At 46.2% G+C, this 144,179-nt stretch overlaps 1 long non-coding RNA gene and 2 pseudogenes across 3 annotated transcripts; all 3 read left to right on the top strand.

Annotated features, from left to right (window-relative positions):
* Nucleotides 1-23,716: 23,716 nt before the first annotated feature.
* Nucleotides 23,717-57,314, top strand: LOC131273751 (factor in the germline alpha-like; annotated as a pseudogene).
* Nucleotides 57,315-70,210: 12,896 nt separating this feature from the next.
* On the top strand, nucleotides 70,211-111,574 carry LOC101417407 (uncharacterized). 3 transcript variants are annotated; one of them, XR_011646152.1, is made up of 7 exons: nucleotides 70,211-70,303; nucleotides 97,910-98,021; nucleotides 102,817-102,906; nucleotides 107,807-107,957; nucleotides 108,081-108,209; nucleotides 110,060-110,177; nucleotides 110,688-111,574. It is a non-coding gene; the product is annotated as an uncharacterized lncRNA (long non-coding RNA). The 3 variants fall into 3 exon arrangements; XR_009181190.2 differs by lacking the exon at nucleotides 70,211-70,303 and adding an exon at nucleotides 97,046-97,066; XR_009181189.2 differs by lacking the exon at nucleotides 70,211-70,303 and having other exon boundaries at nucleotides 97,255-98,021.
* Nucleotides 111,575-115,380: 3,806 nt separating this feature from the next.
* Nucleotides 115,381-143,222, top strand: LOC131273749 (factor in the germline alpha-like; annotated as a pseudogene).
* The last annotated feature ends 957 nt before the right edge of the window (nucleotides 143,223-144,179 follow it).

Raw genomic sequence — 144,179 nt, 5'->3', positions numbered from 1 at the left:
GGCCATATCTGCCTCTTATCTGGGCCCAGGAAATCATTCTGCGTGTCTCTCTAGACAGGGGAAAGGATTCCAGGACCTTGGAACAATGGCCTCATATACACAAGTGTGGAATGTAAGCAGTGATCATACTGACAATTTCTCCAGTTTGTTCAGACCTCGAGGAGACCTGTGGTGGTACTGTGGAAAGGGTGTTCTCCAACCAATACTGCCTGAGAGGTGGGGCAGAACCTGTGCTCTGGTCCGATTGGCTATCCCATTCACCTTGCCTTTTGAAAAAGATGCAAGAATATCATCCCACTGAGGGAGCGAGAAAGGAAGTTTCCTTGGTTCTTTTGATGAGTGGATCTATTTAGACAATATGGGAGTTCCTCAAGGAGTCCCAGATGAATTTAAGGCTATAAATCAGGTAGCAGGGGGGTTTCAGTCATTCTCGTTCTGGTGGATCACCATTAATAAAAATGTAGACTGGATTAATTATATGTATTATAATCAACAGGGATTTATTAATTATACCAGGAATGCAGTTCAGGGAATTGCAGAACAGTTAGGTGCTCCTAGCAGAATGGCATGGGAAAATAGAATGGCCTTAGATAGGATGCTAGCTGAAAAGGGGGAGTCTGTGTTATGATTGGAGGTAGTTGCTGTACATTCATCCCTAATAACACTGCCCCTGAAATCTAAAGCTTTATAAGGCCTAACAGCCCTATCTGAGGAATTAGCAGAGAATTCTGGCATTAGTAATTCACTCACAGGATGGCTGGAAAATTGGTTTGGAAAATGGAAAGGGGTTGCACTGTCTATCTTAACTTCCCTCATTATCTCAGCGGGGGGCTTACAACAGTCGGATTCAGCATCATTCCCTGTGCATGAGGGCTAGTTCAAAGACTCATTGAAACTGCCCTAACCAAACAAATGCCCATACAGTGTAGGCAAAACAATCTGTACGCCCTTAAAGAAGGAGATTCTTACTATGAAGAGTGTGAGATAGCGCTTAGAAAATTTGAAGAATGGACATGTGAAAACTAAAAAGAGTTTAAAAGAAAGAGGGGCAATTGTAAGAAATGAAGATGAGTTTAGTTTTCACATAAAGGAAGAAAATATTGATTACTGTAACCTGGCAGCCTACTGCCTCAGTCTCCCACTCCTGGGGTAAGCAGGAACAAAAGAAACCAGTTTAAGCCAGCCCTATAGGCAGTCAAAAAGATGCCCAAGAAAGAGCCAAGTCAATACCAATTCAGCACTAAGTTCCATTCCTTATTTGGCAAAGGGAAGCAGGTAAAAACTAAAATGGTTGGAATGTGATGGGGGAAGCTCTGAATCACAAACTTTTGCATGGGAAAGTTAGATCTCAGATAAGCTGTAACTTCTGAAGTATCCAATCTATGGAGAAACAGAGGAAAGGATTGCATGCCAGGCTTAGGGGTATAAATAGTGTCACTTTTCTTTGTTAGGCATGCCAGCCACGTTTTCTGGTTGTGCGCCCCTTCTTGCAAGACTGAGAATAAATCCTTTTCTTCTCCACAATCAGGCAAGCCTTATTTTCTTCCAGAAGAAGATTTCTTTCCAGCACTGAACAAGGTGTAAAAAGTTTGTTACTTTATTTCGACTTGAGGAAGATGGATCTGGCATTCTGCATGAATCTGGATAAAGTTTTCATATGGTTAATATGATGTTCATTCTGAAAGAAACAAACTTAATTATAATTTTGGATTGCCTGTTTTTTAAAAGAGGACATTGGATTACCATTTACTTAACAATGCACCTAGTGGTGACTTTCAGACAGATTTTATTACCACAAGGTTACCTTTTGCCATCAATACCAACCTAGGTTTTTAGATCCAAAGACTTCTAGAACTAGAACTGTTTAGATGTTTCAGTTTGAAAGATGTTTTTACAAACTTTTTTACAATTAATCACAACCTCATAGACTAGCTACCTTACATTTAAATAAACTTATTAGGGAAGTGTACTTGGCCCTGTGGATAGGGCGTCCATCTACCACATGGGGGGGTCTGCAGTTTACACCCCGTGCCTCCCTGACCCGTGTGGAGCTGGGCCATGCACAGTGCTGATGCGCACAAGGAGAGTCAAGCACCACAGGGGTGTCCCCCACATAGGGGAGCCCCATGTAGAAGGAGTGCACCCCGTAAGGAGAGCTGCCCAGTGCTAAAGAAAGTTCAGCCTGCCCCAGAATTGCACTGCACACATGGAGAACTGATGCAGCAAGATGATGCAACAAGAAGAAACACAGATTTCCATGCCGCTGACAACAGAAGTGGACAAAGAAGAACAAACAGCGAATAGACACAGAGAACAGATAACTGGGGTAGGGGGTGGAAGGGGAGAGAAATAAATAAATAAATCTTTTTTTTTAGAATGGCCAACTTTCAGCATGGGCTGGCCCCAGGAGGGCACTTTAGATCCCTGGATCATCCATAAAGTCCACGATGCAGTAACTGGAAATCCAGGGCATCCAGACCAATTCCCCAACATCGATGCTTGGGAAAATGCTGTGAGCTAAAACCCACCTTGGTTAGGGAAGTGCGTGACTAAGGAAGCTAGAATTTGCCTAATACAAAAACTGAGGAGTGCCGTCCCAGGCACCAGACCAAACAATCACCATGCAAAGGGCCCAGAGAAAGTGCGTCCCAAGTCCAGTGCCAATCCGCCCATCTTAGAAGGGACATATGAACATGAATTTCCACGGCCTTATGCGATGACTCCTGCCCTGGCAGTACTAAGGAATGAAAATGAGCTAGGCTCCCGAGGCAGTGCCGCGTTGTCATCATCCGATTGGGAAGTGCGACGCCCACACCATCCCTGCCGCTGCTTTTATCACCATCAGAGAGGGCACCTATACCATCCCTGCAGTTGCCTTTACCACCATCGGCACCTGAGAGCCCTACGCCATCCCTGCAGCAACTTTTACCGTCTCCGCATTGGTCTTTGGCACTTTCCACAATGTAAAATGCAGACCAGCTGCTTTAATGGCCGGTTGCCCCAGGCAACACCACTGCAGAGCTGCCCATCAGTCAGGAGGGAGACACTGAGAGGCGGCAACTCAAACCACAGGGAGCCCCAGGGGCAGAGGGAGCAGAGAGAAAGGCTGCCTTCCAGCTACATCTCCTTGAACCCAGACCCCAATTTTTTATGCAGATGACCAGGTTCGGGAGGGGGGAACCACACAGTCATCTATCAGCCCTTTAGGACAAGGGACCTCTTTAACTGGAAAAGCCATACCCCACCATTCTTGAAGAAGCCTCAGGCCATGACAGACCTTTTCCAGTCCATCACACAGACCCACAACCACCTGGGCTGATTGTAAACAACTTATAATGACTTTATTAAACTTTGAAGAAAGAATGCATGTCACACAGGGAGCTCTAACCTGGCTTAGAGAGCACCCACTTGAGGGAACTTTGTACAGTGATCAATATGCCCACTTGCAGTTCCCAGAGGAGGACCCCTGCGGGATCCGAAGAGTGCTGCCAGGCTCAGCCAACTAGAAACATTGCACAGGGCCTTAGTTGAAGGATTCAGGGCAGGGAGCCACAAGGCAGTGAATATGGCAAAATCCAGTCAAATTCTATAGGCTCTGGATGATAGTTTGACTCAGTTCTATAATAGACTGTGTGAAGCGTTACATGTATACACACCTTTAACCCAGATGCTCCTGAGAGCCAAACAATGGTCAATGCAGCATTCACTGCCCAGTCACAGACTGACATCCAAAGAAAGCGGCAGAAGTTGGATGGGTTTGCTGGAATGAATATCTCTCAGCTCTTGGAAGTAGCTACTAAGGTCTATGTCAACTGTGATGTAGAAACAAGAAGGGAAGAAAATCAGAAGATGAAAATATAGGCAGATCTTCTAGAAGTGGCAATGGTGGAAAAATCCATTCCTGTGTCAAGGAGAGTAACCTGGCAAGCCCTAGCCCCAAGGAGAGGGAAAGGCCCATGTCTAGGGCAAAATCAGTGTGCATACTGCAAAGAGGATGGGCATTGGGAGCAAGAGTGTCCCAACCGGCCACTTGACCTGGCCTCTGCAGTCAAAACATTAGCCTGAAAGGCTAGTGGGGCATCACAGTCCAAACGCTGGCTCCCTAAAGGTTCTGGAAAAAACCCTGCAAATCAGATTATTGGACTGGCAGGAATGGAGGACTCTGATAGAGATTATTAGGACAGACCGGGTTCCTATTCTCTCAGCCCCGAAGGGCCTATGGTCGGAGTCCAAATTGGGGGCCACACCATACATATGATGGTTGCCACTGGGCTCAACATTCTGTCATGACCAAGCCTGTTGGGCCTCTATCAAAGAGACAAGCCACTATCATAGGGGCAGCCGGCAAAAGTCCCCAACGGCCCTTCCTTCAAGCCAGGACCTGCACATTGTGGGTAAGGAGGTCACTCACAAATTCCTTTACCTTCCAGAATGCCCAGTCCCCCTCCTGGGTTGAGACCTGCTGTCAAAACTGCAGGCTCAAATTACCTTTGATGCCACAGGGAAATCCACACTGACACTGGGGCCATTGGACCCTCCGAAAATAGCACTAACCCTTCCTCTGCAAGAGGAATGGAGACTGTTTTGCCTCAGTGAGACTGGCCAATCCATGGCCACACAGCTCCCCTTTGAAGATGTGCCTGAAGTAGGGAGAAAGGGTAACCCAACAGGGATGGCAAGTGACATTCCTCCAATCATTATTGAAATAAAGGCTACCGCCAGTCCAGTAAGCATAAGGCAATATCCAGTTCCGTTCAAAGTGCAAGAAAAGGTCCAGCTACATATTCAGAGATTACTGAATGAAGGCATATTGAGGCCGTGCCAGTCTCCATGGAACACCCCACTCTTCCCAATCAAAAAGGCTGATGGGATTACCACCCAGACCAGGACTTAAGAGCAGTTAATTTGGCAGTAATAACCCTTCATTCTGCGGTTTCTAATCCATACACTCTTCTCAGGTTAATACCCTCATCAGCAATCTACTTTTCATGCCTAGATCTCAGGGATGCCTTCTTCTGCATTTGGGTAGCACCCCAGAGCCAGCCAATTTTTGCCTTTACATGGGAAAATCCAAACTCAGGTGAAAAGCAGCAGCTTACATGGATGCGATTGCCTCAGGGATTTAAAAATGTACCCACTATTTTTGGACAAGCCCTGGTCAGTGATCTCAAATCCTTTAAAGCAGAAAGCCATAACTGTTTTCTCCTCCAATATGTAGATGACCTCATTCTTGGAAGTTCCACCTACCAAGACTGCGCTGGTGGAGCCCGTGGTCTTTTAAAGCATCTACAGCAAAAAGACTATCAGGTGTCTTAAGAGAAATGCCCAAGTCTGCCTACCTCAGGTCAAATATCTAGGTTATAAAATAACACAGGGGTGCCATGAATTGGGACTTGAAAGAAAGAAAGCAATCTGTAGTCTCCCTGAGCCCAATACCCATCAGAAGCTGTGAGAGTTCTTTGGGGCGGCTGGAGTCTGCTGCAATCAGATCCCCAATTTTGGGGTCCTCATGAGCCCTTTATATGAAGTTGCAAAGGGGGGAGATCATGAGCCCCTGCTCTGGGAAGCCCAGAGAAAAATGCTTTCACTGCTCTCAAACAAGCTCTAATGGAAGTACTGAGCCTCAGACTTCCAGAATTCACTAAGCCATTCTACTTCTATGTTCACAGCCGCCAAAGCATCGCAGTAGGAGTACTCACTCAATACCTCGGTTCCTGGCAAAGACCTGTAGCGTATCTATCCAAACAAATGGACACTGTAGCCCAGGGATGGCCCTCGTGATTGCAAGCCATAGCAGCTGCAGCCATGCTTACAGTAGAAGCTATAAAATTAACTCTCGGGCAGCCTATAATTGTCTGGGTTCCGCATGCAGTAATCACAATCTTAGAAGCCAAAGGAACACATTGGCTTACTAACAGCTGCCTGGTGAAATATCAAACCCTATGATGTGAAAATCCATCCATCCAGCTGGAACTTGTATAAACCCTAAATCCCGCCACCCTGCTACCCGTGGAGCCAGGGGTTCCAGCCCATAACTGCCTGGAAACATTGCAAGAAGCATATTCCAGCCAGACCTCCAAGACCAGCCACTGGCAAATCCTGACATGGAGTTCTTCACAGATGGGAGTGGCTTTATGCAGGGCAGCAATAGCTGAGCAGGATAAGCTGTAGTAACATCTGAGATCACAGTAGAGGATCAGTGCCTCCCAGATAACACATCAGCACAGAAAGCTGAACTCCTTGCCCTCACCCGAGCCCTGCAACTTGCAGCTGGAGCCAAAGTTAACATCCACACAGACTCCAAACACACCTTCCTTACCCTGCATGTGCATGGAGCCTTTAACAAACTAAAAGGACTCACTAACTTGGGAGGGAAGGGCATTAAATAAGGCACACAGATTCTGGAGCTACTAGAAGCAGTTTGGAAACCTGTTCAAAGTGGCTGTAATGCACTGTAAGGGACACCAGACAAGCCACAGCCCCAATGCCCAGGGAAATCGGAGGGCGGATGCTGAAGCAAAAAGAGTGGCATGGGAAGGATCCCTATCTGAAAACCTGGCCACTGCTCTCATTTCTCAACCTCTTAATTATCAGAACCTCCAGTATACACTGCCTGATCTCATCCTGCAGCCTGTGAGTCACTGAGAGCCGCAATATACTCAAGTTGAGAGAGTGGATACTCTCTGAGAGTGGGACACAAAGTGAAAGTGGATGGTGAACATTGCCTGACCACAGAATAGTTGTGCCACAAGTATTAGCAGCAACTGTAGTTCAAGACTACCCTGAGAACACACACTTGGGAAAAACCCATCTTAAGGAAGTGTTAGAAAGATTCTTCTACATCCCAAGACCAGTCGCTATCACCCATGCTGTATGCCAGCGGTGTGTGGCATGGGCAAAAAATAACCCTCGCCAGGGGCCCATAGGAGCCCCAGGAGTCCACAGAATTGGCAGTATGCCTCTTGAAGATCTAGTAGTTGATTTTCACTGAAATGCCACGATCTGGAAGCTATAAATATCTCCTAGTCCTTGTTTGCACATTTTCTGGCTGGGTGGAAGGCTTTCCCATGTGAACAGAGAAAGCTGAAGAAGTAGCCAAGGTTCTCCTCAGCGAAATCGTTCCTTGCTATGGGCTACCCCTCTCAATTGGCTCTGACAGGAGATGTGCCTTCATCTCGGAAATCACACAAAAGATTGCAAAGGCACTGAGCATCTAATGGAAACTGCACACGGCTTACCATCCTCAGAGTTCAGGAAAAGTAGAGTGAATGAACCATACCAGAAAGACTTATATTGCCAAGATTTGCCAAGAAACTGGGCTAACATGGGTGCAAGTACTTCCAAGTGCTCTCCTACAAGTTAGAGACAGCCCAAGCTGAAAACTAAGCCTAACCCCTTATGAAATCCTCTTTGGGAGGCCCCTCCCTTAATCAGAAATATAGAAGGGGATCTTAGAGAAAGAGGAAACTTATCAATAGCTCAGCAGATGACCAGCTTAGGAAAAACCTTACAGAGCCTGCATCACTGGGTCCAAAAAAGGGCCCCATTAGCTTAAGCAGTGCTGTACACCCGTACGAGCCAGGAGACGCAGTTTGGGTCAAGGACTGCAAGTCAGCTCCACTAGCCCCTCGATGGCGAGGGCCCCATCTTGTCATTTTATCCACCCCCACTGCAGTTAAAGTAGCTGAAATCACCCCGTGGATACAGCATAGCCGAGTCAAGCGAGCTGCCCCAGAGTCCTGGACCTGTATTCCAGATACCCACAGCTCAACCAAACTCATCTTGTGAAAAAAAACAGAACACCAAGCCCTGCTCCAGTCACACCCCAGAAGCTGACTGGTTCACGCACTGCTGAAGATTGAGGATGGAACACCCAGCCCTGCTCCAATCACACCCTGGAAGCTGACTGGTCTACAGACACGAAGAATAGGAATCCGGTTTAATCCATTACAATGCGCCTTTGGCTATTTTTCCTACTTCTAGCCCTGACCCTCCCCTGATTCCAGGTCGACACCACAGAGTGTGAGCCTTGTATTCAAAAGGTGCGTACAGGGACCCATGTCAATACCACATTAATATGTCATAGCCATTACACCTGCAAGGGCCAGGTCAGGGAATCTCCTGTAGTGTCTGTAACGCATCTGGCCAAATAACCTGCTGTGACTCTAGACCCCCAACAGTCTCCCATAAATGGGAAATAAGAGTGCTTGATCAAAATGGGGAGCTACTTTCCTCTACCTCAGTCACTAGCCAGAAGCAACGAGTGTCCCTCCTATTTGATGCATGTCAAGTTATAGACTCCGGGATACCATGGAACACAGATTGTGGAGGGCTCAGCTGGGAGCAGACCTGTACTCATAACAATAAGTATATGTGGAAATGTAAAGGGAAGCCCAAGGAGGGGGGCTTTTGGTGGAAATACATAGGTGCATACTACTGCTCTCCTGGTCCTGTGTCACCTGGGCCAACTGCAACGCAGACACAGCTAAACAAACAGCCATCCTCACCAAGGGGTATGGCCCTGGCTAACTGTCCACGTGGTCCATGTAACCCCTTAAACCTCACCATCCTTAAACCTGAATCCTGGCAGACTCAGGGAGACCAAATGGGCCTCACCATTGTTGGTAAAGGAATAGACCCAGGAGCCGACATCTGGGTTGGGTATCGGGAATACCCACTCACAAGTCAAGCCCATTCTGTGTTCCACTCCTTCTATGAAGAAATCGAAAGGCCCTATTCCATCCCACAAGCAGCAAGAAACCTCTGTATAAGCCTGGCTGAAGTGGTGGGGGCAGCCTTAAATGTCTCCTCATGCTAGGTATGTGGAGGTACTAATATGGGAGACCAATGGCCCTGGGAAACCAGGGAATACAATTACCGCCAACCATATAATGCAACTGACCTCCCGGCTGTCCCCCGAGATAGTATGTGGCCCTTGCAAACTTCTGTCATAGGGAAATATTGTGCTTCAAGGGCCTGCCTAAGATCCTCTATAGTTGTTGGAAACCTAACATGTACATGGGGAAACTTCCAAAATTATACCTCAAATATAACCGAGCCTTGGGGAATATGGAACGAATCTGACCTTGTTCTCATAAAACGTACTTTCCCCAAATTTATCACAGTGTGGAACTCCACCACAAAGGGCCCCTTTACTGCCCCAAATGGTTCGTACTGGATTTGTGGGACGGTTGCTGGGTCGAACTTCTGTGAAACTGGTGTGGTACTTGTATGCTCAGTACAATAAAACCCTCCTTCACCCTCATTCCCTTAACAGAAGGGAAAGAACCAAAACAGCCAGTATATCAAAAGATAAGAGAAAAAAGGGCTGTCATTACCTCGGGAAGTGAAGAATGGCCCCCTGAGCGTATAATCCTATATTTGGGCAGAGGATGGCATGTGGGGTTATCAAAACCCTATCTATATGCTATACCGAATCATCCACCTACAAACTGTGGCAGAGATAATAACTAATGAAACTGCCCATGCACTAAACTTACTAGCCCAACAGCAAACTAAATTCAGAAATGCTCTCTATCAAAACCGTCTTGCCCTAGACTATCTCTTGGCAGCTGAAGGGGGAGTTTGTGAAAAATTCAATCTCTCTAACCGCTGCCTTGAATTAGATAGCACTGAAAAGGTTATTGATGAAATTACAAGCAAAATAGGAAAAATTGCTCATGTCCCAGTGCAAACCTGGAATGGTTGGAATTTAAATAATCCCTTTGGAAGCTAGCAGTCAATAGTAAAAAATTTCAAGCTTCTACTGGGAATAATTGCCTTCCTCATAGGAGCATGCACCATCCTTCCTTGCCTCCTCCCTTTCATCATAAACAGAATGTGCACCCTAATAAATGGTATAGTAACAAGGCAAACAGCTGCCCATCTCATGGCTCTATATACATACCAGTCAGTCCAGAGGGACTCAGACAATAGTGATGCTGAAACTTAATAACTTAAGCTTGGCCTCAAAGGGGGGAATATAATATAGCCTGTGCATCAATTCAAAATTGTTTCCAAGTGTACCTAGTCTCTAGAAATCCAAATAAGTAATAAAGGCCCTACAGTTTTTGAATGCTCAGAAAGGATGTAAGACTGAAAGTGGATTCAAGGTTGCACCCATATGAAATGTGGAGGATATGCTCAATCCAAGCTGGCTTGGAATGTGGGGAATATGTGTTAAATCAAGCTTATCTGGAAGAAATAATCTATCTAATACTCAGATAAAACACTTGAAGAAACTAACAAGAAGTCTTTTATACAAGCACCATTTGTCTCCCTACTCTTATTTCCTCTGTATAAAAGGGACCAAAAACTTTGATTTGGGGCTCAGTTTTTATTAGGACAGGAGTCTGCTGAGTCTGGCCAATCGAAATAGATCAACCTCCTTCTCAGAGTCCTTGTGTCCTGGCCTTCGATATTGCATAAACCCAACTTCTCAACCACATACACCCAACTTCTCTAAACATTTCAACCCCATTTTACAGATGGGAAGCTGAGGCCAAGAATTTGGATGACTTGCTCAAAGTGCATATGAACCCCGGTGCTGTAAACACTCTTTCCCCTCTGACCACGAAGGCGTCCACCCTCGCCTGTAGCCCCCAGACACTGCTTAAATGTCTGCTCTTCTGCTAGGCCATGCAGGTGCCAGGAATTGGCCAGGTAGCTTTCTGCATCCTGGCAGGGCTCAAGGCCTACTGGCTGCTCCAGCAACAGGAAGGTCTTGACCTGAGGGTCTCTCTGGGGAACAGAGCTTTTCTCGGTTTCCTGGGATGATGGCCTATGGGAGCGCCTGCTTGTCTGCTGTTCTTCTCTGGTCTTTGCTGAGAGGCATGTTTGACCTCTGGTTGACTCTACTAGTGTCACCAAGAGAATAACCCTGGCTCCTCCCATGGGGGCAGGGCAGGAGGGGCCCCAAGCAAAGTGAAATATGGAGCCTGGTAAGCAGGACCACCTGCAGAGATGGGTGGACCAGGAATGTGTGACTGGGGGGCAGCTTTGGGGGGAGTCCCCTCATACCTCATGGTAAAAGAACTGCAATGGAGGTGGCAGACCTGAGTTCTAGACATAGGTATTCTGGACAAAGTTTTTTTTTTTAATTTATATAAATCTTGTTCCCTCATCATCTTTTGGTGTGTCACTTTGCTGCACAGGGGCCTGTGCCTCTTGGCAGGTCTGGGAAGCCTTTCTTTTTTTAACCAGGAGGTCCTGGGATCAAAGCCCAGTCCTCCCCATGGTAAACGGGAGCTCTACTGCTTGAGCCACAGCTGTTCCCCTTGATCCTTTCTTTACATCACTCTTTGACTTCTCTTACTAAGTCTGCTTTGTGGAAACTCTTTCATGCCTTCCCTGATAAGAAGAGAGAACCAAATCTGTGTCTGAGCCAAATCTGATCAGTGGGAGGGGGTGGTCCCTGAGGGGGTTGGTCATCTCAGCTGGGTCCCAGGGCAACAGATGGAGGAAAGACACCTGAGGTGGATCCGCTGAAGCATGCGCAGGAGAGAGGGCAATTCTGCTGAGTCTCCAAGAGGAGAAGGATGAGGCTCGGGCCCCTTAGCCCCATCCAGGGTGTCTTTCTCCACTGCAGAGGCAGGAAGGCCCAGCTTCATTTCCCAGAATCCCCTGTGTCCAGGATTCCGGACACCAGTCAAGATGATTTAAGTAGAAGAAGTTGTGTGAGACTGAGGAGGTGGTGGAATGCAGGCAGGACTCATCTTTCTGCCTTTTTGTCTATTTTCTGTGGACCAGCAAGGTGGTGGAGATGTGAAGTTTGCCGTATCCACTCACTAGCTTTGTGGGTGTCAGGTGGCAGCTGTAGTGGCAGAAGCTTCCTGAACACGGAGCGCAGCGTTGGTGGTATGTCCTTGAGCTCAGAGCTCCAGTAACAGCATCACAGACAGGTGCTCCAGGGTAGGTCATTTGGCTGGTGTTGTGGGGCTGATCAGAGAGCCGGGTCTTGCAGGAGCCGGCGCCTCCACCCTCCCCATGACTGAGCACAGAAAGCCCTTGGAAAGCTCTTGGATTCTGCTTGGAACAGCCAGACTAGGTTCTGATCCTGCATCGACTCTCAGCTGGGATGAGTGGCTGAAGCCTTTGCTGTTGGGTGGCAGGAGACCCTCTAGCGGGACAGCACCAGTTTTGGAAATGGTCCCCAATCACCTCATGGTCGTCTCAATGCCTTCCCAAAGTGCTGGTGAGGTGGGGACACCCGGGGTAGGGGCTCCAGTTTGATGAAGGAGGTGGAGCCTGTTAAGGAGGCTCTGCCTGAAAGAAAACAAAACCCTGGGATAATCTCCCTCTGCTCGACATGGTCACCCCATTCCTGGGATTCGGGATAGAGTCCATTGTCCCTTATGTACAAATAAAATAGCCTATAACTTTAAAAATTTATTTTTATGTAACTGTGAAAAATTACTCAGTTTACACAAGATAGCTGCAATAACAGTACATCCGGTTTAGTTAGTGGTTCCCCCATCAGCCCTTTTTGTTCATTACTCAGTCATTTTTTTTACTTGATTTTTAAAAAAGATTTATTTTTATTTCTCCCCTCAGCCCCCACCTGTTCCCCGCCCCCCATTGTCTACTCTGTGTGTCCATTTGCTGTGAGTTTTCTGCATCTGCTTGTGTTCTCATTAGGTGGCTTTGGGACCTTCCAGAGTGGGAGAGAGCTGTTTACTCTCTTGTGCCACCTCATGTCACTATTCTGCTTCATCTTCTTATTTTCTGTCCTCTTTGTCTCTTGTTGCATCATCTTGCTGCACCAGCTCTGCATGTTAGTTGGCACTCCTGCGTGGGGTCACAATCCCACGTGGGCCGGCACTCCACAGGGCCAGCTTTCCTTCACCAGGAGGCCCTGGGCATATGGTAGATGGCAACCCAATTGGTTGAGGCACATATGTTTCTCCATTTCTCAGTCTTGAGGGATTTGGGATGATGTCCACTCTGACTGATTAGAGGCCACAGTTATTGAAAGCCTAAGGGAAACAGAAATACAAAACTAAATCACCAAAATCCAATTTCTCCAAATCCAGGTGTTCAGTTCCCCAATTGTTCAAAGCTTCTGCTACTCTGACATGAGGGAAACCTCTACCCAGAGCACGAGTCCTCCTTCTGGGTAGAGAGTGGGGAGGTGTGAGGAGTGCCAGTTATTTGTTCCTGAGTAAGGGGAGCAGGCCTGACCTTCCTTTAGATGTCCACAGGCCCATCTGGCAGGAGAAATAATGGCAATGAAAACATTTTTTAGTGCCTACCATGTGCCAAGTCCCAGTGCATCTCACCCCCGGAGAGGCCGGGTGTTACTTCTTACTGCCTGTATAACTCTTCCTTTTATAGCTTTAAGTGGAAAAAAAAATGTCTCATGGAAAGTGCCTACTAGGGGCACTCTGTTTAAAATGGCACCTGCTTCAATGTCTTCTCATTTACCTCTCAGGTAGCTAGGAAGACAGAGGAAAAGTCAAAGCTTGCAGCAGCAGTGGAAACTCACGCAGGAGTGACTCCATTGCTGGAGAAGTTCTACCCCTACCTACCATACCCCAGGAGCAGGCCTGAGAAGCATGATGTGGAACAAGTGGACACCCTGCTTTTTGAAACAGAGCAACTCTGTCCAATAAGAAATAGGTAAATTTTAGGCCACAGCTTCCCACCCTTGTCCCCTTTGCTCAGAGACCTGGCACCTGTACCATCAGCCAACTAGGCAGCCCTTCCTTCTCTGCAACAGCACCAAACACTGACATAGCTGTGTGGTCCCGTCCTTATCCCAAGGACTGACTCTAGCAAGCTGGCATTTAACTGGACAGCAAGGAATTTAGGACTCAGAGAATAAAATGGCAGTACTTGAGGATGGCATAAATGTGGATCCAAAAGGAAGGGCTGGAGGCAGGAGCAAACCTAGTGAAAGCAATGTATTCTGAGGTGCAGAGGTGCTCAGGTATGTCAGGCAGTCTGGAAAGGAGAAAAGCCTTGCTAGGCCATTAGATCAGTGCGAGGTGAGTGCAACTGGCATAGGAGCTGTGTACCTCAACCAAGTGATATCGTCAGTCTCGAAGAGGATACTTATCCACCAGTATTCTATAGGTATGTCTCATTCACTCATCTATCTAATCACTATTTCATTCTTTTACTCAACAAATACATATTATGGGGGCAGGTATTTATGGCAAAAAAAGTGAAAGATTTTGCCTGAATAAGCAGGTTCTTGTTTCCACATGTTTCACTGCAAGCACCATATATTCGTGCTTTCTCGTTCATTGTCCCAGAAATTTCTGTGGAGTAGGTTATATTTTTCAGAAGAGGAAGTTGAGGCTCAGTGAGAGGATGTGACTTGCCCAAGGTCACATGGCTAGTGTCAGACTCTTGTGTCTGAGTTCTTACCCACTGTCGAGTTTGAATGATACCTCTTTTTAATCACAAAGAATATCAGTCCCTTCTTTCCTTGTTCATGTCACTAGAAGCTTGCATCATATCAGAAGGTTATTATCGGTTAGAGAGTGGGCTCTCTCAGATGTCAAATCTTCAGGACTAAGTTAATAGTCCTTTATGTTCCAGGTGCTAACACAATGCCTGTCCTATGAGTCATCAAGGAATATATTTGAGTGAATGAATATATTAGGAGTAACTATACTTCTTCTGCCTTTAACACAGGGTTATGAGGAACCAATGAGATTTACACAGATGAAAATTTATGTCAGCTAAATGCTATGTGGTGTCAAGGTATCAACACCAAATCACTCTCAGGTTTAACATGTTAGCTCACATGGGTTTATGATTGCTTTCCTTCAGAACAGATGGCTAACACACAAGAGGCCAGAAAGTTAGAGCTGAGGTTGCTTCAGGGGGAAGAAGGAATAAAGGGAAGGATGTGGCTCAAGCGATTGGGCACCCGTCTACCATATAGGAGGTCCAGGGATCCATTCCTCGGGTCTCGTGCTGACGGCAAGCTGGTTCATGTGGTGAGCTGGCACGAGCAGAGTGCTGGCCCATGTAGGAAAGCAGGCCCACAAGGAGAGTTGATGCAAGCAAGATGATGCATGAAAAAGAGACACAGAAGAGAGATAATAAAAGATGCGGCAGGACAGGGAGCTGAGGTGGTACAAGAGATTGCGCAACCCTCTCCCATTCTGGACAGTCCCAGGATTGGTTCCCGGTGTCGACTAAAGAGAAGACAAGCAGACACAGAAGAACACAAACCCAATGGACACAGAAAGCAGACAGTGAGTGCAAACACAATCGAGGATGGGAGAAATAAATACATAAATCTTAAAAACAGAAAAGAAGAAGGAGTAAAGTCTGGGGTTCTCACACTGGACTCCTGATGTACACTTCTTGCCCACTCAAGAGTTTGGCAATAAAATAGAAAAATGATATTTATGCTGTTCTTAAGGAAAACTAAGTGAATAGGTGAACTATCTCCATTTTAAGCTTCATTCCTACACAAATGGTTCTTGCGGCCTTCTATCTGCCTACCAGAAGATAACATCAAATTTACTGAGGTTTAAAAACTAGTTTTTCTTAAAAAAATCCTTTTTTTCAAGAAAAGTGGCTGATGTTTACTGTGAAAAATGCAAACAATCTAAAAGATGGGATGCACAGATCAATCTCACTCCCAGACTCACTGCTCGGGAACCATGGTTTACAATTTGGTGTGTCCTCTTCTTTTTCCTTTGCCCTTTCCTTAGAGAGTGGCAAGGCTGGGAGCTGGGGAGGAGGAGGGGCCAAGCAGATGGCAGGGAGCCAAGTGAGTGGCTGGTGTGCTTAGGAAATTGGCTATGCTTAGGAAATTTATTTGCTGGGCAAATAAATCAATATATTGAGGATAATAGGGGTCAGGATTCTCACTGTTGGAGAAGGAAATTAAAAATAAGGAAAGGGGGAAGCTAGAGAGAAATCTGAGGTGTTGAGTTGGAACTGGAAATATTAATGTGCAGTCATGGCTTTAAAAATAAACACATGCGTAAGATGTGCACACACATAGATGTAGATATAGGTGTATACGTGTAAGCACACAAGCCTTCTGTAGGCTGAACCTGCCCAGTGTTTCCTCATGTTGAGACTTAGTCCGGCCTTCTTGGCAGGGATCCCATAGAAACGGAGCTCGGCTTTTCTCCGTGCATCTCATCAGGAGCTGCATGATGTTACCTGTGCCCCCACTGCTGATGCTAACCTTGATCACCAGGTCAAAGGGGTGCCTGCCAGGTGGTTTCACCCTAAACTGACTAGTTTTTCTTTTGTCATTGAGAACTATTTCGTGAGGAGCAACTCCTTGGTGTGCACTGTTGACTCCCTGATGGTGGCCAAATTGGTAGCATCTATAGTGAGAGAGCACTTTCCCTTCTCCAATTCGTATCAGTATGGGCCCATGAATTTCTGGAATCAGCATAGTTTCACAAAATGGGAATTTCTTCTTCTTCTTCCTTCCTCCCTCCCGGTTGGAACATCATTTCTGCAACTTAAATAGTCCAAAAAAGAATAATGAAAATGGGACAATTCATAGAAAAGGGTGATGGAGCAAATGTGATTAAATAGTAGAGAGAAGTGGAGGCAGGAGCTCTTTGTTATTATTCTTTCACCTTTTCTACAGCATTTATTTGAAAATGGATTTTTTAAAAGTTGCATGTGCAGTCAACTTGTGTCTATGCATATGTGCACGTGTATGTGAATTTATGCATATGTACAGGTGTCTTTTTGAATACACATGTAGGAATAGGCCTGGAATCGTCTACTATTGACTTGGTTCCCCGCGTCCCCCGCCCGCCTCCAGGTGCAGTCAAGTTCGGGAACCAGTGCCCTTAGTCAAGGCTCCTGGTAATCACCGGTGGAGCTAGTTAAAAAGGGGCTCCTGCCCTTAATCCTGGCGGCCCAATTTTCCCTGAGCGGGGCCTCTCCTCTGCCCAGCAGGGCAGGGGCTTTGGGGGGCGGGCCCGGCCTCGCGCTCAGCCATGGACGCTGCGCCTGAGCCGTCAGGGCCCAGCCCGGCGCCGCCGCCTTCCTGGACGCCCCGGAGGCCGAGGTGCTGCAGGACGTGCTGCGGGAGCAGTTCGGGCCGCTGCCCAGCTGGCTGCCATCTGCCGGCTCAGGCGTCTGCCCTCGGCGACTACTCGGCGACCCAGGACGTGCAGTTGGCGCTGGAGCGGCGGCGCGGGGCCAAGGCCAAGGAGCGCGGGCGTCCAGGGCCGTCGCTGCTCGGCCACCTCCGACCCCTTCCGGCGGGCGGGCTGGCCCTGCCCTCTCAGCCTCCCCGGGCGGCCGCGCTCCCCGCGGCTTCAGACCTCCTCAGGTCCCCCTCGTGCGCCTGGTTGACTGGGGAGTGACGGTGGCTTTGGTGCCCTTACCATAGCCGGCTGCTTTTTGTGCGCCCCGCGTGTGAGCTCCTCACCGCCTGGGCTTTCGCGGGAACCGGGTCCCCGAGGAGGACAGCTGAGGCTCCCAACAGCTGCAAAAATGTCTCCACCGACAGGTGCTTTTAAAGAGCTCATTAGTGCATGTGCGTTGAGCCTCAGTTTCCCTGCCCTGTGGGCTGCTCCAGTACTCAGGTCGCAAAGGACGCCCCCTTCCACCTTTTCCTCCACAATACGGTCTCAAAGCAAATCCTAGGTGGTGTCCACAGGGAGCCAGTTCCTCTAGGGCCTGTGTCCTCCAGGAACAAGGTCATCACAGTTCCAGGACTTTAGAGCTGGACAAGAGGGTGGTGAAGTGTCACACTCCAGAGAAATGAGGTGCTGGTAGCCCAGGGCCTCTGGCCTGTCTGACAAAAAAAATTAGGCACCTCATGCTACATTTCAAGTGTCATTAACTACAGATTCTTTGGCCACTATAACATTAGCTCAGCTAGAAAAGTTTGAAGGGTTGGTGGCACAGTGCCTGAGTAGACAAGGGTGTGTCCATTTTAGTCATCGGTACCATTTACTGATGACTTTTAAGTGTTGGATGCTTGGGGAGGTATTTTTAACTGTACATTACATTGTTCACCAGAAAAAGCTACAAGGTTGGTGTCCTCCACTTTGCAGATAAACAACCTGAGGCTGAGTGATTAAACACCCTACAGGCTTTATAAGGTAGTGAATGGGGGAGGGGGTTTTCCATCTGGGTGTAGTTGACTTCGAGTTTTTAACAAAGACTCCCTAGTGCTTCTCTACCACAGTGCAGTGGGTGCCCTCTCCAGTGGGTGGGGGACGGTCAAGGGACGATGTAGACATACCCCCTGGTTCACCCACAGTGCTGAGTTTTGTGCTCCTTTTGCCCTGAAAGTCTCTGCCAGTGGTACTACTGCCCTTCAGAATATGCCTGCTTACATTCGCCAGCCAGATAAAAGGGCTGTAGAAATGAGCTTCAAAGCCCGTTCCATGGTTTGGGGTGTCCCCAGCCTGCTGCCATTTCTCTGAGCCCCTCCCTGGCAGGCCAGAGCTTGGCTTGTTGCTCTTCTGGCCTGAAGAATAAACAGGGTGAGGCCGAGGACCCTGGAGCACACACCCAATCCCCAGACCCATTCCCTTGGGGATGACTCCCTGGTTAGAGGAAGGGTGTGAACTGTAAACTTGATGGACCTGGATTTATTGATTTATTTATTTATTTTCAAAATCAATCTTTTTTTATTAGATTCCACTCTGTGTTGTATCATTCTATGCATTTTTATTTTTATTTTTTTATTGACTTTGTAATAATATTACATTAAGAATATATACATGAGGTCCCATTCAACCCCACCCCCCCACCCGACCTCTCCCCCCCCCAGCAACACTCGTTCCCATCATCATGACACATCCATTGGATTTGGTAAGTACATCTTTGGGCACCTCTGCACCTCATGGTCAATGGTCCACATCATGGCACATACTCTCCCCAATTCCATCCAGTGGGCCCTGTGAGGATTTACAATGTCCGGTGATTGCCCCTGAAGAACCATCCAGGGCAGCTCCATGTCCCAAAGACACCTCCATTTCTCATCTCTTCCTGCCTTTCCCCATACCCATCAGCCACCATGTCCACTTTTCCCAATCCAATGCCACCTCTTCTATGTGGACATTGGATTGGTTGTGTCCATTGCACCTCTACGTCAAGAGGAGGCTCAGATTCCACATGGATGCTGGATGCCATCCTCCCACTTTCAGTTGTAATCACTCTAGGCTTCATGGTGTGGTGGTTGTCCTTCTTCAACTCCATCTTAGCTGAGTGTGGTAAGTCCAATAAATCAGATTGTAGGTGCTGGAGTCTGTTGAGGCTCAGGACCTGACTATCACATTGTCAGTCCAGAGATTCAAATCCCTTAAATATATCTTAAACCCCAACATTAACTGCACCTCCAGCACATTAGCATGAAAGTCTTATGAAGAGAGATTCCATCTGAGTCCAGATTCATCACACATAAACACCATTTCCAAAGAGGGGCCATCTGACCTGGTAATTAACCCCATCAGCCATGACCATAACTCCCATGGGTCTCTTTAGCCCTCAAAGGAACCAATATCTGGGGGTTGTATCTGCTTTATCTGTCTCTCTGACTCTGCTCAGTTGTGCATAAGGGCAATCCTTCTGCCAGCCTCCAGACTCTTTTTTAGAGACTCGTAGCCATATAAACTCATTTCTCCTTTCCATTTCCCCCTTACATTAGGTCAAACAGCATTTTAAAATCATGTTATTTTATGTAGACAGGGATATTCTGCTGATCCGCATTGAACCTTCCGTATAAGGTCATTTTCCAGTTGCATCATCAGTTGGTAGTTGATAGTGGTCCCTCGGTGCCAGGGAGGCTCATCCCCAGGTGTCATGTCCCACGCTGGGGGGAAGGCATTGCATTTACATGCTGAGTTTGGCTTTGAGACTGGCCACATTTGAGTAACATGAAGGCTGACAGGAGGAAATTCCCAGGCGCAATGTTGCTCTAGGCCTTGTTCTTATTTTAGGCTTATCAGCTCACAAGCATAGTCATTAGCGTCAGGGGCTCACTGTTGAACCCTCACTCCCTCCCTGTCCCTGCCGCTGCACCTGGGAGACTGTCGCTGCTCCCCTAGGGACCACGACAGAGCACCACTGGCCAGGAACCCAGTACCCCCTCTGCTGTGGTTTTTAATTGTTGCCACTATGAGTATATCCAAACATTACCATGCAGCTGCACACCTCAGGGTCCTGGGACTCACTCACTCTCCACCCTTAGCAGGTTCCCCTGAATGCAGTTCATTCTGAAGCTAGAGCTGCAGGCCTGGCCCATCTCACAACCCAGGGGGCATTGTGACCTCCAGCAGGGAGGCTCTAGGACTGACACTCTGAGGCAAAGGCTCTTTCTCAGGATCCAGGGACCATATTCTGGTGTGTGGGGTTGGTGGCAGCCCCACAGGGTGTGAGCTTGCTGTGGGCAGGACCCGTGAAGCGACTTTGTTCCTGTTTGTTCGTTTGCTTCATCCTTCCTTCCGACATGCTTGCAGAACTTCTCTTCTGTGGGTTCCCCTCGCCCCCGCCATCCTCCTCCATTTCTGGGTGCTGTGGTCCCAGCTGGACTACCTGGCTGTGTGATGCCACAATGCCCCAGGTGCCCCTCTCGTCTCAGGTGCTCCTCCTTCTTCTCCAGAATCCCTGTGTGATAAGCACGGCCGTTGTTCTCACCCACAGGACAGACAGAGAGACTGAGGGGGCAGGAGCACGCAGCACACACTCGTCCTGGACACTGGCTTCTCCCGCAGGGACGGGCCCCGCGGCAGTGGTTTCTGTGGCCCCAAGATGAGGAGGCGAGTAGAGGCCACGCTGGTGTTGGCGGTGGTGGCCGTGCTCTCCCCCCTCGTGGCTCTCCTTGTTGTGGGTGAGCCCCTCGCGCATCCGAACCCCAATGGCTCTTCCTCCTCGTCCTGCACAAAGCCCTCTAGGGACCCCGAATGCACCCAGAGGGTCCCTCCACCTCCAGCCCCAGGTCTGGGCCAGATGCTTCCTGGGACCCCAATGGCTCTTCCTTCTCGTCCTGCACAAAGCCCTCTAGGGACCCCGAATGCACCCAGAGGGTCACTCCACCTTCAGCCCCAGGTCTGGGCCAGATGCTTCCTGGGACCAGACAGAGGCCACCATCCAAGGGGGGAGGCTCCTCTCCAGAATCAAAGCTCATGAGGGAAGACACTGAGAGGGGCTTGCAGCCAACTCCCCCCTTCTGGAATCCAACCGCTAGGGGGTGTGTGCACCCTGTCCCCAGGCCCCAGGTGAGAGGTGGTGTTGAACCAGGAGTGGGGTCTTTCAGTTCAACAACCTCGGGCAGATTCCTTATTCCAGGAGTTTCAGTTCCACCTGGGAGACAACACCTGGCCACCACCTGTGGAACCAGACAGTGAGTAGCCACAGTGGAGGGAGGGAGGACCGGAAGGGAGCCAGTGTCGGGAGGCCCAGGACCCAGGACAAGCCTCTCCCCTGCCATCCCCAGGCCCCTCAGTGGGTCTGGCCTCTTTAGAGGAGGGCATAATCCATTTTTTCTCAATGTAGGTATATTGAGTGTAATGAGCATCACAAAGTGCACATAAAGTGCACAACCTGTTTTGATATGTGTACACCCATGAAACCATCACCACAGTCAAGACGCTGAACACATTCACCACCTGCCCTACCCCCGCCAAAGTTTGTAACCCTTTGTAATCCCTCTACTCCATATTCCATTCTCCCCAGCCAACCTCGGCTCTACTTTCTGTCTCTGTGGATTAGTTTGCATTTTCTCCTTATAGACATAGAAGGGATCGACTGGACATACTCTTTTTTTTCTCCTCTGGCTTTTTCCACTCAGCATAATTATCCTGAGTTTCACCCATGCCGTGGCGTGCACAGTAGTTCATTCCTTTTTATTGCTGAGCAGTGTTCCATTTTATGGCTACGCCACGACTTACCCACTTAGCTGTTGACGGGATTTGGGTTGTTTCCAGTTTTTTATTTCAAATCTGCTCTGTCTAGTTAAAAAATGGGTTTGTCATCTTGTTGAATACTGAGAATTCTTTATGTATTCTAGATACAAGTCCTATATCAAATGTGTGCTTTGCAAATATCTTCTCTCAGTCTGCTTGCCTTACCCAAGGTCATGAAGATATTCTCCCATTTTCTTCCAGAAATTTTAAAGTTTAGGTCAATGATTCATTTTGAGTTATTGTTTGTGTAAAGGTGTGAGGTGTAAAGTTCACTTTTTTAAAAAAAGATTTATTTATTTTATTTATTTATTCCTTCCTCCCCCCCCCCCGTTGTCTGTTCTCTGTTTCCATTCACTGCATGTTCTTCTGAGACCACTTCTATCCTTATCAGCGGTACCGAGAATCTGTGTTTCTTTTTCTTGTGTCATCTTCTTGTGTCAGTTCTCCTTGTTGCAGTGCCACTCCAGGGCAGCCTGCACTTTCTTTCATGCTGGTTTGCTCTCCTTACAGGGCACACTCCTTGAGCTTGGTGCTCCTCTGCATGGCACAGCACTCCTTGCGCGCATGAGCACTGCGCATGTGCCAGCTCCACATGGGTAAAGGGGGCCCAGGGTTTGAACCACGGACCTCCTGTGTGGTAGGTGGTCACCCTATCTGTTGGGCCAAGGGCACTTCCCTGAAGCTCATTTTTATTTGTTGGCTATTACTATTCAATTGTTCCAGGGCCATCTGTTGAAAGGATTATGCTTTCTCCACTGAATTGCCTTTGCTTCTTTGTTGAAGATCAACCTGGACTTCCTTTCTGTTCTTCTCACACCTCCAAAGGCCAGGTGGTCTCCCACTTCCCCTAGCCAGGGCTTGAGGAATAGGGCAAGGGTCCTGGGGGAGGATGGAACCAGGTGGTGACCATGGATGTGTGAAATTGAGTCCTTGCTCATGAGGAGAGCCAAGGGTGATGGCAAGACCGGGGCAGTGGCAGGTTGGCTTGCTGGGAAAGACTCTGCAGAGGAAAGGGCTGCAGTTTCCTTGAATGGCCCTGGTGGCCAAGATCTCTCACTCAGGACTCTTATATCCCCAAATTGCTCTGAAGGGACTCTTGTCCTCTGTTTTCTGTAGGGGTGCCCAGCCCTTTCAGAGGCAATTTCAGCTCAGAGGCCCTGTGTGACCTGAAGGTGTGGCACATCTGCATCATAGCACTGCGGATTGAACAGGGGCCTTCAGCCAGGAGCACCTATTTTGTTCCTATTGTGTTTCCCCCCCTGAATTTGTAATCAGAAAATTTGTTTGTGGTCTAATGGTTTTCAGGAGTAACAATGATAGGTCAAGAGGCTCAATGGTTGTTGTACAAATATAGCTCAGGACTAAACATGGGCCTTATTCACATCTTCTTTTTCTCTATGACTCTTCTAATGGTGAAATTTCTGTGGAATTAAACTTCAACAGCTCTAAGTTATATAATGAGGTATTTTCAAGTTCAGTTACAACAGCAAAAGCATCCAAGTCTCACCAGCATGACTTTTGGTGTGTGGGAGTAACTAGTTTACAGTAAGCAACAATTTCAATGCTTTGGATCCATTAGTTCATGTGTGATGGCTAATTAGGTCTTTGGCTATTGCTTGGTCCAGGGTCAGGGAGACGACAGGCCACGGGGGGTGCTCTCAGGGCCGTGGTGTAGGCATCTCCCCATGGAAATCTTTAGAACACGCTGGTTGATCTCTATGCTTCCCCATGAAATGGGCCTCTTTGCCCGACCTCTGCATTTCCTCCCCTGAAGATTCCCAACATTTTGGCCCAGTGGCCGAGATAAAGAAGCTCTCCAGCTGTTTAAAGAGCATTCTAGCACCTGGGCTGTGGCGATGCAGATGCCGAAGTACAAGGTGGACAATGTCTGTTCTCAGATCCAGATGCTTAGCAGCCACATGGAAAACACCAGTGCTGACATCCGGATGGTCAAAGATGTTCTAGGGGATGCTGGCACCTGCCATATCCAGACCCAGATGTTAAGGAATTCCTTGGAGGGGTCTGATGCTGAGATACAGAGCCTAAAGAGAGCTCTGGAGAATGCAAACCCATTGAATTCCCAGACCCAAGATTTCTTACAAAGCAGTTCAGAAAACACCAGGGTTGTACACCACATTTGAAGCCGAGGCCTAGAAAATGCCAACGCTGAAATTCAGGTGTTAAAGGCAGGTTTACACTTTGCAAATATGAGTTTACAGAATGCCAGTGTTCAGACCCACCTTTTGAAAGACAACCTGCACAAGGTCAGTGTTTTAAGGACCCAGCACCAGGTTTTAAGCAGCAGTTTGGAAGGGCCTAATGCTGAGATCTAGAGGCCCTGGGGAGGTCTGGGAAATGCAAGTGCTTTCAATTCCCAGACCCAGAACTTTATAAAAGGCAGTGTAGACAACAGCACTTTTGAGATCCAGTTATTAAGAGGTCGGTTGGACGGGGCTGGTGAAGTGATTCAGTTGTTAAAAAAGATTTGGAAACTGCCTTTGCCCAGACCCAAATGACAAAGGGCAGGATGGAGCAGACAAAAGTTGATCTCCCAGGAATAAGAGCAGTATTGGAAAATGCCAGGGGAGTTAGAGACCCTAACACAAGGAATGAAGGGTGCTGCCTTAAATTCCCAGACCCACATGTGAGAAACGAGACTGCAGGAGGCACAGGCTGAGATCCAGAGGCTACAAGTTAATGTGAGTAATACCAACTCACTAAACGTGAAAATCCAGGAGCAGGTGAATAGCCTGGAGACCCTCCGCGCAGCCTGTGCTTCACAGGAGCAGCTACAAAGGACCCAAAGTAAGTGGTAGGGAGAGTCCACCATGCAGAGGGCGGAGTTGCTGGGATGTTTCTGCCCATTTAGCCTCAAGCATGTGTCCCCTCTGGGAAAGAGCAAGGGTGGTGGAGAGAGGACAAATCCAATAAACGCCGCGGCTCCTCTGTGCCCAGGCAGTAGCGCAGAAGACATGAGAAACTATGTCCCTGCTCTCAGGTGGCTTATAATCTCTCCACAAAATTTCACCTTTTGCAAACCAGATCTTTGTGATGAAGGTGTGTGGTAATGGCAGAGTGTACTTGTAGGGCCAGACAACCTGTTTGTGACCTCCAGCTATCACAAACGGTGTGAACCTGAACAAGTTCCTTACCTTTGCTGAGCTTCACCTGCACAACGGGGGCAATAGGATTTGCTTCACAGGGAGGATCAAATGAATCAACATACGTAACGCACTTAACCTTGTAGCCAGCATTTGCGCATGTGTCTGACAAAACTTTCATGAACATCTACCATGTGTCAGGGGGTTAAAGATGAATAAGACATGATGCCTGCTCTTGAGAAGGTTACAAGATGCAAGATGGAGACAGACCTGTAAGCAAAGTCATATAGATTGGTGGAAGAGCTGTTAAGTTAGAAGCAAGTACTGGGAACTGAGAGGGGGGGAGGCAAAAAGAAGGGGAGAAGGGACCTTTTGTGGAAGGGCGGAAAGAAATCTATTATCTTTCTATCTAATCATCTATGTAATCTATCTATGCAAGTTTCAAAAAGCAAAACCTTTCCTGCATGAACTCACTCTGACATTTTATATTCTATTCTTTAAAAAAAGAGCAAAGCTTGTCAAAACTGATAAACCAAATTTATGACCCACTAATGAGTTGGTGATTGCAATTTGAAAAACCCTGGGCTAGAGGGGTGGCCAGGGCTGGAGAGACACGGGCTAGATTGGAAGGCCTCTGAGTAAGCTTGGCTTTCATCCTCCAGAAAATGAGGAGCCACTGAAGGGTTTTAAGGAGAACCCTGAGGTTCTGACTTGGGTGACTGAACGGAGGGGTCCCCAACTGAGGAATAAAGGAGGAAGAGGAGCAGCAAGGTTTGGACATGCTGGCTGCGGTGCTTTGGGGGACATCCAAGTGGACATCGCCTGCAGGCTGTCTGGAGTTGAGGAGAGAGGACAGGACTGCAGGCATAGGCTTGGGTGCCCGGGTATGTTGGTTCTGGTTGCAGCAGTCGGAGAGGCGGTTTGCATGAGACAAAACACAGAAGAGGGCTTAGGGTGGGGTCAGGAATCAAGGTTCAGGGGTCAAGAAGGGAAAGACGTGTGTGTGAACCAACTGAGGACAGGGGATTTGGGAGATGTGCATGTGGGAAAGCCAAAAGAGGAGAGAATTTCCAGATGGGAGTGGTCAGTTCTGGCACATGCCAGAGAGGCCATGTAAAATAAGAACCGAAAAGCATCCACCGAGGCTAGGCAATTAATAAGTCATTGGAATGAAATTTCGGTGGAAGCAGATCATGGTTGTTGGGCGTGAATCGATCAGGTGTATGAGTCTGTCAAGGAACATAGCTGAGAGGGAAGGTGAGAAGGGGGGAGGAGTAAAATTCAAATCATCTCTTCCTCCATTACAACATCTATCTGTTAATTATAGACAGTGTGGCAAATATTAAAAAATTGCAAGATGAGAAAACAAGCATCAGTATTGCCATGAAAATTTGCCTACTTTCCATCAGAACCACTTGCTAATATTTTGGTGAACTTGAGAGTGAGTTTCTAGATTCAGATAGGCTTCACCTGAGTTCAAGGAAGGGGAACAGGAAAGAGGTGGAGGCTGAAGATAGGGAGGAGAGTCAAATGCATGTTTCATGACTGGCCTTGAAGGAGTTTGGGATGGTACTTGAATCTCTGAGGCTGGGAGGGGAGCAGGTGTGGAAGTTGGTGTCCATGTGCAGTGTGGAACACAAGACTGCGAGAGCTAGTGTTAACCACATCTCTTTTGGGGTGGCATAGGAGGTCACTTGCTAAGGAGGAGGATGCCTGTAGGGAGCTGGGGGAGAGAAGGGATGGTTGGGAGAAGCTGCTGGAGAGATGGGGGCTGACAAATGAGGACTTGGCAGGCAGTGCCGAGCCCCTGCTCTTTCCCCTGTTTCTAGTTGAGTCTAAGGAATCACTGGCCATGCGGACCACTGCCTGGAAGTCTTTCCTCCTTCCTGCCTCTCCTCGAGCCCCACTGCTGCCCTCCTGCTTTAGTATGGACTGAGAGGTGCTCCTTCCTGGCTGTGCATTGGAGTCGCCCAAGCACATGCCTGGGACTCATGTACAGAAATCTTATGGATTTTGGTCTGGGATTTAGCCTGAGCACCACGAAGTTTTAAAACATGGGCAGTCAGGGTGCAGTATCATTACTTTAACTTTTCCTTAAAGGGCCAAATAGTAAAATTGAGACATGTGGGCCACAGTCTCTGTAATGGCTCCTCAGTGCTGTCCTCTTGCACTGCTGAAGCATCCAAAGAGAACATGTAAATGAATGGGTGTGGCTGCTCAAGTGACACTGTTTATAAAAGAGGCTGCTGGTGGGCCCTAATTGGGTTGGGTTTGGATGGCTGGTTCTGAGGCCTCAGAGAGCATAAGAATCACATGCGGCCTTGTTAAAAACAGACGATTCAGAAACAATTTCAGAAAAAGCAGTTCTGCGCTGGGCCTGAGAAGGGGCATTTCTGCCACGTTCCCAGGAGGCGCAATGCTGCTCGTCCAGGGAACACACTTTGAGAATGCCTGGTCCACGCTGTCTGTCTCTTCCTGAGATCTTTGCATTTGGGTTCTGATGGATGTTTCTCGCCAGGATGGGATGGTCTTTTTTTCCTGTTGTGTCTTCACATTATACCACTTTGAAATATTTACAGTGCAAACCTGAGCCATTGGTTAAAACCCTTCAGGGCCTCCCATTGCTCACAGGGAAAAATCCAAATTCCTTGTTATGTGCATAAGATGTAGTGCTGGAAGCCTCTCCAGGCTCCTCTCCCACCCCTTGCATGGGGGCCATAGCCCAGGTTTGCACATGTCAGCTCCAGCCATGTGGTTTCATGCCTGCCTGCCTTTGTTCCTGCCACTTCCCCTGTCTGGAAGGCTTTTCTTGGACCTGATCACCTGGAAAATCTTCCTCAGTTTTTTTTTTATTTTTAAAAAGTGATTTTCTGATTAAAAATTTTAAATTTTAGAGTAGTTGTAGGTTTACAGGAAAATCCTGCAGAAAGTTCAGAGCTTTGCCCATGATTAACGTTCTCCCTTAGTGGGTACATTTGTTACAGTCGATGAACCAATATTATTATAATCATATGATTAACTATAGTCCATAGTTTAGAGTAGGGTTCACTCTTTGTATTGTACAGTTCTTTGTTTTCTTAAAATTTTTTATTGTGGTAACATGTATATAACATAAAATCTCCCATTTTATCACTTTCTGTATATACATTCACCAATATTGTGCTACCATCGTCATCTTTTCTGCTTGGAAGCTTTCCTTCGCCCCAAATGGAAACTCTCTACCAATTAAGTATTAATTCCCCATTCCCCACCCCTTCAGTTTTTTTTTTTTTTTATGACTCATCTCAAGGAACATCTCATCCTGGATTCCCTTCCTAAGCACCCCCCCCCAGCCCAGGTGACAGAGATGACACCCTCTTTCCTGCCTCTATTCTAACCTGCACGTGGTGTTTAATTAGTACATTTTCCATCTCCTTCTTACATCTTTCTCACTTCACAAGACTGTAAATTCCTCGAGGGCATGAATCTTGTCTTATTGGTCTTTTTATAACAGTCCCCGGCTCATAGAAGCTAAGGAATGTAGAACAATGAATGTATGAATGTTGAAGATATGAATGAAGAAATGAGTGTTGTGGCTCCATTTCAATACCTGCGGTAGAGATGATACTAAAGAGCAGGATGTGGTGAGAGGGATGGAGGAAAGAGCTGAGACTTGGGGCTCCTGGTGACAGGATGAGCTCTTAGTGTGTGACACCTGTGAGGGCAGGTGAGCAGGTGATGAGGAAGTCCTGGGATAGTCCTGGGTGTGGGCAGCCAGAGTGGATGGAGATCAAGTCAAGGAAGTAAAGGAGTCTCTGGATGGATGAACAAATTCCTAGACAGATGGTGGGAATTGAGATGGAGAGGACTGTACGGTGGCAGCAGTGAGATGGGAAATAAGGTGACATGATCACAAAACACATGTCTCAGCAGAGAGTTTTTCTGGGTAGCAGAGCTGAGTGTCCCAGGAGTACTGAGCCAGGCATCTTGAGCTGCAGCTCCCTGGGGAATTGGGTAGTGGGACAGAGGCATGGTCTCAGCAGCACTTGCCCTTGGGGAACTGAGCTTCAAGGACGTGGGCCTCAGTGGCCAGCCGCTGGCGGGTTCAGGAAGGCCAGCTCTGGGACATCCGCCATCAGCCCCTGGTTCCCTTTCCTCCCACCTCTGCTGCAGCTCAGCATCTCTGGTTGCTCCTGCAAGGCTGGAAGTTCTTCAGGGGGAGCTTGCATTACTTTTTGGATGTCAAGAAGTCTTGGAGGAGGCTGAGCAGTTCTGTGCATCCCAAGGAGCTCACCTGGCATCGGTGTCCTCTGAGGAAGAGCAGGTCAGAGCTGGGGGCTTGGGGTGGTTCTGACAAGGTTGGTGTGTGACAAGGGCCTTTGGTGCTTTGACCTTCCTCCTCTAGGGGAGGGCAAAGCCCATAACTTTCATGTCTCCTGTCAGGCAGGGAACAATATTGAATTCCTCTGAGCATCTTGCACTGGAGGCAGAAACCTGGACAACAAACCCCACTGTCCTCAATGAGTGGGGAGATTCCCAGAGGTGGACAGATGCCAGCAGCAGGGCAGGGCAGAGGCGGGTGGCAGGGTGGCACCCTGAGAGCGTGAGGGAGCATGCTTTTCCCTCAGCCCCTCAGGTCCCTTTGGGCTTCCTCTCCAGTCATCAGGCTTGATTTTTTTTTATCCCCCCTCCCCCCTTGACTCTTGCTTGCCGTCTGCTCTCTGTGTCCATTTGCTGTGCATTCTTCTGTGTCTCTGTAATCATTCATTTTAAAATTTATCCCACTCCCCCCTTGAGGCTTCTTTGCCGTCTGCTCTCTGTGTCCATTTGCTGTGTGTACTTCTGGGTCTCTGTATTCATTTATTTTAAAGTTTATCCTGCCCACCCCCCTTGAGGCTTGCTTATGGTCTGCTCTCTGTGTCTATTTGCTGCGTGCTTTTCTGTGTTTCTACTTGCCTCCCTTTTTGCTGTGTCACCTTGCTGAGTCGGCTCTCCTTGGGCTTGCAGGCCAGCAGCTTTCTGTGAGGTACGGGCGAGCCTGCCTTCACAAACAGGCCCTAGGACACGAACCCAGGGCCTCCCATATGGTAGATGGAAGCTCAACTGATTGAGCCACAGCCACTTCCACAATCTTGACTTTTTTAAATGAAAAAGTTGAATGTTTTATTAGTAGGATAATAAGCAATAGTTACAATATCATATAAGGCTTATGATAACAATGTTACCCTTGAATTACATAATTTTTAGAAGTAGTTTTTATTTTCAGGTCATTTTGTGAATTCTGAATATAATAACTATATTGTAGCCTAAGTCACAGTGCGCTGTGAAAAAAATACTGTATTATGTTTATGTGCAATTATTTCAAAGTTTATTTCAATAGTATAGCTGCAACATGTAGATTTTCCATTGATATTGCAAAAAGTTGCCATTTTAAATCTCTATCTACCACAATTGAAAATAACTATTCTGGATTAAGTTGCTTCAGATTAGTTTCTTTTCATTCCTAAATAGATTTTACATATTTCTCAAATTCTGCTTCAGTCCATTGTTGAACAAGTTCTGAAGGTTTACTCAGTGTCTTCTTGATCACCAACCACCTGGGTACCAAGATTTGTTGACAATTCCTGGATTTTCTGCAACAACTTCATAAAGTTCTGTTGATTCTCCTAATAGAGGAGAATAGAGTTTGCTAGTAGCTTTTGCACTTTCTGAAGCACCCAGCTCATGTCGTTTGTTCACTTTTGTCCCAACTTTGAGAAGACTAGAGAAAACAACGTGTCCCAGAGCTTCCTGTGCAAAACTGCTGAGTCCCGCGTTCCAGCACTGTTTTCTGCTGTTATCTGCTCATGCTTGCCTGGGAATTTCTGCACTGAGAGCAGAGGGGGCCGCTGTACAGCATCCGAGTGGCACCGGAGCCCCCTCCCCCACATGCCCCTGGTCCACAGGGTGCAGATCAATCTCAATTTTATTGTCCATCAATCCCATGGCTGTGGAGGGCACGTGAGCAGGAGACCCAGGCTTCCTGGGAAGGCCAAGCACTCACATTTGATTTGAGGAGCACCAAGGCCGTCGAGGCCCAGGGTGGCCATCTGGTGGGGGTTGGCCTCAGGACGTGTCAAGGTTATTAACAAAAGACCTCACTAGCTCTGGTCATTTCAGTTGACATGACTGCCCAGCCCACAGGGCTCTCCTGTGACTGTTCTGTGGGTGTGAAAAACGCCGTGCTGCTTTGTGAAGCTTCCTGAAGCTCTGGCCAGCTGTTGTCCCAGGACAGCACACCTCGTATCCAGGGCTGGGACTAGGTAGGGACAGTCACGTGATGGGAAGCTGGGCCTCCCCAAGGGGCCCTGGCTGCTGCTTAGATCCTGGACACACCAGGGAAGGAGCAGCGAGGGGTCCAGCTCTGCAGGGACATGGGCCTCATGACCCTGCGACTAGCTGGGGATGGCCTGGATCCTCTCCATACGTCTTGGAGAAGCTTCTCCTCACACCTAGAGTCAGACAACCAACTGCCTCCTCTCTACAGATGTTTCTGACCAAGTTCACGAGTGCCCCTCACCACAGGATTGGCCTCACTGACAGGGGCAGGAGGGCTCCTGGCGCTGGGTGGACAGGACGCCTTTCAATGCTGCCTGGAGCATAAGGTGCGTCCATCTGCTGGACACACACCTCAGGCCTGGCTGGAGTTGCATGTCTGTCCTTGCCCAGTAAGTGTTAGTGCTGTGTGTGTCACAGAGGCACGGAGCCTTGCCTGGGCCCCTCCAGAGGACATCAGGATAGGACAGGGCCTGGGGCTGCAGAGGGTCCTCCTGTTCTCTCCTTTAACCCCCCCCTTCCTACACCTGCTCAGGCCTTGTTGCAAGGGGCCCTATCTGAAAGGGATCTGAGTGCGAGTTCTGGGGTGGAAGGTGAAAGGTCCCTACCCTCTTCTTTCCCCAACTTGCCGCTTCACAGACACCCTCCCCATCCTTGGATCATCAGTGACTCAGGATGTCCTCAGCAGACCCAGGCCCACAGGGCATCACAGTTCTGTCCCTTTTCTGGGACTGCAAGTGGATTGGGGAGCTGTGTCACTTTAGCTCCATGTGCCCCAGCAGGGACAAGGGCCACTGCCTGTGTCTAGCTGAATAACGTCCCTCTGTTTCCAGGTTTTTGAGCAGGGACCAGCTGGATAACTGGACAATGGGAATGGGCACACAGAGGACTGTATCCATACTCAGCAGATGTGCAATGACATATACTGTGATGCCACCTACAGTGGGTCTGCAAGAAATCCATGGGCCACAATGTGGCCTGAGGGCAGAGCAGAGCCGAGGGGTCCCTCCCGGCGGTCAGCTCTGGGCCTCCTCCGTGCTGCCTGCGAGCCTCTGGCCTCTGCTTGCTCTCTGGGGCTTCCACTTGGCCTCCTGGGTGTCCTGCCTTGAACTGTTGTTTAACCCTTTGGAGGCAGGATAGAATAGGGACCTAAGGAGGAAGGGTAGAAAAACCTAATAAGCCTGGCAAGAGAAACTGAGGCATTGGCCTGCTGGCTAGCATGAATATGCTGAGCACACGGGCAAATTAGGAAGGGGCAGCTAACAAGCACACACCCTGCAGCTTAGAGTACACAGCACACACCCAGTGGCTCTGTGATCAGGAGGCAACCTCATTACATGGTGGAAAGAGGGACAGGGCCAGAGGGGCAGCACCCCACCCCACCCACTTTCAGGTTACCTCACGCCTCGTGGACAGTGACCAGAGGCTGATCACCGGCGGTCAGCACAGCCTGCAGAGCTCGTGGACAGCAGCCAGAAGCCAATCACCCCCCACCAGCACCACCTAACTCAGCCCCTAACCTGCTAAGGGAATCGGATCTCCCAGTAGAGTTCCCCTGCTGTGTCTCAAGTATGCCAATCAGGGCACCCCTGGAGTCCTGAGCCCCCATATATCAGGGAACCCCAGGGCAGAACTTTGCATTTCCCCCCTTGCTGCATCCCTGCAGGTGTACTTTCCTTCTCTTCCTTCACCCCAATAAACTGTTTGCTTGCCTGATTACTTTGTGGCTGAATTCTTTCTCAAGAAGAAGCTGAGAACCCCAGTACTGGCTCTGATCACACTTCAAGACGTTGGCCCCACGTAAGCAGGGGGACGAATGGTGTGACCTGGTGTGCTCCTCAGTGTCCACCTCCACAACCAGCACAGGCTGTCACACAGCAGGCCCTCAGTAAACACTTGATGAGTGAATGAAAGACCTTTGCATGTTTCTCTCTTCTAGCTCACCCCTTCCCCCACTCTCCTGCCCTCAGGGTCTGTCTGTCCTGTAATAGGCACAATTTTATTTTTTATTTCAGGGTTTGCAGCTAGTTAGTGCATTGAAAAACAGTAGAGGTTTTTCAATAGGGACTTTGTAGGGGTTCCAAATCCCCAGGAAGTCCTAGGCATCGCTCTGGTTCCCTGGATTTCCTTTGTGTGCAAAGGGGGCTGGGGGCTGGATTTAACTAGCTATTTTGCCAACTCCAAAAACCTTTTTTTTCTGTTCTTTGGACTTGCCTCATCTCTATCAGAGATTTATATTTGGCTTCAGCCTCTTCCCATGATCCCCATTCCCCCTTCTAGGGACTCTGCTGTCTGCCAGCTGGGCAAGACATACTACAAAGTCTGTGCATAAATTCATACTTACTTTATACCCAAATGTGTCTAGAAAGCCAGTTGAGAAGTGTAAACTCCGTAGGCTTTGGATACTCAGGGCGGATGCCAGCCAAATGTGTCAAGCCCACCTGGAATGTGGGGGATATTAGTTAACTCAAGCTGACCTGGAGGAAATAATCTAATACTGAAACACTTAAAGAAAACTAAGAAACACTTAAAGAAACTAAGAAAGAGTCCTGTTGCATAGAAGCACCATTTGACTCCCCACTCTTAGAGTCTTCATAGAAGGGACCCAAAAATTCTATTCAGGGCTCCGTTTTTATCAGGACAAGAGTCCGCCGAGTCTGGCCAATCAATACAAATCATCTTCCTTCTCTGAATTATCACGTCCTGGCCTTCGATACTGCCTACACCCGACTTCTCTCTGCTACCACAATACAGTGAGGATTTCTAGAACATTCTGTGCATGCACAGGGAACCCTATGCAGATTTCTGGAGCTCTGCCTCTGCAAACTTCCTCCTCTGTATTCTCTGGCCCCAACTTCCACTGCTCTCAGTCTCCTGAAGCTCCCATCCCACTTGGACCTTGCCTCTGCTGAGCGAGACTGTCATGCCCCATTTGGAAACCCCCTTCTCACAGGACCTCATCCAGAAAGAGCCTCCAGGAAGAAACACAGGGCATTGTACAGCTTCCTGGTCAGTTTTGCTTTCCCTGCTTTATGTGGGTTGTGGGTGGGAGGCTGTTCATCTCTTCATAGATCACCTAAGCTGTGTGTCCTGACTTGTGGGTGTGGGACAGTGAGAAGCTGCAGCCTTGCCCTTGGTAACCATGGCAACAAATCCAGTCCGGGAGGTAATTTACCAATGCAAACTCTATATGCATACCAGTCAGTCCAGGGAGACTCTGATGGTGGTGATGCCAAAGCTTAAGGGGACTTGGACTTGGCCTCAAGTGGGAAATATAACATAGCCTCTGCATAAATTCAAAATTATCTAATTCTGTATCCAAGTGTGCCTAGTCTCTAGAAATCCAGTTAAGTGATATCAACCCTATAGGCTGTGAATGTTCAGAAAGGATGTAAGGCTAAATGTGTTTTCAAAGTTGCATCCAGAGGGAATGTAGGAGAGATGCTAATTCAAGCTCACCTGAAATGTGGGAGATATGATAATTCAAAACTACCTGGTACTCAGGCAAACACTTAACTAACAAAGATGGTCGTTTTCTTTCATAAAAGCACCATTTGACTCCCACCCTGTATAAATGGAACTTGAAAATCTTGTTCAGGGCTCTGGTTTGAAACAGAAATTTCCTGAGTCTGGCCAGCCTTCAATAAACCATTTTTCCTTCTCAAAATCATTCCTGAGTCCTGGCCTTTCTATACCCAAATAATTGAACCTCTCTTTACTCCTACAACAGGGGAAGAAGGGAAGTCAGAGAATGAGGAGGGTGGTGGTGGGGGTGATGTCCCAGGAATACATGGAGGAAGTGTAGGAGAGTCTGATCAGCTGGATCAAAGTCAAGGTTTTTGGGGGATTTGGGGGGCAGAAAGGAGGAAGAAGAAAGCTTTAGAAGACTTTTTTGGTGTAAAAGAAGAACAGGATACAAAGATGAGAGAAGGCCTGAGCATAAGGAATCTTGCATGTCTGCCACTGGTCTGGATAAAGTTCTTTAAGTGTGGGAGAACTTGGGAATTAAAATGCATTAATTTTTATTGTCCAATTGGTATTGCTGTAGAAGTCAAGCAGATCAAGTATTTGCATATAGAAAGATCAGGACTCAGGAATAATTTTTGGGAAGGAAAAATGACTTATATACAACCACCCAGGCTCAGAGCTTCTCATTCCAAAATCTGAGTTGGAACCAGATTTTTGAGTTCCTTTCATACAGAGGAAGGGCCAATGGTTATTTGTCTCAGTGCTCAATAGCCTTGAATTAGCATATATATTTCACATCCTACATAAGCTTTTAGCATGGATGTTATACATTCTAGATAAGCTTTTAGCACATTTAGTTTGCATTTCCCCTGAATATTTAAAGTTTATAGAGTTAGCATTGCTAAACAGTTTCTCTGGGACTGGAGTTGTTGTCATAGTTATCAAGGGCAGGGCTGCAGTTCTTACTTTTCCAAAGGCACCGCTCAGAAAACATACCGCTCAGGTGATCTACGAAAATATGAACAGCCCCCACCCAGAGCCTACATCAGTATTGCGGCCACACAGAGGTCGAATAGAAAATGAGTTTTTTAGGTCTGATGTCTCCTTTCAGGTACAGAATTTTAAGTTTATGAAAGAGACAGCCCAGAGGTGTGGTTTGGGGGGGGGGGGATCGAACTTGAATTCCCCATTTTAGGTGGCCTGGGTGAGACTAGGGATCTCTAGAATGGGGGAGATTCTGAGAGAGACAGGCATCCCTGAGAATCAGTCAGATATCTACAAGGAAATGGGAAATGGATCTTGCAGCCAGACATCCCTGGAGCCAAGGGGTTTCTTCCCACAAGGATGCAGGCATACCGCCTGGTGTGGCCCTTGGGGAATGGTGAGGATCCTGACCTCGTGCTAGGTTTTCCCAGTGGGTTGTCCTGGACAACCAGAAAGGAGAAAGAGAGAGACAGCAGGATCCTCTGGTGGAGAAATCCATAACTCACCCAGCCGAGATTCAGTGTCCAGTGTTGGATGGGCATTCAGCCGTGGAGGAGGGGAGACCCCTCACCAGTCAATCAGTTTCAACAGGTCCCCAGTCCCGGGCTTTCAGCACCATATGCTGGAGAAAAATGGTGTTCACTGGGACACGGAGTGCGGTCACCCCTCGGGCTGAAGTGTGGTTTGCTGGCCTGGCGAGGGGAGCGGCCGTGGTAGGCCAAGCTGCTGCCCCCATAATAGGGTGGCTGGTCGGACTCACCGCCACCCCTGAAGGAAGCTCGGCATGGACACAGAGTGCCCTCGGGTCTCCCCTTCTCAGCAGCCATGCTTCCGCGGCCGCCCGTCCTCCCGGATGGCACCACACGATGCCTTGTGGGGTGGCACCCTTCTTCTTCTTTCTCCCTGGGCAGGCGCAGGGTGGAAAATTCCAGTCTGCCCTTTTCCCCTCCCCTGACAGCAGCAACAGCCAGGCATGGGCAGAAAAATCCAGTCTGCCCGTTTCCCTCCCCCTGACAGCAGCAACAGCCAGGGGTGGGCGGAAAAGTCCAGTCTGCCCTCTACCCCAGCAACAGCAGCCACCAATCCCTAAACCCTGCCCCTTCCCCCAGCAACAGCGACAGCCAATCCCTAACCACCACCCCTCCCCCATCCAGTACCGCCCACTGACCTTTCACCGGCAACCAATCAGAACAGGGCGTGGCTTTGACCAATCAGCCTTCCCCAGCCCCTATAAAACTGTTGCCTCTCCCTCAATAAAGTGGACTTGCGTGTTTACCTTGTCTCAACGGTAGTTCTTCTGCTGTGCGCCCTCCAGTCCTGAGAGCCCCCGACAAGGGCCTGGCCTCCCTTGTCCCCAGTTTATCACCTGCCTCTCCGGGCGACCCCTTCGTCGCCGGCTTCGCTGGGCGACCCCGTCAGCCGAACCGCGCAACCCCTTGTGAGACCGATCCCTCGTCTGCTGCCGGACCGACCCCTCGTCCCAAGTGGGACTGACCCCTCGTCCCAAGCGGGACCGACCCCTCGTCCAGAGCTGGACTGACCCCTCATCCACAGCCAGACCCCACCTCTACCGACCGAGCAAGCCGTCACAACGGAGACTGAATGAGCATAAGCAAAGAATTTATTGAGATGCTCTCCCAACAGAGGGGGTCTGAAGAACAGACTTCAGTCCCCCCACCAGCATGGTGGGGTCTGAAGAGAGACCTCAGCCCCCTCGTGGAAGGTGCAGATGTGAATTTATAGAGAACATCAGTAGGCAGGGAAATGTTGGTTCAGGGGGATGGGGTTAGGGTCCGAGTACAGTCTTGGGTCAATAAAGGGTTGTAAGAGTGAGTTCTTGTGTATGGCTTGGCGTGGTGGGCTAGGAAGTAGGGTTTTCTTGGAATGTAGGAGAGCTTGGTGGCCTGGAAGGGAGGAAGGTCCTTCTCTGCTCCATTCTCACAGTGATATGGCTCATTCTTGGGGGGGACACTGTCTTCCACACGTAGGCAGCTTGCTCAGTCAGTCGGAATGGAGCCACAGCCTGATGACCTGGTAATCATGGCAAATGTCTAACACCATGATTGTTCTTTTCTGGAATGTACACCTTTTACTTTGTTGTTGTTGTTGTATTGGTAAAGCTTCCAGAACAATGTTGCCTGGAAGCAGTGATAGCAGACATCCTTGCCTTGTTCCTTACATTAATGTGACTATTTCTAGTTTTGCACTATTGCTTATTGCTTGTTGATTTGGGATAATTACCCTTTATAAAGTGAAGGAAATTCCCTTCAGTTTCAAGTCAACAAGAGGTATTTTTAAAATTACAATTGAATGTTGAATTTTACCAAATGGTTTTTCAATGTCTATCAAAATAATAATAACAATCTTTATCCTTTACTCTGCTAACATAGGGAATCACATTAAAAATTTCCTCATGATGAATTATCTTTTCATTTCTTGAATAGCAACCTATTTGTTTATGGTATATTCTTTTCTTAGCATGTTGCTGGATTTGACTTCCTAATAGTTTATTCATTGTTTTCTTATTTTTTTTTTCATTTATACCTGTGAGATGTGTTTATTGATTTCTTGGCCCGTATTTCTTTTCTTTGTTTTAGGGTTTTCTTTCTTTGTGTCATTAGAAGCCAGTATTCAATAACATGTGCTACATTTTTGGAATTTACTGATATTTTCTTTGTGGTTAGTGCATGTTCATTTTCTAAAATTCCTACATAGGCTAAATATTTATTAGATTATGATTGTAATTTTTATTTTTCAAATAGTCTGCAATAAAACTTACATTTTGTCTACTCAACCTGTCGATTTCTCTGATTTTTTTTAACTCTCCTAGTATGATGATCATTTTGCCACTTTTTCCTTCTATTTCTAATAGCTTTTGCTGTATATATTTCAGTGTTACTATTTAATATGTAGAGATTTATAACCACTAAATCTAAAGACTTCTTCATTTTTGTTAGGAGGTACCAGGGATTGAACCCAGGTCGTCGTACCTGGGAAGCATAGGCTCAACCACTGAGCTACATCTGCACTCAGGAATTCTACTTTTTAAGCAATATGCATTCATCCAAGGAATATTTATTGTACCCCTACTATGTAGCAAACACTCTTCTAGGTTTCAGGGATTCATCAGTGAACCAAACAGATAAAAAGCCCCACCACAATGAAGCCCGTGTTTCATAAGGAGGCGAGGTAGTGAGCAGCTCAAGTCCCTCCTCAGAGCCGCAGGAAGGAGTCCTGTGGAGCTGGAAATCTGGGGGTGTGACAGTCTGGAGGAGCCGGCAGCTGTGCATCATTAATCCACCCCCCTTAGCCTGGGGCTCTCCAAAGACACCAGGAGAGGTGGCCGGACAGAGGCAGGCCAGTGTGAGGGGACACCAGCCCCACCCCCAACCTGCTAACACCCAGGGCCACTTCTCAGGCCTGGACTGGCCCCTTCCCTCCTTCTGAAGAACGCTGAAAATTCCCCAAAAGAATGTCAGAAAGGCATAATTAAGTTCTCTGTAGCCTGACTGGAGCCTTCTGAGGAGACAGTGACTGCTCAGCTGACCTGGAGGGAAGTCATCAGTTTGTGCTGTGGAATGCCTGCTCTGCCCTGCCTCCTCTGTGGGAAGCCTGCACAGCTGTCACCGTTCATGACTATGGACTGCTGGATGGACACCCTCGTGTCCACAGCCTTTTCTCCCAGACCTATGTTTTTCAGTCTTTCTGGGAGTGATGACCCAGCCTGCAGGTTGGGGTCCTACACATTGTGATTTAGGGGAGAGCCCGACACTCACGTGGGGGAAGGAAGGCATAGACTTTATAGCTGGCAAGAAATGGCCTCTTGGGCCTGGTTTTCTAGGCCTGGGAAGCACTATGTAAGGAAAGAAAGTAAACACACTCTAGAGAAATATATAACAGCATTTTGAGGATGAGGAAAATCATTATCTTAGAGGAAAATCTGCACATGCTTATCGTCAGCCACTTTGAGTATCTTCTACCAACTAATGCCCCAGCTCTCCAGTGCTCTAAAATTCTTACAACACTTATACCCACCCCTGGACCTGAGTGAATTCCAGGCAGCCAAGGAAAAGTGGCACACTTATCCTTTTTGTAGGTCTTCGTAATGCTCTCACTTACAACAGCCAAGTGGCTCTGTCTCTACTGCCAGCAATTCTTGCTGCAGTTCAAAGCCAAGCAACCCCAGAGAACCTACTCCATGGCAAGTCCCAGTCCCCAGTGAGAATCACAGAAGCCTGAGAAGGCCTGGGATACTCTTGAGGCATGAGGGCCCATGTGATTTAGGACAGAGGAGGGTCCTGCCAGCTGGGTCTCACATGAGGCCATGCCAGCCTCCTTCTGCAGGACAAGGCCCCAAGCAGCAGCGTGTCCACAGCAAGGTTCTGTCTCTCAGTCCCCCCATCTTCCCCAAAGCAACCTGTATCCCACTAACTCGAATCTGCCCTCATAGCCCTGTTTTTGTTGCAATCTTGCCCTTTTTAGATCTGACAAGCATTTCCCAGTCCCAAGAGTGTAGGTTCCGGGGCTGGGATGCCAGGCCCTTTTCAAGGTGGCTCTATTTCTTCTATGGGGGCTATTGGAACTGAGCCCTGCACCTCAGTGTCCCCTTAACCAGCTCTGATGTCCTCTAGGATTTCTCAGTACAATAATTGAGTTTCTGGACTTTCTGTGTGGCTGATTAGCCATCATTACCATTGTGCCGTCACTTACAATATGGTGGGAGTTCTGTGAGCAGGGAAGGTGGACGGTCATGGACCCAGGCTCCGTGGTTGGTCTGTTTGTGCCCAGTCCCAGCTTTGTCTCTTACTGGCTGGGAAAGCCAGTTATTCGACCTGCTTACCTCAGTTTTCCCTTCTGGGAAATGGGGATAATCATAGTTCCTCCCTCATGGGGCTGTTGCAAAGATTAAGAAAGTTAATTTATATGATGAGCTTGTAACAGAGCCTGGCACATGCATCTCCTTATTAAGTGTTAGCTGTTTTCATTCCAAGGCTTAATTGACTCTGCTATGGCTCTCTGAGGAAAGTTCTATTAGAACCCCATTTTACAGATGGGAAGCGGAATTGCCCTCTCCTGCGGATGCCTCAGCGGATCCACCTCCTGGGTCTTTCCTCCATCCTTTGCCCTGTGGCCCAGCTGGGAGGACCAATCCCCTCAGGGTTCTGCCACCCCCTCCCACTGATCAGGTTTGGCTCAGACACAGGTCTGTTTCTCTCCTCTTATCAGGGAAGGCTTGAAAGAGTTTCCACAAAGCAGACCTAGTAAGAGAAGGCAAAGAGTGATGTAAAGAAAGGATCGAGGGGAGCAGCTGTGGCTCAAGCAGTAGAGCTCCCGTTTACCATGGGGAGGACTGGGCTTTGATCCCAGGACTTCCCGGTTAAAAAAAGAAAGGCTTCCTAGACCTCTGCAGAGAGGCACAGGCACCTGTTCAGCAAAGTGACATACCAAAAAATGATGGGGCAACAATATTTTTATAAATTAAAAAAAAAAAAAAACACATTGTCCAGAATACTGATCTAGGTCTAGAACTCAGGTCTGTGCCTCCCTGTGGTTCTTTTCCCAGGAGGTGTAAGGGGCCTCCCCCCAAGACCACTTCCCCCAGCCACACATTCCTGGTCCACCCAGCCCTGCAGGCCGTCCTGCTTGCCAGGCTCCATATTTCACCTCCCTCTGGGCCCCTCCCACCCCACCCCCATGGGATGAGCCAGGGTTATTATCTTGGTGGCACCAGCAGAGTCAACCTGAGGTCAAACGTGCCTCTCAGCAAAGACCAGAGAAGAACAGCAGACTTGCAGGTGCTCCCATAGGCCATCATCCCAGGAAACCAAGGAAAGCTCAGTCCCCACAGAGACCCTCAGGTCAAGACCTTCCTATTGCTGCAGCAGCCAGTAGGCCTCGAGCCCTGCCAGGATGCAGAAAGCTACCTAACCACCCAAGAGTCTCCAAGAGGAGGAGGATGTGGCTCGGGCTCCTTAGCCCCCTCCAGGGTGTCTTTCTCCACTGCAGAGGCAGGAAGGCCCAGCTTCATTTCCCAGAATCCTTTGGATTCTGGACACCAGTCAAGATGATTTAAGTAGAAGCAGTTGTGTGAGACTGAGGAGGTGGTGGAATCCAGGCAGGACTCATCTTCCTGCCTTTTTGTCTATTTTCTGTGGACCAGCAAGGTGGTGGAGATGTGAAGTGCCCCGTATCCACTCACCAGCTTTGTGGGTGTCAGGTGGCAGCTGCAGTGGCAGAAGCTTCGTGAACCCAGAGCCCAGCGTTGGTGGTATGTCCTCGAGCTCAGAGCTCCAGTGACAGCCTCACAGACAGGTGCTCCAGGGCAGGTCAGTTGGCTGGTGTTGTGGGGATCAGAGAGCCAGGTCTTGCAGGAGCCAGCGCCTCCACCCTCTCCATGAGTGAGCACTGAAAGCCTTTGGAAAGCTCTTGGAATCTGCTTGGAATAGCCAGACTAGGTTCTGATCCTGCATCGACCCTCAGCTGGGATGAGTGGCTGAAGCCTTTGCTGTTGCGTGGCAGGAGGCCCTCTAGGGGGACAGCTCCAGGTTTAGAAATGGCCCCCAATCACCGCATGGTCATCTCAACCCCTTCTCCAAGTGCTGGGGAGGTGGGGACACCTGGGGTAGGGACTCCAGGTGGGAAGAAGGTGGGGCCTGTTAAGGAGGCTCTGCCTGAAAGAAAACAAAACCCTGGGATAATCTCCCTCTGCTTGACATGGCCACCCCATTCCTGGGATTCGGGATAGAGTCCATTGTCCCTTATGTACAAATAAAATAGCCTATAATTTCTAAAAAATTATTTTTATGTAACTGTGACAAATTATTCAGTTTACACACGATAGCTGCAATAACAGTACATCTGGTTTAATCAACATTTCCCCCTTTACCCCTTTTTTTGTCATTACTCAGTCATGTTTTTAAATTGATTTTTTGAAAAAGATTTTTATTTCTCCCCTCAGCCCCCACCTGTCCCCTCCCCCCCAGTTGTCTACTCTGTGTGTCCATTTGCTGTGTGTTTTCTGTGTCTGCTGTATTCCCATTAGGTGGCCTTGGGACCTTCCGGAGTGGGAGAGAGGCGATTACTCTCTTGTGCCACCTCATCTCACTATTCTGCTTCATGTTATTTTCTCTCCTCTCTGTCTCTTGTTGCATCATCTTGCTGCATCAGCTCTCCATGTTAGCTGGCAGTCCTGCGTGGGGCCGCAGTCCCTCATGGGGTCACATTCCCGTGTGGGCAGGCACTCCACAGGGCCAGTTTTCCTTCACCAGGGGGCCCTGGGCATTGAAACCAGGACCTCCTATATGGTAGATGGGAGCCCAATTGGTTGAGCCACACCCATTCTCCATTACTCAGTCTTGACGGATTTGGCATGATGTCCACTCTGACTGATTATAGGCCACAGTTATTGAAAGCTGAAGAGAAACAGAAATACAAAACCAAATCACCAAAATCCAATTTCTCCAAATCCAGGTGTTCAGTTCCCCAATTGTTCAAAGCTTCTGCTTCTCTCACCTGATGGAAACCTCTACCCAGAGCACGAGTCCTCCTTCCAGGGTAGTGCCTGGGGAGGCATGAGAAATGCTGGTTATTTGTTCCTGAGTAAGGAGAGCAGCCCTGACCTTCCTCTAGATGTCCACAGGCCCATCTGGGAAGGGAAATACTGGCCATGACAACAACATTTTTTATTGCTTACCATGTGCCGAGTCCCAGCGCATCTCACCCCCGGAGAGGCAGGGGTTACTTCTTGCTGCCTGCCTAACTCTCCCTTTCTTAGCTTTAAATGAAAAAAAAAATGTATCATGAAAAGGGCCTACTAGGGGCACTCTGTTTAAAATGGCACCTGTTTTGAGGTCTCCTCATTTCCCTCTCAAGTAGCTAGGAAGACAGAGGAAAAGACCAAGTTGACAGCCACAGTGGAAACTCAGACAGGAGAGACTCCATTGCTCGAGAAGTTCTACCCCTACCTACCATACCCCAGGAGCAGGCCTGAGAAGCATGATATGGAAAAAGTGGACACCCTGCTTTTTAAAACAGAGCAACTCTGTCCGATCAGAAACAGGCAAAATTTTGGCCTCAGCTTCCCACCCCTCTTCCCTTTGCTCAGAGACCCGGCACCTGTACCATCAGGCAACTAGGCAGCCCTTCCTTCTCTGCAGTGGCTGTACACTATGTGCTCCCATCCTTATCCCAAGGACTGACTCTAGCAAGCTGGCATTTAAAAGGACAGCAAGGAATTTAGGTCTCAGGGACCAAAATGGCAGTACTTGAGGATGGCATTAGTTTGGACCCAAAAGAAAGGGCTGGAGGCAGGAGCAAACCCAGTGAAAGCAATGTATTCTGAGGTGCAGAGGTGCTCAGATACGTCAGGCAGTCTGGAAAGGAGAAAATCCTTGCTAGGCCATTAGATCAGTGTGAGATGAGTGCAACTGGCGTAGGAGCTGTGTACCTCAACCAATGATATCATCAGCCTGGAAGATGATACTTATCCCCCAGTATTCCATAGGTATGTCTAATTCACTCATCTACCTAATCATTCATTCATTCATTCACTCAACAAATACCTATTATGGGGACAGGGTAGTTGTGGCAAAAAAGTGAAAGATTTTACCTGAACAAGCAGGTTCTTGTTTCCACATGTTTCACTGCAAGCATCATATGTGCATTTGCTTTCTCATTCTTTGTCCCACAAATGCCTGTGGAGTAGGTTTTATTTTTTAGAAGAGACCAAGTTGAGGTTCAGTGAGAGTATGTGACTTGCCCAAGGTCACATGGCTAGTGTCAGACTCCTGTGTCTGATTTCTTATCCACCACAGATTTTGAATGATATCTTTTGTTATTCAGAAAGGATAACAGGCCCTTCTTTCCTTGTTCATGTCACTAGAAGCTTGCATCATATCAGAGGGTTATTATCAGTTAGAGAGTGGGCTCTCTCAGATGTCAAACTCTTCAAGAGTAAGGTAATAGTCCTTTCTGTCCCAGGTGCTAACACAATGTCTGTCATATGAGCCATCAATTTGAGTGAATGAATATATTAGGAGTAACTATACTTCTTCTGCCTTTAACACAGGGTGTTGAAGAACCAATGAGATTTACACAGATGAATATTTGTGTCAACTAAATGCTGTGTGGTGTCGGGGTATCAACACCAATCTCTCTCAGGTTTAACATGTTAGCTCACATGAGTTTATGATTGCTTTCCTTCAGAACAGATGGCTAACACACAAGAGGCCAAAAGTTAGAGCTGAGGTTGGTGCAGGGGGGAGAAGGAATAAAGGGAAGAATGTGGCTCATGTGACTGGGCTCCCGCCTACCATATAGGAGGTCCAGGGATCCATTCCTGGGGTCTCTTGCTGAAGGCAAGCTCATTCGTGTGGCGAGCTGGCGTGAGCGGAATGCCGGTCCAAGTAGGAGAGCAGGCCCACATGGAGAGCTGATGCCAGAAAAAGAGACACAGAGGAGAGACAGTAAAAGATGCAGCAGAACAGGGAGCTGAGGTGGTACAAGAGATTGAGGAACCCTCTCCCATTCTGGACGGTCCCAGGATTGGTTCCAGTGCTGCCTAAAGAGAAGACAAGCAGACGCAGAAGAACACACCCTCAATGGACATGAAAACAGATAGTGAATGCAAACACAATGGGGGAGGGGAGAAATAAATACATAAATCTTACAAAAAGAAAAGAAGGAGTAAAGTCTGGGGTTCTCACACTGGACTCCTGATGTACACCAGCTTGCCCACTCAAGGGTTTGGCAATAAAATAGAATAATGATATTTTTGCTGTTCTCAAGGAAAACTAAGTGAATAGGTGAACTATCTCGATTCTAAGCTTCATTCCTACATAAATGGTTCTTGCTGCCTACCAGAAGGTAACATCAAATGTACCTAGGCCAAACAAACTTGTTTTTCTTAAAAAAAAAAAAACCTTTTTTTTTTTTTTTTTACAAAAGTGGCTGATGTTTACTGTGAAAAATGCAAACAATGTAAAAGAAGTGACCCACAGATCATACCTCACTCCCAGACTCACTGCTCAGGAACCATGGTTTACAATTTGGTGTGTCCTCTTCTTTTTCCTTTGCCCTTCCCTTAGAGAGGGGCACGACTGGGAGCTGGGGAGGAGGGAGCCAAGGGAGTGGCTGGTGTGCTTAGAAAATTGGCTCTGCACAGGGCAAATAAATCAATATATTGAGGATAATGGGGGTCAGGATTCTCACTGTTGGAGAAGGAAATTAAAAATAAGGAAAGGGGGAAGCTAGAGAGAAATCTGAGGTGTTGAGTTGGAACTGGAAATATTAATGTGCAGTCATGGCTTTAAAAATAAACACATGCATAAGATGTGCACACACATAGATGTAGATATAAGTGTATACGTGTAAGCACACAAGCCTTCTGTAGGCTGAACCTGCCCAGTGTTTCCTCATGGTGAGACTTAGGCCAGGCGTCTTGGCAGGGATCCCATAGAAACGGAGCTCGGCTTTTCTCCGTGCATCTCATCAGGAGTTTCAGGATGTTACCTGTGCCCCCACTGCTGATGCTAACCTTGATCACCTGGTCAAAGGGGTGCCTGCCAGGTGGTTTCACCCTAAACTGACTAGTTTTTCTTTTGTCATTGAGAACTATTTCATGAGGAGCAACTCCTTGGTGTCCATGGTTGACTCCCTGATGGTGGCCAAATTGGTGGCATCTATTGTGAGAGAGCACTTTCCCTTCTCCAATTCGTATCAGTATGGGCCCATGAATTTCTGGAATCAGCATAGGCCAGACACAGTGAGAATTTCTTCTTCCTCTTCCTTCCTCCCTCCCTGTTGGAACATCATTTCTGCAACTTAAATAGTCCAGAAAAAGAATAATGAAAATGGGACTATTCATAGAAAAGGGTGATGGAGCAAATGTGATTAAATAGTAGAGAGAAGTGGAGGCAAGAGCTCTTTGTTATTATTCTTTCACCTTTTCTACAACATTTATGTGAAAATGGATTTCTAAAAACTTGCATTGCAGTCAATTTGTGTCTATGCTTACGTGCACACGTATGTGAATTTATGCATATATACAGCTGTCTTTTTGAATACACATGTAGGAATAGAGCTGGAATCGTCTATTATGGACTTGCTTCCCTCCGGTCCCCGCCCCCCGCCAGGGGATGGCAGGTGCAGTCAAGTTCCGGAACCAGTGCTGTTAGTCAAGGCTCATGGTAATCACCCGTGTAGCTAGTTAAAAACCGATCCCTGCCCTTAACCCTGGCGGCCCAATTTTCCCTGAGCGCGGCCTCTCCTCTGCCCAGCAGGGCAGGGGCTGTGGGGGGCGGGCCCGGCCTCGCGCTCAGCCCTGGACGCTGCGCCTGAGCCGTCAGGGCCCAGCCCGGCGCCGCCGCCTTCCTGGACGCCCCGGAGGCCGAGGTGCTGCAGGACGTGCTGCGGGAGCAGTTCGGGCCGCGGCCCAGCTGGCTGCCATCTGCCGGCTCAGGCGTCTGCCCTCGGCGACTCCTCGGCGACCCGGGACATGCAGTTGGCGCTGGAGCAGCGGCGCGGGGCCAAGGCCAAGGAGCGCGGGCGTCCAGGGCCGTCGCTGCTCCGCCGCCTCCGACCCCTTCCCGCGGGCAGGCGGGCCCTGCCCTCTCAGCCTCCCCGGGCGGCCTCGCTCCCCGCGGCTTCAGACCTCCTGAGGTCCCCCCGTGTGCCTGGTTGACGGGGGAGTGACGGTGGCTTTGGTGCCCCTACCATAGCCGGCTGCTTTTTGCCCACCGCGCGGGTGGCCGGCCTCCTCACCGCCTGGCCTTGGGCGGGAACCGGGTCCCGGAGGGGGACAGCGAAGGCTCGCGACAGCTGCAAAAATGTCTCCAGGGACAGGTGCTTTTAAAGAGCTCATTAGTGCACGTACTTTGAGCCTCATTTTCCGACCATCTGGGCAGGTCCAGAGCTCAGGTCCTAAAGGACGCCCCCTTCCACCTTTTCCTCCACATTTCCGTCTCAAAGCAAATCCCTGGTGGTGTCCAGGGGGAGCCAGTTCCTCTAGGGCCTGTGCCCTCCAGGGGCAAGGTCATCAGAGTTCCAGGACTTTAGAGCTGGACAGAGGGGGACGAGGTGTCACACTCCAGAGAAATGAGGTGCTGGTAGCCCAGGGCCTCCGGCCTGTCTGACAAAAAAATGAGGCACCTCACGCTCCATTTCAAGTGTCATCAACTACAGATTCTTTGGCCTCTATAACATTAGCTGAGCTAGAATATTGGAAGGGTTGGTGGCACAGTGCCTGAGTAGACAAGTATGTGTCCATTTTAGTCATCATACCATTTACTGATGACTTTTAAGTGTGTGATGCTTGGTGAGGTGTTTTTACGTGTCCATTACATTGTACACCACAAAAAGCTACAGGGTTGGTATTCTCCACTTTTCAGATAAACAACCTGAGGCTGAGTGATTAAATACCCTACAGGCTTTATAAGGTAGTGAGTGGGGGAGGGGGTTTTCTGTCTGGGTATAGTTGACTTGGAGTTTTTAACAAAGACTTCCTAGTGCTTCTCTACTACAGTGCAGTGGGTACCCTCTCCAGTGGGTGGGGGACGGTCAAGGGACGATGTAGATGCACCCCCTGGCTCAGCCACAGTGCTGAGTTTTGCTGCTCCTTTTGCCCTGAAAGTCTCTGCCAGTGGAACTACTGCTCTTCAGAATATGCCTGCTTAGATTCCCCAGCCAGATAAAAGGGCTGTAGACATGAGCTTCACAAGCCCTTTCTATGGGTTGGGGAGGTATATGTACAAATTAGCTTCTCTGTGTCACTGTACCTTTTTGTTTTCTAGATAAAAATCTCAATCGTGGTTTTGCCAAACTGAAGGCACTTGTGCCATTCCTTCCGCAAAGCAGGAAGCCTAGCAAAGTTGATGTCCTTAAAGGGGCAACTGAATACATCCAAATTCTCAGTGATGTGTTGGAAGGAGCCAAAAATGCTGAGGTAAAGCCTTAAGAATTCAAAATGTCACTAGCTATCATCTAATGAGCCTTTTCTGTGTGCCTGGTACTTGATGTATACTTCCAGTTGGTGTCTGACAATTCTGTTGGCTAGTCCCAATCCCTGTTTTATAGAAGGAGCAACTAAAATTAAGCCCACAGAGCTAAGAAATATCAAGGCTGTGATTTGAATCCAGGTTTACATGAGCCTTGGTCACATTCCTAACCATCTATATACTTAGTTCTTGTCACTGTCCAGGGCACCTGGATCCTAACTGCTAAATATTTAACTGAATCTTGGCATGTAGAGAGCCTGCTTTGCAAAATGAAACCCCGGGTATCACCGCCGTTATCAGGGTGGCATCCTCAGAAGTGTCCAATAAGGCATTGGAAGGCTGGGTCTCGTTTTATGGGCTTATTCCACAGAAGGTGTGAAAATGGATCAATAAAAGGAAGAAGAGAGACCTTAGAAGTGAGCCCCAGGGAACACCTGTTGGCTAGAGGAAGGAGGAGCCATCAGAAAGAAGGTAGAGGAGCCAAGGTGGGGTCAAAAGATCAAGGGGGAGAGAGTTTTGGCCACCATGGGAAGCTGTGAGAAGCTACAGGGGTGCTGAGGAAGCAACCAGATTCAGCATTTGTTAGTAGAGGAGTGGGCTGGGAGTCAACCGGTAGGGAGAGGGTTGAGGGAATATAATTGGTAAAGATTTGGAATCAAACAGAGAGCAGTGGCAGAGTTCAAGTTCCAGTCAACCTGCAAGTCTGTTAGAAGAGGGATCAAAAGAATGGAAGCAAGAGAAAAGCCATTAGATCAAGTGAAGGTCATATGTTTGTATTTAAAGACAGATGAGGAGAGAGAGAAAAGAGAAGAGAAATATTTTGTCAAGTTAGGGCAGAAACAGCCAGGTGTACAATGTATTGCTGAATTGGTTCTTTCCTTCTGCTTGTCCCCCAGTACTGGTCAGGTGGTGCTGGGAGGACACATCCTGCAATGGGGATGGATTGTCTATTGGCCAAAGCGAATGATTGGGTTGTGGTGTGGTCACAGTGTTTAGACTTGTGCAGGTGGCTGCCTTAGGTTTTCCTTGTGTTTTGTGCAACAGAAATGATTTTTTTTCTGCTTAAAGGCAGAGCAGTTAAGACTTTCCTATGCCGTAATATTTAGTTGCCCAGTACAGATCTTAAGGTTATAGAATAACAAAATTAGTTGACTGGGTAATACTTTTTTCTCCATACCTTCAACATTGCCCTTACTGCTTAAATGCAACTTGGTCAGTTAAACCTCTGGAATATATTGATTGAAATAGCCAAACTCTGCCGTATTATACTGTTTGATACCAAATATAGTTTCTAGAAACAAGACCCAGATGATCTGAACTATAGCAAAAATAGTTCTGCACCCCATAAATCCGTGATTAGAGAATCATCCAGAAACATCACCCTGCCTGCCAGCTGTACAGGGGCTCTGGGCAGAGGGTGGCAGTGGTGACTCAGCATACACTTGTCACCAGAGCATGCTGTCTACAACTGGAGTTATCTCCCCTATCAGGAGACTGGTAAAGTCTTCCTTCTTAAAGTCATCTAGGTGTCAATGTCTATAACTTGAATTTGAAGTGTGGCTATTTCCATGCTAAAACATTACAACAATTTTGTGAAAACTTACCATGCTATTCACACCTCGTACTCGTGTGATCCATTTAAAATAGATGAAAGCATACTTAAATAATTGTTCTACTAGCTGTAGTCCATGATTTAACTTGGGGTTCACTGTGTTCCTTGGATTTTAAAAAAATTCTTATTCTAGTAACATGCATACAACCTAAAATGTCTTCTTTTAAAAAATTTTTATTCTTTAATTTTTAAGTTTCCTATTAATTACATTCAAGTATGTAGTTATGTCCACAATGTTGTGCTCTAATCACTACAATCACCACCATCCATTACCAAAACTTTTCGTGATCCCAAGGAGAAAATGAGTACATCTTGAGCATTAACTCCTAGTATTACCTACCCCCACCCCATCCCCTGGTAAACGATAGTCTAGATTGACTGAGTTTTATTCTAATTATTTCATATCCATGAGATCATACATATTCTTTTGTGTCTGGCTTATTCACTCAACATGATGTCTTCAGAGGCCATCTGTGTTGTGGCATGTATCACTGCGGTCACCCCTCGGGCTGAAGTGTGGTTTGCTGGCCTGGCAGGGGAGCGGCTGCGGTAGGCCTAATTCCGCTGCCCCCATAATAGGGTGGTTGGTCGGGCCCACCGCCACCCCTGAAGGAAGCTCGGCATGGGCGCAGAGTGCCCTCGGGTCTCCCCTTCTCGGCAGCCATGCTTCCGCGGCCGCCCCTCCTCCCAGATAGCGCCACACCATGCCTTCTTTCTCCCTGCACAGGCGCAGGGCGGAAAAATCCAGTCTGCCCTTTTCCCTCCGCCCGACAGCAGCAACAGCCAGGCGTGGGCGGGAAACTCCAGTCTGCCCTCCACCCCAGCAACAGCAGCCACCAATCCCTAAACCCTGCCCCTTCCCCCAGCAACAGCGACAGCCAATCCCTAACCACCACCCCTCCCCCGTCCAGTACCGCCCACTGACCTTTCACTGGCAACCAATCAGAACAGGGCGTGGCTTTGACCAATCAGCCTTCCCCAGCCCCTATAAAACTGTTGCCTCTCCCTCAATAAAGTGGACTTGCGTGTTTACCTTGTCTCCGCGGTAGTTTTTCTGCCGTGCGCCCTCCAGTCCTGAGAGCCCCCGACAAGGGCCTGGCCTCCCTTGTCCCCAGTTCATCGCCTGCATCTCCGGGCGACCCCTTCGTCGCCGGCTTCGCCGGGCGACCGCGTCAGCCGAACCGCGCAACCCCTGTGAGACCGACCCCTCGTCTGCTGCCGGACAGACCCCTCCTCCCAAGTGGGACCGACCCCTCGTCCCAAGCGGGACCAACCCCTCGTCCCAAGCTGGACCGACCCCTGGTCCGCAGCCAGACCCCACCTCTACCGACCGAGCAAGCCGTCGCACTCCTAGGCTCTTCTTTGGGAGATGCTTACTGATCTGATTTCTTTACTAGTTATTGGTTCACTGCTATGTATTTCTTCTTGAGTCAGTGTAGGTAGTTTGTGTTTCTAGGACTTTGCTCATTTCATCTAGGTTTTCCTATTCATTCGCGTGGGCTAGTGGTATTCTTTTTTCATTTCAGATTTTCTTCCTCTCTCTCCCTCTTTCCACCCCTTTCTGCCCCCTTACCCTCCCCCTTCTAGATAAATGATTTTCTTTGTTTTTTTTTTTTTCAGAGAACCAACTTCTGGATGATTTCTATTTAATTCTCATTTAGTCCACTCTAATGTCTATTTCCTTCCTTCTGCTTGTTTTGAGATTAGTTGTTTTTCTAGATCTCGAGTTTTGAGGTAAGGTCTCTGATTTAAGATCTTTCTTCATATTTAAGCATTTAGAGCTACACATTTCCCTCAGCCCTGACTTTGCATCCCTTAAGTTTTTTTTTTTAAGATTTATTTTTTATTTATTTCTCTCCCCTTGCCCCCTCCCCGCCATTGTCTGTTCTCTGTGTCTATCGCCTGTGTGTTCTTCTTTGTCCACCTCTGTTGTTGTCAGCAGCACAGGAATCTGTGTTTCTTTTTGTTGAGTCATCTTGTTGTGTCAGCTCTCCATGTGTGTGACACCATTCCTGGGCAGGCTGTACTTTCTTCCACGCTGGGCGGCTCTTCTTTTGGGGCGCACTCCTTGCGCATGGGGCTCCCCTACGTGGGGGACACCCCTGCGTGGCGCCGCACTCCTTGCGCGCATCAGCACTGCGCATGGGCCAGCTCCACATGGGTCAAGGAGGCCCAGGGTTTGAACCGTGGACCTCCCATGTGGTAGACGGACGCCCTAACCACTGGGCCAAGTCCGTTTCCTGACTTTAAGTTTTGATTGTGTTTTTGTTTTAAGAGGTAGTGGGTATTGAACCTGGGGCCTCCCATGTGGGAAGCAAGTGGTCAACCACTTGAACCATGTACATTTCCCTCCCTCCCCCCTTTTTTATATTATTGCTTGCATGGCATATTTTTTTCCTCTGTCACTTTACTTTCAACCTACTTATGCCTTTTGAATTTAAGATGAGTCTTTTGTAGACAGCATATAATTAGGTAATACTTTATCCACTTCTGCCAATCTCTGCCTTTTGACTGGGGAGTTTAATCTACTTACATTTAAAGTAACTGCTGATAATGCAGTACTTTCTTTTGCCATTTTCCTATTTTGAATTTGCAAGTTATATGTGTATATATATATATTTGACCCTTAATTCTTTTAATGCCTACTCTCATATTTGGCTTTTGGTACTACGCCATTTTGAAAAACATTTCTTTGAAGATATTTTTATGTGTTTACTTGGTGATTACCTGTGGGGCTGAAATTTAACATCTTAACCCTAACAGTCATTTAATTTGGTACCTACTTCAATACCATCCACATATACCGTTTCTGTATCTATCTTCTAGATCTCTGTCCTTTTTTTTCTTTAAAAATGTATTTATTTATTTATTTCTGTCCCCTTCCCCCTCACCCCCCCAACCTAGCTGTCTGTTCTCTGTGTCTATTTGCAGCATCATCTTCTTTGTCCGCTTCTGTTGTCAGTGGCACAGGAATCTGTGTTTTTGTTGACTCATCTTGTTGTATCAGCTCTCCGTGTGGGTTTTGCCATCCTGAGGCAGGCTGCATTTTCTGTCCTAATGGGCATCTCTTCTTATTGGGCGCATGCCTTGCACCTCCGGCTCCCCTATGCAGGGGACAACCCTGCTTGGCACGGCACTCCCTGCGCGCATTAGCACTGCTCATGGGCTAGCTCCACATGGGTCAAGTAGGCCCGGGGTTTCAACCGTGGTCCTCGCATGTGGTAGGTGGGTGCCCTAACTACTGTGCCAAATCTGTTTCTCACTTTGTCTTTATTAATTTGCATTTTAGCTGCCGCGGTAAGAATTAGAATTGCATACCATAAAACACGACAGCACTGGAGTAACTGCCCCTATGGTTACCTCTACCAGGAGTCTCTGTTTCTCTATGTGTTTGAACCACTGTCTACTGTCCTTCCCTTTTACTCTAAATAGCTCCCTTTAGCATTGCCTATAGGGCAGGTCTAGTGGGGGTGAAATCCCTCAGCTTTTGTTTATCTGGAAATGTCTTATTTTCTCCCTTATTTTTGAAAGGAAGTCACACTGGATTTAAAATTCTTGGTTGGCATTTGTCATCTTGCAGCAAGCTAAGTATTTCAACATACTGCCTCCTGGCCTCCACAGTTTCTTGTGAGCTGCGCACTTAATCTAATTGGGACTCCATTGCACATAACATTGCTTTCCTCAGGCAGCTTCAGAACATTCTCCTTGTCCTTTGCTTTCCCCAGTTTGATCAGGATGTGACAGGGTGTATTTCTTCAACTTTATCCTGCTTGGTGTTCTCTGAGCTTGTTGGATGTTCATAGTAACGTCTCTTGCTGAGTCTAGGAAGTTGTTGTTTCCTTGAACATTCCTTGTCCCCTCTTCTTCTGGGACCCCCAGAATGCAAATATTGGTATGCCTGATGGTATCCCAAAGGTCTCTTGGACTATTTTTGCTTTTTTGAATTCTTCTCCACCTGACTCTCTTGTCTTGTGTTTAGGTTCAGTGATTCATTCTTCAGCCAGCTCTGATCTGCTGTTGAAAGCCTCCTGGGAATCTTTCATATTCATTATTGTGGTCGTCAGCAGTTCTGTTTGGTTCCTTTTTAAAACTTCTGGCTCTTTGAGATTCCCACATTCATTTTTTTTTTTAAATCCCCAAAAGCCTTTTATTCCTCCCCCTGCCCCCCAACTTCATCTCCTTGAGCAATTTGAAGATCACTTTAAGTCTGTCTAGTACATCCACAGTCAGGTCATCTTCACTGTCCTCTGGATTTGTATCTCTTTTCTTTGAATGGACCATTGTTTCCAGTTTCTTTGATTTCTCATAGCGTACTATACATAATCATATATCACTGTTAGCGCACACTTATTCCTTGACCTGTTTCTTGAGTTTGTATCCAGCTCATGATAGAACAGGTTTTCTTGTGTGTCAGGAGCTAAGAAAACCAAATAAACCTTAGCAGAAACCCTTTCAGCAGTTTGCATACTGGATATGCATTGTCTGGACTCTCTGCAGGGGTGAGCCTTCTTATCAGGGAGATCAGCCCGTGGTGAATGCAAAGTGCAGGGGCCTCCCTGTCTCTTCTGGCCTGTGTCTTGTGCTGGGCTTGTGCTTGCTAGTGGTGTTAGGAGTTCCCTGTTTATGGAGTTTGAAAGCTCCCTGTCCTCTACTTCTCAGGCCACAGACATTCTCCCTCTCCCTGGTGTTCCCCTGCAGGGGGTAAAGCAGGCCAGCCTTGGCAGCCTTTGCCCCAGCCACTGGCCTCCATTGTTTCTCTCACTGCCTTTGCAGTCTCCAGTTGCTTTTCCCTGGGGGGCAGATTCTGGGAAGAGGCAGGGGGTACACCAGAGAGGAATTTCCTAATTTAGTCTTTCCCAGTTGGAGCAAGGCATGGGCCCCACAAAGGGAGCACTGGCTTACTCCAAACTGCCCTGAGACGGCTGCCAGGCTGGGTGCCTAGAGCTGCTTCTATGGCTCCCAAAGCTGTGCTTTCTTGACTTGGCATTTGCCTACCAAATGCATCCCATCCATTGTCCTCCCGCAGCTCTGAAGAAGTATGTCATCTTTTAAGTCTCTTCTACTGCTTCTGTCCAGCGTGGGTTAGAACAATTGGCAGCTCTCAGCGCTAGGTGCCTAGCGGATTGAAGTAGCTTATCCAAAGGAGCAATCAGACCATTCTCTTCTTCCCACCCCCTGGATCTTGGAACTAGCTTTTGTCCCCTTCTAGCATCAGCAAATTATGCCAAGGGCTGGACCCCACTGCTGCCTGCCACGAGATTGGGGGTTGGGTGGTTGTAACAGCTATGCGGCATGTGTGATTCACTGGCATTTATTGCCATGTACCAGAATTTTCTCCCCATTGTTCCCTGAATGCTGTACGGTATTCTACTGGACTCCAGAGTTGTGAAATAGTTGATTCAGACAGTTACTGTCTAATAGTTCCCGGAGCTTCCTGCTTTGCCGTCTTCCCACAATTCTCTGGCTGGCCTTTATTTGACTACAGGTTCCTGGCTGTAGTGAGAGTTCTGTCCAGCTTATCCAAAGTGGGTGACTATGTAAGGTTTTCACGATCCTGGTCAGTTACCCTAACTGGAGACCCGGTGCCAGCTGATATGACACATTGGACTGAATGCTGGTGTGCAGAAGGGCCTAAGATTTGGGAGACAGTTTGCAGAGTAGATTATCTGGGAAGTAGAATCCTGGTGCTGGCAAGGACGGGCATTTATTGTGGGAGGCTGGGGGTAAAAACAGGTAGTACAAAATCAACGTTCCTGGAAGGCAAAGTCCTTAAAGTATATAAGAATTTGCTGATGGCAGGGATGGAGATTGACTTGTGTGGCCAGAGCAGGTTCACTTGGGGACTGAATTAGCAAGGATGTATGCTGACAGAGGGACTAGAGCTGTGTGTAGCCACAGCATGTGGTTTTGCTAGAGACGGGGATTAAAAAAGTCCAGGAGAGGCTCATGTAGAACTGGTGGAGTTTCAGGATGGAGGCTTTTGCCATGTAGGGGTTGGGTATTGCTGTGTGTTAAAGGTGTTTGTTGCCTCACTTCATTTATTCTTTGTCACCCATGGCTATGACATGGGTATTTCTTGTCATTCAAGAGTGTGAATTTTGTTCAGAATTGTCTGTGATGTTGTTGAGGCTGTGTTTATGGAAAAGGGCCACTCGGGACGTGGATGTGGCCCAGGCGACTGAGCTCCCGCCTACCACATGGGAGGTCTGTAGTTCACTGTAGAAGACCAGGAATTGGTGTGATGGATAGGCGGGGCAGGCTGACACAACAAGATGATGCAAAAAAGAGATACAAGAAGAAAAAAACATACTAAGAGACAAAACAAAATCTTAGAGCAGAGGTTCCCAGGGCCTCCTAAAGAAAATGAGCAAGATAACAAGATGACGTGACTGGCAGGCACAGCAAGCTGATGCAATGAGATGATGCAACAAGATACACAAGAAGAAAAAACATTAAGAGAGACAAAGCAGGGAACGGAGGTGGCTCAAGCGAGTAGGCACTGCCTTCCCATACTGGAGGTCCCAGGTCCAGTTCCTGTGTGCCTCCTAAAGACACAGCACACAGCATGTGCAAACAGTGTGGGGGTGGGGAGAAATAAATCTTAAAAAAAATAGATAAATAAAGCCATTCAGTTTTGGAGTGAGATGCCATGAGAGCTGGGGGGCACATATGGATGAAGACCATGTGTGGGGCCTGGATATGGCAGAGTCAAAGATTCAAGTGTTGGCATGTCACAGGAGCTTCCTTGGAAAGCTGCTGAGAGAAGGCTGCTCTGGGGGTGCTGGAGTCCCACTAACCCCCTCCTCAGGTTGTGATCATCGATGCATAAAACTGATCACTGGGGAAACTTCCTTGAACAGTTTAAGCTCTGAAATGAGATGGCCTAGATAGTTGGGATAAACTTATTAGCACCCTGGAAACACCCCGAAGCCTCCTTGTCTCTCATTTTCCCCAGGTAGGAGCTACTTGTGACAGGAAAATTTCCCCACTGAAGCTGCCCTAGGCTTCTGCTTGGGGAGCGGCTCATCTGCTCCAGCATTCCCTCAAGGCAGGGCTTCTTAACATGGGGCCCGAAGGCCCTGAGCCCCAACAGACTTCAGCTCCTACAATCTGATTTATTGGACTCACCACACTCAGCTAAGATGGAGTTGAAGAAGGACAACCACCACACCATGGAGTCTAGAGGGCCTACAATTGAAAGCAAGAGGATTGCATCCAGTATCCATGTGGAATCTGAGCCTCCTCTTGACATAGAGGTGCAATAAACACAACCAATCCAAGGTCCACAGAGAAAAGGTGGCATTGGAGTGGGAAAAGCGGACATGGTGGCTGATGGGTATGTGGAATGGCAGGAAGAGATGAGAGGTAGAGGCACCTTTGGGACTTAGAGTTGCCCTGGATGGTGCTTCAGGGGCAATCACCAGACATTATAAATCCTCCCACGACCCACTGGATGGAATGTGGGAGAGTATGGGCCATGATGTAGACCATTAACCATGGGGTGCAGAGATGCCCAGAGATGTACATGCCAGGTGCAATGGATGAGTCATAATGATGGGAGTGAAGGTTGCTGCAGGGGGAGTGGTGGGGTGGGGGTGGTAGGGTTGAATGGGACCTCATATTTTTAAAGTAATAATTTTTACAAAATCAATTAAAAAAAAAAAAACACACAAGGGGCCCAAGAACTTGAAACTCAGACATTCGTGTGGGGATATGATAGTGTGGGTGTGATATATTTATTAAATAGTATACAGAATAGTGTGGACTTCGTTTGGGGTCTGTGGTTTTCACCTGACTAGCAAAGGGGTCCATGGAACAGGAAAAGGTAAGAATCTCTGACCATGGGAGGCTCACAGGGCATATTCTGAGGAGTTTGGCTAGAAGAGTATTCCAAACTGAACTTTGTTTGGATGGAGATGTTCTCTGGCTTGTCAGAGTCCCCACCCACCCCTTATTGTATCTCACTAGCCCATTCGACTTGTTCAGATGTCTGACTTGGTAGCCCTGGACTAAGGATGTTAGGGCTCAGAGGGAAGGCTATTCCAGTGGTTCACTGGGCTCTGAGACTTGACTGTTTCTCAATCCTTGGGGGTGGTTTAAGGGCAGGTGCTGGGGTGGTATGTGTTCTGGAAGTTGTCTGGCAGTTTGAAAAGGTGAGGGATCCAGAGCAGGTAAATGGAATGGAAGTAACCTTGGAGTGATGCCCCTTCCAGTGGTGGATTCTCCAGGCTGGGGCCACTGAGCAAGTGATGAAACCAGACACCCAAGGAAGACTCTTAAGGCTGAATCTGACTGAGATAAGAAAATGTCAGAGGCTTCTATCTCTTGAACCTAAGAGGGAGATTCCCTTTGTTGGAACTCATTTTTCTATGGGGAAAAATTGAAATAATTGTGGAATCTCTTTATGGTATGAATTCTGGCACAACATCTGGACAAGAACTCTCACTGGTGTGTGCTGCCCAAGCTTGTCAGTGAGCTGAGCACAATTTGATAGAGCCAAAAATTCTATTTCTGACGTCCTGGGCCTGGTGGTTAAGTTGACTGAAGTTAGTCCTCATCCGTCCTAGTGGCTTCTAGAGGAAATGTTTCTAGGAGACGCTAGGAGAGGCTTTATAAAAGGCATGTCTCATTTGGTATAGCTGTGGTGTCCAGAACAGATCAGGGACAAAAGGGCTCCAAGGACCATGTTAATGGCAGATCTTTTAATGGGAGGAGAAGAGGTTTATAAAAAGTAGATTCTTTTAGGGACTCTTTTGGTCCTCTTTGTATCACTTCCTTTCTCTTTGGAAAGATTTTTCCCTTTTTTTATTTAATAAAAGGTTTATTTATTTTATTTTATTTCTCTCCCCCTACCCTGTTGTCTGCTCTCTGTATCCATTCACTATGTGTTCTTCTGTGTCCACTTGTGTTCTTGTCAGCGGCACCGGGAACCTCTGTCCTTCTTTGTTGTGTCATCTTGCTGCGTCAGATCTCCATGTGTGCAGCACCACACCTGGGCAAGCTGTGCTTTCTTTGCATAGGGCAGCTCTCTTTATGGGGCACACTCCTTGTGGGCATCAGCACTGCACATGGGGCAGCTCACCACAAGGTCAGGAGGCCCTGGGTTTGAACCTTGGACTGCCTGTGTGGTAGGTGGACACTCTATCCTTTGAGCCAAATATTCTTCCCACTCTTCCCTTTTGGAATGTGTCCTTCAGGCAAATCAGGTGTGGAAGACAGGCCTGGGGCACCTGCTTTGTTGGGGAGACTTGGGGGGAGAGGAACAAAGTGGCAGAGTCCCCCAGCATTGTGAGATCTGGACCGGGACCTCAGGAAGAGACTAAGGCTCTATCAGGCTTGGTGGCCAAACCTCTACTTGTTATGAGGGGTTTGGGGAAGTATCAATTGCATGAATTTCCCTCTGGATGTGTGAAGGCCTGGCTGTGGCCACAATGCCTGGTTCTGGTCTCTGGTACCTGCTGGACTTTCATGCACCCAAAGCAGGATTGTCAGTTATGAACATGACTTAGATGGGAAGAAATGTAACTTTACTTTCTGTAGCATCCTCAGCTTGTCAATGAGTTCCCTAATAAACCCTCATAATTCAGATGATAGGAACCTCTATCTTGCCCCTTTAAGGCCCATCATCTTTGAGTAAATAAAGTCAATTAGCTTTTGACTGTAATCAGTGAGTTTCTTCATGGTTTCAATACCTGAACTGCCTGATTATGATTTGAGTGACTATCTTTTTAACTGTGGATTCAGTTTTCAAGTTGAAATTTCAGAAAATTGAGAAGACTCAGTGATCTTACCACCCTGGTAGAACCAATGACGGAAATACTCTAAATGTTGGTTTTTCCCCTATAGAACAGATTTAAATTTTCTTAGGGTACATAACATTGTGTCCTGTTTTCTTTTACCATTGGCATGTCCAGAGGCTACTTATGTAATCTCACTAACAAATTTTAGTAGTCCACCAAATAGACAGTTCACTGCTATTTAAATTGACTTGTTTTCTTCTCAAACATGGCAAATAACTTGACATGGTTAGCCCTTTCCCCATGTGTACTTTGTTTTTCAGGACAGATCCTGAGAAGTGGAGCTCCTGAGTCGTGGGTGTAGGTACTCCCTATGACTTGATGTATGATACCACCTTCTAATACCAAAACGCTCCTGACCTCCTCACATCCTAGCCAGCAGTGGGATATATTAAAGTGATGGGACTTTAATGGGTACAGAATGGTATCTTTAAATGGAAGCATCTATTAGTGAAGCTAAATGTTCTACATTTTGTTTAGTTACATTTCTTCTGTCTGCTTTTATCCTTTAGCCATTTACAATAGATTTTCTTCTGTTTCAGCCTTCCCCAAGTATGAAAGTAAAAAGGCGCAGAGCTACTGTCTAGAGAAAAATAAGTGCAGTCTTGAAAGTTTTGGAGACTCTGAAATGTTTCGTGATAACTCATTTAACAACTACCCTTTAAATGACCTTGCCGGTCACAAACTTACTGAACTCTATTTTTATCTTAACTTTCTAACTTGGAGAAATAAGCTTCAGGGCCTATAGCCCTTGCAGTGTCCCCCAGCTCCCCTCCCACTCTTTGGGGCTCTCTATCTTCTCTAGGACTTACACCTAATATCTTACTCTATTTTCATCATTTAGGAATAAGGGACTGTTACCTGTCTGGGGAAACTAGCCTTTAACAAGAATAAAAACATAAGCTATAGTGTGTGGAGTTGTACACTTTGACCAATGGGAGTGAGAATTTAGGGCTCTCTAAATAAATACGCAGCAGGGCTATGTGGCACAATTGTGCAAGTTAGACACCCAAGGGCCTTGACCATGAAGACAGTCTTCACTTTATACAATAACTAACAACGATGCAGGACTTAATGTCCACTCGGTTTTGTTCACCATGCTTTGTACATGCTAATTTGTTCTCACTACAATCCTATGAAGTAGGTACCACTATCCCTGTCTTACACATGAAGAAACTGGAACAGAAATGCTGAAAGACTTGCACAAGGCCACATATAAAGTGGAATTCCTTTGTAATAGCTACCCCATTTAAAATTCCAAATGCATCATCTGTGGCAATACCTACAGTTGCCTTAAATTTAACATCCCTCCAGCCTTACCTGTAATGCGGGATTTTTGGTTTTCTATCTATTGGATTTGGGACCTTTGTCTTCATTGGGGTCAGTGAATAGAAACAGAAAAGAATGGAAGAAGGATTGGGGAGAGCCAACTTTCTTCATTAGAGAAAAAATGGTGCTGCCCACGGAAGAAAGGAAGGCAGAAGGAAGGCTAGGGGTTCCTGATGGTATAAGACTAAGTTGGATGAAGACTTGCAAAACTTCTCAATGTGTTGGAAGTGGGAGTTCTTTTGACCATGGGACTGTGTGTCACTGAGTCTCAGGGCAAGGACAAAGAGGCCCCTACTGACGTCATACGCCCTAAGCGGGATCTGTGGAATGAGACCAGTCTGCTGGTTCTAGGCTACTGAGGGGCACTGGGGAACTAAGAGAACCAGAGTCCTGGGAACAAAATGCTCTGGCCTTTTGTTCGGAGGCATTAGCCCTAAGGCTCAACACTGACTCCAAGAGTAACAACTCTGGAATATAGTAAGTCCTGCCAGGCAAGTCATCACTGGAAAAGGTTCTGAAATCTTCCTGTACCTTCCACGGGACTGGGAGGGAGGAACTAATAATGACTTAGCCTGGATCCCACTCCATTGCCATGAGAGACTTTTGTATCATAAAGGCTGAATACAGTTCTAGCTGTAGCCCTTGACATTTAGAGCTTCCATGAGGGTGACAATTGGAATCTGGGGGTCCTCTCTCCCGCTCCTCTGTCCCTGAGCCTCTTGGTTTTTCTCCGATATGGCTGGAGGTATAGTTGCTCATTGCCTTAATTTAATCAGTAATTGGACCATAAGAACTTGGTGTACCACTTTATTTGCATGAGAATGCTGGGGAGCAGGATAGGAGGAGGGCATGCACTGTTACCCCTTTCTCCTTATGCCATAAAGTCTCTGGGACTGAGTCTGGAGCTTCAAGCTCTGGACTTTATGTTCTTTCCACAGGCCTCACCACAGAGTTGGTTGAATGTTCATTTATCTGGAGGGTGGCATCTCTAGGACATCTAGACTTAGAATTAGCCACTGTCTGGTTTGAAAGCACTGTCTTGCCTCTTATTAGAGAAGTTGTAGGCTTACATCCTGCGGAAGAGTTCCCATATACTACCCCCCATTAACACTTCTATCCTTCTTAACCTTCAATTGAGTTCCCTCAAATGCAGATTCTGAGACAGAGCTTTAAGCAGTAGTTATTACGTGAAGCACCACCAGGGCAGAGGGAGGAAAAGCCCGTCAAAGTTGTATACTTGAGCAGGCTACTGCTGTGGGCAACTCTGGGAGGCACTGTGGAACGTGCCCCAGCATTGGCCCCTCAGCACTCAGGGATGAGGAAGCCAGGTGTATACTAAGCCTGACCATCATTGAACTTGGCCAGATCCCAGGGGATGTGGCTTCCTCCAGCACTTCCGGCCTGCCCTGGGGGAAGGCCAGCCAGAGTAGGGCCTTGTCACCCTCAGATCTAGGCAAGATTAGCTACTACTATGAAACCAATCACGATCTTAGCAACTTAAAACAATGTGTTTTATCTCAGTTTCTGTAAGTTAGGAGTCCATTTGAGCAGTCTAGCTACATCCTCTGTTCTGAGGTCTGTCACAAGGCAAAAGTCAAGGTGTCAGTCATAGCTGGGGTCTCATCTAATGGCTTGACTGGAGTTGTTACTAAGAAAACTCACTTCCTCTAGGACTCTTTGGCTGAGGGCCTCTGTTTCCAGCTGTCTGTTGGCTGGAAATCACCCTCTGCTCCTTGCCACATCAGCCTTTCCAATATGACCACTGGCCTAACCAAAGCATGCAAACCAACGAGGCTCTAGAGTGTGACAGGATGATGAATTTTATGTAACCTACACAGAATTGACATTCCATTCCCTCTGCTATGTTCTATGGGTTAGAAGCAAGTCACAGGTCCTGCTGGCATCTCGGGAGTGATTCTGTAAGGATGTGAAGCCAGGAGGTGGGGGCGACTGAGCCACCTTAGAAACCACCTAGCGTTCATGCTGTTGGAGTTTCTACACAAGTGACTGATGGCTAGAAACACTTGTCAAAAAGACTTGGTGGTTTAAAATCTTGCAAATCAGTCAAATGTAACACTAGAATCCTGACCTGGCCCTTGGTGGCTACCCAAATGTGAGTTTTGGGGTCTGACATTGAGTCTCCTGTGCTTTGCTGTCCCTCGTTGAAGGCCAGGCATCTCATGCTTTCTGATGTAGGAGCTGTGAATCTTCATGGTCTCACAGGGATAGACTGTGGGGCCAAATAGTTAATGGTTCTCATTGAATTTCAAGGTGAGTTTGGATTTGGGTGGGTGGGTGGAAGAGTATGAGATATTCAGGAAGAATTTCTGACAGGTTATTCATGTGGAACTAACATAAAGAAGAAAGAAGTCTCGTTTCTTGTCTGACACTTGAAAAACTCCTAAGGACACGGACTTGTGCCACTTTCTCAGCACCTGTAATCAGGTGGTGTCTGGGAGGAGCTGGACACTTTAGAACTTTGTGCCATTTCATATAACACTTCCCATCTGTACCACTTCTGCGTATATAACTCGCAGGTAGTAACTACACAGTGTGCTGCTGCCACCACCATCCATTGCCAAAACTTCCCTCCCCCTAACCAGCAGCTGTGTGCTAGGGATTAGCAACCCATTCCCCACTCCTGCCTCTGGTAGCCTGTCATTGTTCCATGTGAATGTGTAGTCTAGTTATTTCGGGAGTGACTGTACAGTATGTCCTCTAGTGTCTGGCTTGTTTTACTCAACATGTCTTTGGTGTTCACACATTTTATGGTATGTATCAGAGCTTCATTTGGATGTACCTTTTTTTTTTTTTTTAAGACTTTTCTCCACCCCTCCCTGGTGTTTCTGCTGTCTGTTTCCACTCGCTGTGTGATTTTCTGCATCTATTTCTCTTTGTTCTCTTCTCATCTTTCTCTAGGATTCAGAAGGATTTGATCCTGGGGACCTGTGCTGTGGAGAGAGGTTCCCTGTCAATTGTGCCACCTCAGTACCTGGTCTCTGCTGCGCTTTACTTTGACACTCCCTTTTGTCTTTCTCTAGTTGTGTCATCTTGCTGCATGATGCAGTAGGGCAGGCACTCAGCTGACCACAGGCATGCTTTCTCTTTTCACCAGGAGGTCCCAGGGTGTAAACCTGGGTCCTCCCATATGGCAGGCAGGGGTCTTATCACTTGAGCCATGCGGCGGCTTGCTCGGTCGGTAGAGGTGGGGTCTGGCTGTGGACGAGGGGTCGGTCCAGCTCTGGACGAGGGGTCGGTCCTGCTTGAGACGAGGGGTCGGGTCCCACCTGGGACGAGGGGTCGGTCCGGCAGCAGACGAGGGATCGGTCTCACAAGGGGTTGTGCGGTTCGGCTGACGGGGTCGCCTGGCGAAGCCGGCGATGAAGGGGTCGCCCGGAGAAGCAGGTGACGAAGGGGTCGCCCGGCGAAGCAGGCGACGAACTGGGGACAAGGGAGGCCAGGCCCTTTTCAGGAGCTCTCAGGACTGGAGGGCGCACGGCAGAAGAACTACCGCGGAGACAAGGTAAACACGCAAGTCCACTTTATTGAGGGAGAGGCAACAGTTTTATAGGGGCTGGGGAAGGCTGATTGGTCAAAGCCATGCCCTGTTCTGATTGGTTGCCGGCGAAAGGTCAGTGGGCGGTACTGGATGGGGGAGGGGTGGTGGTTAGGGATTGGCTGTCGCTGTTGCTGGGGGAAGGGGCAGGGTTTAGGGATTGGTGGCTGCTGTTGCTGGGGTGGAGGGCAGACTGGAGTTTCCCACCCACGCCTAGCTGTTGCTGCTGTCGGGGGAAGGGAAAAGGGCAGACTGGATTTTTCCGCCCACGCCTGGCTGTTGCTGCTGTCGGGGGAGGGGAAAAGGGCAGACTGGAATTTTCCACCCTGCGCCTGCGCAGGGAGAAAGAAGAAGAAGGGTGCCGCCCCACAGGCATCGTGTGGCGCCATCCGGGAGGAGGGGTGGCTACGGAAGCATGGCTGCCGAGAAGGGGAGACCTGAGGGCACTCTGCGCCCATGCCGAGCTCCCTTCAGGGGTGGCAGTGAGTCCGACCAGCCACCCTATTATGGGGGCAGCAGCTTGGCCTGCCGCAGCTGCTCCCCTGCCAGGTCAGCAAACCACACTTCAGCCCGAAGGGTGACCGCATTTCCCCCTTCTTTTCAAATAAGGGCCAGGATGGCAGCAGCAACAAGTAGGCGAGGCCCAAGAGGCAGTAAGCAATGAGGGAAGCGGGGCTGAAGAAGGAGGTGAGTATGACGGGGATATAAATGTACAATTTAGGGGGCGATATCTTGCCGTTGCAAGCAAGGGTGGCCAATGTCCAATTCTTGTTGATCTTGGTGGCTATAAGGTCTATCTGCTGTTAAAAGTCCAGGGTGACAGTGCGTTACAGGTAGTTGAACTCTTCTTGGCAGCAAAGAGCAGCAGAGGCAGACTGTGTGATGGTCTGGAGGATCGCAGCTGTGAGGACAAGTCACGCCAGGGCACCAGCGGCGGTGGTGGTGGCAGCGTCGGGAGTGGTGGAGACGTAGGCGAGGACAGCAAGAAGGCCAAAGTCTCCACGGGCGCGAGAGAGGCCGATGTTAACGGGGCGGGCTGACATGGGGTGGCCCAATCTGCAACGCAATGGGGGTTCAAACAAAAAAGGAGGGGGGCGGGACGAGAAAGGATGCTTTGGATCGCTGAGAAGAGGAGTGAGGTCGAGACAGGAGGAAGCTCCGCAGAAGTATGGGGAGGCAAAAGCAGAAACGTTATTAGATGCTAGAAAGCAGGCCGTGGGCTGGGGAAAGCGGGTTGCGGGCCGTTTAGCGGGGCTGGAGCTGCTTGAGAGTGATGGCGGCATGGGGGGCCGCAGTTACAGAAGACTTGGGGCTGTTTCAAAGAGATCTTACACCGGTGAGTGTCTAGGAGACCGGCGAGGGCCCGAACTTGTGGGGCTTGCTTAGCAGATAGGATGTTACCCATTGCTAATGGCCTTTTGGAGCCGATAAGAAAAGGGGCCCTTACCTTGAGAGCGTGGCGGTGGGAGCCGAGGTGCGCGGTGAGACGAGGGGTCAGAGCCGGTGGGGCTCCGACGGTGGTCGCGGGCCAAGAGAAGGCCCCGACGAGGGGAGGGCGGGACGACGAGCAGTGGAGCAAGGCAAAGGGGAGCAAGTGCGGAGGGGAGGAGGCAGAGGTGAAGGCAGGAGAGGAGGTGCTCAGGCACGCGCTCCTGAGAGTTTTATTGGCGCCTCTTAATCATAGCGGGTCGGTATAAGCCCCCGACATGGAAGGAGAAAGCCATCCAGCGATTCTCCCAGACCGCCGTGGATCGTATGAGGTCGCCAAGGTTCAGGAGCAGCAATGCAGAGTGAAAAGATAGGGGTGAGAAGAGAGGAGGGCGTAGGGCTGTGGTAGGGTTACTTCAGATGTGCAAGCGCGTGCTCCCGAGAAATCCAAGGCTCCTCTTAATCATAGTGGGTCGGTATAAGCCCCCGACATGGAAGGAGAAAGCCATCCAGCGATTCTCCCAGACCGCCATGGATCATATGAGGTAGCCAAGGCTCAGGTAGCAGCATTGTTGCATGAGAGAAGTCCCACGGTGAGAAGAATGGAGGGGGGGGCTGCCAGGTTATGGAGTGAGGCTGTAGTGGGGTTGCCTTGCCCCACGTTGGGCGCCAGCTGCAGCGGCTTGCTCGTTCGGTAGAGGTGGGGTCTGGCTGCGGACGAGGGGTCGATCCAGCTCTGGACGAGGGGTCGGTCCCACTTGGGACGAGGGGTCGGTCTGGCAGCAGACGAGAGATCAGTCTCACAAGGGGTTGCGCGGTTTGGTTGATGGGGTCGCCCGGCGAAGCCAGCGACGAACTGGGGACAAGGGAGGCCAGGCCCTTGCCGGGGGCTCTCAGGACTGGAGGGCGCACGGCAGAAGAACTACCGCGGAGACAAGGTAAACACGCAAGTCCACTTTACTGAGGGAGAGGCAACAGTTTTATAGGGGCTGGGGAAGGCTGATTGGTCGAAGCCACGCCCTATTCTGATTGGTTGCCGGCGAAAGGTCAGTGGGCGGTACTGGATGGGGGAGGGGTGGTGGTTAGGGATTGGCTGTCGCTGTTGCTGGGGGAAGGGGCAGGTTTTAGGGATTGGTGGCTGCTGTTGCTGGGGTGGAGGGCAGACTTGAGTTTCCCGCCCACGCCTGGCTGTTGCTGCTGTCGGGGGAAGGGAAAAGGGCAGACTGGATTTTTCTGCCCACGCCTGGCTGTTGCTGCTGTCAGGGGAGGGGAAAAGGGCAGACTGGAATTTTCCGCCCACGCCTGGCTGTTGCTGCTGTCGGGGGAGGGGAAAAGGGCAGACTGGAATTTTCCGCCCTGCGCCTGCGCAGGGAGAAAGAAGAAGGGTGCCGCCCTACAGGCATCGTGTGGCGCCATCCGGGAGGAGGGGCGGCCGCGGAAGCATGGCTGCCGAGAAGGGGAGACCCGAGGGCACTCTGCACCCATGCTGAGCTCCCTTCAGGGGTGGCGGTGAGTCTGACCAGCCACCCTATTACGGGGGCAGCGGCTTGGCCTGCCGCGGCTGCTCCCCCGCCAGGCCAGCAAACCACACTTCAGCCCGAGGGGTGACCGCAGAGCCACATTGGCCTCACCGGATGCACTTTTTTAAGACCCGGTTATGTTAGAGGACAGTCACTCCCTCCCCCACCCACCCCCTTTTTTTTTTCTTATTTTCCTTTTCAGAAAATTACAGTGTGGCCAGTGTGTTATATTAGTTGCTTTTAAAAAAAAATCACATTTAATAAAATCGTAGGGTAGCAACCTTAAATCTGAAACACAGTAGCATGTAGCATTGGGATAACCTAGAGCAGCTTTGCTCTTGTCTCTGGGAGGCCATGCCATGGAATGCTCTGGAACCAGGGCCCCTGAGTGGAATCCTGGCTGGGCCACCCACTAGTATGACCTTGGGCGAGTTACCAAACCTCTGTCCACAGATTCTTCACCTGAAAAATGGGAATAATAGTACCCTCCTCAGAGCTGTTGTGTGGGTTAAATGAGTAGAAATGCAAGGAAAGCCTCAGAATAACACCAGGAGCCACCAGCGGCTTGTGACTTGAGACCTGCATGCACCAGGGAGGGCATCTGAAGATGTGTGGCCATGCAGTCTCAGACCTGGTATTTCTGGACTAAATGAAAACTGCTCATTTAGGGGCTCATTTATTTTTTTTGCTTTTCACTTACCAGTGATGCCAGGGCCCTGCCTTCCCCCTGCTGTTGCTCGCTGACACTAACAGTGCCACAGCCCCCCAAAGTGTCTCAGACATGTCACCTCATAGCTTTGCACAGATGGGCTCCTCGCGGGGGGAAGCCGAGTTTGTCCTGACTCTTCTAGCAGGTTTTGACAGCAAAATGGGCAAGGGCTAGTGGACTTGGTGCTTCTGGAGAAGGAATGGGAATGAGTGGGAATCCCTGGGTGGGGGGAGAAGGTGCAGGAGTGGACGTGAGGACGTTAGAGCAGGAAGGAGCTTTCCCCTGGCACTGGCCAGGGACCGCCTGCTGGTGGTTCTGGGGCCCTTGTGGTGGGTTCTCTTGGTCAGTGTGCAAAGGGGTCACGTGGGCTGCTTGTTTCCAAACTTCAGTTCCTGGGCTCACCTCCAGAGACTGAGCTCAGGCAGGCCCCATGGTGGGGTCTGAGGGCTGTGGTGGTTCAGATCCTTGGGGGGCGACGATCTGGGGGCCGTGACAGGGGCTTGCCCTGCAGACACAGCCTTCCAGCCACTTAGAGAAATGCTGACTGAGGGGAATATGAGGAGCTGGTAGATAGCCTGGGGGTCTAACATCCAAGGTACCCACTGATGTCCCGCTCCTCGAGGGCACTCTTGAGAAACACTGCCAGCAAGTATTAGACCCCGAAGCTGCCTTTTTAGGTACACTGTCATTTTCCGGGTGAAGATGAGACCCAGAGAGGTCCTGGCTTTATCAAGGTCACACAGCGAATTAATGGCAGGACTCAGACTGCAACCAGGCGTCCTGGCTCCGCATTCAGTTTCCTCCTCACTCACACGTTTTCCTGAGGAGTGGGAGGTCAGCGAGGATGAAGAGGTGAGGCGAGTTAGTAACTAGAATTTAGGGAGCTGGACAAGTCCCATAACCCCAGCGGGCTCAGCAAGACAAAGATTTTTGTCCTAGTTGGAAATGGAATCAGAATTAGTACAGGGGTAATCTTGGCTTTGAACTTAAACGGTCCAACAGTTCCTGTTAAAATCACTAACAGCGTTACTTCTCAGGGCACGATGTACCTACTTCCTGGACAAAAACATTCTAAGTGAGGCTTCATTTTTCACCCAGGGAGGATTCAGATTTCCCCCTGGTAAGTTAATGCTATTAGCTCTCGGCTGCTGTGAGGGGCTCCCCAGTGGGTGAAGCTGGGCGTGAGAGCAGGGGAGCTGCCCGCGGGGGCCCGGGACTGCGGCAGCGCGGGGCGGGCACTGCAGCCCCCGCCCTCCCGGCGCCCGCCCCGCGGCCGCTAGAGGGGGCTGTGCGGGCGCCGGGGCGCGGGCTTTTGTCAGCGCGCACGGGGAGGAGCCCGCGTCCTCGCAGCCCGGGGTGGGAGATGGATTTAGTTCTGATGGCAGCGCTGTAAGGGAGGCGCTGGAAGGAAAACTTTGTCAAGGAGCAGCAGCCTCTGTTGTCTGTGATCTCCACTGACCCGAAGAAGCAGCGCGTGGCTGGGGGATTTCAGGCAGATGTGGGTAGAGAAACCCTTTCAGCCGCTCTGACCAGCGCGGGACTGCAGGAGGGGTAGAAATATTGTCCTGCAGGTTAGCTGGGTGGATTTATTCAGCTGACTTAGAGGAGAATCCTACAGGGAAGACCAGAGATGGATGCGATGCCACGCAGGAGGTAAGACCCTTAGGCTTGCCTTGGTTTTGTTAATTTTCATGGAATTCCCGAGCGTTCCTGCATCCCTCCCCTTCCCAGAGCTGCTGGGTGCAGATAGAGGAGGGCCTTGTCTGATTTTGTTGGCATCTGCGCTGCAGCCCTTCCTAGTGGCAGGGTATGTATTTCACACCTACCGATTTCTGTTGGTGTAACATTGGAGGCTTTTTCGGAAATCGGGGCTGCCAGGCGCTGGTCTCCGCATGGGGGGCTGTGGGCCGGTTTGTCAGGAGAACGACGTCTGCCTGGTGGGGCTTTCCTCTGGGTTCCCTGCCTTCCCGCTTGGCCGCCGCCCTGGGCGCGCTCCCTTGGGGCCGGGTGGGCGTGCGCAGCGTGGTTGCAGCTGTTGGTGAGCAGGTGTGAGGTCTGCAGCCGCCAGCATTTTGTTAAAGGGAGCTGGCAGGTGACCTGGCCAGGGTGGGTTTGAATTTTTGTGCAACTCAACCACTTTGGAGGGAAGCAAAAAACCCCACGGTCCGTGAGGAGGTCTTGACAGTCTGTTCATCTCAGCTCCCATCTCCTTTCCTCGGTTTCCCTGCCTCCCTCCCCTCCTCCATCCAGGGAGGCAGCGGGGAGTCCAGGTCCACGTCTGCTGGTTTTGATATCCAGAAGGCAGAGTACCTGGTGTTGGGGGTGGGGGCAGGAGGGGGATGGGAAGGGCAGGCAGCTTTAGGGTGCTGAGCAGGCGCTCTGGTCTGGCCTACTGTCTTGCCTTTTTTCTTCTCGCCCCTAATCTCCATCCCCTAAAAATGAAAAATGCTCCAGCCCACACCCTATCCAATTCTTCCAAAAACTCTCATTTATCTACGACATGACTATTACCCATCTGTTTCTTTACACCCACTCCTCCCTCTTCTTGCAGTTTGTCGCCTAAGATTTAACTGACTCAAATGAGTCTAATAAATAAGAGAAACCAAATTTCAGTTTCATAAATGGACATTCTGTGTCTTCTGACCAACCCCTAAGGAGGGCTGGTCTGGCCTCCCGACAGAAGCAAATGCACTGGGGGTGCACTCAGCTCTTCTCAGGTTGGAGGATATGAAATGTTTAACTTGTGCAGCGTGAGGTGTTCTCATGATGGGATTTTGAAATTGTTTTAAGGGAAAGTATTTGGTCGACATTTGAAGTGATATAGATAAAGAAACTAATTGTGGAATTTCAGACTTGGAAGTATCTCTTCCCACTAGCATATAAATAATGAATACTAGAGATTTTTTAAAGGGGTGTAAGTTATTCGTTAATAGTTTTACTTTATGATGCCTTAACTTCGTTTTTGTAATGTGAGCAGACTCTTCTCAATGCCTGACCAGGATCTTGCCCAGCCCTCCTCACTGCCCCCAGTCTCCATTCCCCCTCCAAATAGGGCACAAGTAAAAGCAAAGTGTCTATTAGGATGTCTACATCTCTGGTCCAAAATCCATAAATCTACATTGGTTCTTAGATACTAGGTTGCCTAGCTCTCTCAGAAAGGGCTTGTCACATACACAATACACACAAATGACTGAAATGACATACCACATGTAGTTTCTAGGCTTGGAGCAAATTTGCGTAAGAGGGTGGCGGACTTGACCCAGTGGTTATGGCGTCCATCTACCACATGGGAGGTCCGCTGTTCAAACCCCAGGGCCTCCTTGACCCGTGTGGAGCTGGCCCATGCGCAGTGCTGAAGCAGGCAAAGAGTGCCCTGCCACGCAGGGGTGTCCCCCACGTAGGAGAGCCCCACATGCAAGGAGTGCACCCCGGAAGGAGAGCCACCCAGCACGGAAGAAAGTACAGCCTGCCCAGGAATGGCGCCCCACACATGGAGAGCTGACACAACAAAAAGAAACACAGAAGCGAACAAAGAAGACGCAGCAAATAGACACAGAGAACACACAATGGGGGGAGGGGGAAATAAATATATCTTTTAAGAAAAATTTGCTGTAAGAATTACTGTAGTACTGGAACTAGCAAACCTCAACTACTCTTTTTTTTTTTTTGTAAAGATTTTATTTTTTATTTCTTTCTCTCCCCTTCCCCCCACCTCCTCCGAGTTGTCTGCTTTCTGTGTCCATTCCCTGTGTGTTCTTCTGTGACCACTTCTATCGTTACCATCGCCACCGCGAGTTTGTGTTCCTTTTTGTTGTGTCATCCTGCTGTGTCAGCTCTCCATGTGTGCGGCGCCATTCTTGGGCAGGCTGTGCTTTGTTTTGCACTGGGCGGCTCTCCTTACGGGGTGCACTCCGTGCGCATGGGGGTCCCCTACGCGAAGGGCATCCCTGTGTGGCACGGCACTCCTGTGGGCATCAGCACTGCGTGTGTGCCAGCTCACCACACGGGTCAGGAGGCCTGGGTTTGAACCTTGGACCTCCTGTGTGGTAGTTGGATGCCCTATCCATTGGGCCAAATCCACTTCCCCTTCTCGACTCCTAGACCCAGATTTTTTGTTTTTGTTTTTTTTTAAGCAGTATATGCTTTTGCTTTCCAGAATTATTTTTGATATATTTATGTTTCATAACCATATTATCAGCTACTATTTAGACTGAGTTTTATATGGGCTACAGCATTCAATCCATATCCGATGCTTAATCTTATTATTATTTTTTTTTTTACTAATTCCTTGATTAATTGCATTTTTTTTTCAGGAGAAGCCGGACATTTTCTTAGTTCTTGCATGTGTAAAAACTTTATATTATTCTCACACAGTAATACCATTATCTTGAGACATATAATTCTTCATCTAAACCTTTGCATCTGCAATTTTTTTTTTCCTCTTCTGGCATTTTGTATTACAGAAAAGAAGTTTGTTGGCAATATCTGTAAAATCAGTATACAAAAGTCCACAAAAGATTTTTCCCTTCTAATGCCTATTTTCTTTTAAAATTTAAAAATGTATAGCATAATATACATAGAAAAATGCACAAAACATGTATAGCTCAGAGTATTACAAGGTGAAACACTAGACTACATTTTTGTCTTTTTTTGTGGTAACATGTAATATAAATTTTGCCATTTTAAGGCCATTTTTACTGCATTAAGTACATCATACATTTTTAGGTGTATAATTCAGTGGCATTAATTATATTTACAGTATCATACCCCCATATCTACCAACATTTCCAAAACCTTTTCATCAGCCCAAACAAATTCTTTACCCATTAAGTAGTAATTCCCATTGCCCCTTCCCCTCAGCTCCTGGTAACCTTTAATTAACTTTGTCTCTATGCATTCGCTTATTCCAGATATTTCATTTAAGTGGAACCATGCAATATCTGTCCTTTTGTGCCTGGCCTATTTCAGTGAGCGTAATGATTTCAAGGTTCATTCACGTTGTGGCATGTGGCAGCGCCACTACTTCTTATGGTTGAATAATAGCTTGTAGGGCTGGAGCTCGGGTCTCTGTTCATCTTTGGACACTGGCTCCCCCTGTTGGCTGTGGTGAATAATGCCGCTGTGAACATGGGCGTGCATGTAACTGAGTTCCTGTTTTCAAGCCTCCACCTGCCTGCCTTTTATGGTCATCATTTCCTTGCTTTTATAGTTTTGTGCTCTGTAGATCAGACTTGTTTCTTTGAAACTTCATGAAATTGGAATTGTAGTTTGTCTTGCTCAGGGTTATGACTTTAACTGCTCCATGATGACTACTTTTATCAAATTCATCATAAGCATTCGGAGCCCTTTGCTGGTTCCCTCAGCTCAGCTGGTCTGACTGTGGCTGATGCAACAGCACAGCTGAGGGAAAGAGGTTGTGCAGGACAGTGGCCAGTTTTAGACAAGCTTGAGGCAGGGATGGCTGGTAGAGAGCAGCTCCAGAGCAGACCAGGTCTCCTCCCTGCTTCTAGCCTGACCTCCCTCCCTCCAGAGTGGTCTTCCTGAAAAAAAATCTAATCTGTCCCTCCACTCCCCTATGGATAAAACTCCAGCTCCTCACCCACCTCTCCTGCGTTACTTCTTCCTTCATGCTCTGTCCTGGGCACAGACTGAGGCTCATTGTCCTTCCTGACGGTGTACAGCCAGCCTCCAGCCTACCTTGGGTTCCTTCCGCTGTCTCACGTGCTTTCTCCCCACTTTTTGTCCTCCAAATTGCTTCTTTTGGAAAACCAATAAAATAGAGAAACTTTTGGCAAACGTGTTTAAGACAAAAAAGAAAAAATCAATATTGGAAATGGCATGCAGAGTGAAGGGGAGCAGAGACCTGAAACTGTAACACCATGCATTATCATATCCTAGCATGTGTGAAAATCTTGACAAAATGGCCAGGGTTCACTGAAAATATAAAGTGCCAATATTTACTCAAGAAATAGAATACTTTCCTGGGTGGGAAAATCCAATGTTGCAGTTGTCAATTCTCACAGTTTCTCTCACGTGGATGCTGCCCTCCTGATAACAAGAAGTGAGGCAAGTTTATTCCTACCTCTATATTCCTTTGGGAATTTTCTGTGGAATTTTGGAAGGGGTAGTTAAATGCTTGTGCTCAAATGCGAATCATCTTAAGGAAAAGTCAATAGAATTACATTTGTCACCGAAGTATTTTTCTTGAACAAGTGAGCTTATTAAACATTTTAAAAAACATTAATTTATTTAATGGGTATTTTTTTGTCTTTATTTATTTTTTTAATACTACATTAAAAAAATATGAGGTCCCCATATACCCCCACTGCCCTCACCCCACTCCTTCCCCCATAACAACAACCTCCTCCATCATCATGAGACATTCATTGCACTTGGTGAGTACATCTCTGAGCACCGCTGCACCTCATGGTCAATGGTCCACACCATAGCCCATTAAACTTTGAAATGCATGGCGACTTTATGAAGATAGAACTTCATTGAACAGCAGGCACGGTTTTCTGCCCATGTTACTTTATCGAGTATGAGTTCTGTCATGTTTGCTTTCTCTACACGGCAAGGAGCTCACATAACAATCTCTTGACCTTTACTCTTCAAAATCCATGGTGAAAAGACACAGGAAAAGTGAAGGCGGGTTCAGTTCTTTCTTCCTTTCCTTGTGTTAGATGGCAGAGCATCTGTACTGATTGTCCCAGTATTCCTTTATTTAGAATTTATTTTCCTTCCCGCTTACCACCACCTTTCTCTTAGATCCTTCCAACACCCTCATTTGTGTCCTAAATTAGCTCCATCTGTTACCACAGTTATGCAGTGTCCAGCTTAACCTGTTTCATGCTGTCCCTACTGTACTGTGAGTTTTCCTTTCTCTTATTGCTTAAAAGATGGCATTTTCTTCTTCTGTCCCCCAATTTTTATTTTTAGGTTGATGCATGCGCACAGTTCATCAATAGGACTGAACAATTCTAATGACAACAACCCCTGCTCCACCCCAATCACTTATTTTTTTTTTTAAGATTTATTTTTATTTATTTAATTCCCCTCCCCTCCCCCGCTTGTCTGTTTTCTGTGTCTTTTTGCTGCGACTTGTTTCTTTGTCCACTTCTGTTGTTGTCAGCGGCACGGGAAGTGTGGGCGGCACCATTCCTGGGCAGGCTGCACTTTCTTTCTCGCTGGGCGGCTCTCCTTATGGGGCGCACTCCTTGCACGTGGGGCTCCCCCACGCGGGGGACACCCCTGTGTGGGGCGGCACTCCTTGCGCACATCAGCACTGCGCATGGGCCAGCTCCACACGGGTCAAGGAGGCCCGGGGTTTGAACCATGGACCTCCCATATGGTAGACGGATGCCCTAACCACTGGGCCAAGTCCGTTTCCCCCAATCCCTTATTTACAGGCATCCTATTTTTGCTATGTTTTTCATTCTGCTATAGTTACCTCCATATCTCAAAATAATATGCAAATACTGCAGTTTCTGAGTTTAACTTTGATCCATCTCCTTGCCTGCTTGCTCCTTCCTGCTAGCTGTACATTTATTTCTTTTCCATCATCAGAGTTGAGAAGGAGTTCACTCTGTTTCATAAGCACGGCTGAGTTTCTGTGCTTTGTCTGTGGGTGATTCTAAAAGCTGAAAACAGTTCATTATCTGACTGGGTTGATACTGTTCACTGCCTGATAAATAACGCGCTTGCTAGGATTTCATATCCTTCTCGGGGACTCCAGTCTCTCATTCCTTCAGTCACTAAGTAGAAAGCTTTACGGGGTGAAGTTCAAATGGGTTTTAGACGCAGGTGCCCTGAGTGACTGGCTAGAAGGGCTGTAGGCTGGGGCACCATCGTCAACCGAGCTGCTCTGGTTCTCCCCCTGCAGTGTGTGCTGCTTCTCTAGAGAAGACCACTCAGCCAGTGCCTAACTGTAGGCCCCTGGAGTGGGAGGGGGTGTGACGGGGGACTGGTCTGTTTCCTAGGAGACCTGAAGTTCCAGACATCTTCAGGGCTCTGCCAGACAGATCAACTGCCTCCTTGGCTCAGCATCCTTTGTCTGAAATCTAGACTGACGCTGCTCAAACATTGGTCACCAGCCTACCATCTGCTTTTCACCCTCTAGAAACATCTCCGTTAGTGATGATCCAATTCTTCATTGTTATCGCAGGATTATATATTTCTATTTCCTTATGACCAGTTTTGTGGGGTCTAGGGTCAGAAGACGTAAGGGATTGGTGGAATAGGCCTGCCATCTTGAATTGGAAGCCTGGGGCATTAATTTTTAATCGAGCCATGCGTAGCAATAAAACAGACCTTTGGCATGGCCATGATTTAAATTCAAGGCCTAGCAGAAGTTGACTTTTCTTTGTTATGAATGTCTTCCAATCACAGCAGTACCTGTCAAGTCAGCTCCAGCACGTTCTCTGATCTGGAATAGTCTAGACACTTGACATACCTTCTTCAACCTTCCACTCAAAGGTTAATGACATTTGATTACATAAAACTCTTAAGAAGTTCAATTATTTCTCTTCAGAGACTCCAGCAAAGTAGAAGGGGGCAAAGTAAAAATAAGTTTGGCTAGTCCTCTAAGAGGGAATAGGGTAAAAATGAGCAATGAGAAACTGAGAACTTCTCCTGGGAGCCTGGAAGGTAGCTGTTGCCCGAGTGCTATGGAAGATATTGGTCAGGGTTGCCAACACTTGATTTAGACCAGGAGACTAAGGAATTGTCTCAGTGAACTCACAAATGATGGGGAGCGGAAGCTGCCTGTTTTCACCTGGACTAGAAGGGATGTGTGTTCAGAAAGTAAGTCTGGAGTTTCTATGCATGAGAAACTTTGGTTGTCTCTGTTTCCATCTAAGTTGCCAAATTTTTCAACTTTAGCAATGATCACTAAGACCAGAGATGGACTTTGGGATCCTGATATATTTATATATATATTTAAAACTCTGTTTAAGTTATAGACTGTCAAACTGTTGTTTTGAAGCTTGAATTTATATTTGGTTCTGAATTGAAGACATCAAGATGAAGGATGTCAAAGAATTAAAATCCTTTTAAAAAGTATTTATAGATGAAAATGAAATGTCTAGGATTTGTTTCAAAAAAATATTTTTTGGGGGAGTGATGAATTAGAGATGAATTATCATCTAAACTGGCACACTCCAACCAATCTGAAACTGGATGCTTGGTACTTGGGGATTCATTATAGTATTCTCTCTAATTTTTCATAGGTTCAAAAGTTTCCATAATTAAAAATTTTCCATAATTAAAGAAAATCCATGGAGCTCAAAAAAGTCAGTTTTGCATTGTCTGTGTCTTATTGAAACGGGAGACTTTCATCCTGAACCATGATGTTAAAAATTAACTTAAAACACAAAATGAAAATACCTAGAGAATATTGCTGAAGGACAAATCTATTTAGTCAGTTTATAATGGGACAAAAATCTATGGATCCTGCAAGTTCGACATGCAGGAAGTAGTAATTAACTTGACAATGTTATGAACCAGATCTTTGGCTCCAGTTTATGCAAAAGAGCTTTTTCTTTAGTATTGCAAATTGGGTTCATATTTTGTTTATTTGAAAGATTTATTTCTTTCTCCCCGCTCCCTCCATTGTCTGCTCTCTGGGTCCATTCACTGTGGTTCTTCTGTGTCTGTTTGTATTCTCATTAGGTGGCTCCAGGAACCGATCGTGGAGCCTTCTGGAGTGGGAGAGAGGTGATTATTCTCTTGCACCACCTCAGCTCCCTGGTCTACTAAGTCTCTTAGTGTCTCTCCTCTGTGTCTCTTTTTGTTGCGTGATGTTGCTGCGTCAGCTTTCCACCTTGGCTGGCACTCCTGCACAGGCCAGCTCTCCACATGGGCCAGCTCACCACAAGGGCCAGCTTGCCTTCACTAGGAGGCCCTGGGTATCAAACCCTGGACCTCCTATATGGTAGATGGGAGCCCAATTGCGTGAGCCACTTCTGCGTCACATAGAGATTTATGCACAGGTGGATGTAAGCCCAGAAAAAGCATGTTATCGTTTTGTTCGTTCCTGGGGCAAAAAAATCCAGACTGCTTTTCTATTTGCTTACTTATGTAAGGCAAGCTTATTGAGATATATATACAGCACAATCCACTTTTTTTTAGATGTACAGTCTTATTGATTTTGACAAACACAGTCATATAACCTCCACCAGTGTTAAGACATAGAACAGTTCCCCTGTGCCCCTTTGTTGTGGATCCTCTCCCTCCACCCCCAGCCCCTGGCAACCACCAGTCCCTATAGTTTCCTCTTCTCCAGAAAGGCATATAATGGAATCATACAGTGTTTGCTTTTGTGTCTGTCTGCTTTCACTGAGGACAATGCTTGAGATTCATCCAGATTACTATGGATGTTCTAAAATAACTATTGGATATACTACATATATACAATGGATCCATATGTTGGATTACGTATGGATACACTACAGTTTATTTAACCACTCATCACTGAAGGACATTTGGAGTTGTTTCCAGTGGTTGACAATTATCAATAGAGCCGCAGTATAAATTGGCATAAAGACTTGTGTGTGAGATTCCAGTTCCCTTGGATAAATACCTAGGAATGGGATTGCAGTGTGGTGTCTTTTGTGTATGTGTAACTTCACAAGGCACTGCCAAACTCTTTCCAGAATGTACCATTTTGTGTCACCATCAGCAATGTATGAGAATTCTAGTTGTTATTGTCTTTTAAAAATTAAATCACATTGGTGTGGAGCAGTATGTCATTTTTAATTTGCATTTCCCTATGCCAAATGATGCTGAGCATCTTTTCATGGGCTTCATTCCACAATATCTCTTCTTTAGTTTTCTGTTAGTGTTTTAAGTGGCAGCAGACAGGGGAAGGGTGTTTGTTTCCTTAGTCTGAGAATAGGAACAGGTGCAGCCCTGGAGGCCATCATGGGGGCGTGGAGGAGAGAGGCCAAAGGAAAGGCGATATTCAGGGGATGAAGGCAGGAGCTGGGGGATCTGAGTCCTGCTCAGGCTGCTTCTGGGGTTCTTCTCTGGAGGATTCTGTAGTTTGAATAATGAGGGGGCTATTTCCTCAGGGAGAGAGGGAAGAGGGAGAGATGGAGGAAGGAAGGGAAATGAGCTATAATATTGATTCCTTTTTTTTTGCTTATTCTGATTTGTGAACTTTATACCTTTAGTTCAGTAAATTTTGTGTTTTTTTTTTTTTTTCTGTAAATTTTGGGCCAGGGATTGGACCTCAGACCTCACATGTGGGAAGCTGGTGGTCATCCACTGAGCCACATTGTCTCCCCCGAGTTGTTTTTTTTTCATTTGTGATGCTTGTTGTTTGTTTTTGTATCTTACAGGAGGCACTGGGAGCCCCAGGACCTCGATGTGAGAGGCAGGGGCTCAAGGGCCTGAGCCACATCTGCTCCCACTGTAAATTTTTTTTCTTTTGAGGGATGGTTTTATTTATATATTTTTAAAAAATATTTTTATTGTCTTTTTTTAAATGGAGAAATAGATCACACAAAATGTTACATTAAAAAGCATGAGGTTCCCATATATCCCACTCCCCACCCCCCACTCCTGCTCCCCCCATGTCAACATCCCCCTTCATCAGTGAGGCACATTCATTGCATTTGGTGAACACACCCTGGAGTGCTGCCACAGCTCATGGACCATAGTTTACATTGTAGTTCACACTCTCCCCCAGTTCATCCAGTGGGTCATGGCAGGATAAACAGTGTCCTGCATCTTTCCCTGCAATATCATTCAGAACAACTTCAAGTCCCAAAAATGTCCCATATCACACTTCTTCCTGCCTCTCCCTGCCCTCAGCAACTCCCGTGGCCACCGTCTCCACATCAATGATACAATTTCTTCCATTGCTAGCGTCACTACAGTTCTATAGTAGAATACCTGCAAGTCCACTCTAATCCGATTCTTCCATCTTGTGGACCCTGGGATGGTGATGTCCATTCCACCTCCAAATCGAGAGGAGACTTAGATCCCACATGGCTGATGGATGTGATTCTCCTCCTTGCAGTTGTAGACACTCTCAGTTTCCTGGTGTTGTGGTTGACCATTCTCACCTCCCCATCAGCTGACCTAGGTGCATCCAATGAACTGGAGAGTAGCTGTTGCAACTCTGCTGAGGCTCAGGGCCCAGCTGGCACATGGACAGTTCAGAGATTCAAGTCTCCTGCATATACATAAACCCCAGCACCAGTCACAGGTTCAGTAAAAGTGACAAATGAGGCGTGTGTAGAGAGGACACATCTGAGTCGAACTCCATCACAATCAGGAGCACAAATTGCAGAGTAGGACCCACTGGCAAGGCAGTGAACTCTATAGAGTCATTTGTTATGACATAGAAACTGTGTGTTTCATAGCTCTCAGGAGCACCACTACCTGAGGTTGTATCTTCATTGACTGTCTCTGGGATCCTGCTCAGATGTGCATAAGCGTGACCCCTCTGATGACCTCCTGACTAATTTTGAAGTCTCTTAGCCATATAAACTCATTTCTCTTTACAATTTCCCCCTTTTAGTCAAGGTCTTTCTCTAGTTGGATCACCAGCTGGTGATGGTAGTAATCCCTTGGTGCCAGGGAGGCTCATCCCCAGGAGTCCTGTCCCAACTTGGGGGAGGGTCATGCCTTTACATACTGAGTTTGGCTTAGAGAGTGGCCACATCTGAGCAACATGGAGGCTCTCAGGAGGTAACTCTTAGGCACCCTGCAGCTCTAGGCCTAGTTGAAATTTCAAGCACACAGGCTCATAAGCATAGTTATCAGTATCAAGGGCCCATCACTGGACCATTCTTCTTCATTGTCTTTGTCCTTGCACTTGGGGGATTGTTGCTCTTCCACAGGGGAATACAACAGAGCTCCCCAGGATGGAAACTCAGCAGTCCCTTGTTGTGATGTGTAACTCTATCCACTATGAGAAGACCCAGTGAACATCTGAACATATCTAAACCCTATATACATGCCCTGAAGAACTCCCTCCCACCCATGCATCCCCCATCAATGACAACCCACTTCAGCGCTCCTCCTGTGCCACAGTTGAACCCCTCTGTAATCAAAAACTTCCTAAAAATGAAGCCTAATATTTCCAGATTCAATTACCAGGAAAATGAAATAGTATTGACAGGTTTAATTTAGAAATAGAATACATAATAATTTAGAAAAACAAAGTAAAAAATAAGTTGGGGTATTTAAAAATGAAAAATATCATAAAATCATTGCTGGGGAAGTGGGAAAAAGGTTTGATGTTTGGTATACGGGCGTTCCTATATTGTATATGTGACTTTACTGTGATCTAAAACTTATTAGAAATCAAATTTAGAAAAAAAGGATGTAGACACTGAGGAAGGAATGGACGAGATTGCCTTGCTACTGTACATGCAGGGTAACACCTATTAATGTGCTGAAAAGCAAAATGTCAAAAACAAAGTTTTATTTTAAATGTTTCTTAAACAAAAATAAACTTGGCCCAGATAGAAGCCCTACAGTTAATTCTCCTGGGAAGGGTAAAGAAAGATCCCATAAAACATATCCATGAAAACTTTTAAAAATTGAGATATACTAGCAACAATGAGTAAAGTATCATGTATAGCAGGCACTTCTGTATGGTTTAAGCAGACATCTTCCTAAACATCCCCTATGTGCAGTTACTATTCCCAGTGGTGGGGGGGAGGGGGGCAGTGTTGGATGCCAGGAGTAGGGAGGCAGATGCTACTTGTGCAAACAAAGCAACATGCTAATCACTGACCCCTGTTAAAAAGAAATATTCAGGTAACATGAAGGAGTGATTACAGGAGGGTGCTTTAGCAGGGTGGCCAGGGAAGGCCTCTCTGGGGAGGTAGCATTGAGTTGACTCAGGTGGGTTGGTGGGATTGGGTCAGAGGATTAGGTGGTGTGGCCAACTGCAGCCATTTTCATGATGTGATTTGAGATGACATCATGGGCTGAGTGGGGATAAGGAGGGTGATGAGATTTGAGGAGGAGGTGAGAAGGTGGAAAATTGTCCCCCTGAAGCGTCTATACCAGGGAAGGGCAGATTGTCTGGCAATGCTAAATCCTCTGAAATGGATAAAGGTAATTTTGAAGTGAGTCAGTCAGCACAGTTGTATGCAAGTGCCAACTGCTCAGATGCAGACGGGGAGCAAGTTGATGTTGGATTTAAGCAAGCTGAGGACTCTGTGGGGTGGGAAGAGTGGAGGGAGAGAGGAGTAGAGGAATTAGAGGTGTTTTACAAGGACTGCTTGATTTAAGTTAGATGAGGAGGGATGCAAAGAGTAGAGGTTGTAGGGAGAGAAGGGAAAGAGTAGGAAGTCTCTCAGGCATGGGAGAATTGCTGGAGTGGAGCAGCCAGAGTACATGGGCTGGAAGGGGTTGGTCAGGGAAAGTAGGATGTCAAAATCCAGACTTTGGATGTGGTGATCTTCTTGGTGATGGCGAGATCTAGGAAATATGACCACGGGGAGGCGTGGCTGAGGCTGCTGTGGAAGAAGGAGGGGTGATGGGAGTTCAAGTTTGAGGATGGGTGCTTCCAAGATGATGGGGGTTTTTGAAGGAGAAGAGGATGGAGGTGGCTGTAAGGCCCAAGGAGGTTATGTACCCTTGTCCCGGTCCTAGGGCATGTGGAATGTGGGAGTTGAGCCAGCTGCCACAGGACAGTGCTTGTAGGGAAAAGGTGCCGTGGTGAGCCTGGCTTGAGAGGCTTGAATTTTGGATCATGTAAATGGGCTTTACATAGCTGGATTAGGGGGTGCTGCACAGCATTACATGATTGTTCAATGAGATTGGTTTCCAAGCAGAAATGAAGGTACCCAAGGAGGCATTATTGAGTTTGGGATCTTTCAAAACTCTATTAAAAGCAATTAACACTATCTGGTATTGTTTCCGAAGTATCAGTCTCATGAAGGACCTCCTAGCAGTTCTTGTGAACTGTAAGAAGAGGAGAAAAACTCCCTTTCTTCAGGCATCTGTTCTCATGTCACTAATTCGTGTATCCTTCCAGCCTGAGCCATAAATCTCATGGCGATGACAGAAGGCATCTATCCTTTCTCATCATCATCTTGCTGTGGCTCCAAGATGACTCCCTTGTCCAGCTCTGTTCTCACTTTGACCTTTAATGTAATAAAATAATTATAGGATTAATGAGGATTGATGGGAAGATGCTGTATTTTCTAGTGATTTGTGTATGTATGCCTTGGAACAGAACACTTCCTGAGGAATGAAACATGATAGAGGATACATGGATTGAAAAATAATATCCATGGCCCAGAATCTGAATACCCCACACTACCTGGCTTTTCTGAGGTTGTTCACTTTCACACTCCTAAAGGACTAATCCCTCTTCTCCAAATCTCTTTCCCTTCCCATTTCCTCTCTCCCTGCTGATGTTCTTGCCTTTGACATGATTAAGAAATATTACAGCAATGAGCCAGGTGCTCCCTTATCTTCTTACTGCTAAATCTACCAGCCTCCCTGCATCTGTACCTGCTTTCCCACCTCTAGCTTTGGGTCAGGTGGCCTGCCTTCTATCAGAGGACATTGTTCCTCCTGGGCTCTGGGCCCCTTCCTTGTCACCTTCTCAAACACTATTCTAGGACTTGGTCCTGCTCCTTCCTGCATCAGTTCCATTCTCTCTTGTCCTCCCTCATCCCATCCCTCTCTCTCTTGTAATTTTCCCATTGGCATTCAGCCATATTCTAATATTGCTTACCTAAATAATTCCAGCTACGGTCCCATTTCTCTATCTTCCCAACACAACTCCTTGAAAGAGTTGCCCTTGTTCACTGTCTGAATTGCTCTTCCTGCTGTCTGCTCTTGGGCTTCTATCCCCTGCTCTTGTTAAGGTCATTGATGACCCCTACATTGCCATGTCTTATGACCTCTTTTCTGTTTTTTCCTTACGCCATCAGCAGCATTTAACATAATTGACCACTTCTTGAAACATTCAGGTCTCTTGCCTTCTGGGGTACCTCATTCTGCTGGTTTTCCCTTGGCCTCACTGGCTGTTGATCATCTTTGTGGTTCCCTTCTCTTCCTCTAGACCTGTAGGTGTGGGAAGGCCAATGACTCTGCCCAGGGTCACTTACTTTCACTCCAGCCTCTGTCTGGGAGAGCTCATTTAATCTGGCATTAGACTCCCTTTGTATGCTAATAGTCCACGATCTATCTCCCAAGAACTCTAGTCCATGGGCTGTCAAGTTTTAATAGGGAATTTTAATGTGGGGGGAATGGAGAATTTGCTGGTTTGGGACAGGGCTTGAAATTCTACATTTCTAAGAAGCTCCCAGTTGCTGCTGCTGATCCTTAGATCCTCCTTTGAGTTTGTGAGGCTGCAGACTTTTATATCCAACTGTCTCCTTTACATATTCACATGGATGTCTTGTCGGCATCTCAGAACCAGATGAGCAAGGCCCAGTTAGAGCTCCTGGCTTCTTTCTTCATAGCTCCTTCTTCTGCATTTTCCTTACCTCAGCATCCCACTCACTTAAGCCAAAATCTTGGTGTTGTCCTTGGTTTCTCTCTTTCCTTCACTCTACCATCCAATCCATCAGTAAGTTTTGTTGTCTCAGTGACCCAAACATACCCCTGGTGTTTCCACTTGCTCCATAATCACAGCAGTAGCAGACATTGATTACTTCCTGTATGTTCACCTGTTTGCTAATGATAGATTTTTAAAATTTATATACATTTAAAGTCTAATAATAAAAACCCCATGAACTAGATGCTATTATTAATCTCTTTTGTGTGAGAAACATGGACACACAGGCAATAAATATTTGTGGGTTCTATAAAGAATAAATGTTAACTTATAACTAGATAACACCTATCTATGGTTTATGACTTAACCCCAATTCATTCTTTTGGTTTCTTTTTCTCTGTTGTTAAAAATAAAATAGTCACTAGTGTTATTGATATACTTTGAGATTAGGGAACCAGTATCATATTTTAAGTCATCTGTGTCCTTGCTAAATGCAAATTACATTGAAAATACCCATAGGCAAATATCCAAAGTGTGTGCCTGTTAGAATTTATACTCACTGTGGCTTCCTCAAACCATTTTTTGACAAGGTCTGTATGCATTTAAGACATTAAAAATATTTATGTCTAATTACAGTATTGTAATGCACCCTCTTAAGACACTGTCTACTTGCAAAAAGCAGTGATTCTTTTATTTCTCATTACATCACTGCATATTCTGTAACTTGTGGGATATACTGAGAAATGACATTCAAGCTCCAATATTGTTTTCCTCTTCTATCATAATTTTCTTTTGTGTTCAGCCATTCTGAGACTATTGTGATCTTTGTAAGTCATCATGCTTGTAAAGGTGATGAGAAATGCCAGGGGTTCGGGAATAAGCATCCTAAATGGTCAAGCAGGTAGAAACTAGTTCGTATGAAGAAAGTTTAAAGACACTTGGGTTTAGGTTGGAGAAGAGCAGGTTAAGGAAATGCTTGATGCTATTTACTTCAAAGGAAATCTTTAGTAAATTTGTTCTTAAAGACATCTTTTATAATGTGAATAATTTACCTGATTCTATATGTAAGTTTCTCTTAAGGGTAAGAGAGAGTTACATTCATTTTTGTCTTAGTAATTTCTAACATGGCACTATCTAAAGAATCAGTCCTCTCAGTTAGAACTCTCCGTGCACCAAGGCCCAGGGCTCTGACCCCAGGCCAGGCAGGTAACTAATGCCAAATGCAGGGTTTCTGAAAAGTGCCTCTTCAGGGCTTTTCTTTTTAATGTCAACTTCTCCCTTGTTAAATGTCAGAATTCAAGATGTTATTTGCTTTCAAGGTAAAGAGAAAGAAAGAATAAGATATGGCAGAGGAGATGGGTGGGGAAGAGACAGGTTCTCTGGGCAACCAGACCTTGGTGCTGACCCAAGTTCTCATCCCTGGGATGGAAAAAGTTAAAATGATTTTAAGAGTCTGCGATCAAGTTTTACATTAAAACTCTTAGTAAGAACTTATGTTTATGTCCTACAAAGACATGTTGTTTCACTGGGCCCAGGAGAGAGAGCTGGACAAAGCACTCCAAACACTGTTCCCCAAAATATATTTGGTAGGACACTGGTCCCAAGAAAGGTAATGTGAAATAAAAGCTTCCATAGTCAAAAGAAATTGGGCAACACTGTACCCTTCTCTTGGACTGTAACTGAGCATCTCAGATAAAAAGGCTTGCAGAGGTCCTCTAATGAAGATTTGTTTTTACCCCATTAATTGCCAAACATATTGAACAGGGTAATTTTTGTCTAACACTCTATGTTGGTTAAAGATTGCATCCAGCTACCTGAAGCAGAAACCCAACCACAGTGACTTAGCCAAAGGGGGGTTTATTTCCCTCAACCACAGTGACTTAGCCACACCCTCATTGTCTGCTCTCTTTGTCCACTGGCTGTGTGTTTTTCTGCATGTGCTTGCATTATCCTCTGGCACTGGGAAACTGTGTCTCTTTTTGTTGCATCATCTTGTTGCATCAGCTCTCTGTGTGTATGGTGCCACTCCTGGGTAGGCTGCACTATTTTCGCGTGGGTCAGCTCTCCTTGAGAGGTGCACTCCTTTGCGTGGGACTCCCCTACGCGGGGGACATCCCTGTGTGGTACGGCACTCCTTGCACACATCAGCACTGCATGTGAGCCAGCTGACCACATGGGTCAGAGGCCCTGGGTTTGAACCCTGGACCTCCCATATGGGAGGCGGATGCTCTATCAGTTGAATCAAATCTGCTTCTCAGGGTGTTACTTCTTGCTGCCTGCTTAATTCTCCCTTTCTTAGCTTTAAATGAAAAAAAAAAGTATCATTTAAAGTCCCTACTAGGGGAACTCTGTTTAAAATGATACCTGCCTCAAGGTCTTCTCATTTCCCTCTCAAGCAGCTAGGAAGACATAGAAAGAGGCAAAGCTGGGAAGCGGCTGTGGCTCAACTAGTTGGGCTCCTGCCTACCATATGGGAGGCCTCGGGTTCATGTCCATCAGGGCCTCCGTGTGAGGGTGAGCTGGCCTGTGCGCCGGAGAGCTGCCTGCCTGGGGGTGGCAGAGAGCTGGGGCAGGAAGAGGAGCAGCAGAGGGAGACAAGCAGATACAGAAAAAACAAAAGAGGCGCAGTGAATGGCCACAGAGTGGAGACAGCAAAAGAATGGAACAAGCTGCAGGGGGTGGGGGGTAATAAATAAATAAATTAATTAAAAAAAATAAATAAATAAATAAATAAATAAATAAATAACTTAAAAAACAAAAACAAAATCACGGATTTCTGCTCTTAACCCAAGCTGCCCAATTTTCCCTGAGCGCGGCCTCTCCTCTGCCCAGCAGGGCAGGGGCTGTGGGGGGCGGGCCCGGCCTCGCGCTCAGCCATGGACGCTGCGCCTGAGCCGTCAGGGCCCAGCCCGGCGCCGCCGCCTTCCTGGACGCCCCGGAGGCCGAGGTGCTGCAGGACGTGCTGCGGGAGCAGTCAGTTCGGGCCGCTGCCCAGCTGGCTGCCACCTGCCGGCTCAGGCGTCTGCCCTAGGCGACTACTCGGCGACCCAGGACGTGCAGTTGGCGCTGGAGCGGCGGCGCGGGGGGCCAAGGCCAAGGAGCGCGGGCGTCCAGGGCCGTCGCTGCTCCGCCGCCTCCGACCCCTTCCCGCGGGCGGGCTGGCCCTGCCCTCTCAGCCTCCCCGGGCGGCCGCGCTCCCCGTGGCTTCAGACCTCCTGAGGTCCCCCTCCTGCGCCTGGTTGGCGGGGTGTGACGGTGGCTTTGGAGCCCCTACCGTCGCCGGGCTGGTTTTGCGCGCCACGCGGGTGGCCTCCTCACCACCTGGGCTTGCTCGGGAACCGGTTCCGGGATGAGGACAGCTGAGGCTCGCGACAGCTGCAAAATTATCTCCCGCCGAAAGGTGCTTTTAAAGAGATTAGTGCAGGTACGCGGAGCCTCAGTTTCCGGCCGTGTGTGCTGGCCCAGTGCTCAGGTGGCAAAGGACGCCCCCTTCCACCTTTCTCCGCATCTCGGTCTCAAAGCAAATCCCAGTGGGAGGAGAGCCGCGGGCGGTTCTTTTGAGTAAGGAGCGCACGCCCCTGCGTGCACCAGGCTCCCCTCCACCACCTGTGGGTGCTCGCGGTCATTGACTGAACGCAGTGCTCCATGGGCTGCTGTTGAGCGGCATCTACTGGTAGCTTTTAATGTCGTGTCTTGCCCTGGAGCACCAACTGGGTTTGACACTTGCAGGCAGGTCAAATCTGGTCTCATTCCCACCTCTGCAGTCTTTGGGTTTGGTGCTGCAGGGGCGCATCCCGTGGCCCAGGGAGGGGTGCGTGGCTTTGGGGCCGGGCTTGGAGAAGTTCTGCTGGGAGCTGTTCCTGAAGACCCCAGGCCCGTTAGAAACGTGGCCTGGGAGCGAACCAGGAGCTTGCCTTTGGGAAAAGGTGTGAGGAGAAAGGCTTGTGGAAACAGGAGCAGACTTGAGGGGAAGTGGAGAAAATTGCAAGGCTGGGGCCGCCTGCTTTGACCAGGCACTAGACCCTTGATGAAAAGAATCCTGTTATCTGACCTGGTACCTCTAAAAGGAGATTCAGATCTAATATTTTGTTTTAAGTGGGCCTTATCACTCTGAAGAAATTTTCTTCAGAAACCTGCCCTGGTTTTAGCCATGGCTTTTAAATTAGTGACATTTATTCTTTATAACAAAATTAAATCACCTGGAAAATATGGACATGACTGAAGAGGGACTTGAGACACATAACCCAGATGGAGCTACCCAAACATTTCTGTGTATCCTTCTAGTCTTTTTTTCCCTCTAGTTGTGTGTAAAAGTGTAATATCCCATACATCTTTCACTTTTTTTCACATAAGATTATTGAGAGCATTTCTTCATTCTTAAGGTTTTCCTTCAAAGAACAGCTTTTGATTGCATAGTCTGTCGTATAGATGGACTGTAACTTATCCAGTACCTTGTTGGGCATATGTGTCACCTGCAGCTCTTTACTGGAACATCCACGTGTACATGTTAGATTGCTGCCTTAGAATAAAATGCTAGAAGTGAAAAATTACTGGGACATGGAACATGTACACTCATCTGATTTTTTTTTTTTGGATACAAGTTGCCAATTGCTTTCTAGAAAGACATAACAATTGATATACCCTCTTATAGGAAGAAGACTGTTCCCTTTTCATTCTCTCCCCAATGTTGGGTATGATTTTAAAAATGTTGCCAGCTTGGTAGACACAACATGGCATCTAGTTTCTATTTTAGTTTGTAGTACTTTGATTAAAATTAAATATTTTCGTATATCCTTGTGCGGTCCTTGTGTTCTGTTAGTTGACTATGCCCACTGCCCACTTTACCACTCTGGGGTGGAAGGGGATCAGTATAAATAAGGATCTTGGCTGCATGGTTCCCAGGGGGAGCCAGTTCTTCTAGGGCCTGTATCCTCCAGGGGCAAGGTCATCAGAGTTCCAGGCCTTTAGAGCTGGGAAAGAGGGGGGCGAGGTGTCACACTCCAGAGAAATGAGGTGCTGGTAGCCCAGGGCCTCTGGCCTGTCTGACAAAAAAATGATTCACCTCACTCTAGTTTCAAGTATCATCAACTACAGATTCTTTGGCCACTATAACATTAGCTCAGCTGGAAAAGTTTGAAGGGTTGGTGGCACAGTGCTTGAGTAGACAAATGTGTGTCCATTTTAGTCATCAGTGCCATTTATTGATTACTTTCTAAGTGTGCCACGCTTGGTGAGGTATTTCTACGTGTCCATTACGTTGTTCACCACAAAAAACTACAGGGTTGGTGTCCTCCACTTTGCAGATAAACAACTGTCAGAGTCTTGTTCAGTGACCCGAGGTATCGGGAATGAAAGACAAAGAAAGATTGAGTTCAGGGGATCTGAGAGCATTGATCTCTCAAGCTCATCAGACAACTTTATTGAGTCAAGGGGCTAGTATATATACCCCTAACATACGTGACATTCAGCACACAATCAAGTTACCTATTACCCTTACCTCATACTATATTAACTAGTGATTGATGAAAACCCAACAAACTTTACTGGAACTATTATTATGAAAATCAGTAACTATACTCAAATCCTGTTACCCAGGTGGTTCTGTTCTAGGTATTGTTCTGCCTGCAGGTGTGCTGACCCAGCCAAGATTGTGCTCCGCACCGATAATCATAAGGGACAGCTTGACTCAGTGGTCAAAGAAGTAACTTCTTCCATGGAAACAACATGCCTTTGTATCCCACAAACAACCTGAGGCTGAGTGATTTAAATACCCTACAGGCTTTATAAGGTAGTTAATGGGGAGGGGGTTTTCCATCTGGGTGTAGTTGACTTCGAGTTTTTAACAAAGACTTCCTAGTGCTTCTCTACTACAGTGCACTGGGTGCCCTCTCCAGTGGGTGGGGGATGGTCAAGGGACGATATAGACGTACCCGCTGGCTCACCCACAGAGCTGAGATTTGCTGCTCCTTTTGCCCTGAAAGTCTCTGCCAGTGGAAGGAACTACTGCTCTTCAGAATATGCCTGCTTAGATTCGCCAGCCAGATAAAAGGGCTGTAGACATGAGCTTCACAAGCCCGTTCCATGGTTTGGGGAGTCCCCAGCCTTCTGCCATTTCTCTGAGCCCCTCACTGGCAGGCCAGAGCTCAGCTTCTTGCTCTTCTGGCCTGAAGAATAAACAGGGTCAGGCCGAGGACCCTGGAGCACACATCCCAGTCCCCAGAGCCTTTCCCTTGGGGATGACACCCTGGTAAGAGGAAGGGGGTGAATGTAAACTTGATGGGCCTGGTTTTAAATCACAGCTGCTCACCTCAGGGTCCTGGGACTCACTCACTCTCCACCCTTAGCAGGTTTCCCTGAACGCGCTTTATTCTGAAGCTAGAGCTGCAGGCCCGGCCCATCTCACAGCCCAGGGGGCATTGTGACCTCCAGCAGGGAGGCCCTAGGACTGACACTCTGAGGCAGAGGCTCTTTCTCAGGATCCAGGGACCCCGTGCCGGGGTGTGGGGTGGTGGCAGCCCCACAGGGTGTGAGCTTGCTGTGGGCAGGACCCGTGAAGCAGCTTTGCTCCTGTTTGTTCGTTTGCTCCATCCTTCCTTCCGACAGGCTTGCAGAACTCCTCTTCTGTGGGTCCCCCCGCCCCCGCCATCCTCCTCCATTTCTGGGTGCTGTGCTCCCAGCTGGACTACCTGGCTGTGTGATGCTACAATGTCCCAGGTGCCCCTCTCATCTCAGGGGCTCCTTTTTCTTCTCCAGAATCCCTGTGTGATCAGCATGGCTGTTGTTCTCACCCACAGGACAGACAAGGAGAACTGAGGGGGCAGGAGCACGGAGCACACGCTCGTCCTGGACACTGGCTTCTCGCACAGGGATGGGCCCCGCGGCAGTGGTTTCTGTGGCCCCCAAGATGAGGAGGCGAGTTGAGGTCACGCTGGTGTTGGCGGTGGTGGCCGTGCTCTCCCCCCCCCGTGGCTCTCCTTGTTGTGGGCGAGCCCCTCGCGCATCTGAACCCCAATGGCTCTTCCTCCTCGTCCTGCACAAAGCCCTCTAGGGGACCCCGAATGCACCCAGAGGGTCACTCCACCACCAGCCCCAGGTCTGGGCCAGATACTTCCTGGGTCCAGACAGAGGCCACCATCCAAGGGGGGAGGGTCCTCTCCAGAACCAAAGCTCATGAGGGAAGACCCTGAGAGGGGCTTGGAGCCAACTCCCCCCTTCTGGAATCCAACGCTAGGGTGTGTGTGCACCCTGTCCCCAGGCCCCAGGTGAGAGGTGGTGTTGACCCAGGAGTGGGGTCTTTCAATTCTACAACCTCGGGCAGATTCCTTATTCCAGGAGTTTCAGTTCCACCTGGGAGACAACACCTGGCCACCACCTGTGGAACCAGACAGTGAGTAGCCACAGTGGAGGGAGGGAGGGCCGGAACGGAGCCGGTGTCGGGAGGCCCAGAACCCAGGACAAGCCTCTCCCCTGCCATCCCCAGGCCCCTCAGTGGGTCTGACCTCTTTAGAGGAAGGCATAATCTTTTTCTTTTTAATGTAGCTATAAGTATAATGTGCATCTCAAAGTGCACATAAAGTGCACAACCTGTTTTGATACATGTACACCCATGAAACCATCACCACAGTCAAGATGCTGAACACATTCACCACCTGCCTACCCCCCACCAAAGTTTTTAACCCTTTGTAATCCCTCTACTCCATTTTCCATCCTCCCCAGGCAACTGCGGCTCTATTTTCTGTCTCCGTGCATTAGTTTGCATTTTCTCCTTATAGGCATATAAGGGATGGACTGGACATACTCTTTTTTTTCTCCTCTGGCTTCTTCCATTCAACATAATTATCCTGAGTTTCACCCTTGCCGTGGCTTGCACAGTAGTTCATTCCTTTTTATTGCTGAGCTGGGTTCCATTTTATGGCTACGCCACGACTTACCCACTCTGCTGTTGACGGGATTTGGGTTGTTTCCAGTTTTTGATTTCAAATCTGCTCTGTCTAGTTAAAAATGGGTTTGTCATCTTGTTGAATATTGAGAATTCTTCATGTATTCTAGATACAAGTCCTTTTTCAAATGTGTGATTTGCAAATACCTTCTCTCAGTCTGCTTGCCTTGCCCAAAGTCATGAAGATATTCTCCCATTTTCTTCCAGAAATTTTAAAGTTTAGGTCAATGATTCATTTGGAGTTAGTGTTTGCGTAAAGGTGTGAGGTGTGAAGTGAAGTTCACTTTTTTAAAAAAGATTTATTTATTTTATTTACTTAGTCCTACCTCCTCCTCCCCCCCCCCCAGTTATCTGCTCTCTCTGTCCATTCACTGCATGTTCTTCTGTGACCACTTCTATCCTTATCAGCGGTACCGAGAATCTGTCTTTCTTTTTCTTGTGTCATCTTCTTATGTCAACTCTCTGAGTTGCAGTGCTACTCCGGGGCAGGCTGCACTTTCTCTCTTGCTCAGTGGCTCTCCTTACAGGACACACTTCTTGTGCATGGGGCTCCCCTACATGGCACGGCACTCCTCGTGCACATGAGCAGTGTGCATGTGCCAGCTCCACGTGGGTTAAGGGGGCCCCGGGTTTGAACCATGGAACTCCCATGTGGCAGGTGGACACCCTATCTATTGGGCCAAGTCTGCTTCCCTGAAGTTCATTTTCATTTGTTTGGATATTACTATTCAATTGTTCCAGGGCCATCTGTTGAAAGGATTATCCTTTCTCTACGGAATTGCCTTTGCTTCTTTGTTGAATATCAACCTGGACTTCCTTTCTGTTCTTCTCACACCTGCAAAGGCCAGGTGGTCTCCCACTTCCCCTAGCCAGGGCTTGAGGAATAGGGCAGGGGTCCTGAGGGGAGGAAGGAACCAGGCAGTGACCATGGATGTGTGAAATTGAGTCCTTGCTCATGAGGAGAGCCAAGGCTGATGGCAAGACCAGGGGCAGTGGCCGGTGGGCTTGCTGGGAAGGAACCTGCAGAGGAAAGGGCTGCAGTTTCCTTGAACGGCCCTGGTGGCCAAGATCTCTCACTCAGGGCTCTCATATCCCCAAATTGCTCTGAAGAGACTCTTGTCCCTTCTGTTTTCTGTAGGGGTGCCCAGCCCTTTCAGAGACGATTTCAGCTCAGAGGCCCCAGGTGACCTGAAGGTGTGGCACACCTGCATCATAGCACTGCGGATTGAACAGGGACCTTCTGCCAGGGGCACCTATTTTGCTCCTATTGTTCCCCCCCCCCCCGAGTTTGTAATCAGAAAATTTGTTTCTGGTCTACATGGTTTTCAGGAGTAACAATAATAGGTCAAGAAGGTCAATGGTTGTTGTACAAATATAGTTCAGGACTAAAAATGGAGGCCTTATTCACATCTTCTTTTTCTCTATGAATCTTCTAATGGTGAAATTTCTGTGGAATTAAACTTCAACAGCTCTAAGTTACATAATGAGTTATTTTCAAGTTCAGTTACAATGGCAAAAGAATCCAAGTCTCACCAGCGTGACTTCTGGTGTGTGTGGGGGTAACTAGTTTACAGTAAGCAAGATTTTCAATCCTTTGGATCCGTTAGTTCATGTGTGATGGCTAATTAGATCTTTGGCTATTGCTTGGTCCAGGGTCAGGGAGGCGACAGGCCACAGGGGGTGCTCTCAGGGCCGTGGTGTAGGCATCTCCCCATGGAAATCTTTAGAACATGCTGGTTGATCTCTATGCTTCCCCATGAAATGGACCTCTTTGCTGGACCTCTGCATTTCCCCCCTGAAGATTCCCACCATTTTGGCATGGTGGCCGAGATAAGGAAGCTCTGCAGCTGTTTAAAGAGCATTTTAGCACCTGGGCTGTGGAGATGCAGATGCTGAAGTTCAAGGTGGACAATGTCTGTTCTCAGATCCAGACGCTCAGCAGCCACATGGAAAACACCAGTGCTGACATCCGGATGGCCAAAGGAGTTCTAGAAGATGCTGGCACCTGCCATATCCAGACCGAGATGTTAAGGAATTCCTTGGAGGGGGCTGATGCTGAGATCCAGGGCCTAAAGAGAGCTCTGGAAAAGGCAAACACGTTGAATTCCCAGACCCATGATTTCTTACAAAGCAGTTCAGAAAACACCAGGGTTGCACCCCACATGTGAAGCCGAGACCTAGAAAATGCCAATGCTGAAATTCAGGTGTTAAAGTTCGGTTTACACTTGTCAAATATGAGTTTACAGAAGGCCAGTGTTCAGACCCAACTTTTGAATGGCCATCTGGAGAGGGTCAGTGTTTTAAGGACCCAGCACCAGGTGTTAAGCAGCAGTTTGGAAGGGCCCAGTGCTGAGATCCAGAGGCTCTGGGGAGCTCTGGGAATTGCAAGTGCTTTCAATTCCCAGACCCAGCCCTTTATAAAAGGCAGTGTAGACAACAGCACTTTTGAGATCCAGTTATTAAGAGGTCGGTTGGACAGGGCTGGTGAAGTGATTCAGTTGTTAAAAAGATATTTGGAAACTGCCATTGCCCAGACCCAAATGGCAAAGGGCAGGATGGAGCAGACAAAAGCTGAGCTCCCAGGAATAAGAACAGTATTGGAAAATGCCAGGGGAGTTAGAGACCCTAACACAAGGAATGAAGGGTGCTGCCGTAAATTCCCAGACCCACATGTGAGAAAACAGAGTGTAGGAGGCACAGGTTGAGATCCAGAGGCTACAAGTTAATGTGAGTAATACCAACTCACTAAGCATGAAAATCCAGGAGCAGCAGAGCAGCCTGGAGACCCTCCGTGCAGCCTTTGCTTCACAGGAGCAGCTACAAAGGTCCCAAAGTAAGTGGTAGGGAGGGTCCACCCTGGGGAGGGCAGAGTTGCTTGGATATTACTGCCCATTTAGCCTCAAGCATGTGTCCCCTCTGGGAAAGAGCAAGGGTGGTTGAGAGAGGACAAATCCAATAACATGGCTCCTCTGTACCCAGGTGGTAGCACAGAAGACATGAGAAACTATGTCCCTGCTCTCAGGTGGCTTATAATTGCTCCACAAAATATCTCCATTTGCAAACCAGATCTTTGTGATGAAGGCATGTGGTAATGGCAAAGTGTACTTGTAGGGCCAGACAACATGTTTGTGACTTCCAGCTATCACAAACGGTGTGAACCTGAACAAGTTGTTTCCCTTTTCAGAGTATCACTTGCAAAATGGGGGCAATAGGATTTGCTTCACAGGGAGGATCAAATGAATCAACATACGTAATGCACTTAAGCTAGTAGGCTGGATTCAAGCATGTGTCTGACACTTTCATGAACATCTACCATGTGTCAGGGGGTTAAAAATGAATAAGAAATAATGCCTGCTCTTGAGAAGGTTACAAGATGCAAGATGGAGACAGACCTGTAAGCAAAGTCATATAGATTGGTGAAGGAGGTGTTAAGTTAGAAGGAAGTACTGGGAACTGAGAGGGGGGAGGCAAAAAGAAGGGGGAGAAGGAACCTTTTGTGGAAGGGGGGAAGGAAATCTATTTATCTAATCATCTATGTAATCTATCTATGCAAGTTTCAAAAAGCAAAACCTTTCCTGCATGAATTCACTCTGACATTTTATATTTATTCTTTAAAAAAAGAGCAAAGCTTGTCAAAATTGGAAAACCAAATTTATGACCCACTAATGGGTTGGTGGTTGCAATTTGAAAAACACTGGGCTAGAGAATTGGGCAGGGCTGGAGAGACACGGGCTAGATTAGAAGGCCTCTGAGTGAGCTTGGCTTTCATCATCCAGAAAGTGAGGAGCCACTGAAGGGTTTTAAGGAGAACCCTGAGGTTCTCACTTGGGTGGCTGAACAGAGGGGTCCCCAACTGAGGAATAAAGGAGGAAGAGGAGCAGCAAGATTTGGACATGCTGGCTGAGGTGCTTTGGGGGACATCCAAGTGGACGTCACCTGCAGGCTGTCTGGAGTTGAGGAGAGAGGCCAGGGCTGCAGACATAGGCTTGGGTGGCCCCAGGTATGTTGGTTCTGGTTGCAGCAGTCGAAGTGGGGGTTTGCATGAGACAAAACACAGAAGAGGGCCGAGGGTGGGGACAGGAATCAACCTTCAGGAGGCAAGAAGGGAAAGACGTGTGTGTGAACCAACTGAGGACAGGGGAATTTGGAAATGCGCATTTGGGAAAGCCAAAAGAGGAGAGAATTTCAAGATGGGAGTGGTCAGTTCTGGCACATGCCAGAGAGGCCATGTAAAATAAGAACTGAGAAGCATCCACTGAGGCTGGGCAATTAATAACTCATTGGAATGAAATTTCGGTGGAAGCAGATCATGGTTGTTGGGCGTGAATCGATCAGGTGTATCAGTCTGTCAAGGAGCATAGCTGAGAGGGAAGGTGAGAAGGTGTGGGAAACAAAGGCATGTTGTTTCCATGGAAGCAAGTTACTTTCTGACCACTGGGTCATGCTGTCCCTGGAGATGTATGTGCAGGTGACTAATCTCTCTGGGAAACATAACATTCCAGCAGAACCCAGACTTGATATCTCAAGTAACCTGGACAACAAGATTAATGAGTATATTTGTTTCAATAATATAATAGAACACTATGAGTTTTAGTAACTGTCTTATCCACTGTGCACTGTGTTATTTAGAATGAGGTAATGGGAATAGTTAGCTAGAATAGTTGCTGGTTCTCACAATTGCTTGGGGTATATAAAGAAGCCCCTTGAGATTAATAAATTTGTCTGATGAGCTTGAGAAATCAATGCTCTCAGAACCCCTGATCCCAATCTCTCTTTGTCTTTCATTCCCGATACCCTTCGGGTCCATCACTCCGACATTTGGTGCCCACCGTGGCGCCCAAAGTAGTGACTGCAGCAGAGATTCTTCCAAACCAGTATAGGGAACGTGGAACTGAAAACCTTCCAGAAAGGTTGAGGCATCCATCAAAAGGTGACTCGAGTCTGACCACACAGTGGTAAGAATTTTAATTAATCCTGTTTTCCGCTAGCATCAGGGTATGGGTAATCAACCAGGATGGATGGAAGAATATTCACAGGTACTAAAATCTCTTTTAAATACTGTCAGAGTTTCAGTAAAAAAGGCTGATTTACTTGAGCTTTTTGCCTTAGTTCAGAAACATTGTTACTGGTTTCAGCCTCAGGGGTGTAATGTTTTAAATTTGAAACAGTGGAAATGTGTAATGAAAGCTTTAGGAAGAGTATATCAAAGAGGGGAATCCATTCCTTTATCTGTGTGGGCTTTGTGCCAGCAAATTGTTGCCGCCTTAGATCCTTTACAGTCTGAAGAAGGAGAGAAAGATGAAATTACTATATTTTCTAAACCCATAACTAAATTTAAAATGAAAGGAAGTAAATTGGAACAAAAACAGGAAGTTGAGGTGAATGGGGAACCATCATGTTTTTTCCCCTCATCCTGATATTAACCCTTTCATCAATAAAAGCTCAGTGAAGTGTCTTAATGAAATATCTTCTGTGTAGCCAGTACAACTCTCTGCACCTACTGAATTGCCTTCTGTTACTAAGCCTAAATTAGAAATGTTTTCAGATGTTGCTGATGCTTTGTCTTATGTTAAACAATTATTATCTGCTTTCCCCGTAACATTACATGCGATACCACCAGATACAAATAATTTGCAAGGGGGTGTCAAGTTTCATCCTGAGCCAAAAACTTTTAAACTATTGAAAGTTTCAAAATGGGCAAAGATACTAAATAATGTCCTTGTTAGTGAAATCAGGCTTGTAATAAAACTCTCTGTTAAAGTGTTAACTAAGATAAGGAAATTGTTCTGGCAGCAACTCTGCAACCCCCCTGCTGTCTACATGACAATGTAGCTGTGGGCTAGTGGGGGTTAATAGAGTTAAGCCACTGGAAAAAGAGAAAAACATGGCAACATTGGTGTTCTGTTTTATTTCCATGCTAATTCTAATTGGGCTTATTTAACCATGATATTAAAATTAGTACAAAAATTTTATCAAGGTTTAAAAAGGAATTTTCAGTTTTTTTTTATATTGACTTTGTAATAATATTACATTAAAAATATATATGTGAGGTCCCATTCAACCCAACCCCCCCACCCCCCCTCCCCCCCCAACAACACTCGTTCCCATCATCATGACACATCCATTGGATTTGGTAAGTACATCTTTGGGCACCTCTGCACCTCATAGACAATGGTCCACATCATGGCCCATACTCTCCTCCATTCCATCCAGTGGGCCCTGTGAGGATCCACGATGTCTGGTGATCACCCCCGAGGCGCCATCCAGGGCAGCTCCATGTCCCAAATACGCCCCCACCTCTCATCTCTTCCTGCCCTTCCCCATACCCATTGTCCACCATGTCCACTTTTCCCAATCCAATGCCACCTCTTCTATGTGGACATTGGATTGGTTGTGTCCATTGCACCTCTATGTCAAGAGGAGGCTCAGATTCCACATGGATGCTGGCTGCCATCCTCCCATTTTCAGTTGTAATCACTCTAGGCTCCATGGTGTGGTGATTGTCCTTCTTCAACTCCATCTTAGCTGAGTGTGGTAAGTCCAATAAATCAGATTGTAGGTGCTGGAGTCAGGAATTTTCAGTTTTAAATCAATAGTTTACTCCTGAACTTCAAGTCTCAGTATAGTCTTACAGAGTAATAATCCAAAACTGTGTGTTAATGGTCTGTCTCAAGTTATCTTAACTGATTGCTGATAACTAATAAAAATGTTTCCAAGCATAAGCTTGCATGTTACAGGCAACATGGATTCCAGAGGAAATCTTAATAAGAACTTAAAAGCAGGTATACCAAGAAAGTAAGAATTATGAGTTAATTGTAAACTGTATGTTTCTGTTACTGTGTTGTGATTGTTCTGTGTTTGTCTGTTCGTTCAATGTCAGTGTATATTTTGATACCTCCGGATGGTAATATAAATTAATAAAAATTTATAAAAGAGCTCTATTCAAATGGCCAAAAATTAAATAAGTGCTTATATTAATACATAAGTTTAAATGTTAATAAGATCTCTACAATGATAAAAATTGTAAGTCTTGATTAACAAAATTACTATGTCTTTTTATAAAAAGTTGTTCTTGCCTAGATTGAAATGAATAACTTATTTTTCTTCACAGGATAAGATGAAGGATGTAAAACTTAAATGAATATTAAAGATTAAAAGTTTGTGGAAATGCTGACTGACATTTAATAAGTTTTTTCTAAAAAGTGTGTTTTGTCCTAAAGTAGGATGCCTAATTTTCATAAACTCTTGGAACTTAAATGCATGTGGAAAGTTGTAGAAAGTATTGTGGTAACTTTAAGTAAAGAAATGTGTTCTGTAAAAGTAAAATTAGTCTTCAAATAATATAATTATAGTCTATATGGTTATAAATAATTATAAAAAGTCTTATGAAGCATTGTTTAAATTAAAATGTTTAAGTGGCTAATTCCAAAAGGTCATTATTAAACAAACCTGAATTAATAATAATAATAATAAAAGGTAATTTTATAACAGAAAAGCTTGGCTGCTGTCAGCCTCCCTTGACAACTTGCTTTTAGGAAACTGTTTCTGATATTGCATGCTATTAAGTATTTAAAGTAAAGAAAAGTTCATTATTTTAACAAGCTTGTTTAGTGTTAATGGTATTATAAGAAGTTTGCTTGATAACTTTGTATGTAGGCTATATGGAATGTGTTTTTATTATTAAGGAAACAGGAGATGATTTTGTCCTAAGATAAAATGATTGGTTATTAAGAAAGAGTAAAATATGGAATATAATCTGAGTGAATACTGAAAGTGCAGAAGTTTCATGGAAAAGGAATTTTTATGGTTAAAGTTGAATAAGATTTGATGGGTCTATCTATAAAATTTTAAAAGCTTTAATATCAAGTAGTATACTAACGCAAAGTTAAAAATTTTGTTCTCTCTCAAGGCCTCTCAAATCAATCTGTTTTGGTAAAAGTTTTTATCCTCAATAATCAGTATAAAAAGAAAGTCTGTTTTATCAAAACAGCTTCTTGTGCTCATAATTTCCTCGGTGTTCCAAGAAAGGAAAGTTTAATCTCTTTTAAAGGAACATAATGTTCAAAATTGCTTTCTCAAAATCAAATCCTGAAAAGTAGCCTTTTATTCCAAACTAATTATAAGAGATTTGTTCTTTTACCTTGAAAGAAAAATTAAAGTAATAATTAAGTTCATTTAATATGTTATAAGTTGAATAAAAGGTGTTTTAAAGTGTTATAAAATTAACAAGTTTTTTCTTTCCTTTAACCCTCTGTTAATTAAAGTTGTATGAGTAAAAGGTTTCTATAAATGCTTAAAAGTGTGTAAAGTTATCAATATTTCAGCATAATATTAAAAAGAAAATTACAATGTGGTTAATTATGGTTTTAATTATTATAAAAGAGTGTGTGTCACAGAAACAACCTCTTATCATAGATTAAAGTAACAACACTGTAGTATGCAGCAATCCCAAACACTGCTAATATGTTGCATAAAATTAATGTCCAACTGTATTGCTGTCACTTTGTTTTAAAACTTGCTAAGACTTTCTTCAGTGTCTTCTTAGACAAATCAAGCCAGCTGCATTCCTCTATCTGTAAAAAACCCAACAGTAAATGTTTGCAGTTCTTTTCAGGGCTATGTGCATAGCCCAACCATCTTGTACAGTATTTACTGATAGTAATAGTAATAAAAAAGCAGCATACATTATTTCTCAAAAAGAACAGGTTTGGCAAACTCCTTATTCATCTGCTCAATGCACAGAGCTTTCAGCCATCATTAAGGTTTTACAAATGTTTGAGAGCCCTTGAACATTGTCTCTGACTCTGAATATGTATGTCTTACTGTCAAGCATATTGAAACAGCTCATATCTTTGCTACTAATGAGTTATCTCAACTTTTTGCTGACTTGCAACATCTCATCAGGTTAAGACAGCATCCTATTTACATTACTCATATACGCTTTCATACCTCTTTGCCTGGTCCTATGACAGCAAATAATGCTTGAGCTGATTTATTAGTAGGGTGTTTACAAAGTGCTCATGATTACCATGTTTTAACTCACATTAATGCTAAAGGCCTGTGAAATAAATATCAAAAGTTAACAAGACTACAGGCACAAGAAATTATTCGCACTTGTCCTACTTGTGGACCACTAACAGTGGTGCCTCTTCAGGCTGGAACTAATCCCAGAGGCCTGACTCCTAATCAATTATGGCAGATGGATGTTACTCACATACCATCCTTTGGTAAACTACAGTATGTTCATGTTTATATTGACACTTATTCTCATTTTATGTGGGCTACTGCTCAAAGTGGGGAATGTTTTCATCATGTTCACTCACACCTCTGGTCTGCTTTTGCTGTAATGGGATGCCCTCTGAAAATTAAAACTGATAATAAATCTTCTTACATTAGTAAATCCTTTGAATCTTTCTGTTTAAAATATGGTATTGAACATGTTACCAGCATTCCTTATAATCCTAAAGGTCAAGCCATAGTTGAACACAGCCATCATACCCTAAAAACTATGCTTTTAAAACAAAAAGGGGGAGATGATGGTATTATAACACCAAAAGATCAATTGGCAAAAGCTTTATTTACTTTAAATTTTCTTATGTTTATAATTCATTGACACCTGCGGAATGTCACTTTGGAAAATGTCAGATATCTACAGTGGATGCAGGAAATGAAGATCAACCAATATAAGCAATGAATGGAAAAAAGGCAGGATTAAAGTAAGGGGGCAAGGCTATGCTCTTATCATTTCAGAAAATGGAGAACAAATTTGGCTACCTGTAAAGAGGATTAAACCCCAGAATGAAGAGATGGGGTCTCCTGCAACTTCTGATGATGGTGATCGTAAGTAATGAAGAAGCTGCCAGTAATTACACTTATTGGGCTTATATACCTAACCCCCCATTACTTAAAGTGTTAACCTGGAAAGATCCATTCTTTCATATATATATCTGAATAAAACCCATATATTCCCTGGACCAATTGATGATTCATTGCCAATTAAACTCTATGAAGAAGGACAAAGAATCAATAATCTCGTATTACCATTTGATTATCGATCCTTATGCATTGGTAACCATCCTTCCTGTATATATGTTAAAAATTGGGCCATAACTATCTTCAAAAATAATAATACTCAGTTTATTGTGACTTTTTTTCCCTCTTCCAATTTATTCATGACCAAAAATCCTACTTATGATTGTCCACTAAAAGACAGTAGGGATAAAGAAGGATGGCAAGAGTGCCATATAGGAAGAGGATCTGTCATTTTTAATGATTCCTATGGAATAGTGTGGGAAAGTGCTTCTATGGGGAGTTCCATTGAATATAATGACAGATTTATTTGGCATGGTCTAAATAGTAAAGGACAACAAAAAATATTTTTTACTAAAAATAATAGTGTTTGGAAACAGAAAGGGAAATTAATCCCTTCTCCATGGTGTAATATTACATCTATACACAAGCAGAAGCATCTGTGGAAAGTTTTTCTAGGAATAGCTCCTACTATAGAATGGATTGGGAATAATAGTAAGAATGGTCAATATCTGCATTTAAATCAAATTCATCATCTTCAGGCATGTGTAAGAGATCCTTATGTGTTTGTGGTTGGAAAATTAACTATAACCAAGAATGCTCTATTTTATAAAAGTAGGGCCTTGCATACTTATTTGTCTGAGAACATTTTACAGAATGGAGATTTCATTACAATGACTCAAAGGTGGCGGGGAATGTGGATCCCAGTGCGACTGAACCAAATTTGGCAATCGTCACCTGAGAGTCAACTGCTGTTCCATATGGCTCGAGAAATCCTGAAGCGCTCGAAGCAATTTGTGGGACTGATAATAGCTGGCATCTTAGGAATGATTGGTGTCATTGCAGCAGCCACTATAGCTATCATGGCCTTGCATGACACGGTGCAGACTCAACAATACATGCATGAATGGCATAAGAATGCTAGTGACTTATGGCATAGTCAAGAATATATTGATGGAGAATTAAACAGTAGAGTTAATAATTTAGAATCAGCTGTTTTGCATATTGGAGATCAATTGTATAATTTAAACTTAAGGGGATTGAAATGTGATTAGAATGAAAGTAAATTTTGTATTACTCCACTTGCTTAAATAATTCTATATTTGATTAGGAAAAGATTAAAAATCATTTAATAGGTCATAAAGGTAATATGTCCTTAGAAATAGAAGAATTACAGAAAAAGATATTAGAAATGTCTCATAATCAGATTTATGTAGCTGAAGATAAGGATATCTTTAATGATTTAATTTCTCATATTAATAAGTTTAATCCAGTAGATTGGTGGAAGTCTCAGCATTTTTTATGAGCATTAGGAATAGGACTTTGTGTATTAATCTTGTTGCTTATTGTGGTTGCTTGTCTGGGACAAGAAATATGCCAAAGACGGCACCATGTCGACGCGATGGGACAAGCTAATAATTTGGTACTTGCTAAAACCCTGATATAATTCCCCATGGTCAGAGCGCTTGGCTGGTAGTCAGTGACGGGTAAGACTCTCAGAGGAGGGCAACCTAAGACAGGCACAGTCACCCTGACTAAAACAAAAAGGGGGATATGTGGGAAACAAAGGCATGTTGTTTCCATGGAAGCAAGTTACTTTCTGACCACTAGGTCATGCTGTCCCTGGAGAGTTACATGCAGGTGGCTAATCTCTCTGGGAAACATAACATTCCAGCAGAACCCAGACTTGATATCTCATGTAACCTGGGCAACAAGATTAATGATTATATTTGTTTCAATAATATAATAGAACATTATGAGTTTTAGTAACTATCTTATCCACTGTGCACTGTGTTATTTAGAATGAAGTAATGGGAATAGTTAGTTAGAATAGTTGCTGGTTCTCACAATTGCTTGGGGTATATAAAGAAGCCCCCGAGATTAATAAACTATCTGATGACCTTGAGAAATCAATGCTCTCAGAACCCCTGATCCCAATCTCTTTGTCTTTCATTCCTGATACCCTTTGGGTCCGTCACTCCGACAAGAAGGGGGGAGGAGTGAAAAACAAATCATCTATTCCTCCATTACAACATCTATCTGTTAATTAAAGACAGTGTGGCAAATATTAAAAAATTGCAAGATGAGAAAGCAAGCATCAGTATTGCCATGAAAATTTGCCTGCTTTCCATCAGAACCACTTGCTAATATTTTGGTGAACTTGAGAGTGAGTTTCTAGATTCAGATAGGCTTCACCTGAGGTTTAAGGAAGGGGAACAGCAAAGAGGTGGAGGTTGAAGATAGGGAAGGAGAGAGGGAGGAGAGTCAAATGCATTTTGCATGACTGGCCTTGAAGAAGGTTGGGATGGTACTTGAATCTCTGAGGCTGGGAGGGGAGCAGCTGTGGAAGTTGGTGTCCACCCTACTGTGCAGATGTGGGAACATGAAACTGTGAGAGCTGGTATTAACCACATCTGTTTCTGGATTGCATAGGAGGTCACTTGCTAAGGAGGAGGATGCCTGTAGGGAACGGGGGGAGAGAAGGGATGGTTGGGAGAAGCTGCTGGAGAGATGGGGGCTGACAAATGAGGGACTTGGCAGGCAGTGCCAAGCCCCTGTTCTTTACCCTGTCTCCAGTTGAGTCTAAGGAATCACTGGCCATGCAGACCAGTGCCTAGAAGTCTTTCCTCCTTCCTGCCTCTCCTCGAGCCCCCCTGCTGCCCTCCTGCGTTAGTATGGACTGAGAGGTGCTCCATCCTGGCTGTGCATTGGAGTCACCCAAGCACATGCCTGGGACTCATGTACAGAAATCTTATGGATTTTGGTTTGCAATGTAGCATGAGCACCAGGAAGTTTGAAAACATGGGTCGGGTATGGATGACTGGTTCTGAGGCCTCAGAGAGCATAAGAATCACACGTGGGCTTCTTAAATACAGACTGTTCAGAAACAATTTCAGAAAAAGCAGGTCTGCGCTGGGCCTGAGAAGGGGCATTTTTGCCACATGCCCAGGAGGCGCGATGCTGCTTGTCCAGGGAATGCACTTTGAGAACGCCTGGTCCACCCTGCCAGTCTCTTCCTGAGATCTTTGCATTTGGGTTCTGATGGATGTCTCTGGCCCAAACGGGATGGTCTTTTTTTCCTGTTGTGCCTTCACATTACATCACTTTGAAATATTTACAATGCAAACCTGAGCCATTGGGTAAAACCTTCAGGGCCTCCCATTGCTCACAGGGAAAAATCCAAATTCCTTGTCATGGGCATAAGATGTAGTGCTGGAAGCCTCTCCAGGCTCCTCTCCCACCCCTTGCATGGGGGCCACAGCCCAGGTTTTGCAGAGATCAGCTCGAGCCTTGCTGTTTCCTGCCTGCCTGCATTTGTACCTGCCATTTCCCCTGTCTGGAAGGCTTTTCTTGGACCCGATCACTTGGCAAATCTTCCTCAGTTTTTTTTTTTTACTTTTTAAAAGTGATTTTCTGATTAAAAATTTTAAATTTTAGAGCAGTTGTAGGTTTACAGGAAAATCCTGCAGAAAGTACAGAGCTTTGCCCATGATTAACGTTTTCCCTTAGTGGGTACATTTGTTACAATCGATGAACCAATATTATTATAATCATATGATTAACTATACTCCATAGTTTAGAGTAGGGTTCACTCTTTGTATTGTACAGCTCTTCATTTTCTTAAAATTTTTTTTATTGTGGTAACATATCTATAACATAAAATCTCCCATTTTTACTCTTTCTGTATAGACATTCACCAACATTGTGCAACCATCGTCATTGTTTCTGGCTGGAAGCTTTCCTTGGCTCCAAACGGAAACTCTCTACCAATTAAATATAAATTTCCCATTCCCTACACCTTCAGTTTTTTTTTTTTTTTATGACTCATCTCAAGGAACATCTCATTCCAGATTCCCTTGCTAACTGCCCCCCCCCCCAGCCCAGGTGACATAGACGACACCCACTTTCATGCCTCTATTCTAACCCATGCATGGCATTTAATTGGTGCATCTTCCATCCCCTTATTACCTTATTACATCTGTCTCATTTCACAAGACTGTAAATTCCTCAAGGACATGAATCTTGTCTTATTGATCTTTTTATAGCAGTCCCCAGCTCATAGAAGCTAAGGAATGTCGAACAATGAATGTATGAATGTTGAACATACGGATGAAGAAATGAGTGTTGTGGCACCATTTTAAATAGCTGCAGTAGAGATGATGTTACAGAGCAGGGTGTGGTGACAAGGAGGGAGGAAAGAGCTGAGACTTGGGGCTCCTGGTGACAGGATGAGCTCTTAGTGTGTGACACCTGTGAGGACAGGCAGAGCAGGTGATGAGGAAGTCCTGGGATAGTAATGGGTGTGGGTAGCCAAAGTGCATGGAGATCAAGTCAAGGGAAGTAAGGGAGACTCTGGATGGATGGACAACTTCCTAGACAGATGGTGGGAATTGAGGTGGAGAGTACTGTACAGTGGCAGCAGTGAGATGGGAAATAAAGTGACATGGTCACAAAAAAAATGTCTCAGCAGAGAGTTTTTCTGGGTAGCAGAGCCGAGTGTCCCAGGAGTACTGAGCCAGGATTCTTGAGCTGCAGCTCTCTGGGGAATTGGGTAATGGGATAGGGGCATGGTCTCAGCAGCACTTGCCCTTGGGGAACTGAGCCTCAAGGACGTGGGCCTCAGTGGCCAGCTGCTGGCGGGTTCAGGAAGGCCAGCTCTGGGACATGCACCATCATCCCCCAGTTCCCTCTCCTCCCACCTCTGCTGCAGCTCAGCTTCTCTGGCTGCTCCTGCAAGGCTGGAAGTTCTTCAGGGGGAACTTGTATTACTTTTCTGATGTCAAGAAGTCTTGGAGGAGGCTGAGCAGTTCTGTGTGTCCCAAGGAGCTCACCTGGCATCGGTGACCTCCGAGGAAGAGCAGGTCAGAGCTGGGGGCTTGGGGTGGTTCTGACAGGGTTGGTATGTGACAAGGGACTTTGGTGCTTTGATCTTCCTCCTCTAGGGGAGGGCACAGCCCATAACCTTCATGTCTCCTGTCAAGCAGGGAACAAATGTTGAATTCCTCTGAGCATCTTGCACTGGAGGTGGAAACCTGGACAACAAACCCCACTGTCCTCAATGAGTGGGGAGATTCCCAGAGGTGGACAGATGCCAGCAGCACAGCAGGGCAGAGGTGGGTGGTGGGGTGGGCACCCTGAGAGCGTGAGGGAGCATGCTTTTCCCTCAGCCCCTCAATTCCTTTGGGCTTCCTCTCCAGTCATCAGTCTTGATTTTTTAAATTTTTTAATACCCCCCTACTTGAGGCTTGCTTGCCGTCTGCTGTGTCCATTTGCTGTGCATTCTTCTGTGTCTCTGTATTCATTCACTTTAAAATTATCCCACGCCCCCCTTGAGGCTTGCTTGTGGTCTGCTCTCTGTGTCTATTTGCTGCGTGCTTTTCTCTGTTTCTACTTGTCTCCCTTTTTGCTGTGTCACCTTGCTGAGTCGGCTCTCCATAGTGCTTGCAGGCCAGCAGCTCTCTGTGAGGTGCAGGAGAGCCAGCCTTCACAAGGAGGCCCCAGGACACGAACCCAGGGCCTCCCATATGGTCGATGGAAGCTCAAATGATTGAGCCACAGCCGCTTCCCCAATCTTGACTTTTTTAAATGAAGAAGTTGAATGTTTTATTAGTAGGATAATAAGCAATAGTTACAATATTATATAAGGTTTATGATAACAATGTTACCCTTGAATTACATAATTTTTAGAAGTAGTTTTTATTTTCAGGTTATTTTGTGAATTCTGAATATAATAACTAGATTGTAGCCTAAGTCACAGGGTGTTGTGAAAAAAATAACCTGTTTTATGTTTATGTGTAATTATTTCGAAGTATATTTCAATAGTACAGCTGCAACATGTAGCTTTTCCACTGATATTGCAAAAAGTTGCCATTTTAAATCTCTACCACAATTGAAAATAACTATTCTGGATTAAGTTGCTTCAGGTTGGTTTATTTTCATTCCTAAATAGATTTTACATATTTCTCAAATGCTGCTTCACTCCATTGTTGAACAAGTTCTGAAGGTTTGCTCAGTGTCTTCTTGATCACCAACCACCTGCATAACAAGATTTGTTGATAAGTCCAGGATTTTCTGCAACAACTTCATAAAGTTCTGTTGCTTCTCCTGATAGAGAACAATAGAGTTTGCTAGTAGCTTTTGGGCTTTCCGAAGCACCCTGCTCATCTCCTTTGTTCAGTTTTGTCCCAACTTTGAGAAGACTAGAGGAAACAACATGTCCCAAAGCTTCCTGTGCAAAACTGCTGAGTCCCGCGTTCCAGCACCGTTTTCTGCTGTTATCTGTTCAGGCTTGCCTGTGAATTTCTACACTGAGAGCAGAGCTGGCCGGTGCGCAGCATCCAATTGGCACCGGTGCCCCCCCCCCCCATGCCCCTGGCCCACAGGGTACAGATCAATCTCTATTTTAATGTCAGTCAATCCCATGGCCGTGGAGGGCACGTGAGCAGGAGACCCAGGCTTCCTGGGAAGGCCAAGCACTCACATTCGATTTGAGGAGCACCAAGGCCATCGAGGCCCAGGGTGGCCATCTGGTGGGGTCAGTGTCAGGATGTGTCAAGGTTATTAACAAAAGACCTCACTAGCTCTGGTCATTTCAGTTGACGTGACTGCCCAGCCCACAGGGCACTCCTGACACTGTTCTGTGGGTGTGAAAAAGGCTGTGCTGCACGTGAAGTGTCCTGAGAAACTCTGGCCACATGTTGTCCCAGGACAGCACACCTCGTATCCAGGGCTGGGACTAGGTAGGGACAGTCACGTGACGGGAAGCTGGGTCTCCCCGAGGGGCCCTGGCTGCTGCTTAGACGCTGGACACACCAGGGAAGGACAGGGAGGGGTCCAGCTCTGCAGGATCGTGGGTTTCATGGGCCTGCGACCGGGAGGGGATGGCCCGGACTCCTCTCCATATGTTTTGGAGAAGCTGCTCCTCACACCCAGAGTCAGACAACCCACTGCCTCCTCTCTACAGGTGTTTCTGACCAAGTTCACGAGTGCCCCTCACCATGGGATTGGCCTCACTCACAGCGGCAGGTGGGCTCCTGGCGCTGGGTGGATGGGACACCTTTCAATGCTGCCTTGAGCCAAAGGTGAGTCCATCCATTGGACACACACATCCAGGCCTGGCTGGAGTTGCATGTGTGTCCTTGCCCAGTAAGTGTTAGTGCGTGTGTGTCACAGAGGCATGGAGCCTCGCCTGGACCCCTCCACAGAGGACATCAGGACAGGACAGGGCCTGGGGCTGCAGAGGGTCCTCCTGTTCTCTTCTTTGACCACTCCCCTTCTTACACCTGCTCAGGCCTTGTTGCAAGGGGCCCTATCTGAAAGGGATCTGAGTGCGAGTTCTGGGGTGGAAGCTGAAAGGTCCCTATCCTCTCCTTTCCCCAACTTGCTGCTTCACAGACACCCTCCCCATCCTTGGATCATCAGTGACTCAGGATGTCCTCAGCCGACCCAGGTCCACAGGGCAATGCAGCTCTGTCCCTGTTGTTCTGGGGCTGCAAGGGGACTGGGGAGCTGTGTCACTTTAGTTCCATGTGCCCCAGCAGGGACAGGGGCCACTGCCTGTGTCTAGCTGAATAACGTCCCTCTGTTTCCAGGTTTTTGAGCAGGGACCAGCTGGACAAATGGACAATGGGAATGGGCACACAGAGGACTGTGTCCATACTCAGCAGATGTGCAATGACATATACTGTGATGCCACCTACCAGTGGGTCTGCAAGAAATCCGTGGGCCACGATGTGGCCTGAGTGCAGAGCAGAGCCAAGGGGGCCCTCCCGGCGGCCAGCTCTGGGCCTCCTCCGTGCTGCCTGCGAGCCTCTGGCCTCTGCTTGCTCTCTGGGGCTTCCACTTGGCCTCCTGGGTGTCCTGCCTTGAACTGTTGTTTAACACTTTGGAGGCAGGATAGATAGGCACCTAAGGAGGAAGGGGCAGAAAAACCTAACAAGCCTGGCAAGAGAAACTGAGGCATTGGCCTGCTGGCTAGCATGAATGTGCTGAGCACATGGGCAAATTAGAAAGGGGCAGCTAACAAGCACACACCCTGCAGCGTACAGCACACAGCACACACCCAGCGGCTCTGTGATCAGGAGGCAACGTCGTTACATGGCGGAAAAGAGGGACAGAGCAAGGGGGCAGCACCCCTACCCCCACCCACTTTCAGGTTACCTCACGCCTCATTGACAGTGACCAGAGGCTGATCACCGGTGGTCAGCACAGCCTGCAGAGCTCGTGGACAGCAGCCAGAAGCCAACCACCCCCCACCAGCTTCCCCTAACCCAGCCCCTAACCTGCTAAGGGAATCGGATCTCCCAGTAGAGTTCCCCTGCTGTGTCTCAAGTATGCCAATCAGGGCACCCCTGGAGTCCTGAACCTCCACATATCAGGGGACCTCAGGGGAGAACTTTGCATTTCCTCCCTTGTGTGCATCCCTGCACGTACACTTCCCTTCTCGTGCTTCACCCCAATAAATTGTTTGCCTGATTAACTTGTGGCTTGTCCTTGAATTCTTTCTCAAGAAGAAGCTGAGAACCTCGGTATTGGCTCTGATCACACTTCAAGATGTTGGCCCCATGTAAGCAGGGGGACCAATGGTGTGCCCTGGTGTGCTCCTCAGTGTCCACCTCCACAACCAGCACAGGCTGTCACACAGCAGGTCCTCAGTCAACACTTGATGAATGAATGAAAGCCCTTTGGGTGTTTTTCTCTTACAGCCCCCCGCCCCCACACTCACCTGCCCTCAGGGTGTGTCTGTCCTGCAATAAGCACACTTTTATTTTTTTATTTCAGGGTTTGCAGCTAGTTAGTGCATTGAAAAACAGTAGAGGTTTTTCAATAGGGACTTTGTAAGGGTTCCAATACCCAGGAAGTCCTAGGCATCACTCTGGTTCCCTGGATTTCCTTTGTGTGCATAGGGGACTGGGGCTGGATTTTACTAGCAATTTGCCAACTCCAAAAACCTTTTTTTTCTATTCTTTGGACTTGCCTCATCTCTATCAGAGATTTATATTTGGCTTCAGCCTCTTCCTGAGATCCCCATTCCCCCTTCTAGGGACTCTGCTGTCTGCCAGCTGGGCAAGACATACTACATAGCCTGTGCATAACTTCAAACTTATTTTATACCCAAATGTGTCTAGAAAGCCAGTTGAGAAGTATAAACTCTGTAGGCTTTGGGTACTCAGGGAGGATGCCAGCCAAATGTGTCAAGCCCACCTGGAAGGTGGGGGATATTTAACTCAAGCTCACCTGGAGGAAATAATCTAATACTCAGATAAGACACTTAAACTAAGAAAGAGTCCTGTTGCATACAAGCACTGTTTGACTCCCCACTCATAGCCTCTGAATAAAAGGGACCTAAAAATTCTATTCAGGGCTCTGTATTTATCAGGACAAGAGTCCACCGAGTCTGGCCAGTCAAAACAAATCATCTTCCTTCTCAGAATTCTCATGTCCTGGCCATGGATACCGCCTACACCCGACTGCTCTTTGCTACCACAATACAATGAGGATTTCTAGAATATTCTTTGCTGGGTCTGAGGTCTACCATTCTGTGCATGCACAGGGAACCCTATGCAGATTTCTGGAGCTCTGCCTCTGCAAAGTTCTTCCTCTGTATTCTCTGGCCCCAACTTCCATTGCTCTCAGTCTCCTGAAGTTTCCATCCCACTTGGCCCTTGCCTCAGCTCAGCGAGACTGTCATGCCCCATTTGGAAACCCCTTCTCACAGGACCTGATCCGGAAAGACCCTCCAGGAAGAAACACAGGGGGTTGTAGGGCTTCCTGGTCACAGTTTTGCTTTCCCTGCTTGATGTGGGCTATGGGTGGGAGGCCGTTCATCTCTTCGTAGATCACGTAAGCTGTGTGTGTCCTGACTTGTGGGTGTGGGACAGTGAGAAGCTGCAGCCTTGCCCTTGGTAACCATGGCAACGACTCCCGTTGGGGAGGTAATTTACCAATGCAAACTCTATATGCAAACCAGTCAGTCCAGGGATACTCTGATGGTGGTGATGCCGAAGCTTAAGGGGACTTGGATTTGGCCTCAAGTGGGAAATATAACATAGCCTCTGCATAAATTCAAAATTATCTAATTCTGTATCCAAGTGTGCCTAGTCTCTAGAAATCCAGTTAAGTGATATAGACCCTATAGGCTGTGAATGTTCAGAAAGGATGTAAGGCTAAATGCATTTTCAAAGTTGCATCTAGAGGGAATGTATGAGAGATGCTAATTTAAGCTCACCTGAAATGTGGGAGATATGTTAATTCAAACCTACCTGGTACTCAGGCAAACACTTAACTAACAAAGAAGGTCATTTTCTTTCATAAAAGCACCATTTGACTCCCACCCTGTATAAATGGAACTTGAAAATCTTGTTCAGGGCTCTGGTTTGAAACAGAAATTTCCTGAGTCTGGCCGGCCTTCAATAAACCATTTTTCCTTCTCAAAATCATTCCTGAGTCCTGGCCTTTCTATACCCAAATAATTGAACCTCTCTTGACTTCTACAACAGGGGAAGAAGGGAAGTCAGAGAATGAGGAGGGTGGAGGTGGGGTGCTGTCCCAGGAATACATGGAAGCAGTGCAGGGGAGTCTGATCAGCTGGATCAAAATCAAGGTTTTGAGGGGATTTGGGGGGCAGAAAGGAGGAAGAAGAAAGCTTTTGAAGAGTTTTTTGGTGTAAAAGAAGAACAGGATACAAGATGAGAGAAGGCCTGAGCGTAAGGAATCTTGCATGTCTGCCACTGGTCTGGATAAAGTTCTTTAAGTTTTGGAGAACTTGGGAATTAAAATGCATTGATTTTTATTGTCCAATTGGTATTGCTGTAGAAGTCAAGAGGGTCAAGTATTTGCATACAGAAAGATCAGGACTCAGGAATAATTTTTGGGAAGGAAAAATGACTTATTTACAACCACCCAGGCTCTGAGATTCTCATTCCAAAATCCCAACAGGAACAAGATTTTTGAGTTCCTTTCATACAGAGGAAGGGCCAATGGTTCTTTGTCTCAGTGCTCAATAGGCTTGAATTAGCATATATCTTTCACATCCTAGGTAAGCTTTTAGCATGGATGTTTTACATTCTAGACAAGATTTTAGCACATTTAGGTTGCATTTCCCCTGAATATTTAAAGTTTATAGAGTTAGCATTGCTAAACAGTTTCTCTGGGACTGGAGTTGTTGTCATAGTTACCAAGGGCAGGGCTGCAGTTCTTACTGTTCCAAAGGCACCGTTCAGAAAACATACCACTCAGGTGATCTACGAAAATATGAACAGCCCCCACCCAGAGCCTACATCAGTGTTGCGGCCACACAGAGGTCGAACAGAAAATGAGTTTTTTCGGTCTGATGTCTCCTTTCAGGTACAGAATTTTAAGTTTATGAAGGAAACAGCCAAGAGGTGTGGTTTGGGGGGAGGCGAACTTGAATTCCCCATTTTAGGTGGCCTGGGCGAGACTAGGGAACTCTAGAACGGGCAAGATTCTGAGAGAGACAGGCGTCCCCAAGAATCAGTCAGATATCTACAAGGAAATGGGAAACGGCTCTTGCAGCCAGACATCCCTGGAGCCAAGTGGTTTCTTCCCACAAGGACGCAGGCATACCGCCTGGCGTGGCCCTTGGGAAATGATGGGGATCCTGACCTCACGCTAGGTTTTCCCAGTGGGTTGTCCTGGACAACAAGAAAGGAGAGAGAGAGAGACAGCAGGATCATCTGGTGGAGAAATCCGTAACTCAACCAGCCGAGATCCGATGTCCATTGTTGGATGGGCATTCAGCCCTGGAGGAGGGGAGACCCCTCACCAGTCAATCAGTTTCAACAGGACCCCAGTCCTGGGCTTTTGGCACCATATGCTGGAGAAAAATGGTGTTCACTGGGACACGGAGACTGACTGAGCATAAGCAAAGAATTTATTGAGATGCTCTCCCAACAGAGGGGGTCTGAAGAACAGACTTCAGTCCCCCCACCAGCATGGTGGGGTCTGAAGAGAGACCTCAGCCCCCTCGTGGAAGGTGCAGATGTGAATTTATACAGCACATCAGTAGGCAGGGAAATGTTAGTTCAGAGGAAGGGGGTTAGGGTCCGAGTACAGCCTTGGGTCAATAAAGGGCTGTAAGAGTGAGTTCTTGTGTATGGCTTGGGGTGGTGGGCTAGGAAGTAGGGTTTTCTTGGAATGCAGGAGAGTTTGATGGCCTGGATGGGATGAAGGTCCTTCTCTGCTCCATTCTCACAGTGATATGGCTCATGCTTGTGGGGAGAGACGCTGTCTTCCACACGTAGGCAGCTTGCTTAGTCAGTCGGAATGGAGCCACAACCTTATGACCTGGTAATCATGGCAAATGTCTAACACCATGATTGTTCTTTTCTGGAATTTACTCCTCTTACATTTTTTTTGTTGTTGTATTGGTAAAGCTTCCAGAACAATGTTGCCTGGAAGCAGTGATAGCAGACATCCTTGTCTTGTTCCTTACATTAATGTGACTATTTCTAATTTTGCACTATTGCTTATTGCTTGTTGATTTGGGATAATTACTCTTTATAAAGTAAAGGAAATTCCCTTCAGTTCCAAATCAAAAAGAGGTATTTTTAAAATTAAAATTGAATGTTGAATTTTACCAAATGGTTTTTCAATGTCTATCAAAATAATAATAATAATCTTTATCCTTTACTCTGTTAACATAGTGAATCACATGAAAAATTTCCTCATGACGAATGACCTTTGCATGTCTTGAATAGCAACCTATTTGGTTATAGTGTATGATTTTCTTAGTATGTTGCTGGAATTTGACTTCCTGATAGTTTATTCATTGTTTTCTTATTTTGTGTCATTTATAACTGTAAGTGAGATGCGTTTATTGATTTCTTGGCCTGTATTTCTTTTCTTTGTTTGAGGGTTTTCTTGCTTTGTGTCATTAGAAGCCAGTATTCAATAATATGTCCTACGTTTTGGAATTTACTGAGATTTTCTTATTGGTTAGTACATGTTCATTTTCTAAAATTGATCCATAGGCTAAACATTTATTAGATTAGGATTGTAACTTTTAGTATTCAAAGAGACTACAATAAAACATATGTTTTGTCTACTCAACCTGCCAATCTCTGATGATTTTTTTAACTCTTCTAATATGATGATCATTTTGCCACTTTCTCCTTCTATTTCTAATAGCTTTTGCTGTATATATTTCAGTGTTATTATTTAATATGTGAAGATTGATAACCACTAAATCTAAAGACTTCATTATATTTTTTAGGAGATACCAGGGATTGAACCCAGGACCTCGTATCTGAGAGCCATGACCTCAACCACTAAGCTAAATCTGCACTCAGGAATTTTACTTTTTAAGCAATATGCATTCATTCAAGGAATATTTATTGTACCCCTACTATGTAGCAAACACTCTTCTAGGTTTCAGGGATTCATCAGCGAAGCAAACAGATAAAAAGCCCCACCCCAATGAAGCCCGTGTTTCATAAGGAGGCGAGGTAGTGAGCAGCTCAAGTCCCTCCTCAGAGCCGCAGGAAGGAGTCCTGTGGAGCTGGAAATCTGGGGGGGTGACAGTCTGGAGGAGCAGGCAGCTGTGCATCATTAATCCAGCCCGCCTTAGCCTGGGGCTCTCCAAAGATACAGGGAGAGGTGGTGGACAGAGGCAGGCCAGTGAGAGGGGAAGCCAATCCCACCCCCAAACTGCTAAAACCCAGGGCCACTTCTCAGGCCTGGACTGGCCCCTTCTCTCCTTCTGAAGGATGCTGAAAATCCCCCAAAAGAATGTCAGAAAGGCATAATTAAGTTCTCTGTAGCCTGACTGGAGCTATCTGAGGGGAAAGTGACTACTCAGCTGACTGGAGGGAAGTTGTCAGTTTGTCCTGTGGAATGCCTGCTCCGCCCTGCCTGCTCTGTGTGAAACCTGCACAGCTGTCCCCTCCGTGACTCTGGATTCCAGGGAAGGACAATGGCCACCACATCTCACCACCGGAGAGGCAGGGTGTTACTTCTCGCTGCCTGTCTAACTCTCCCTTTCTTAGCTTTAAATGGAAAAAAAAATGTATTATGGAAAGCGCCTACTAGGGGCACTCTGTTTAAAATGGCACCTGTTTTGAGGTCTTCTCATTTCCCTCTCAAGTAGCTAGGAAGACAGAGGAAAAGACAAAGCTGGTAGCAGCAGTGGAAACTCACACAGGAGTGACTCCATTGCTGGAGAAGTTGTACCCCTACCTACCATACCCCAGGAGCAGGCCTGAGAAGCATGATGTGGAAAAAGTGGACACCCTGCTTTTTAAAACAGAGCAACTCTGTCCAATCAGAAACAGGCAAAATTTTGGCCTCAGCTTCCCACCCCTCTCCCCTTTGCTCAGAGACCCAGCATCTGCACCATCAGGCAACTAGGCAGCCCTTCCTTTTCTGCAGCGGCACTGTACACTGTGTGCTCCCATCCTTATCCCAAGGACTGACTCCAGCAAGCTGGCATTTAAAAGGACAGCAAGGAATTTAGGACTCAGGGACCAAAATGGCAGTACTTGAGGATGGCATTAGTTTGGACCCAAAAGAAAGGGCTGGAGGCAGTAGCAAACCCAGTGAAAGCAATGTATTCTGAGGTGCAGAGGTGATCAGATATGTCAGGCAGTCTGGAAAGCAGAAAATCCTTGCTAGGCCATTAGATCAGTGCGAGATGAGTGCAACTGTCATAGGAGCTGTGTACCTCAACCAATGATATCATCAGCCTGGAAGACGATACTTATCCCCCAGTATTCCATAGGAATGTCTAATTCACTCATCTACCTAATCATTCATTCATTCATTCACTCATCAAATACGTATTATGTGGGCAGGATAGTTGTGGCAAAAAAAGTGAAAGACTTTGCCTGAACAAGCAGGTTCTTGTTTCCACATGTTTCACTGCAAGCATCATATGTGCATTTGCTTTCTCATTCATTGTCCCACAAATGCCTGTGGAGTAGGTTTTATTTTTCAGAAGAGGAAGTTGAGGCTCAGTGAGAGTATGTGACTTGCCCAAGGTCACATGGCTAGTGTCAGACTCCTGTGTCTGAGTTCTTACCCACCACAGATTTTGAATGATGCCTTTTTTTATTCAGAAAGGATATCAGGCCCTTCTTTCCTTGTTCATGTCACTAGAAGCTTGCATCATATCAGAGGGTTATTATCAGTCAGAGAGTGGGCTCTCTCAGATGTCAAACTCTTCAGGAGTAAGTTAATAGTCCTTTCTGTCCCAGGTCCTAAGACAATGTCTGTCATAGGAGTCATCAATGAATATATTTGAATGAATGAATACATTAGGAGTAACTATACTTCTTCTGCCTTTAACACAGGGTTATGAGGAACCAATGAGATTTACACAGATGAATATTTGTGTCAACTAAATGCTATGTGGTGTCAAGGTATCAACACCAGTCACTCTCATGTTTAACATGTTAGCTCACATGAGTTTATGATTGCTTTCCTTCAGAGCAGATGGCTAACACACAAGAGGCCAGAAAGTTAGAGCTGAGGTTGCTTCAGGAGGAAGAAGGAATAAAGGGAAGGATGTGGCTCATGTGACTGGGTGCCCGTCTACCATATAGGAGGTCCAGGGATCCATTCCTGGGGTCTCTTGCTGAAGGCAAGCTGGTTCGTGAGGTGAGCTGGCGTGAGCGGAGTGCTGGCCCAAGTAGGAGAGCAGGCCCCCATGGAGAACTGATGCAAGAAAAAGAGACACAGAGGAGAGACAGTAAAAGATGCAGCAGAACAGGGAACTGAGGTGGTACAAGAGATTGAGCAACCCTCTCCCATTCTGGACAGTCCCAGGATTGGTTCCCAGTGCCAACTAAAGAGAAGACAAGCAGACACAGAAGAACACAGACCCAATGGACACAGAAAGCAGATAGTGAATGCAAACACAATGGGGGAGGGGAGAAATAAATACATAAATCTTAAAAAAATAAAATAAGGAGTAAAGTCTGGGGTTCTCAAACTGGACTCCTGATGTACACCAGCTTGCCTACTCAAAGGTTTGGCAATAAAATAGAATAATGATATTTTTGCTGTTCTCAAGGAAAACTAAATGGCTAGAACTATCTCCATTCTAAGCTTCATTCCTACACAAATGATTCTGGCTGCCTTCTGTCTGCATACCAGAAGATAATATCAAATGTACCTAGGCCAAACAAACTTGTTTCTCTTAAAAAAAAAAAAATCCTTTTTTTTTTTTTTTTTTTTTACAAAAGTGGCCGATGTTCACTGTGAAAAATGCGAGCAATGTAAAAGAGGTGATGAACAGATCATATCTCAGTCCCAGACTCGCTGCTTAGGAACCATGGTTTACAATTTGGTGTGTCCTCTTCTTTTTCCTTTGCCCTTCCCTTAGAGAGGGGCATGGCTGGGAGCTGGGGAGGAGGTGGGGCCAAGCAGATGGCAGGGAGCCAAGGGAGTGGCTGGTGTGCTTAGGAAATTGGCTATGCACAGCAACTGGGCAAATAAATCACTATATTGAGGATAATGGGGGTCAGGATTCTCACTCTTGGAGAAGGAAATTAAAAATAAGGAAAGGGGAAAGACTAGAGAGAAATCTGAGGTGTTGGGTTGGAATTGGAAATATTAATGTGCACTCATGGCTTTAAAAATAAACACATGCATAAGATACACACACACATAGATGTAGATTTAGGTGTATATGTGTAAGCACACAAGCATTCCGTAGGCTGAATCTGCCCAATGTTTCCTCATGTTGAGACTTAGATCAGACCTTCTTGGCAGGGATCCCATAGAAACGGTGCTGGGCTGTTCTCCGTGCATCTCATCAGGAGTTGCATGATGTTACCTGTGCCCCCACTGCTGATGCTAACCTTGATCACCTGGTCAAAGGGGTGCCTGCCAGGTGGTTTCACCCTAAACTGACTAGTTTTTCTTTTGTCATTGAGAACTATTTCGTGAGGAGCAACTCCTTGGTGTCCACTGTTGACTCCCTGATGGTAGCCAAATTGGTGGCATTCTATAGTGAGAGAGCACTTTCCCTTCTCCAATTCGTATGAGTATGGGCCCATGAATTTCTGGAATCAGCATAGCCCAGACACAATGAGAATTTCTTCTTCCTCTTCCTTCTTCCCTCCCTGTTGGAACATCATTTCTGCAGCTTAAATAGTTCAGAAAAAGAATAATGAAAATGGGACAATTCATAGGAAAGGGTGATGGAGCAAATGTGATTAAATAGTAGAAGTGGAGGCAGGAGCTCTTTGTTATTATTCTTTCACCTTTTTCTACAACATTTATGTGAAAATGGATTTCTAAAACCTTGCATTGCAGTCAATTTGTGTCTATGAATACGTGTACACGTATGTGAATTTATGCATATGTACAGCTGTCTTTTTGAATACACATGTAGGAATAGAGCTGGAATTGTCTATTATGGACTTGCTTCCCTCCGGTCCCCGCCCCCCGCCAGGGGATGGCAGGTGCAGTCAAGTTCGGGAACCAGTGCTGTTAGTCAAGGCTCATGGTAATCACCGGTGGAGCTAGTTAAAAAGCGGCTCCTGCCTTTAACCCTGGCGGCCCAATCCTCCCTGAGCGCGGCCTCTCCTCTGCCCAGCAGGGCAGGGGCTGTGGGGGGCGGGCCCGGCCTCGCGCTCAGCCATGGACGCTGCGCCTGAGCCGTCAGGGCCCAGCCCGGCGCCGCCGCCTTCCTGGACGCCCCGGAGGCCGAGGTGCTGCAGGACGTGCTGCGGGAGCAGTCAGTTCGGGCCGCTGCCCAGCTGGCTGCCATCTGCCGGCTCAGGCGTCTGCCCTCGGCGACTACTCGGCGACCCAGGACGTGCAGTTGGCGCTGGAGCGGCGGCGCGGGGCCAAGGCCAAGGAGCGCGGGCGTCCAGGGCCGTCGCTGCTCGGCCGCCTCCGACCCCTTCCCGCGGGCGGGCTGGCCCTGCCCTCTCAGTCTACCCGGGCGGCCTCACTCCCCGCGGCTTCAGACCTCCTGAGGTCCCCCTCGTGCGCCTGGTTGGCGGGGGAGAGAAGGTGGCTTTGGTGCCCCTACCATAGCCGGCTGCTTTTTGTGCGCCTCTCGTGTGGCCTCCTCACCGCCTGGCCTTGGGCGGGAACCGGGTCCCGGAGGGGCACAGCGGAGGCTCCTGACAGCTGCAAAAGTGTCTCCACCGACAGGTGCTTTTAAAGAGCTCATGAGTACTGGTACGTTGAGCCTCAGTTTCCCGATCGTGTGAGCTGGTCCAGTGCTCAGGTCGCAAAGGATGCCCCCTTCCACATTTTCCTCCACAATTCGGTCTCAAAGTAAATCCTTGGTGGTGTCCACAGGGAGCCAGTTGCTCTAGGGCCTGTGTCCTCCAGGGGCAAGGTCATCAGAGTTCCAGGACTTTAGAGCTGGGAAAGAGGGTGGTGAGGTGTCACACTCCAGTAAAATGAGGTGCTGGTAGCCCAGGGCCTCTGGCCTCTTTGACAAAAAAAAAGAGTCACCTCAAGCTACGTTTCAAGTGTCCTCAACTACAGATTCTTTGGCCAGTAAAACATTAGCTCAGCTAGAAAAGTTTGAAGGGTTTGTGGCACAGTGCCTGAGTAGACAAGTGTGTGTCCATTTTAGTCATCAGTACCATTTACTGATGACTTTCTAAGCCTGCGATGCTTGGTGAGGTATTTTTACCTGTCAGTACATTATTCACCACAAAAAGCTGAAAGGTTGGTGTTCTCCACTTTGCAGCTAAACAACCCGAGGCTGAGTGATTTAAATACCCTACAGGCTTTATAAAGGTAGTGAATGGGGGAGGGGGTTTTCCATCCTGGTGTAGTTGACTTGGAGTTTTTAACAAAGACTTCCTAGTGCTTCTCTACTACAGTGCATTGGGTGCCCTCTCCAGTGGATGTGGGACAGTCAAGGGACGATGTAGACGTACCCCCTGGCTCAGCCACAGTGCTGAGTTTTGCTGCTCCTTTTGCCCTGAAAGTCTCTGCCAGTGGAACTACTGCTCTTCAGAATATGCCTGCTTAGATTCGCCAGCCAGATAAAAGGGCTGTAGACATGAGCTTCACAAGCCCTTTCCATGGGTTGGGGAGGTATATGTACAAATTAGCTTCTCTGTGTCACTGTACCTTTTTGTTTTCTAGATAAAAACCTCAATTGTGGTTTTGCCAAACTGAAGGCACTTGTGACATTCCTTCCACAAAGCAGGAAGCTTAGCAAAGTTGATGTCATTAAAGGGGCAACTGAATACATACAAATTCTCAGTGATGTGTTGGAAGGAGCCAAAGATGCTGAGGTAAAGGCTTAAGAATTCAGAATGTCACTAGCTATCATCTAATGAGCCTTTTCTGTGTGCCTGGTACTTGATGTATACTTCCAGTTCGTGTCTGACAATTCTGTCAGCTAGTTCCAATCCCTGTTTTATAGAAGGAGCAACTAAAATTAAGACCACAGAGCTAAGAAATGTCAAGGCTGAGATTTGAATCCAGGTTTACATGAGCTTTGGTCACATTCCTAACCATCTATACACTTAGCTCTTGCCACTGTCCAGGGCACCTGGGTGAGAAATGCTAAGTACTTAACTGAACCTTGGCATGTGGAGAGCCTGTTTTGCAAAATGAAACCCCGGGTATCACCGCCGTTATCAGGGTGGCATAGCTCAGAAGTGTCCAAAAGGCATTGGAAGGCTGGGCTGGCTTTATGGGCTTGTTCTACAGAAGGTGTGAAAATGAATCAATAAAGGGAAGAAGAGAGACCTTAGAAGTGAGCCCCAGGGAACACCTGTTGGCTAGAGGAAGGAGGAGCCATGAGAAAGAAGGTAGGGGAGCCAAGGTGGGGTCAAAAGATCGAGGAGGAGAGAGTTTTGGCCACCATGGGAAGCTGTGAGAAGCTACAGGGGTGCTGAGGTAGCAACCAGATTCAGCATTTGTTAGTAGAGGAGTGGGCTGGAAGTCAACTTGTACAGAGAGGGTTGAGGGAATATTATTGGTAAAGATTTGGTGTCCAAGCAGAGAAAAGTCACAAAGTTCAAGTTCCAGTCAACCTGCAAGTCTGATAGAAGAGGAATGAAAAGAATGGAAGCAAGAGAAAAGCCGTCAGATCAAGTGAAGGTCATAGGTTTGTATTTAAAGACAGATGAGGAGAGAGAAAAGAGAAGAGAAATATTTTGCCAAGTTTGGTCAGAAACAGCCAGGTGTATAATGTGTTGCTGAATTGGTTCTTTCCTTCTGCTTGTCCCCCAGTACTGGTCAGGTGGTGCTGGGGGGACACATCCTGCGATGGGGATGGATTGTCTATTGGCCAAAGCGAATGGTTGGGTTGTGGTGTGGTCACAGTGTTTAGACTTGTGCAGGTGGCTGCCTTAGGTTTTCCTTGTGTTTTGTGCAACAAAAATGATTTTTTTTTCTGCTTAAAGGCAGAGCAGTTAAGATTTTCCTATGCTGTAATATTTAGTTGCCCAGTACAGAAGATCTTAAGGTTATAGAATAATAGAATTAGTCGACTGGGTAAAACTTTTCTCTCCATACCTTCAATATTGCCCTTACTGCTTAAATGAAACTTGGTCAGTTAAACCTCTGGAATATATTGATTTAAATTGCCAAACTCAGAGGAGGAGGCAAGATGGTCGCTGAGTGAACTTGCCTTAGCAGTCTGTCCTGGGAAGAGACGGCTGGGCGTGGCTGCAGGTTCTCCAAGGCGGGGCTTTTTCAGGATTTTTGCAGGGCAGAAGTGCCTGGACATCAATTGGGTGGAAAGGTAACCGAGAGGATTGGTCTAGTAGATATAATTTGGGTTCTATTGCCTGCAGGTGAGACCCGCGCACAGGCTCCTCCCTATTGGGGGTGAGGGGAACCACGGTCCTGCCCGGCGGCTCAGCTTTTAGATGGGTCTGAGGTGCTAAGGAGTTCGCGAGTTCTGGGCGAGCTGTTGGCGGGTTGATGCGACGGGTCGCCTTTGTGGATCGATTTGGGAAGATAGACGGTGTTTTGTTGTGAAGCGGGAGAAACTTTTGATTGCGAACACAAACAATAGCGCTTTCACCTGAAGCCCCGCCCCCAAAAGCCCGGCAGCCGATCTCCAACCCAAATAGGCTGTAGGCAATAAAGAGACGTAAATGGAAAATTGTTTTAGGCTGCGGTAAGGGAGGGGGACATGTCTGGAAGCCGATTAGGGAATATTCTGCGAAGCTTGGGAATTCCGGTTTTGGAATCTGTTTTCGGTGTCACAGGCCAGGCTTAGGATCTGTACTAGTAAAGTGGCTGCGGTGTAGAGGCGCCCTCTAGTGGCAGTGGTTTGGAATCACAGGACGGGAGCTGTCCAAAAGCTGAAGTGAGATATACCAATACTAATGAGCCCAGATAAGTAAGTGAATTGCAGGGTTCAGTCATAATATAGAGTTTGCGGATCTGACTTCCCCCATAGGGCTGGCACCCAGCTGTGGGGATCCCTGAGGGCTGTGTTACACTGTGGGGCTTCCAGGCTTCCTGTTGACCAGATTGGAGGTTGCCAGGCCTGAATTCCCTAAACTCTGGTGACCCACACCACAGAGACTCACACCTCTTGAGTCCTCAGTATCTCAGACTTTCCATCCCTGAATCCATCACGCACTGAGGTCCATCTGAGGTCCTTAAATGCCCTAGCCTTCAATGTTGGCATTTTTTTCTTTATCATTTCATTTTGTTTTGTTTTTATTTTCATTTTGACTTATTCTTTACTTTTTTCAATTCCCTGATTGCTAACACCGAATTATCCCCTAGTCTTCTCTCACAGCGTATCCCCCAAAATCTTTTTTTTACTCAGTTATTTAAGGTTTTTTTTTGTGTGTGTGGTAGGTGCTGTGTAGTGGGTGTTTTAATTCTGGTTCGTGTATATCTGTTTTTTTTTTTTCTTTCCCCTACCTGTTCCCCACCCTGTGCCCACCCTCTTTTCCTTTCTTCCTCTCGTCCCTTCCCCCCCCTTTTTTTTCTTTTTTCTTTTTTTCTGTTGTCTCTCTCCCTCTTGTCCCTCATATTCTACTTAGTTTATTTTAACTCAGTTATACAATAGGTGCGGCAGGAAACACCTCTCATTCACTGGGTTTTCTCATCCTCCACTGCCTCATTTCTGTGTGAACTGATTTAGGCTACCTACACTATCCTCTTTCCCCTACATCTTGATATCCGCCACCATCTACTGTCTCTCCTATATTCCACCTCCCACCTCCCTTTCTTCGATCCACGAAGGGTCTAAGTCTTAATTCCTAATACCTTTGTTTTGTTTTCTGTCTGTTATCCACTCTTGAAACTATTACCTTTCTTTGCTCTTTCCCTCTCTCATGAAAACAATAGCTTTTTAGCTCATACCATATCCCTCCCATATTCAATCATCTACCTCATAATAAGTACTCTACCTACTGCTATAACTCTACACAATTTACATGAATCTAACCTCCATCCTCCCAGAACTCATATTCTTGCTTTGTTAATATATATCACCAATACTACTTTACACTTTTCCCTTGCTTACACAATTGCCTTTCCCCAACACTAATACTTACCTTTAAAGTGAACTTAACCAACAACAAGAAATTAGAATAAGAAGAAAAAAGTGACAAAGAGAAGATATAACACCTATGCAAAAATAACAGCTAATTAACCTCCAAGAGTAGACAAAGAAGCTAAGGAACTGATTAAATCCATCAAGATAAAGAGATGACCAGAAAGCAACAAAAATCTACAAACCAAACCAGTAATCAGGAAAACATGGCTGAATCCATTCAACAAACCAAAAATCATGAAGGGGAGCAAAACTTTGCACAAGCAATGAAAGATCTCAGAACATTTATCACCGACAAATTTGACAAAGTAATGAAAGAGGTTAACAACATGAAGACATCACTTGGAGGGGAAATTGCAGACATACGCAAAAACATAACAGATATGATGGGAATGAACACCACAGTTCAAGAAATCAAAAATACACTTGCAGCAAATATCAGCAGACTAGAAGAGACAGAGCAGAGAATTAGTGATGTGGAAGACAGTACATCAGAAATCAAACAGATAGTAGAAGGGGTCAATAAGAAGATAGAAAAAATCCAGGTAGGACTTAGGGACCTGAATGACAATGCAAAATGCTCAAACATATGTATTATAGGCATTCCAGAAGGTGAAGAGAAGGGAAAGGGGTCAGAAGGAGTGTTGCAAGAAATAATGGCTGAAAACTTCCCAAATCTACTGAAAGAGACAGATGTGCATATCCAAGAAGCACAGCGCACTCCACTAGTCATAAACCCCAACAGGCCCACCGCAAGACATATACTTGTCAAATTATCCAATGCTCAAGACAAAGAGAAAATCCTAAAAGCAGCAAGAGAAAAGAAAACCATCACATACAAGGGAAGCTCAATTAGATTAAGTGCTGATTTCTCATCTGAAACCATGGAGGCAAGAAGGCAGTGGTATGATATAGTCAAGGTACTAAAGGAAAAAAAATTCCAACCAAGAATACTCTATCCAGCTAAACTAGCATTCAAGCATGATGGAGAGTTCAAAATATTCGCAGACAAACAGAAACTGAAAGAGTATACCAGCAAGAAACCTTCCCTTCAAGAAACGCTAAAGGGAGTCCTGCAGGAAGAAAGGAAAAAACAGGAAAGGCAGAGTTGGAGGAGAGTATAAGAACAACAACAACAAAAAAAAGACAAAAAAAATACAAACAAAATATGACAAACACAAATCCAATCAAAATATGGCTAACACAAATAATTCCTTGAAAGTAATAACACTGAATGTCAACGGATTAAACTCACCTATCAAAAGATTCAGAGTGGGACATTGGATAAGGAAATATGACCCATCCGTATGCTGTCTATAAGAGACACATCTTAGACCCAGAGACGCATGGAGATTGAAGGTGAATGGCTGGAAAACAATCATACAAGCTAACAATAACCTAAAAAAGGCAGGAGTAGCTATATTAATATCAGACAAAATAGACTTTAAATGTGAAACAATTGTGAGAGACAAAGAAGGATACTACATTTTAGTGAAAGGGAAAATCTCTCAAGAAGATCGAACAATCATAAATATTTATGCCCCTAACAAGGGTGCCTCTAAATACGTGAGGCAAACGCTGGAAAAGCTAAGTGAAACAATAGATACATCTACAATTATAGTGGGGGATTTTAATACACCACTATCGACTCTGGAAAGAACATCTCAAAAGAGAATCACCAAAGAAACAAAACATCTGAACAGTATATTAGAGGAGCTGGATATAATAGACATATATAGATCGCTACACCCAAACACAGCAGGATATACATTTTTCTCAAGTGCACATGGATCATTCTCCAAGATAGATCATATGCTAGGCCACAAAGAAAGGCTGAATGAATTCAGAAAGATTGAAATCATACAAAACAATATCTCTGACCACAGTGGAGTCAAGCTGGAAATTTGCAAGGGACAGAAGCCCAGATTTCACACCACGATTTGGAAATTAAACAGCACACTCTTAGAAAAACAGTGGGTCAAAGAGGAAATCTCAAAAGAAATCAATGACTACCTTGAATCAAATGATAATGATAACACAACATACCAAAATTTATGGGATGCAGCAAAAGCAGTACTGAGAGAAAAATTTATACCCATAAATTAATATATCAAAAAAGAAGAAAGAGCAAAAATTGAAGAACTAACTGCACATTTGAAGGAATTAGAAAAACAACAACAAAGTAACCTAACAGGAAGAAGAAGGAAGGAAATAACAAAGATAAGAGCAGAACTAAATGAAATAGAAAATAACAAAGCACTTGAAAAGATAAACAAGACCAAGAGCTGGTTTTCTGAGAAGATCAACAAAATTGACAAACCTTTAGCGAGACTAACAAAGAAAAAAAGAGAGAAGATGCAAATACACAAAATAAGAAATGAGAAAGGCAATATCACGACTGACCCCACAGAAATAAAGACTATCATAAGAGGATACTTTGAAAAACTATATTCCAACAAAAATGACAATCTAGAGGAAATGGACAAATTCCTAGAAACACATAAGCAGCCCATATTGACAAAAGAAAAAATTGATGATCTTAACAAACCAATCACAAGCAGAGAGATAGAATCAATTATTAAAAATCTCCCAACTAAGAAGAGCCCAGGGCCAGATGGCTTCACAGGTGAATTCTAAAAAACATTCCGGAAAGAACTGACACCAATCCTGCTGAAACTATTCCAAAAAATCTAAACAGAAAGAACATTATCCAACTCCTTCTATGATGCCAACATTACCCTAGTACCAAAGCCAAACAAAGGCATCACAAGAAAAGAAAATTACAGACCAATTTCTCTAATGAACCTAGACGCAAAAATACTTAACAAAATACTTGCTAATCGTATTCAACAACACATTAAACGAATTATACACCACGACCAAGTGGGATTTATCCCAGGTATGCAAGGATGTTTCAACATAAGAAAATCAATCAACGTAATACACCATATAAACAGATTGAAGGAAAAAAATCACATGATTTTATCTATTGATGCAGAAAAAGCATTTGACAAAATACAGCACCCTTTCTTGATAAAAACACTCCAAAAGATTGGAATACAAGGAAATTTTTTGAACATGATAAAAAGTATATATGAAAAACCTAAAGCCAATATTGTTTACAATGGAGAAATCCTAGACACCTTCCCTCTAAACTCAGGAACAAGACAAGGATGCCCACTGTCTCCACTCCTATTTAACATTGTCTTGGAAGTACTTGCTCGAGCACTGAGGCAAGAACCAGAAATAAAAGGCATTCAAATTGGAAAGGAAGAAGTAAAAATTCCATTATTTACAGATGACATGATCCTATACATAGAAAACCCTGAGAGATCTACAACAAAGATTCTAGAACTCATAAATGAGGTTAGTAAAGTCACAGGTTATAAGATCAATGCGCAAAAATCAGTAGCATTTCTGTACACCAATAATGAGCAAGATCAGGAGGAAATCAAGAAACAAATACCATTCAAAATAGTAAATAAAAAAATCAAATACTTAGGAATAAATTTAACTAAAGAGGTAAAGAACTTATACACTGAGAACTATACAAGATTGTTCAAGGAAATCAAAGAAGACCTAAATAAATGGAAGACTATTCCTTGTTCATGGATAGGAAGACTGAACATTATTAAGATGTCTATCCTACCAAAACTGATCTACACATTCAATGCAATCCCAATAAAAATCAACACAGCCTTCTTTAAGGAACTAGAAAAACTATGAAATATATTTGGAAAAGAAAGAGACCCTGAATAGCCAAAGACATACTGAAAAAGAAAAACGAAATTGGAGGAATCACACTACCTGACTTCAAAACATACTACAAAGCTACGGTGGTGAAAACAGCATGGTATTGGCATAAGGACAGACACATAGACCAATGGAATCGAATTGAAAGCTCTGATATAGAACCTCACATATACAGCCACATAATATTCGATAAAGCCACCAAACCCTCTCAACTGGGAGAGAGTGGCCTATTCAACAAATGGTGTCTGGAGAACTGGATAGCCATATGTAGAAGAATGAAAGAGGATTACCATCTCACACCTTATACAAAGATCAACTCAAGATGGATCAAAGACCTAAATATAAGAGCCAAGACCATAAAAACCTTAGAAAGCAGTGTAGGGAAACATCTACAGGACCTTGTAATAGGAAATGGATTTATGAATATCTCACCAAAAGCACGAGCAGCAAAAGAACTAATAGATAAATGGGACTTCCTCAAAATTAAAGCCTTCTGCACCTCAAAGGAGTTTGTCAAGAAAGTAAAAAGGGAGCCCACACAGTGGGAGAAAATATTTGGCAACCATATATCTGATAAGAAACTTATAACTTGCATATATAAAGAACTCCTATATCTTGAAAATAAAAAGATAAACAACCCATTTAAAAAATGGGAAAAAGACTTAAACAGACACTTCTCCAAAGAAGAAATACAAATGGCAAAAAAGCACATGAAAAAATGTTCCAAATCTCTAGCTATCAGGGAAATGCAAATCAAAACCACAATGAGATACCATCTTACACCCATAAGATTGGCAGCTGTGAAAAAAAGAGAAGAATACAAGTGCTGGAGAGGATGTGAAGAAAGGGGAACACTCATCCACTGCTGGTGGGAATGCAGAAGCATCCAACCATTCTGGAGGACAGTATGGCGGTTTCTCAAAAAACTAGCCATAGATTTGCCATATGACCCAGCAATACCACTGCTGGGTATATACCCAGTAGAACTGAAAACAAGGACACAAACCAATATATGTACACCTATGTTCATAGCAGCATTGTTCACTATTGCCAAAAGTTGGAATCAACCCAAATGCCCATCAACCGATGAGTGGATCAATAAAATGTGGTATATACACACAATGGAATACTACTCGGCTGTAAGAACAAACACACTACAAACACATGTGATAACATAGATGAATCTTGAGAACCTTATGTTGAGTGAAGCAACCCAGACATTAAAGGACAAATACTACATGACTTCAATGATATGAAATAACCAAGCTGCCCTAGACAGCAAGAGACTGATCGATAGGCTTACAGGAAATTGGAGGGTGGAGGAAGGATGTGAGCTGATGTCTGCAGGGGTGGAATTTAAGATGAGATGGTGGTAAGTATGAACACAAAGAAGAGATAAAAGGGGGGCAAGGGGTTGCCTTTGGTTGGGGCTTTGTGGGTTTGAGGGTGGCTGGGGAGGGGTGGATGGGTAACATTGCCCAAAAGTGGGGGGAGGGAGGGGTAGCATATGAACACAGGAGAGGGTCAGGTGTTGGTGGAGAGTAAAATGCCGAGAAAATCATATCAAAATATAATAAAGAGGGTTACCTGTTTAGAATGCTCAGAGGGGAGGGTCTGTTGCAGGACGGGCTCCTGGGGAATGTCTAAATGCTCATTCTGCCAGAGTGGGTGACACCATGGGGTAGAAACCCAAGTAGTGAGAGTGGGGGTGGACCCACATCCTGGGGAGGACTAATGCCATCATATAGAGGGAACTGTATCCCTCGAGAGAAAGGGTGGCTCCCAGGGCATTGGGGCAGTTGAGCAAGTTAGGCCCTGAACACTATTCCATCTATCTCTGGAAGTGGCTCCTCGGGAAACGGAGGTTGGCTGTCACTGTGGGCACCAAGGTGGAAGGGAAAATGGACGTTAAATGTGTGGAACCAAGGTAAATGGGGGGTAAGAGAGGAGTTTCGTGAGAGTACACAAGGATGGATATAAAACATGTAATATTACACCATAACATATAGGAGATGACAGACTGATAATGTAAACCATAATGTAAAACATAGGATAACTAAGAATGTAAAAAACTGTGTATCTTAAAGTATGCACCACAATGTAAGCACAGATGTCACCTTGTTAGAAAGCTATTGTCTCAGACTGTGTACATCACGTTAAGTAAATATGATGTGAATAGGGTGTAAGAGTATCAATGTGGAAGGGAAAAGGTTTTGTGGTGGATGTATGGGAGTGCTGTATATTATATATATGCATTGCTGTGGTCTAGGACTCCTGTGAAGAGAAGCTCAATAATTAGGGGGAAAAAAAAAAAAAAGAAAAGAAAAAGATAGGATGTAGAATTTTTTCCAAGTCAACACGTATTCTTTATCTAACCTTTAAACCCATCGCTATATGACATTTCCTAGTAAGGGACCCTGACATTATATTGGGCTTCAAATTTCAGGGAGTTCTGGATCACAGAGTGGTTCAACAATGGCAATGGAGGGATACTGGTATGGGATACCATTGACAGGTGATATATGGCTGACAGGGAGTTATACAGAACATATGTCCAGGGTGCATGGTAATGTTTGGATATACTCATAGTGGCAACAATTAAAAACCACAGCAGGGGGGGTACTGGGTTCCTGGCCAGTGGTGCTCTGTCGTGGTCCCTAGGGGAGCAGCGACAGTCTCCCAGGTGCAGCGGCGGGGACCGGGATGGAGTGAGGGTTCAACAGTGAGCCCCTGACGCTAATGACTATGCTTGTGAGCTGATAAGCCTAAAATAAGAACAAGGCCTAGAGCAGCATTGTGCCTGGGAATTTCCTCCTGTCAGCCTTCATGTTACTCAAATGTGGCCAGTCTCAAAGCCAAACTCAGCATGTAAATGCAATGCCTTCCCCCTAGCATGGGACATGACACCCGGGGATGAGCCTCCCTGGCACCGAGGGACCACTATCAACTACCAACTGATGATGCAACTGGAAAATGTCCTTATACGGAAGGTTCAATGCAGATCAGCAGAATATCCCTGTCTACATAAAATAACATGACTTTAAAATGCTGTTTGACCTAATGTAAGGGGGAAATGGAAAGGAGAAATGAGTTTATATGGCTATGAGTCTCTAAAAAAGAGCCTGGTGGCTGTCAGAGGGATTGCCCTTATGCACAACTGAGCAGAGTCTGAGAGACAGATAAAGCAGATACAACCCCCAGGTATTGGTTCCTTTGAGGGCTAAAGAGACCCATGGGAGTTATGGTCATGGCCGATGGGGTTAACTACCAGGTCAGATGGCCCCTCATTGGAAATGGTGTTTATGTGTGATGAATCTGGACTCAGATGGGATCTCTCTTCATAAGACTTTCATGCTAATGTGCTGGAGGTGCAGTTAGTGTTGGGGTTTAAGATATATTTAGGGGATTTGAATCTCTGGACTGACAATGTGATAGCCAGGTCCTGAGCCTCAACAGACTCCAGCACCTACAATCTGATTCGTTGGACTCACCACACTCAGCTAAGATGGAGTTGAAGAAGGACAACCACCACACCATGGAGCCTAGAGTGATTACAACTGAATGTGGGAGGATCGCATCCAGCATCCATGTGGAATCTGAGCCTCCTCTTGACATAGAGGTGCAATGGACACAACCAATCCAATGTCCACATAGAAAAGGTGGCATTGGATTGGGAAAAGTGGACATGGTGGCTGATGGGTATGGGGAAAGGCAGGAAGAGATGAGAGGTGGAGGCGTCTTTGGGACATGGAGCTGCCCTGGATGGTGCTTCAGGGCAATCACTGGACATTGTAAATCCTCACAGGGCCCACTAAATGGAATGGGGGAGAGTATGGGCCATGATGTGGACCATTGACCATGAGGTGCAGAGGTGCCCAAAGATGTACTTACCAAATGCCATGATGATGGGAATGAGTGTTGCTGGGGGGGGGGGGGGAGAGGTGGGGTGGGGGTGGTGGGGTTGAATGGGACCTCATATATATATACTTTTTTTTAATGTAATATTATTACAAAGTCAATAAAAAAAAAAATTGCCGAACTCTGCCATATTATACTGTTTGATACCAAATATGGTTTCTAGAAACAAGACCCAGATGATCTGAACTGTAGCAAAAATACTTCTGCACCCCATATATCCGTGGTTAGAGAATCATCCAGAAGTATCACCCTGCCTGCCAGCTGTACGGTGGGCTTGAAAAACGAGGACAGGCTCTGGGCAGAGGGTGGCAGTGGCGACTCAGCATACATTTGTTACCAGAGCATGCTGTCTACACCTGGAGTTATCTCCCCCATCAGGAGACTGGTAAAGTGTTCCTTCTTAAAGTCATCTAGGTGTCAACGTCTATAACTTGAAGTATGGCTATTTCCATGCTAAAACATTACAACAATTTTGTGAAAACTTACCATGCTATTCACACTTCATATTGGTGTGATCCATTTAAAATAGATGAAATCACACTTACATAATTGTTCTACTTGCTGTAGTGCATGATTTAACTTGGGGTTCACTGTGTTCCTTGGATTTAAAACAATTCTTATTCTAGTAACATGCATACAACCTAAAATGTCTCCTTTTAAAAATTTTTTATTTTTTAATTTTTAAATTTCCTTTTAATTACATTCAAGTAGGTAGTTAGGTCCACAACGTTGTTCTCTAATCACTACAGTCACCACCATTCATTACCAAAACTTTTCATGATCCCAACAAGAAAATGAGTACATCTTGAGCATTAACTCCTAGTATTACCTACCCCCACCCAATCCCCTGGTAAATGATATTCTAGATTGACTGAGTTTTATTCTAATTATTTCATATCCATGAGATCATACAATATTCTTTTGTGTCTGGCTTAGTCACTCAAAATGATGTCTTCAGGGGCCATCCGTGTGTGCCATGATTCAGAATATCCTTTTTATGGCTGAATAATCCATTGTTTATGTACCACTCTTTTCTTCAATTGTGGATGGATACATGGGTTGCTTCTATCTTTGGGCAAGTGTAAATAATGCCACTATGAACACAGGTATGAGTCCCTGCTTTCATTTCTTTTGGTTATGGAACTAGAAGTGAGCTTGCTGGGTCATATGGTAGGTCTGTAATTTGAGGAACTGCCAGTGCCTTCCACAGTGGCTGCACCATTTTACATTCCCACCAGCAATGAATTAATTTGTTCCTGTTTCCACTCATCAATACTTTTAGTTTTCCTTTTTTCTAATAGTAGCTATTCTAATAGGTATGAAATGGTGTATCGTTATGCTTTTGATTTGCGTTTTCCTAATGGCTGATGTTAAATATCATGTGCTTTTTTTTTAAGTTTTTCTTTGTTTTTTTTTAAGATTTATTTATTTCTCTCCCTCTCCTCACCCCTACCCTGGTTGTCTGTTCTCTGTGTCTGTTCTCTGTGTCTGTTTGCTGTGTCTTCTTTGTCTGCTTTTGTTGTTGTCAGCGACACGGGGACATCTGTTTCTTTTTGTTGTGTCATCTTGTTGTGTCAGCTCTCCGTGTGTGCGGCACCATTCCTGGGAAGGCTGCACTTTCTTTCGCACTGGGCAGCTCTCCTTATGGGGTGTGCTCCTTGCACGTGGGTCTCCCCTACTCGGGGGACACCTCTGCATGGCAAGGCACTCCTTGTGAGCATCAGCACTGTGCATGGGCCAGCTGCACACGGGTCAAGGAGGCCCAGGGTTTGAACCGCAGACCTCCCATGTGGTAGGTGGATGTCCTAAGCACTGGGCCAATTCCGCCGCCCCTCATGTGCTTTTCGATCACTTGTATATTTTCTTGGAGAAATGTCCATTCAAGTATTTGCCAATTTTAAAAACTGTCTTTTCTGATTTGTAGGATTTCTTTATATATTCTAGATATTAAATACTTGTTGAATATGTGGATTCTAAATATTTTATCCGCTTGATTAGTTTATATTTTTACTTTTATGATAAAGTCCTTTGTACAAAAACTGATTTTGATGAAGTCCCATTTATCTTTTATTACTTGTGCTTTGGGTGTAAAGTCTAACAAACTTTCGTCTAACACAAAGTCCTGAAGATGCTTCCTTATGTTTCCTTCTAGGGGTTCTGTAGTTCTGGCTCTTATATTAGGTCTGTGGTCCATTTTGAGTTTTTTTGTATATGATATGAGGTATAGGGGTGAACTTTCATTCTCTTGCACATGGACATCCTGGTTTCCCAGAATCATTTGTTGAAGAGGCTCTTCTTTCCTCATTGACAGGACTTGGCAACCTTGTCAAATTAGTTGATCATAGATGTGAGGGTTAATTTCTGAACTGGGTTACATTCCATAGTCTTTGTTCTGGTAAATACCATGCTGCTTTGATGAGTGTAGCTTTGTAATAAGTTTTAAAATTGGCAACTGTGAGTCCTCCAACTTGGTGGTTCTTCTTCAAGATGTTTTGGCTATTCAGGGGCCTTTACCCTTGTATATAAATTTGGCAATTGGCTTTTCCATATCTACAAAGAAGTCTGTTGAAATTGCCTGGGGTTGCCTTGAATCTGTAAATTTCTTTGTGTAAAATTGACATATTAATGACATTTAGTCTTCTAATGCATGAACACAGAATGCCCTTTCATTGGCCATCTTGGATTTTTTAGCAATGTCTTATAGTTTTCTGTAGAAGTCCTTTACATCCTTGGTTAGATGTTTTTTTCCTTTCCCATAGACATTTGATTTTTGTGGCTGCTATTGAATGATTGTTCATTACTAGTGCATATAATCACTACTGCCTTTTGCATATTGATCTTGCACCCTACTACTTTGCTGAATTCATTTATTAGTTCCAGTAGCTCTATGATTCTTCCCTCCCCTGTTCCCCCATTTTTTTTTTTTATATAGATAATGCAATCTACAAATCAGGAAAGTTAATGTTTCCTTCTCAACTTAGATGGCTTTTTCTTTCTAAGGCCTAATTGCTCGATCTAAAATTTCCAGTACAATGTTGAATTAACAGGGGGGGAAAGTGGATATCCTTGTCTTGTTCCTGATCTTAGAGGGGAGAAAGCTTTCAGTCTTTCACCATTAATTATATTAGCTGTGTGTTTTTCATAGATGCCTCCTTTCATGTCGAAGTTTCCTTCTGTTCCTAATTTTGAGTGTGCTTATGAAGGAGGAGTGCTGGATTATACCAAATGCCTTTTCTGCATCAATTAAGATGATGACTTAGCTTTTCCCCCTTCATTCTGTTAATGTGGTATATTCAATTAATTTTCTTACATTGACCCACCCTTGTATCCCTGATAGGAATCCCACTTGGTCATTTTGTATGATTGTTTTAACATGCTGTTGGATTCAGCTTGCTAGTTTTTTGAGGATAATAAGGGATATTGGTCTATAGTTTTCTCTTACAGTATCTTTATCTGGCTTTGGTATGAGGATGATACTGGCTTCCAATGTGTTAGGGAGTGTTCCTTCCTCTTCAGGTTTTTTGGGGGAGTGGGGATGAGTTTGAGCAGGATTGCTGTTCATTGTTCTGGAACACTGGTAAAATTCCCCTGAAGCCACCTCCTCCTAGGCTCTTCTTTGTGAGATGCTTACTGATCTGATTTCTTTACTAGTTATTGGTTCACTGCTATCTATTTCTTCCTGAGTCAGTGTTGGTAGTTTGTGTTTCTAGGACTTTGTTCATTTCATCTAGGTTTTCCTATTCATTTCTGTGGGCTAGTGGTATTTTTTCATTTCAGATTTTCTTCCCCTCTTTCCCTCTTTCCACCCCTTTCTGCCCCCTTACCCTCCCCCTTATAGATAAATGGTTTTGTTGTTGTTGTTTTTTTTTTTCAGATAACCAACTTCTGGATGATTTCTATTTAATTCTCATATACTCCACTCTAATGTCTATTTCCTTCCTTCTTGTTTTGTGATTGGTTGTTATTCTAGATCTCCAGTTTTGAGGTAAGGTCTCTTTTTTAAGACCTTTCTTCATATTTAAGCATTTAGAGCTAAAGATTTCCCTCAGCCCTACCTTTGCATCCCTTAAGTTTTTGTATGTTGTGTGTTCTCTTCCATTCACATCAAAATACTTCCTAACTTGCCTTGTGACTTCTTCTTTAACCCATTGGTTGTTTAATTTCCACATTTGTGAATTTTCCATTTCTCCCTCAGATATTTCTAGTTTCATTCCATTTTGTTTAGAGAATATACCTTGTATGACTTCAATACTTTTGAATGAGACTTCTTTTATGACCTAAGATATGGCCTGCCCTGGAGAATAATCCATTTGTATTTGAGAAGAATGTATATTCTGATGTTGGATGAAGTGTTCTGTATATGTGTGTTCGGTCTAGTTGGTTGAGAGTATAGTTCAATTCTTCTCTTTCCTTATTGGTCTTCCGTCTAGATGTTCTAGACATTATTGAAAGTGGTATATTGAAATTTCCTAATGTAGAACTGTTTATTTTGTTTATTTCTCCCTTCAAATCTGTCAATATTTGCTGAATATATTTTAGGACTCTGCTGCTAAGTGTATGTGTATATTTATAACTGTCTAGTTGCGTTGATCCCTTTACCAGTATCAATGACCGTATTTGTCCCTCGTAGCTGCTTTTGACTTAGGTCTACTTTTTGTTATTAGTATAGCTATAGCTGCTCTGTTTTTTTTTTTTTGTTGTTTTTTTTTTTTTAGGTATCAGAGCTTGAACCTAGGACCTTGTATGTGGGAAGCCGATGTTCAACCACTGAGCTTCATTGGCTGTCCTGAGTTGACTTTCTGTTTTGCTTGTGTTGTTGTTTGTTTTAAGAGGTACTGGGGACTGAACCTGGGGCCTCCCATGTGGGAAGCAGGCGGTCAACCACTTGAACCACATACATTTCCCTTCCTCCCCCTTTTTTTATATTACTACTTGCATGGCATATTTTTTTCCTCTGTCACTTTACTTTCAACCTACTTATGACTTTTGAATTTAAGATGAGTCTTTTGTACACAGCATATAATTAGGTAATACTTTATCCACTTTTGCCAATCTCTGCCTTTTGACTGGGGAGTTTAATCTATTACATTTAAAGTAACTGCTGATAATGCAGTACTTTCTTTTGCCATTTTCCTATTTTGAGTTTGCAAATTTTCTCTCTATATATTTGACCCTCAATTCTTTTAATTCCTACTCTCATATTTGGCTTTTGGTACTACGCCATTTTGAAAAACATTTCTTTGAAGATATTTTTCATGTGTTTACTTGGTGATTACCTGTGGAGCTGAAACTTAACATCTTAACCCTAACAGTCATTTAATTTGGTACCTACTTAAATAGCATCCACATATACCATTCCTGTATCTATCTTCTAGATCTCTGTCCTTTTTTTTCTTTTTAATGATGTATTTATTTATTTATTTCTGTCCCCTTCCCCCTCACCCCCCCACCCTGGCTGTCTGTTCTCTGTGTCTATTTGCTGCATCATCTTCTTTGTCCACTTCTGTTGTCAGTGGCATGGGAATCTGTGTTTTTGTTGACTCATCTTGTTGTATCAGCTCTCCATGTGGGCGGCGCCATTCTGAGGCAGGCTGCATTTTCTTTCCTAATGGGCATCTCTTCTTATGGGGCACACGACTTGCATGTCAGGCTCCCCTATGTGGGTGACAACACTGCGTGGCACAGCACTCCCTGTGCACGTTAGCACTGCTCATGAGGTAGCTCCACATGGGTCAAGTAGGCCCGGGGTTTGAACCGTGGTCCTCGCATGTGGTAGGCGGATGCCCTAACTACTGGATCAAATCTAATTCCCACTCTGTCCTTATTAATTTGCATTTTAGCTGCCGCGGTAAGAATTAGAATTGCGTACCATAAAATACGACAGTACTGGAGTAACTACCCCTATGGTTACCTCTACCAGGAGTCTCTGTTTCTCTGTGTGTTTGAACAACTGAATACTGTCCTTCCCTTTTACTCTAAATAGCTCCCTTTAGCATTGCCGGTAGGGCAGGTCTAGTGGGGGTGAATTCCCTCAGCTTTTGTTTATCTGGAAATGTCTTATTTTCTCCCTCATTGTTAAAAGGAAGTCTCACTGGATATAAAATTCTTGGTTGGCATTTGTCGTTTTGCAGCACGCAAAGTATTTCAACATACTGCCTCCTGGCCTCCACCATTTCTGGTGAGCTGCGCACTTAATCTAATTGGGACTCCATTGCACATAACATTGCTTTCCTCAGGCAGCTTCAGAACATTCTCCTTGTCCTTTGCTTTCCCCAGTTTGATCAGGATGTGACAGGGTGTATTTCTTCCACTTTATCTTGTTTGGTGTTCTCTGGGCTTCTTGGATGTTCATATTAACATCTCATGCTGAGTTTAGGAAATTGTTGTTGCTTTGAACATTCCTTGTCCCCTCTTCTTCTGGGAGCCCCAGAATGCAAATATTAGTGTGCCTGGTGGTATCCCAGAGGTCTCTTGGACTATTTTTGCTTTTTTGAATTCTTCTCCACCTGACTCATTTGTCTTGTGTTTAGGTTCAGTGATTCATTCTTCAACCAGCTCTGATCTGCTATTGAAAGCCTCCTGGGAATTTTTCATATTCATTATTGTGGTCTTCAGCAGTTCTGTTTGGTTCCTTTATAAAACTTCTAGCTCTTTGAGACTCCCACATTCGTTTTTTTTTTAATCCCCAAAAGTGTTTCATTCCTCCCCCCCCCAACTTCATCTCCTTGAGAAATTTGAAGATCACTTTAAGTCTGTCTAGTACATCCACAGTCACGTCATCTTCACTGTCCTCTGGATTTGTATCTCATTACTTTGAATGGACCATTGTTTCCAGTTTCTTTGATTTCTCATAGCATACTATACATAATCATATATCAATGTTAGCTCAGACTTATTCCTTGACCTGTTTCTTGAGTTTGTATCCAGCTCGTGATATTACAGGTTTTCTTGTGTGTCAGGAGCTAAGAAAACCAAATAAACCTTAGCAGAAACCCCTTCAGCAGTTTGCAAACTGGATATGCATTCGCTGGACTCTCTGCAGGGGTGAGCCTTCTTATCAGGGAGGTCAGCCCATGGTGAATGCAAAGTGCAGGGGCCTCCCTGTCTCTTCTGGCCTGTGTCTTGTGCTGGACTTGTGCTTGCTAGTGGTGTTAGGGGTTCCCTGTTTATGGAGTGTGAAAGCCCCCTGTCCTCTACTTCTCAGGCCACCGACCTTCTCCCTCTCCCTGGTGATCCCCTGCAGGGGGTAAAGCAGGCCAGCCTTGGCAGCCTTTGCCTAGGCCACTGGCCTCCATGGTTTCTCTCACTGCCTTTGTAGTCTCCAGTTGCTTTTCCCTGGGGGGCACATTCTGGGAAGAGGTTGGGGAACACCAGAGAGGAATTTCCTAATTTGGTCTTTCCCAGCTGGAGCAAGGCCAGGGCCCCTCAAAGGGAGCACTGGCTGGCTCCAATCTGCCCTGAGGGGACAGCCAGGTTGGGTGCCTAGAGCTGCTTCTATGGCTCCCCAAAGCTGTGCTTTCTTGACTTGGCATTTGCCTACCAAATGCGTCCCCTCCACTGTCCTCCCGCAGCTCTGAAGAAGTATGTCGTCTTTTAAGTCTCTTCTACTGCTTCTGTCCAATGTGGGTTAGAACATTGGCAGCTCTCAGCGCTGGATGCCCAGCAGTTTGAAGTAGCTAATCCAAAGGAGCATTTCTTTTTTGTTTTTAAAGATTTATTTATTTATTTCTCTCACCTTCCCCTTCCCCGACCCCAGTTGTCTGTTCTCCTTATCTGTTTGCTGCATCTTCTTTGTCTGCTTCTGTTGTCAGCAGCAAGGAAATCTGTGTTTCTTTTTCTTGCATCATCTTGTGTGTTCTCCGTGTGTGTGTCAGCATTCCTGGGCAGGCTGCACTTTCTTTCGCACTGGGTGGCTCTCCTTACAGGGCGCACTCCTTGCACATGAGGCTCCCCTATGCAGGGGAGACTCGGTGTGGCAGGGCACTCCTTAGGCGCATCAGCACTGTGCATGGGCCAGCTCCACACGGGTCAAGGAGGCCTGGGTTTGAACCGCGGACCTCCCATGTGGTAGATGGACGCCCTAAACACTGGGCCAAGTCCCCACCCTCCAAAGGAGCATTTGGTCCATTCTCTTCCTCCCATCCCCTGGATCTTGGAACTAGTTTTTGTTCTCTTCTGGCACCAACAAATTATGCCAAGGGCTGGACCCCGCTGTTGCCTGCCACGAGATTGGGGGTTGGGTAGTTTTAACAGCTGTGCTGTAAGTGTGATTCTCTGGCATTTATTTCCATGTAGCAGAATTTTCTCCCCATTGTTCCCTAGATGCTGTATGGTATTCTACTGGACTCCAGAGTTTTGAAATAGTTGATTGAGACAGTTACTGTCTAATAGTTCCCGGAGCTTCCTGCTTTGCCATCTTCCCACAATTCTCTGGCTGCCCTTTATATGACTAAAGGTTCCTGGCTCTGGTTAGAGTCCTGTCCAGCTTATCCAAAGGGGATGGCTATGTAAGGTTTTCAGGATCCTGGTCAGATACCCTAACTGGAGACCCAGTGCCAGCTGATATGACACATTGGACTGAATGCTGGTGTGCAGAAGGGCCTAAGATTTGGGAGGCAGTTTGCAGAGTAGTTTCCTCTTCCTGCCGTTGGAGAGGACCTGGGAAGTAGAATCCTGGTGCTGGCAAGGATGGGCATTTATTTTGGGAGGCTGGGGGTAAAAACAGGTAGTACAAAATCAACATCCCTGGAACGCAAAGTCCTTAAAGTATATAAGAATTTACTGATGGCAGGGATGGAGATTGACTTGTGTGGCCAGAACAGGTTCACTTGGCGATTGAATTGGCAAGGATGTGTGCTGACAGAGGGACTAGAGCTGTGTGTAGCCACAGCATGTGGTTTTGGTAGAGATGGGGATTAAAAAAAGTCCAGGAGAGGCTCATGTAGAACTGGTGGAGTTTCAGGATGGAGGCTTTTACTGTGTAGGGGTTGGGTATTGCTGGGTGGTAAAGGTGTTTGCTGCCTCACTTTGTTTTTCTTTGTCGTGCACGGCTATGACATGGGTATTTCTCATCATTCAAGAGTGTGAATCTTTTGTTCAGAATTGTCTGTGATATTGTTGAGGCTGTGACTCTGGAAAAGGGACACATGGGAAGTGGATGTGGCCCAGGTGACTGAGCTCCCGCCTACCACATGAGAGGTCTGTAGTTCACTGTGGAATATCAGGAATTGGTGTGATGGATAGGCGGGGCAAGCTGACATAACAAGATGATGCAACAAGAGATATAAGAAGAAAAAACATAACAAAAGACACAACAAAATCTTGGAGCAGAGGTTCCCTTTGCCTCCTAAAGAAAATGAGCAAGATAACAAGATGATGTGACTGGCGGGCACAGCAAGCTGATGCAACGAGATGATGCAACAAGATACACAAGAAGAAAAAACATTAAGAGAGACAAAGCAGGGAATGGAGGTGGCTCAAGTGAGTAGGCACTGCCTTCCCATACCAGAGGTCCCAGGTCCAGTTCCTCTGTGCCTCCTAAAGGCACAGCACACAGCAAATGCAAACAGTGTGGGGGTGGGGAGAAATAAATCTCAAAAAGTAAATAAATAAATAAAACCTATCAGTTTTGGAGTGAGATGCCATGAGAGCTGGGGGACACATATGGATGAAGACCATGTGTGGGGCCTGGATATGGCATAGTCAAAGATTCAAGTGTTGGCATGTCACAGGAGCTTCCTTGGAAAGCTGCTGAGAGAAGGCTGCTCTGTGGGTGCTGGAGTCCCACTAACCCCCTCCTCAGGTTGTGATCATCGGTGCATAAAACTGATCACTTGGGAAACTTCCTTTAACATTTTAAGCTCTGAAATGAGATGGCCTAGATAGTTGGGATGAACTTATTAGCACCCTGGAAACACCCCAAAGCGTTCTTGTTTCTCCTTTTCCCCAGGTAGGAGCTACTTGTGACAGGAAAATTTCCCCCTGAAGCTGCCCTAGGCTTCTGCTTGGGGAGGGGCTCATCTGCTCCAGCGTTCCCTCAGGGCAGGGCTTCCTAACAAGGGGCCTGGCTACTTGAAACTCAGACATTCCTGTGGGGATATGTCAGTGTGGGTGTGATATATTTATTAAATAGTACACAGTATAGTGTGGACTTAGTAAGTGGTCTCTGGTTTTCACCTGACTAGCAAAGGGGTCCATGGAATAGGAAAAGGTAAGAATCTCTGACCATGGGAGGCTCACATGGCATATTCTGAGGAGTTTGGCTAGAAGAGTATTCCAAACTGAACTTTGCTTTGAAGGAGATGTTCTCTGGCTTGTCAGAGTCCCCACCCACCCCTTATTGTATCTCACTAGCCCATTCGACTTGTTCAGATGTCTAACTTGGTAGCCCTGTACTAAGGACGTTAGGGCTCACAGGGAAGGCTATTCCAGTGGTTCACTGGGCTCTGAGACTTGACTGTTTCTCAATCCTTGGGGGTGGTTTAAGGGCTGGTGCTGGGGTGGTATGTGCTCTGGAAGTTGTCTGGCAGTTTGAAAAGGTGAGGGATCCAGAGCAGGTAGATGGGATGGAAGTAACCTTGGAGTGATGCCCCTTCCAGTGGTGGATCTCCAGGCTGGGGCCACTGAACAAGCGATGAAACCAGACACCCAAGGAAGACTCTTAAGGCTGAATCTGACTGAGATAAGAAAATGTCAGAGGGAACACAGGCTTCTATCTCTTGAACATGACAGGGAGATTCCCTTTGTGGGAACTCATTTTTCTATGGGGTAGAATTGAAATAATTGTGGAAGTAGGTTTATGGTATGAAGTTTAGCATGTTGGACAAAAACTCTCACTGGTGTGTGCTGCCCAAGCTTGTCAGTGAGCTGAGCATAATTCAAAAGAGCCAAAAATTCTATTTCTGACGTCCTGGGCCTGGTGCTTAAGTTGACTGAAGTTAGT

This window comes from Dasypus novemcinctus, chromosome 17 (assembly GCF_030445035.2).
Source record: "Dasypus novemcinctus isolate mDasNov1 chromosome 17, mDasNov1.1.hap2, whole genome shotgun sequence".
In the NCBI taxonomy this organism is placed as follows: Eukaryota; Metazoa; Chordata; class Mammalia; order Cingulata; family Dasypodidae; genus Dasypus; species Dasypus novemcinctus.
Note: the sequence above shows the minus strand (reverse complement) of the source record. Positions and strands in the feature narration are given on the sequence as shown.